At 33.3% G+C, this 135050-nt stretch overlaps 5 protein-coding genes and 1 pseudogene across 10 annotated transcripts; 3 read left to right on the top strand and 3 right to left on the bottom strand.

The window, feature by feature from the left end:
- Positions 1–22429: 22429 nt before the first annotated feature.
- On the top strand, positions 22430–32593 carry LOC112286580 (protein TOPLESS-RELATED PROTEIN 2). 4 transcript variants are annotated; one of them, XM_024528564.3, is made up of 25 exons: positions 22432–23673; positions 24217–24396; positions 24631–24744; positions 24929–25087; positions 25261–25435; positions 25650–25773; positions 25937–26064; positions 26253–26394; positions 26501–26610; positions 26809–26878; positions 27057–27130; positions 27262–27357; positions 27552–27647; positions 27850–27977; positions 28238–28472; positions 28875–29042; positions 29319–29477; positions 29870–30019; positions 30180–30290; positions 30415–30594; positions 30828–30956; positions 31075–31170; positions 31294–31482; positions 31640–31812; positions 31983–32593. In XM_024528564.3, the coding sequence occupies exons 1-25, from the start codon at positions 23594–23596 to the stop codon at positions 32191–32193; spliced, it is 3477 nt and encodes a 1158-aa protein (XP_024384332.1). In that variant the 5' UTR covers positions 22432–23593; the 3' UTR covers positions 32194–32593. The 4 variants fall into 4 exon arrangements, with proteins under 4 accessions (XP_024384334.1, XP_024384332.1, XP_024384333.1 ...); XM_024528565.3 differs by having other exon boundaries at positions 25937–26055; XM_024528566.3 differs by lacking the exon at positions 29319–29477 and having other exon boundaries at positions 22430–23673.
- A 4647-nt stretch (positions 32594–37240) lies between these two features.
- Positions 37241–38101, top strand: LOC112286504 (uncharacterized). Its single transcript, XM_024528437.2, has 2 exons — positions 37241–37397; positions 37732–38101. Exons 1-2 carry the CDS (start codon positions 37290–37292, stop codon positions 38053–38055), a joined length of 432 nt encoding a protein of 143 aa, XP_024384205.1. The 5' UTR covers positions 37241–37289; the 3' UTR covers positions 38056–38101.
- Positions 38102–51864: 13763 nt separating this feature from the next.
- Positions 51865–57616, bottom strand: LOC112286661 (uncharacterized). Its single transcript, XM_024528764.3, has 6 exons — positions 55731–57616; positions 54955–55218; positions 53674–54831; positions 53022–53501; positions 52728–52912; positions 51865–52600 (listed from the first exon to the last, which is right to left on the bottom strand). Exons 1-6 carry the CDS (start codon positions 55761–55763, stop codon positions 52471–52473), a joined length of 2250 nt encoding a protein of 749 aa, XP_024384532.1. The 5' UTR covers positions 55764–57616; the 3' UTR covers positions 51865–52470.
- Positions 57617–69494: 11878 nt separating this feature from the next.
- LOC141045790 (uncharacterized) lies at positions 69495–70773 on the bottom strand. Its single transcript, XM_073536358.2, has 2 exons — positions 70135–70773; positions 69495–70045 (listed from the first exon to the last, which is right to left on the bottom strand). Exons 1-2 carry the CDS (start codon positions 70350–70352, stop codon positions 69871–69873), a joined length of 393 nt encoding a protein of 130 aa, XP_073392459.1. The 5' UTR covers positions 70353–70773; the 3' UTR covers positions 69495–69870.
- Positions 70774–74744: 3971 nt separating this feature from the next.
- LOC112286219 (frataxin, mitochondrial) lies at positions 74745–77556 on the bottom strand. 2 transcript variants are annotated; one of them, XM_024527903.3, is made up of 6 exons: positions 77464–77556; positions 76412–76727; positions 75879–75951; positions 75677–75724; positions 75339–75433; positions 74745–75177 (listed from the first exon to the last, which is right to left on the bottom strand). In XM_024527903.3, exons 1-6 carry the CDS (start codon positions 77528–77530, stop codon positions 75045–75047), a joined length of 732 nt encoding a protein of 243 aa, XP_024383671.1. In that variant the 5' UTR covers positions 77531–77556; the 3' UTR covers positions 74745–75044. The 2 variants fall into 2 exon arrangements, with proteins under 2 accessions (XP_024383671.1, XP_024383672.1); XM_024527904.3 differs by having other exon boundaries at positions 76412–76870.
- Positions 77557–94276: 16720 nt separating this feature from the next.
- On the top strand, positions 94277–96837 carry LOC112286892 (calcium-dependent protein kinase 34 pseudogene; annotated as a pseudogene). The gene has a single exon (XR_002971165.3). The product of XR_002971165.3 is annotated as a calcium-dependent protein kinase 34 pseudogene (transcript).
- The last annotated feature ends 38213 nt before the right edge of the window (positions 96838–135050 follow it).

A 135050-nucleotide genomic window follows, 5' to 3' on the forward strand; every position in this document is an offset into this window, starting at 1 on the left:
ATCAAAAATATTTTTCAAATTGCAATTCTTTTCATATAATTGACCTATAAAAATAAATCTGAGTAGAATATAGAAGTTAAAATATCCTTTGAAGCATTAAAAAATATTTATTTCTATATTAATTTATATTTTATTGGCTATTTTAAGATATTTTTATAAAAATAGATACATCAAAATTTACTATTGGTACAATATTGTCACAAATGAGAGTAGATGATAAGTTGTACTTGATAGCTTTCAATTCTATAATTTTATTGAAATTAATATTAATTACAAGATCTACAACAAAGAACTTCTTGTAATTAAAGATTCATTTTAAGAATGGAATAAATATATAAAAGGTACTTCCAATTTAATTATCATATATACAAATTTCAAGAACCTCATGTATTTCATGTCAGTACATGTTTTAAATTGTTGCTAAGCTTGTTGGAGCATTTTTTTTTTCAAGATTTGATTTCAACTCCACTTTTCGACTCAAAAAACAATAAAATTTGTCAAACATTTTTTTTAGACATTCTTATCTTGTATCCAAAAAAAAATGTAAATTTTGATCAACAAAAAATGATTCTTTTGAAGCTAAAGAATTTTTATCTTTGAGTAGTGAAATCAACATTGATTATTGATTCAACCTTTTTTAATTAAATTCAAGCAAATGTGTCATTTAAACATCTTATTCATAATACTAAGAATAATTCATTTAATTCTTATGATACTTTTGAATTAAAGTTAAAAAATAATCTACTTTATTTTAAAGGACAATTATGTATTTTAAAAGACAAAGCATAATTATGTATTTTTTTAAGCTTGTAGGGACTTTCTAGTAGTCGGATATTTTGGATTTAATAAGATTTTGAAACTAATATCTAGAAATTTTTAGTGGCTTCAAATATAGAAGGTACTCAAAGACTTTGTATGATTATGTGATATTTATTTAAGATATATATATATATATATATATATATATATATACTTCATCATTGATCTTATAGACTTCTTTAGCCATTATCTATTCTAAATCAATAAAAGTCATTTATTTCTATAGATTTTATTAAAAATCTTTGAATCTTAGATTCATATGATTTTATATTTACGATAGTAGATTGTTTTACTAAGATGGCACATTTTATAAAATATAAAAAATTATCACAAGTGAAGAATAATAAACTTTTCTTTGACAATGTTTATCGCTATTATGGATTATCTAAAGATATTATATCCAATATGAAGACTTAATTTATATAAAGATTTTGGAGAATTCTTTTTAAGATTCTAAAGGTGGATACAAAATTTTCTTTGAATTTTCACCTCCAAAGCAATAGATAAATGGAGCAAGTAAACCAAGTTTTGAAGTAGTATTTGAGGTGTATCATCAATTACTAACAAGATAATTAGACAAGTATTTTGCCATTGGCAAATTTTTTTTATAATACCATGGTACATTCTTTTATACAACAATTTTTTTTTTCTTATTATGATTATCATCCATGACTTGATGATTTTGACTTTACAAAAGTTGATAATCTTATAGTGGAAGATTTGGCAAATTGTGTATTTGAGCTATATACAACAACAAATGCACAATTAAAAAAAGCTCAAGAATAACAAAAAATCAATGTTGATGCCTATCGCAAGGGGCAACCTTAAGTCTATATTAGCAATAATGTATGGTAACTTTGTCGCAATATTAAGACTAGTCAATTTTGAGAAAAAATTGATTATTAAATGGTTGGATGATTTCTTATTTATGAACAAATAAATCTAGTTGTTTATTCATTATATCTATCAAAGTCTATGAAAATCCATCTTATATCTTAGGTATCTTTTTTTAAGCTATATTAGACAATAAACATCTAAAGAAAAGACAAATTAATAATTAAAGATTTGAGGGAGAAGAAGTTTTAGATTTAAGGCAATGCTAAAATATATTGAAATATCTTATTTATTGGTGTAGATATAATATTTGTGAATACACATAGGGGCTAACAAAGAATCTTACTCATGCAATGAAGAAGGTTGATACTTATCATGGATGATAACTATCAAAGTCAGAATAAAGAATAAAAAATCTTTGCTATAAAAGAAATAAGATCCAAAGAAGATATTATATTAGATTTTATCATTATTTGTAATTTTAGTATATTTGTGGCATTATAGAAATAATAAATCAACAACCAACAACTTCAACTGAAGAATTATTGTTTGCTAACTTATTGAATAAGATATTATAATTGTCACAACCTTCAAGACAATATAATAGAGATGAAGATCTTTAAGAATGACAAGTTTTTCTTAAAATAGATGGTAAGATGTAATACATTGATATCACAACTGTTACTTATGTAATACATGGCTAACTTTTTGAGGAAAGACTTCTGATATTTGATGATTTTATTAGAGGTAGAAACGACTCTTAACAATGTTCCAAATGTTATACTTGAATGGAGTTATAAAGGCCTCAAAAATGATTAAATAATAGGGTGGTCTTTCCACCTTAGTATAAGACACTATTGATGGCTGATTAGACCTACCACCTTCAAAAAAAAAAAAAAAAAAAAAAAAATCAAAGTATGTAGCAAATTACATTTGCCACAACTTGGACTTCCTCAACATATGATGATTGTGCCTTGTAGAATTCATCCCTAAAAGGAGGGATAATGTTAAAGAAATACATATTTATCTAGATAAGAAATATTAGATAGAATATAAATGTAAGTTGATTTAATATTAACTTGTAGTAAAGCTTCTTACAAACTTCATAGATATATATTTGATTTTATACATTTTTATAGTTGATTAGTAGATTAGAAACTTTGCCAAAAAATTAGCCATGTATTGCACGAGTAAATAGCTTGTCATACAAACTAATGATGTGGTGTATATAAAAAGCTTGCTTTGCAAGTTAAAATACATGTCTTGCAAATTAGACATGTATTGGAGGTCCTATAGAACATTGCTATGTAACATCTAATTAGATAATATATATGGAGATAAGAGTGAAGCCTTCATCCTTCTTGTTAATGCATTTCTAGTTGTTAGACTTATTTCAAGACTTTCTAGTCTAATTGTCTTTGCCAATAGTCATTCTAATTTAGTATTATACCATCTTTGAGTGATTTCCTAGTCTTTTCGAGTGACACAAGAACTTATTGATTTTTTAGTTTTTTAAAATTCATAACTTTAAGAGTTCATGTTTATATTATTATTATTTATTTAGTTATTATTATAAAGAAAGAATTAGTATTATTGCAGCGTGATATAATATTCATAAGGCAAGTTCGTATATTTGATAGTTAGGGTTTGAATTGTGAACCTCTTGGCAAACTTTTTGTCATCTTCTAGTTCTTTGAAGTCATTGTGAATCATGTTCAAGAATTTTTAAAACAAGCTTTTTGATTAGCTTTAAAAAAACATCTATTTTGCCTAATTTTAGACTGCATTCACAAACTCTGATATTATCTATTTTTTCTAAAAAAGAAATAAAGAATTTGGTCATTTTTCTAAAGGTATAAATTCTTTTTAAATAAAAAATATAAAAAAAGAAGTTGTATGTGTATTTCTATATATATATATATATGTGTGTGTGTGTTCACTTACTGATGTATTTTATTTTATTTTTAAAAATAGAAAGGTGTGATTAATTAATTTACAAATAGTTAATATGTTACTTTTGAACTACCTGAAAGTGATACAATGTTTGAGATTTACAACCAAGTACTCAAAAATTTCAAAACAGTGAAGATTGTGTAGGAATTTTCTACAAATTTGTGAATTTCGGACTATTTTTTTTTTAAATGATAACTAATGCCTTGAAAAGGACCCAAAAATAACAAATTATCTTTAGTCCACACCAGAGCGAAAGAGCCTGTCCACGTAACATCATCATAATTTTAATTACATGTTCACACATGTCCCATTCTGTTTCAGGACCCACTCATTCTCCCAAGGACACGGTGTGAATGCGATTCCTTTCCTTTTGCGAAGCCCAATGATGGAAGGGGGAGGGGCGGTGTCGCATTGCCAGCTCAGACAATAACCCCGCCACTTTCAGATTGCGTCACTGGATGTGTCATGTCTGTGGCTTTGAAGGGCGACACCTGGACATCACGGTCTTGGTGGATGTGAGGGTGGGGTATCACGGGGACTGTGATGCGTCGCAGGTGTGAAAGGGGATATAACCGAGTGGGTTTTAGGGTACACCTGCCGTCCTTCCGAGAGTACCATATTGGGCTTTGCTTGCCGCACTTTGTTTACCTTTTTTCCTTCACTTGAACTTTATAGGTTCATACTCTCTCTATCTCATACATACATGTATTTTAAATATCAAAAATTCGATTTTAATTTATATATATATATATATATATATATGTGTGTCCACATGAATGCTTTGAAAAGTTCTATGCATTTTATTATACTCATGAATACCAGGTGGTTCAATAGGACAAATGGATTTTTTTCCCACCCAGATAGGGTAAACAAAGGAAAATGGAAAGAAATAACTTCCATTTAGAGTAAATAATTACATATCTCAGGTTATTTTATTACAAAAAAAAAAAAAAAAAAAAAAAAAAAAACATAACATAACATAACATAACATAACATTGTAGAGTGTTTTTATTTTTCATTCTTATTTTTCGTGTGTGCAAACCATTTATTTATTTATTTATTTATTTATTTATTTTGTAGAATTCTCTGTTACTTGCAACAAAAAGTATTAAATAAACATATTTGATAAAAAAATATTACAAAGAATTATTCCAAAAAAGAAAAAACTAATATAATAAAACTAAAGTATACCAAATAACTTATCAATTCTATTTTTTCAGCTTCAATTAACAGATAACACAATAAATATAAGGGAATGTTAAATACACCCAGGTTTTTAGTAAATTAACCTGCCCATGATGATGAATTTGGTAATCAAAAATTGGTAATCATGATGATTGTGGCTGGTTTTCATTGGTTTTGAATCTAATAGTAGTGAAATGAATGTAGAAGTCATTTGTTTTTTTCATAATTGTAAGAATGGATGGATAAATTTAGTAAAAGCTTAGGACTATTTTACATTTTCCTAAATATATCAGTGCCAAATAATATTTACGAAGTTATATTATTTTTAGCTATTCACAAAGGTGCCAAGTCTTGTCCTGACCTACTTTCAAATTGTGAGAAAGAATAAAAAATTGTGTTTTTTAAAATCTCACTCTGAAATAACATGTAACAATTCTCAAAGCACTTTTTAACAATCCAGTAAAGAAAATTATTATTTCATGTTATAAAACATTCACCCAAGCAATGAAGTTGTGATACTTGTTACCACTGCAAAGTTGTTTACATATTGAACTTGAAGTGTCAAACAGTAAGAATTACTTTACAACAATTAAATATGAAAGAAAAGAAAAGAAATATAAAATAAAAAGGCATCCCATTACATACACCATATGCAACATGACACATCTTTAATAATTGATTTGATTCAAATCTATGTCTTTTTGTGTATATATATATATATATGAACACTTATATCAAATTAAAGAAATGATCAAACTAGTTTATTGAAACTTCAAACAAGCTAATTGAAACTTCAAACAAGCTAATATTTATCTGCATACAACCTTTAACCACAACAAAGTGTTTTTTAAAACTACATATACTCACAAGGACCTATACAATTTTTAAAAAAACAAACAAAACAACAACTTGCACCCAATATATATATATATATATATATATATACACAAAAAGACATATCAGCCATAGAATTAATCTCTGGTGCCAACAGTGGAATCAACCCACCAAAACCCAACTCAGCAGAGACCCACCCACCTGAACAAAGAAAGCATCACACACAATATCCAGATGATGGTTCTGTGTCTCTGGAACCAGGATGGTATCATGGACCCTCACAACAAACAACAACAACAATGGCCATTGCTTCTCTCTCTGTTTCCTCTCTAGCTTGTGGCTTTGAATTTGTTAAGATACAAGTTGACTGATAGTGTGTAAGAATATCAGGACAATTGGGGAGTGCTGCTCATTCGTTCTCTAGGGCAATGTTATGTTATGTTACGATATAGTTGCCCACCTTGGTGGATGCTCCACCACTCCATGTTGCACCACAATAAGCAAATGGGGGATGCACATTTATCCTCTGTGAATGGATGGATGGATGATTTTGTTGCCATGAAACATGTGGTGCTACAATCTATCTATTGCAGTAGGCAAAGAATCTGTGCAGTGGAGGGGAAAGAAAAAAAAAAAAAAAAAAAAAAAAACTGGTGAACGTGTTCTATCAGTAGATCTACATCTAGATAGTTCCATGTATTCTATTTTCAGAGCAATTAGAACCCCACATATGTATATATATATATATATATATATATGAATAAAAGGGGAGGAAGAAAGATTTTAGTTTCAGTTTTTGTTGGTCTCATTTTTCAAGAGGTACCTTGAAGCCACGAGTGGTAAAGTAGTTTTGCACAAATGTAGACAAAATACACGAAGCAACAGTAGTCAAAATAAGGACACCCACATTTCAAAAACCCAGGAAGTTTCCTATCGATGTGTCCAAAACACAGAAACAACACAGGAAATTGGCCGATCAGGGGAATGAACGATTCAAATGCAGAGCAAAATAAATAAATAACAGGTTCCCACGAATGGAACAAACCCACAGACTCGACCCCCCCCCCAAAGCACCGCATATTTCATCCGACTTTTCCAAGCATCAACGAAAACTTCATTCATCTGTGTCCTCACAGAGCCACGATGTCGTCGAAAAATGGACGGCGAGGATGCGAGGGATCTGATTCGAGTAGGGAAAGCACAGTTTTGGATTCCAATCAATGTCGAGCCTCGGCGTCTGCCATCTCAAGAGTTGGCAGAATGAAGCGGGGTAGAGGGGTGGGGGAGGGGGCATGCCTCGAAGCTTCTTCAAGGACGATCTCGATAGAGACAAAAATACACATGGGGGCAGTTTGGCATTTAGCGGTCTCATCCGTCCACATTACACGAAATACATCCGAGAGGGCGTAGTCGCGCCATGTGGGGTTTGGGGTCCACACATTGGAACAAAGGACCGTGGGGCAAGTGGGGGGGCAAATCTAGGGTCTGTCTGGGTGGGTATAGGGCAATTCCAAACCTGGGGGGAGGGGGGTGTCGCATGTTTGTGCTGGGTTGTCTGCTAGTCGGGTGCTTCTGCTTCCTGGACGTTTCGTATTCGAGAGAGGTCGAGAATGTGTGGGTTTTAGAGATCAAGGCCTCCTCATTCATGATGCTGCGTGACATTCCATGCAACCACCCAGCATCATTTTGTCAGGGTGAACACTACCAAAGACCTGGGGGATAGATATATATTTATAATCTTATTTTGTAAATCAGTGTTGTTACAGTGTGTGTGTGTCTTGATGACTTTTTTCTTCCTAGTTTTTAGAATGATCTTGCTTGTATGAGTATGTGGACAATTTTGGTATGCACAACAAGGATAATGAGAAACCACTTCAAACAAACTTAAGTGAACTAGTAGTCATAATGAGTCATTATTGGAAGTTCAAAAAGAAAGAAAAAGAATTAGAAAGTCCATCTGTTTCAATATTGTTAATACGTAACTGCCCATTAAAGACCCAAAAAAACAGTTGGTTTGATTTTCGCAAAAAGAGAAGCCATGCCCACAAGTTCAATATCTCTTGGAAATAATTTTCAAGTATATTTCAAAAAAGACAGAAAGTAGTCCGTAGTATTTTATTTTATTTTCTTTCTGGGCTCAAGGTGGACCAGATACCATCACACTGGTGTAATCTCCCACGAAAACAACAACCTACCACACACAGCGGCACCTACATGAACAAAGAGAAGAGCATGCATTTCAGAACACGCACACAAACTAATTGGACATAAACGGGGTTCTATCCATGAGAACTGGGGGGAGCTTTGGGAACGAAAGGGAGGACTTTGGTCGAGGCGGTGGGGACGGGGACATGGGGCCTCCATGCTCTGTCGCACAGGCTCTCATGTCCAAGTTAGTCTGGGCCCGAGTTCATTCAAATAAGACAGGTCAGCATCCAACTTGGCATCCTTGCTCCCCCCCGCTAGACCTGTTGACAAACTAGATGCCATTTGGTCAAACGGGGGGGGTTGTCACTTTCCCCCCGAGTTGGAACATTTGGATGTTGCCCAACGGGTTCCGACCCTGCCCTTCATTGGGGATTTTGTCGTCGCCCACATCCATCAACGAACGTATATCATTCATTTATACTCGCCCTCCACATGGGATTCGTCGTCGACCTCATTCACCTACGAATGCGTGTCATTCATCCGCCCCATCCTCCCTCCACGTGGGAGTTTTTCGTCGCCGTATTTCATCCGTTAATGTAGGCCATTCATCCGTCACATCCCCTCCACGAGGGATTCTGACGTCACCCTCATTCATCCATGGACTATGTAATTCATCCGTCATTACGGATATGTTTCTTTAGGAAAATGTTTGCCTTCGTTGGGTTACCTATTCTTTTTTTTTAGGTTTTATTTGAGGGGGGGGGGGAGGGATAAGTAAGTCTTTAGATTTATAAGCAAATAGAGAAATAAAGTGTGAACCCACTTCAGCTATTTTAGCCTTGATTTTGTTCTTGTTGTGAATAGCTGCTATTTAGTTAAATTAAAATTAAAAGTTCGACAAAGCTTCAACAAGTGACAAAATAAGATATTTGGTTGTGCTTGTTGGGAATATAGTCCATGTGTGATTGCCGTGTTTTGTGGGATTATAACTGACACAAATGTGACAGATTTTGATATTATCATGGTTATTAGTATTATGACTACCTTCTAGTTTACTTTGTATATACAATTGAATCTATAGCAAAGGATTTTCTTGTAAAGAATTTACCATGGTTGTTTCGTTTTGTTTTGTTTTGTTTTGTTTTTTATTTTTAAAGTTATGCTTGTAATGGTTTTGTGTTTCTAGTCATGATTTTTTTCCAGCAAATTGTGTAGTGTTTCAAGGTTTTTGTCAATTTTTTGAATGTTTACTTAATCTTCCTTCGTAAATCAAATTGACGGCTAGTAAAAATAAAGTGCGAATAACTTTACCCCTCCTTTCGCTTAAAATTTGATTTAATAAAATCTGTATCATTACATATCTATATTTGCGGCATTTAAAGTTTTATTTGCAAGCTAGAGTTGGGTGAATTTATTCGATTTAGAAGACAGGTAAACCACCCATATTGTGCTAGTTAATATATATTTCAATAGAATTTTTATCTTTGAATGATTTCTGTCTTTCGACAACTTGAATATCTATTTCACAACATTTAAATTGGTCTATTCTCAATTTGACACAAATATTTCAGCAGAATGGAATAAGTTTCATTAATAATAATAATAACAATAACAATAATAACAATTCTCTTTTTCTTTTTCCTTTTTTTAAACATTCAGGTGTGTGTTATGTTTTAAACATGTAACCATATATTTTTTAGATTAAAATATTTACAATCAAAGATCAAAAGACCGTTAAACAAATGAATACTTTAACCAATAAACACTTAAAATAACAGAGCTACCTTTTCCAAAGTAATTTTTTAATTTATGTCAATGTGTTGTGTTTATTGCAAAAAGTCAAGAACCTCTCATCTTTCCTTACAATAAATAAAATAAAAAAAATAAAAAAATCCAAGTATTTTTTTTGGTTTGGTTCTATATCTTATTTCACAATGTTGAAAGTTGGTCAAATCTAGTCTGCAATGTTTTTAAACTACATGAGAATGGCTAGTTGCTTGCACCAAATAAATTTGTGATTTGAATTCTACTTGTAAAATCCCAACCTTGCCTACAGAAAATAGAATCTACTTTAATCCTATTTCTCTGCACTTATTTTTTAAATCTTTTTATTGCGGTTTAATTCTTGGTCTAGCAAATAACAAAATATGGTGCCTCATTAAATTAAAATCCCACAGGCTTGAGGACATCCATGAAGCATTGCCATGTCATCCAACTTTTTCCACTTCTTTCTCATGCCCTTAAATTACTGGAATGAGATTTTATTTTATTTTATTTTATTTAAAGAGCTGGAACCTTCTAGAGTGTAAGGTGCCCAATTCACTAACGATATCGGCTTTCATTGTGTGGTCTAGAAGGCACTTGGCCACACAAAATCCAAATAGTGGGAGACAAAGACAGAGAGCGCTACATACACACAAGTTGTCAAAGACTGCATGTGTGTAAACTGATCCAAAGCTAAAAGAAAAAGAGAATTATGAAACAGCAACAACAATAACATTTTGAAGTTAGGGTTCCATGCTCAATTGGATTGTCAAGCCAATATAGAAACCTCTTTTGGATTGTAGCAATGTTTAATAACAGGGGTTTCAAACATGGCACTTTTGCAAAACTAAACAATTGGGATTCAATACCTGATATTTTCACGATCTCTTGAAATATCAAATTCAAAATATCACCATTCAAACTTTATTGCTACATGATATTATCCCTTGATTCAAACTTTATAACCCTCATGGTATGGAGTCAAAAAGGAAAGAAAGTTAATATGGTAAGCAATATGGTTTTTGATATTTGACTTGCCTCTCTTTTGACATTTCAATTTCTAGATATCTCACCTTAGGAAGTGGGTGATTTGGCGAAGAATTAAGGGATATTTCAAAGTATCATAAGGTGCTTTGAGCTTACATCATGCATGAAATATCACCCAAAAAGGTCTTGTTTGATACCCCCTGATGACATGAAATGACTTAGACAGACAAAGAAAAGAACAACATTTGTGGTCTTACCATTGGCATGAGAGTGGATGCTAAATGGCATGGGGTTCATTGGGTGGAGCTTATTTGCTCCACTCTCTAATTTATGGGCCACTACTGAGATCCATGAAGTGAAAGCAAAAACCTTATCACCAACAAATTGAATAATTTGCATGTGAACACAAATGACATTGATTATAGAACCCAAAAAAAACCCCCAAAATAAATAATAGACTTTACTTTTTTTCACAAATCCACAAAAAAATTCAAATTTCAACCTTGCCTTTCAAAGTAGGAAAAGATCAAAACAAACAAATGGCATTGTGTGTGTATATATCCATACATTGACATGGCTTTGGGCTTATAGTAGAAAGTGTTGTGAGGAATGAAAGATGCAGTGTGAATTGATGAGGTTGGAATGATATGATAATAGATATACTCCACCATGCAAGTGTAAAAGATTTTGTAAATAAACACTTCCTCCCTCCCCACAGAAAATAAACAAATGAAAAAAAAAATAAAGAATGAGAGATAGGAAATACAGAAATATGTGTAGGTATACAAATCTTTCTTCAAATATCCATACTGCATCATAAAAATGAATTTATGAAGTAAAATAAAGTGCTTGAGAAATTTAGAATGCATTTTTGTACACAGGTGAATCAAAATAGAGAGGGGTTCAAATGTAACAAAACATGAAAACTAATTTTATGACAGTTCTTCAAAGAAGCAATTGATAATCTCTAATTGGTTGAGGCCATTATTTGGATGTATTATACAAGTATATGAATAAACACAGACACAAAATTGGTAAAATCAACAAAATCAATAACACACACACACATTTGTATGTATATATACATATATAAACTCGTACATACAGGCTCATTTGTAGATAGAGAGAGCACAAGATGTTCAATTTTTATTGTAATGTGTACAAAATCTGCTCTATGACATCAAAGGAAATATAGTGCTTGAAAATCAACAAAAAAGTTAACTGTGTAAAGTTAACTAAAATTGTAAAACTATGTGACATTTAATTTTTTTAGCTGAAACATCCCTGGTTTTTCAAGGTTAATTTATGCTTAACCTTATCTTTAATTTGATAAAACAAAATCAATTTGATTTTAGAAAATAAGTAGAAAACTAAAAACAAAATAATAATAATATAAAATTGCAACTTAAATTGTAATTTTATTTGATGTCAATGGCAGTGTTTGTTGCTAATTGCACTAAATCTTTTCAGGCACATGACCCGTACTTGACATTTGACAAGTAATGCTGAATCAACAAATTGATTATGACACAATTTATCACAAACGGTTTTCATTTGTAAAATTGATTGTGAACAAGTTAAAAAGACTTCGAGGCCAAATAAAACATCAAAATAATATGAAATAATTCAATAATATTTCACAATTGTAACTATTCGCTTTCACTTGAAAGAAAACTGAATCTTCCACGAACTTATATAATTTGATTGTTATACACATTTCTTGTATGTACGTATTTATTCACACATATGGATACATTTTCACAGTCATTTCTCTGAAGTTGTATCCTCTATTAAAAATCATTTATTGATATGTCTGAACATTGAAAATTCACAATTTGAATATATATACATATATACAGTTAATATTTATTTATTCTTTCATTGTAAGTATTGTCTAATTCAGATACAAATTAACTAAACTTAAACCAAAGTATTGCTTCAATAACAGACACTCAAATTTTAGTAACTTCAACTCTAGAGACTATTCTTTGATATTTCTTGCAAAGACTATAAATAAATAAATAAATAAATAAATTTTGTTTTAAAAAACTGTAATTTTTTTTAAAAAATAAGATATATCTTGGACAAGGCATCCTCATGAACAGGCAATGCAACACACACACACACACACAAACAAAATAAAATAAAATAAAATAAAAATAAAGTTTGTTTAGGAGCATTATTAGTGTTCATCCCTTGAATAGCTTGACATGCCATCCAATTAATTGTGACCATAATATCTCTAACTTTGCTATTAACCCTCCACATCCTTTTTCGTGCTTTTAGGGTTTCATGCCCATTCTCTACCACAAACTCACAAATATGCTTAACTACTCTTCCTTTTTTTTCACTTTTATTGCTCTTTCACACACACACCCATATATATATATATATATATATACAGTCAACTTTTAATAAATGAAACTAATCCAGTGAACTGAGTTAGTAACAGAGGGATGAAACCACAAGTGGTAATGCTGTTAATTAGTTCCTGGCACTGGAACCCACCCAGCTCTGAATGGCACCACAGTTCCATGTACTCAGAAGCAGAGAATCCAGCAAGTGAATGCACAAATAAATAAAAGTAAAATGAAATAATAATAACAAATAAGTAAACTAATAACCAAAAAAATGATGCTCACAATCTGATGGAGTCATCAACCTCCTCATCATAAACATACATTCTCACTCTCACACTCACACTCCCTCCCACACACATACATACAAAGGCAACACTCATTCAATCACATGGGAGACAACTAAAAACAAAAAAACAAAAACAAAAAAAATAACAATAAAGAGGGATTAATCCATGGTGCCCAATTCTCTCACTGGTTCTCAAATCTATCCATGTTTTATTTTTTTATTTTTAGAGCTATACCAAAGCACCAATACCAATAAAAAGCATCCAAACTTACACACACATTTGGCCCTCCTCTAGTGTTTATGCGGAGTTTAGTCCTTGAATAAGACGGAAGTGGGCAAGGACAGGGGAAGTTCTATACAAGTTCCTATGAGAGCGTACATAGCTTGTTCCAATGAGAGCACAATCAAGGTCATGGGCGAGAAGAGGAGAGAAGTTATAGGTGTCCTTTGCTGACCTCATGAGGAGACAGGTTATGACTCGGAACTGGCAAGTGCGGTGCTTTGCTGATGCAATTCTACATGAAAAGTGGGGTTCCAAGGTGGACAAAATCTATGAGTCAATATATTAAATTCAACTATTATGAGTCAATATTGTATTCTTTTTCTTTTTTATGTACATTTTTATTTATATGAAAATAAATAAATAGAAGAAGGATTTGTGTCATTCAAAAAAATATAAGTAGTTTTCTACATTTTTGAGTAAATTGAACAATAACTACAATTGATATGCATAATTTATTCAGCGTGCTAAAATAATAAAAATCAAAATTAACATACAATGAGACAATAATATATATATATATATATACATGATGTGTTGTAAAAAAAAATTAAGGTACTTTCTACTATTTTTTTCTTTCTTGTTTCTTTGAATTGGACTTAAAGTTATCAAGGACAAGAGTCTAAGATATTCAGTACAAAAAGAGCAAGGTGCTAGATCAGAAGCAAATGTAGGTATATCATTTTGTATAGAATAATATATAATTTGCTACAAAATTTGTGTGAGTATTCTATGTCTATTATCTTTATCTATATTAATAAAACTATGTTCTATAAAAGCTTTTCAGGGGTGGTTCTACGAGGTATGGAATATTCTTCAAATTTACAAAATCATATATTAAAACTTCTAAAAGACTTTTAAAGGTCATTTAATTTTAAGGAAGGTTTTGAATGGTTTTGAAGGTGCTAAAAGACACAAGAAAAATAGTAAAAAAATCTATAAAACTTAGGAAATTTTTAGAAAATTCTATGTGCTTCAGGCCATATTTTGATGTATGTTAATGACATAAATTATTCTTCATGTCACAAATTTTATAAGCATTTTTGATAATTTACTTTTTTACATCTAAAAATACAGATCAGTTAAAGAATTCTTGTAGAATATATTATCATTTAATTTCAAAGTAATAATTACAGATAGCTATATAATATAAACAATAATATAAAAAAAATTCTGTAATCAATAATTTATCTTGATAACTAAGCACAAAGTTAGATCTTCAAAAATTCTCTGATGTATAATCCCTTTACTAGGATTGATATCACTCACTTATACGAATATAACCAAAGTTTAAGTATGTTTTAAAAAAAAAAAAAAAAAAAAAAAAAAAAATCTGTTGAAATTGTTTGAAGCAGACCTATTACTGATGTTCTTAAGTTTTCGTTTCATCTCTTGAGTATTTATAAATATTTTATAATTTAGTATTTAAAAATTATGATAATTAAACTAAAGAACCTGAAATTCCAAGAAATAAGCGTAAACTATTAATGCTATTTAATTTATATAAACTATCTTTCTTGAAGCTACTTCAGTTATATCATTTTCAGCTCAAACATTTATTGTAATTATTTGATATTCAATGCAATATTTTTTATTAGTACGTCTATCAATAGTACGAAATATTTACTTTAATATTTCAAATATTTAATATACATTTAAAGACGTACTTTTGATTTAAATTATAATTATTGTAATTTTAAATTATGTGATAATCTTACATAAATTCTTTAAAATCACCAAGAGAAAGTTGAAACATTTTTTGAAAATAGAGTGCAAAGTCATTCATCAAAGTGCTAATGTATATGACGATCACTTATATAGATGATGGCTAATAATAACACTTTAAAAAATCCATTAAAATACCTCAATGAATCTATTTGTAATTAGATTAAATTGATCTTAAATTTTTAGATTTATATAAGAATAAAAAATATCTTTATAAAATTAAAAATTTCAGTTTTGTTTTGTAGTTTGTAAAAAAAAAATTACTTTTTTAAAATAATCTATCATTACATGGAAACTGTCTAAAGATGAGGAAACTTGTTTCAATAATGTTTTTATTATTAGAAATGATATTTTGGTCTAAATAAAACAAGCTTTGTAGCCATTAACATATTTGATATATATATATATATATATATATATATATAATTTGTAAAAATATAAATTAGCTATGAAAGATATTGTATTTTATCTAAAAATAAACAAGAAGATATAATTACCATTTAAAAAATATAAGAATGCTTTATACTAAATACACACACACACACATATATATATATATATATATATATATATTTTTTTTAAAGAGATATATTTCCAAAATTGTATGTTAAAAAATAGTATATTTTCATAAACTACAAATTCAACTCATCAATCCACACATTCATCCATATATTCATTCATCCAAGGAGGAGGAGGTAACCAGTGAGTCCAGACTAACCAACTAGTGAGTGTGGATGGTGGATAATATAACCCCAGAGTTATTTAATATTAATAGGCCACATGGAAACGCTGTCGTTCCCCTTGTTCCCATACCATAGCCATGTCAGGGTTTGACTCTTATCGCACCCTTTTCGCTCATGGGAACTCTCTGCGAACCCTTCGCGAACTCTTTGCGAACCCTTTTGGCCTGGCCTTGAGCCCTTACAGTCAGGAAACCAACGGAAATGGCAACGGATGGATGAATGTAGTATTGTTTCATTTAATACTTGAGCCCCCATGGAAGGATGAATATACATGGATGAATGTAGTATTGTTTCATTTAATACTTGAGCCCCCATGGAAGGATGAAAATATATGGATGAATGATATCATAGCACACATCAAGAAGGATATTTTCCTTGTGTGGTTCCATGAGACAGCTCCCATGTTGAATGGATGAAACGATACATATACTTTTTGAGCCTTGGATTATACATGTGGATGAATCTCAAGTGCAATGGAATGAACGTTTGTTTTTCATATTATTTTATTTTTATTTTTTATTTGTTTAAGAACTAGCCAAAAATTGTACAATATGATTTTGGAAAGTCTTACTGTTCTTAATTTACTACTGGTCATTAATTAATTAAACTAGTATTGGGGTTTGTTTCCTTGGTGAAATTTTGATATTTTTCATGATATTTGTTTTTTAAAATGATCTAATGTTAAATCTCGTGTAATAGATATTAACTCCGCAACCAAATAAACAATTGACTCCCTTTTATTTTTATTGAATACTTGATCTGATTTCTGCTCGCAGATTCTTCCTCTTTGTTTCAGTAGCATTAATAATTATGTTGTGATTTTGAACAAATGTGGAACAAGAATAATTTTGGCTTAGATTTGTGTTTCGGATTCATGCAATACATGATTCAAATCCACACAAATCAATAGCCAAAATTAATTAATCTAGTAGAATAACTTTTATCTTAATAATCAAAAACTTTCAACCAAGTTTTATTTGTTTGTTTTTTTTTAAATAATATATATTTATATTTGCACATAACAATTTAAATTATGCATAGTAAATATACATGTAGACTGATTCAAACTTATGAATTGAAGCTCATAAATATATTTTTTTCTAAAAATATAAAAATGATGTGACACTACCTTTTTACACCCTGCAATACCCATCACTTGAACAATGCCAAAAAGTGATGCTACATGTATGGTACATGAAAAACTCATTGAACGTATGCTGTAGGGTATATATTTATTATTATTTTTATTGAACCACTTTTAAATAATTATACAGAAGTCTCTTTTACTCAGCATAGTAGCATATTGATTTCATCTTTCATATTCATATTCTATTTAATGTTTGTGCTCTCTTGTGTATGTAATGGGAACAAATTCACTATTTATACTGAACAGAGAACATTATCAAATCACCTACATTATTTCATAGAAACAGTTGTATTTTTACAGCTTCATACAGGTTAGGAGATTAAATTGATATGAAGTTGGGTGTTGTTATCAAACATTCTCAAATATAATTTGGTTTATTACCTCCATTAAATATAAACCCATGGCAGAAGAGGAATATGTCATCAATTATGGAATGAAAGTAATAATTTCTCATAGTGTCTTGGTGACTCATGTTCATAGTTTTTATCTATGGTAGTTTTTTTTTTTATTATTATTCTTTATCAAAATTATATGTATTTGATAAATATGGGTCATATGAAACAATTAAATGTAAAAGGTATGATTATACATGAAAAAATTGGGTCAACATTAATCATTAAGTGCATCATAACTCATTGCTATTAATATAGGTAATTGTTTATCATGACAGTTTATCAGACTTTCATACTCAGAATTTGATTATATTTATCAAATTGTGATACTTTTTGCTTTACTGGTCCCTGGATATAAATAGTTCGTTTGAACTGTATAATTAATCTCAAACTATCCCAGAAGAGAATAACAAACAAGTTTGTGATTTCAACCATTGAAGTTGACAGTTTTAATTGTGCATGTGACATCTCTACACAACCTGATTGAAAGCCTATACTGCAGACATTGTATTATTTGTTTATCCATGTATTTATTTATTATTGTGTATGATTACGCCAAACAAACAATCATCTACATTATCTTTGAAAAGGCATTGAATTTGGATTCAATGTTTGTGGTAGTTTAGCAATTAATGCCCAAAACACTTTGTATTTAGAAGTATTGAAAAAAGTCAAAAGACATTGGGTATTTTTTTAAAAAACAAAAAAAATGAATAATGCTCCATACCTTGCAAGTACACCAAGCATACAAGTGTGCATGCTTGCTAATCACCACATCTAGTATGTTTTTTTTTTTGTTCCATTTGAAGTTGTGCAAAAATAGAAACACGGGTTGAATAGCATCTAAAAAAATATAATAAACAAATAGTGTTTCATGTATTCTCATCAACACAAATGACACATACTTAATGCGTAAATAGAGAATGAAAACATCAGTGTTTGCAAAAGCTCCACAAATGTAAATGGCTTTGCTCCATGTTGAAAACCAAGTAGAAATTTAGGGGTTAGGGTTTAGAATGAAGTTTTTGCGAGCACCATGCAAACCGTGTGTGAAAACATATATCTCATCCACAATTGCATATATAATCATCCATCCACCTATCTAACATCCGTCCAGTAGTTTATCATTTTTCGTGTCTCATCCATCCATCAACAGATGCTGTCCAACGATGGATCTCAACACGACCCCCTGTTTTAATGGGCTCAGTCGGTGGGTGGGTGGGTGGGTGTGTTCCCATGGTGGGTGTTCCCATCCACTTCCCTGTTCTCTCGTTCTCTTGAACTTGGTGTTCCCAATCTCCACATCTTCAATAAGTGTGTAGACATGAATCATGTAAACAACTCTTATGAATTCTCTCTCCCCCCCCACACACACACACACATATATATATATATATATATATATACAATAACAATACATTTTCAAAGAATTGCATCAAATATCCAAACTGGTGAAACACATAAAAAATAGTAGCAATGAGAATTAGTTCATGGGATGATTTGTGTGATAAATTGTTGTGGCATTTCATGGTTTTTAATGCACATAAAACATACAAAAAAAAAAAGTAAATAAGGTATGTGAAAAATGTATGATTTGTGAGTTTATTTATAAAGCATGCATCAGACTAAGGCTTTTCAAACACCAAAGAAATTAAGTTGTGTTCAGTATGGTTCATGTGCACTAAAAAAAACAATTGTGTGATAATAAATTTCCTAATTTAAGTACACAAAATTGGTCTCTCTCTTGTTCTTTTGAAGATGAAAGAACCAAAAATAGCATAAAAGTCAAATTTTATTAATACATGTTTATACATACGAAGCAAGTTAATTGAACATGAATCAGATTGAAAGTGAATACTTCTAGAAACAAAACAAGAGAAAGAGTAGTGATACTTTTAGTTTGGAAATAAATGGCAATCAGAACTTCTTTTTTTGCAAAAACATATAACATCTGAAATATATATATATATATATATATATATACATATATCAGTAAAGCGTGGTTTGGTTTCTTATAAAATCCATACATAGCAATGTAAATATTTTATGTAATCAATGAAAATTGCATCTACTAGTAAATTAAAGGAAATTATCCTACAATCAAATTTGTTTTAGGAGTTTTATATGTCGTGAACAAGGTGTGAGGTTGAAGCTATTAAATTTTCGAATTGGATGAAATTAAGAAAATTTACTTAAATAAATAAAAATGCAAACTGTTATGAGGAAAAGTTTAAAAACTAACAAAATAACCTGAGATTAATTGAAGATTTCAGTGTCAAATGAATCTTAATCCGTACATATTCAATAGTTATTAATAAATGTTGATGTGTTCTGTAGTAATGCACTTTATGGAATGAAATTCTCAAGTTACTGTGTTTTAGTTGTGGTTTACTGAGATGTCAAAAGAAAGGCATGACCCAGAAAATGTACAAAAGTACAAAACAAATAGCAAAACACAACTACAAATATAAATTGAATGTTAGGTAGCTTATAATAGAAAAATCAATAAAGCAACTGCACACAGTTTGAACATAAAAAGAATGTGGGTTACTGCTGGATACATTAATGCACAAATTACGAAATATGGACATGATTGACAGATATTTAGTTTTTATTTTTCATTTTTTTTTATTGTTGTACCATTAATTTTTCTGGTTTCCAAGCAACATAAATGGATTCTAGGTTGAGTGAAAATAAAGTATTTTAAAGACTAAGCGTGATGCAAGTCATCCAAATAAGTAAAGATGCATTAATGTAGCATGAGTCTTACAGAAGCTTTAAAAGGCATGTGGACATGAATGAATTGTATATTAGAAAGTATTGAATTTGAGAGTCAAGATTTCCAACTTAAGAAGAAAATTATGTACAATGTGATCATGAGCTTTGATGATGAAAATACTTATTTTTTGATGTGAAATATATGTACACATATTCATATTTATTTATTAAATAACACACAGAAAGAGTAAAAGTGATGCCAAGAAAAAATGCTAGAATTGAATGGATTATATACATTTTTAATCATAGATTAGTCAACACAGGTGTAGTTACAATGGTCATGGAAATAATGTTTTTCTATTATTCACTCAATACACTTTTGCTAACATGCTCATACTTGAACATTGTTGTTATTGGTATACCTTCCTCACAGGCTAAATATGGCTGTCTGCAAAAGGGGGCCATGCTCTGCCTCGGAATGAGACCTCAAGCCAATGAAAACAGATGAAATATCATCCCTAAGGCACACAATTAATAAGGACACAGACTTTATTTGTTTGTTTTTAAATTTATAGATTTGTGTTTTTGATTGCATCAGTGTGATATCAAATCAGTGGATGCAGTGAATCCAAAAGCCAAGCACTGTGGAAAAAAGAAGGAACAACACCCAGAAATGGTCTCTCATCATTTGAGGCTACCCAGCCTTCCACAAGTCCTGTCACTCACACTGATAACAATATTAAATTGCACAACAGACTTGAGCCAAATTTTGTGTTAAATCTCCTATTTTCAAGTGGAAGTACTTGAATGTGAGCCTCCACAATTTCAAACAGGTGAGGTGAACCCACACCCCATTTCATGCTATACAATAAACTGTTTCTTTTAAAATATGAAGTGAACAAAGACAACAAGAATATGAGTGGGTGGTTTAGTGCTATATTTATGTTTTTGTTGCCAATCCATGATAGTAATGTTTTTGAGATGTTTGGTTGTGGATAGAAATGTAAGCAATGTGTGCACCCAGCTTTTAACTTTGTTCTTACTAAGTTATTATGAAGATGAGATTGCACCATATGAACAATTTTGTAGGTAAACATTTAATCAAAAAGATGGAGGTAAGTAACTATATGGTAAAACGTTGAGTAAGAAAAAGACCCCATTGCTACTATTTATAAAACAACTAACATTGTTAGTAACATGGGTGCAGAGGGTTGATGTATCCACACTGTTGATATATTAGGATAAAAAAACAATATAAATATGCTGCTGCTATTTACTGGACAAGGGGGGTGTGCTAAAGCTTTGCAGATATATTTCCTAAGAGAAGAACCCCAAGTCCCAAAGCCTCTCATTCATCCATTTCCCCCCTTGTTCTCCGAGTCCCATTCATCCACCTTTCTACATGCAAGGAAGCCCTAATCTAAGCCCACAAACTCAACTCACAAACCAATCCAAAACTCCCATTTTCAACTAACTCATTACCCACTTTTGTCTCCCTCTCGCTCTCACACACACACTTATCTTGATCTAATTTAGGTTCTCCATTGCAAACACAAGGGTAACACACAATAATAATAACTATAATAATAATCATACTAATAGACAATAAAACTTGTTCATGGGTTTTCCACGATATGAACTATGCGAACAATTAATGAGCAACACCAAACGCTGACCTAGTTTTGATCTATTTTGGCAAAAAAGAGGCGCTGAAAAGGATTATTAGAAAGGGGGGGGAGAGGGATGAAGGAAAGAAAGCTGAGAGACACAAAAGTAGCTTCGGAACCGAAGCAAAGGCTCAGAAAAGGAGGCGTGGATCCAAGACTGAGCCAAGGCGGTGCTACGTCAACTCCGAGCCTACTCCGTTCCGGGAAAGGGGGGAGCTTCGGGGATGGAGGGTCTGCGTGACCCATCCCCCCCCCCTCATCATATAAAAACACCACACACACACTCCATGATACGATACCCGCACTCAACGACAACATCCCTCTGATCTGATAGCCAACTGCTGCAGATAAGTGCAGTGGCCGATACTGATCTGATAAGCGCACTCGGGTGCTAATAACAGCAGTGAAACGCAGGGAGATACTCCGGTTGGCTTATCAAAGCGTCCTCAGAGGCCGGCAGCTCTGCAAGCTAGGATAGGAGGGTCGAAAACGAGGTCGCGTGGTACGAAACGAGAGTAGGGTGGGAGGTCGCTGAGTGAAGAGTAGAAAAGGCCGAGCGTGTCCTCGCGCCGCCCCTCTGCCCTGAGGTTTTCCAATCCTCTTCTTCTTCCTTCTTCTGCTTCTGCCCCATCCCAAGTGCTTCTGGAGAGCGTCGAGTGCATTGTCGTCGAGACCTGGAGGGGCTTCCGACGTGGTTTGGAGGAGCGTGCCGTTGTTGGTTGTTGGTCGCGGACGACTTTTCCTGACATTTTTGTGCCCTTTTTTGAGCCTGGTTTTGAATTAGTTAAGTGGTGTTTGCGAGCGTGTTGGTGGTGGCCACCAGGTGTGGTGGAGCGAGCTCACAAGCAGCACGAGAGCAGGAGATCGATGTGAGCGGGAGGCACGGAGGGAGCGGTGGCTGCTGTGGCGTGCGTTTGAAGGGTTAGGGTGTGAGGCGGACAACGGTGGAGGCGATAGCCGAGGCATCGGTGAGCATGGGGATGTTGGGAGGTTGACCACGGGGGTCAAGGTTAAGAGTTGTGGTTTTCGAGATAAAGCTAGAAAGTGCGGGCCAGAGTCACGCTCGCGGAAGTGGAGAATCGGAGGAGCGAAGGTGCTTGTGAAAGCGTCTTGTGTGCGTTGGCTGTTGGTGGACTGAACTGAGGTTGGCCATTTGTGAGGAAAAATAAAGTAGAGAGGAAGCAAATGGTTAGCGAGGGTTGATGAGGAGTTAGGGTCAGAAGGTGGAGGAGGAGGAGCAGCAGGAGCGTCAGCGGAGCTCAGCGCACAGGGAGTGAGAACCTTAGAACACTATCGTCACACGCTGTCGTGGCATCTGGAGTTGCGACCCCTGCAGGGAGGGGAGAGAAGGTTGTTTGTACCACCTGCAGTATTTCTTGGTCGGATGAGTCGCGGTTGGATATCCTGAAGTAAGGAGGCGGACTTGAGCCTCCATTTCCGAGGTGGTGATAGTATCTATCCTATCTGGGTTTACCTTTTTCAGCATCCATCGTCAGATTTTACCGTCTGTGGGCTCGAGTACATAGTTTGTTTGAAGGCTCAGAACATTGGTGATCTATCCGAAAGGGCGGGAAATCAGGGAAGCGCTTGAACGCTTGGGAGCGCAGGTTGGAGAACTTTGTCGAGGAGGAAAGTTTATTTTAGTTTCTAGTTCTCTCTAGAAAGGAAGAGGATAAGCAGATAAATGAAGGTAGTATTGTAAAAGCAGGCACATATCATCCAGGAGCAAGGTAGCCGATAAGCAGGGAGCAATGTCGTCCTTGAGTAGGGAACTTGTGTTCCTGATCTTGCAGTTCCTTGATGAAGAAAAGTTCAAGGAAACAGTGCACAAGTAAGTCCGCCCTTCTCATTTTTTCGATTTCCACCCCAGAAAATTAACTGATTATTTCCGAGTCTGCGACAATGTACTTCTTCGGTTCTGTTCGTTCATTCACATTTTTTTATTTTCGTATTTGATTTAGTTTTTTTAACCTATAGTAGTACTGGCATGTTAGGGAACTTTCGCAACATTTCCCCTCAATAGTTCTTCATGAATGTCAGAGATTGTTTGTTGACTGAATTGGTCCGTAGTGCAAATATGCAGGTCCTGTTAGTCTATTAGGAGTATTACTTCGAAGATTGTCGTTTTATGTATGGTGTCAATCACAGTGGAATCGCCACTTTTAGCTTTGATAGTATTCAGCAGCTGCACTCTTGTAGTACGTTTGGATGTGGAGATATTGTCGGTAGTATGTTTTAGTTGAGTTGGTGAAGCACCGGTGAGTTGGTGTTCTATCTGCGTTACGTGAAGCTGGTGTCATTTTCAAAATGTGCATACAGACGTTTGTTTCTTCTGCAATCTGTACTGACTGGTTTTATAATACCTTCTAACCAGGTTGGAGCAAGAATCAGGATTCTTCTTCAATATGAAGTACTTTGAAGACCAAGTTCAAGGTGGTGAGTGGGAGGAGGTGGAACGATATTTATCTGGGTTCACTAAGGTGGATGACAACCGCTATTCAATGAAAATCTTCTTTGAGATACGGAAACAAAAGTACCTGGAAGCTCTGGACAAGTACGTATTCAGTTGCATCTCGTTTGGAGTCATTGGGGTGATTCTTAGCAGACTACATTGATTTAAGTCTCGTTCTGGGGGAAGATGTTATCTTGGTTAGAGTTGGTGAGTTGTTACTTTGTTCATTTATCGGATGGGGTTGGTTTGAATTATGATTCAGTGTTTATCAAAAGAGCAGGGCGTAAGGTACGTCTTTGGGGGAGGTACTCACAAGAAACTCATGGTCTCATGCAGGCAAGATCGGGCGAAGGCTGTTGACATACTCGTGAAAGATTTGAAGGTTTTCTCTTCTTTCAACGAGGAGCTCTACAAGGAGATCACCCAGCTTCTTACTCTAGAGAATTTCAGGTTAGGGTCTTCGCCAGCACAATGACAGTTTTAATGGAGACCACATTTTACTGTCAGCAAGTGCATTTCCTGTTATATGTAGCTTCCATTGAAGGGGTTTTGTAGAGGTGCTCAGATAGCCTCATGGAACTATGAGTGCTTGTAACTAAGTTTATCATCACTGCTGTGGATTCGTTTGGTTCAGGGAAAATGAGCAGCTGTCAAAGTACGGAGACACCAAATCTGCTAGAAACATTATGCTTCTAGAACTCAAAAAACTAATAGAAGCCAATCCACTCTTTCGAGACAAGTTGGCTTTTCCATCATTAAAAGCATCTCGCCTGCGCACCCTTATTAATCAGAGGTAATAAATAGCCCATGTGTTCTACCTTGAGCTCCTCAAGATTATCCAGGTGGTGGCTTCTGCTTGTAGTTGAGCATTGTTGGTGGCATGCAACACCGCACTTTGTATTTTCCTTCGAATTCACCAGAGTATTGACATGAAGGATTTTTATGTGTTCGTTTATCTATTTGCAGTCTCAATTGGCAGCATCAGCTTTGCAAAAACCCAAGGCCGAATCCTGACATTAAGACACTCTTCATTGATCACACATGCGGGCCTCCTAATGGGGCTCGAGCCCCACCGCCTGCTAATAATCCCTTGGTGGGTGGCATCCCGAAGCAGGGTGCCTTTCCTCTTGGTACTCACAGTGTAAGTGTGTGCAATTATTATGGATTTCTATTTTCAATTTGCATAATGGTAATGGATCCTCTTACAGTGACAAAAACCCTGATCTGTGATAATATTTCGTAATTGTTCGTAAACGAGCCGAACTGGTTTGCCTTAGAACAGTGCTAGGGTTTGTAGTTGATTAGCGGTCCATTTGTTCCATCTTTTTCTTATCGGTGGCTTTTCTCGATCTCAGCCATTCCAACCCGCACCGCCCTCCGCAAGTTCTTTAGCGGGATGGATGGCAAACCCCAATCCACCAGCACCACATGCTCCAGTTGCGAATGGACCAGCTGCTCTGACTGCTCCCCCTAATTCAGGTTGATAGTTATCTTTTCAGTCTTACTTTGAAGCCTTGTCTCTGGTTCGTGAATAAAGTTCAGCTGTTACTTTATGGTCATTAGCTATGATTAAGATAGTTTATAGTATGTAAGAAGTGTAGGACAACGTATTCATTGTTCTATTCTATGCATATGTTATTAGCTGCATTGTTGAAGCGGCCTCGTACCCCACCAAGCACTACTCCGACTGTGGATTATCAGTCAGCTGATTCCGAGCACCTCATGAAGAGAGCCAGGCCTGGCGTTCAATCAGTTGATGAGGTCAAGACAGTAAGCATCATGATTCATTTATTACTCTTTTTCAAATTGATATGGAATGTTATGTAGCTATGCTTCGTCTTACTCTGTCGGGAGAGATCTTTTCTTGGTTGCCCTGTTGGGTGCAGGCGTCTAGCCGCATGCTAATTTTAATCTCTTTTGCACTATGTCGACGATTTCTGAGGCGGGTTGCGTGACAGGTGTTTGTTCCTGGTGGTACTAGTCATCCTCAGAACAATGTGTCACCTGACGACTTGCCAAAGAGCGTAGCCCGATCCCTCAATCAAGGTTCTTGCGTTATGAGTATGGATTTTCATCCAATCCAGCAAAGTGTTCTTCTTGGTACGTATTTTTACTTTCTATTCAATTTCGAACTCCACTGTTGAATTTGTTACTATTGTGTAGACCATTGATATTCACATGCAAATAACTTGGGATGTTTGTGCAGTGGGTACAAACGTTGGAGATATTGGAATTTGGGAAGTGGGTTCGAGGGAGAAGCTTGCCCAACGAACATTTAAAGTCTGGGACATTACTGCTGCGTCCATGCCCATGCAGGTCAGTATTGTTCCCAATTTTAAATGCAATCTGAAGTTCTTATGACGATAGCTTGTTTTGAACGCCATTCGAATGGGGCACTGGTTTTTTGAAACATGCATTTCCAAATACGCTTTTCATTTCATGCTTTTGAAGGGATTTGCTATTATCGAAGTTAATTGTCTTTGGATGCTATATTTATCTGATTGGTTGTGACAGGCTGCATTGGTCAAAGATCCAGCTGTATCAGTCAACAGAACGGTTTGGAATCCAGATGGCACATTACTGGGTACACACACATTCCCCTCTCTCTCTGTCTCTGTCTCTGTCTCTGTCTCTCTCTCTCCTTTTATTTTATTATTATATTACTAAAGTTTAACATTTATCCATGTACATTGTGGTTGCAAGTCATGAAAACTCGTCATTCGTTCGCGTTCTGAGCAGGGCTGTGCCTGTTTTTCTTACAGGTGTTGCGTTTTCTAAACATATCGTACACATCTATGCTTACAATGGTGGCAGTGATTTGCGGCAACATTTGGAGGTCTGCTTAAATATATCCAGACTTGACTATATCTGTTTTCATTTTTTTCTGACTTTGAGGACTGTTTCCTTCCCCCCCTCTGCCCTCATTATCCACTGTTGACGAATTGGTGCTGATGTGTGTTGTATCAGATTGACGCTCATGTAGGCGGTGTTAACGATTTGGCTTTCTCTCATCCAAACAAACAATTATGTGTCATTACTTGCGGAGATGATAAAACTATCAAGGTGCCCTCGTATTTACTATTTTGTGACCATGTTTAATATAGACCGTGTCTCATGTTCCAGAATACTCTTGTATTGCATGAACAGTGGTATTTGGGCCTTAAAGTTTTTGTATGTTTTTTTAATGGAGACTCTAAGGCTTTTTCCAAATAATCTTACGTGGATCTTTTTCATGGACCTTCTTGTGCATCCTGCAGGTTTGGGATGCTGCAACAGGACGTAAGCAATACACTTTTGAAGGACATGAAGCACCTGTGTACTCTGTTTGTCCTCATCATAAAGAGAGTATTCAGGTTGGATTTTTGTATTTACGTTATTTCTCTCCTTTCCTTCACTGCATCGGTGTTGTTGGGTAAGAAATGTGTGGATGCCTTTTATGTGCTGAAAATTAACCTCTTATTTAAGCTGCCAACGAGGTAGTTAGAAATGTGCTTCTATCTGTACTGCATTGTACAGCATGAGCCCTAAAATTGTTTGAATGGCCTACAATTTCAGTTTATATTCTCAACAGCTATTGATGGCAAGATAAAAGCTTGGCTCTATGATCTCCTTGGATCTAGAGTTGACTACGATGCACCTGGTCATTGGTGCACTACAATGGCTTACAGTGCTGACGGCACTAGGTATTCCAAACTTTAATCTCCTTTCTTACGTTTTGAAGTTATTTGGTGTGCACAACTAAACGCTCTATCCAAGATCAATGTGCGTGGTTTTCTTGTAGCATGTGGACATGTGTAGACTCTTGTGTTGTGTCAATCGACGATTTCACGATGATCAACAACTTCGCTTTCGAATTAAGTTGAGTGAATTTAGGACGTGATGTGTCCATCTTGTATTTGCGACAATGATTTTTGATTATGAATTTTTTCTTTGTGGACGCCAGACTCTTTTCTTGTGGAACTAGCAAAGATGGAGAATCTTATCTGGTGGAATGGAATGAGAGCGAAGGCGCAATTAAGCGGACATACTCAGGTTTCCGCAAGCGATCCGCCGGCGTTGTGCAGTTTGATACGACCCGAAATCGTTTCCTAGCTGCTGGTGACGAATTTCTGATCAAGTTCTGGGACATGGATAATACGAACTTGCTTACTACAATTGATGCAGAGGGTGGCTTGCCGGTGAGTACTGACTGAATAATACCGTCTTATTAAAAGCGACATGTGTGAAGAAGGTACTTAAAAGTTGCAATTGAGACTTCTAGCTGACTGGCACTCTGGCTAGGGAGACTCTCTGGGGTGACTTGAAGTAGTGATTATTGCAGCAAGAACTAGTTTATGAACCTTGAGTGTTTACTTTATGAACCTTGAGTGTTTTAATTAGCTGAAGATCTTATCTGTTGAAGTGCGCACACTAATGTAAAAATATCTTTCTGAGGTTCTCTTGTAAAATCAATCTGACTTGCAGATTGAATGGGTCCGACAGAGATATTCAACCCCAACCTTCTGTACTTTTTGTGATAAATTGTGCAGACACTTGCTAGTAATTATACCATGAATTGACATTCAATTCTTGTGTTGCAGGCAAGTCCACGTCTCAGGTTCAACAAAGACGGCTCTTTGCTTGCTGTCACTACCTCGGATAATGGCATCAAGATTTTGGCTAATCGCGATGGGATGCAGATGCTCCGTGCGTTGGAAGCTCGTGCGTATGATACTAATCGAGTTCCTCCGGAACCTGCTGTTTCTAAGGTTATCTGAAACGTTTCTTACCCTTGTCTCTACATAACGTTGAAAACTACTTGAGGATTTTTTAACGAACGTACACTAATTAAATCGAAAGCCATTTACTTCTGCTTCAGCGAGTGACAACATAGTCTTCGCTCAAACAAGGCTTGAATATTTTATGTGATAGTCGAAGAGTCTGACTACAGTATTTCCAACAAGCAAGCTTAACGGGCAACCAAACCGCCAACGAATGTTTAGCTAGTGTTTGCGCTAATCTGTCAAAGTGCATACCTACTGCAGCCGCCAGTCGGAAATGCACTTGGGGTCGTGAGCACCCCAGGTGGCGGCGGTGGGGAACGACCGAATTCTTCGTCGATGGCTGGGTCCGTTATGGATGGTCCAACCCTAAACATGGGGGGATCAAGGGTCCGACCACGAGAAAGGGTCGGCAATGACCATGTACATTTTCGAAACATGCACACAACATCTTGTCAAAACAGTATTTCTGGTCTTTGCAATTTTGAAGTTCACGTTTTAGTCTTCTTAGTATAACACATCAGTGTGTGCGATTTTACAACATGGCTTTTCTCCATCTTGTTGTACAAGCCGCTTATCAATACTCCTCCTCTGAGTCAGTTCCTAACTTGCAGCTTGAAAATATTGTTATTGCTTGGAACTGGTTGATACCAGAGCTAGAACCCCACAAGTTAATAATTGACAGACAAGGCGATTTGTATTGGTAATTCCAGACTTGTGTGTACAAACATGCCTTTCTTGTTACTGCTGTCTTCCTATATCTGATTAATGACCACTTGGAGTGTTGAACGAAAAGCGAAATGGTTTTTGTGCAGTCTGGTATGGAAGGAGGGCGCACACCTGAGACGAAACCAAGAATACCTGACGAAATCCCAGACCGAAGCAAGAGCTGGAAGCTGACAGAAATAACTGAGCAGAATCAATGCCGGACAATAAGATTGCCCGACAGCCTGCCTCCAAACAAGGTCTGATGTCTCTTCTAACAATATTGAGTTATGTAGAGTCCTCCACGATTTCAAGTTCTTCTTAACTATATCCCTCCCAGTTTACAACAGTAATGCATGAGTGCTGGTCATGTACTTTGCATCAAGCTTGTAGTTGACAATTCGTTGATGGTGGCTACAGGTTGCAAGGCTTATTTACACGAATGCAGGAGTTGCTCTGCTGGCACTAGCTTCGAATGCTGTGCACAAGCTTTGGAAATGGCAACGAAACGAGCGGAATATAAATGGAAAGGTGTGATTTTGTTATTTGTTTCGTCTTTGGTTGCTTTTGGGCACTGCCTATTCATTTGGTCTCTAGTCTTTGGTATAATATTCCTGAATACTAGTCTTATAATTGTCTTAATTAAAATTTTCAGGCTACTGCAAGCGTTTCCCCACAGTTGTGGCAACCTGCCAGTGGTATTTTGATGACCAATGACATCAGCGAAACCAACCCTGAAGATGCTGTGCCTTGCATAGCGCTATCGAAGAATGATTCTTATGTGATGTCCGCCTCGGGAGGAAAAGTCTCTTTGTTCAATATGATGACATTCAAGGTAGAGCTTACGAATTTAGACATTGGCTTTCTCAGCTGATGAACTTGTTTATGAAACAGCGATGCATTTCTGGCTTCTAGGAAGTTCGCTTTGTTTCTTTATCTTATCTGTATAACTGAATGCACGAATCCTTTATTAAAAAAATTGAAGCCATTTTTTATTATTAAAAAATTACTCTGCTGGTGATGCTTGAACATGGCAGTTCTGACAGTTGCCTTCGGATTGTGATTCAGGTCATGACGACATTCATGCCGCCACCTCCAGCAGCTACTTTTCTTGCGTTCCATCCCCAAGACAACAACATCATTGCCATAGGAATGGAGGATTCAACAATACAGATTTATAATGTTCGTGTAGATGAGGTATTTTACCAGGCCGTTCTTTCTTTGTGATCTCCCGTACCTATGTTGATTTGTATTCGTCAGTTTGTATTCTAGATCCCGAATAATGTGCCTAATTAGAGCTTTCTGCTGTTGGCAGGTAAAGAGCAAGTTGAAGGGCCATCAGAAGAGAATCACTGGCTTGGCGTTCTCCAATACCCTCAATGTGCTTGTATCATCAGGGGCGGATGCTCAGGTACATATTAGGTCATTAGTCGTATGTAGGGGTCGATTTGCGGTATTTTAAATTTATTTTGTTGAGCTCTTATTTGTCTTTGGACTGGAGGCTGTTTGCTGACATGTTTTTTTTTTGTTGCAGTTGTGTATGTGGGGAACAGATGGCTGGGAGAAGCGAAAGTCTAAGTTTGTGCAAGTTCAGCCTGGTGGGAGATCACCATCTATGGGAGACACCCGCGTTCAATTTCACAACGATCAAGTTCGACTTCTTGTTGTCCACGAGTCACAGTTGGCTGTGTACGAGGCCGCAAAATTAGATCGTCTTCGCCAGGTCTGCTTCTTTTATCTCTTTACCTCGACACTATTACATTGTGTTGTCAGGTCGAACTGCTTTCTAGGAATGCACCATCTAAACAAGAGACTGATTTGATTACTGTGTCTTATTGGACTAATCATCTTCTCATAAGCTTTTGCTTGGCTTTATGCAGTGGGTCCCTCAAAACCCCTTCCCAGCAGCTATTTCGAATGCCACCTACTCATGCGACAGTCAGCTTATTTATGCGGGCTTCGTCGATGGCTCTGTTGGCGTCTTCGATGCTGAAAGCTTACGACCACGATGCAGGCTTGCCCCATCTGTGCACATACCTCCGGGAGTGAGTGGGTATGTAATCTGCACTGATTTGAAGTATTGTATTTCATCCGATTCAGATGCACCTGTATACCAAATTACTTAGGTGGATTCATGCATCATCTTGGAACACAGTATGTTTTTGTTTCGTTTCTTTTTTGTAACGTCTGACTTGAAACTAATGATTTTTGTTGGTGTTGCAGATCGACAGTTTACCCCTTAGTGATTGCTGCGCATCCCGCAGAGCCAAACCAATTTGCATTGGGCTTGAGTGATGGAGGTGTACAAGTAATAGAGCCACTAGAATCTGAGGGGAAATGGGGGACGGGGCCCCCTGCAGACAATGGAACAGCTAGTGGTGTACCATCTGGTCCTGCTTCTGGCAACCAAGGATCAGACCAAACCCCAAGATGATGTACAGTTGTGACTACAAAGAGCTTTTGTAGCAGTTGTAGCTGCGCAGCTTACAATTGGGGGACTGTACCTCTTTCTCAACATATGCATGCAAGGCCCATGATTTCTTCTGTTTGCAAGATAGTGAAGATGGGTCTATTCTTGAGTTCCAGAGACTGATTCATGGCCTGTGGCCTGCGACCCGGGGTTTGGATTCATTTTTGTGAGCTCGTTGTAGAAAAAAAATGAACCGGAGGCGAAGGCCACGTAGTCTAGGTCTACTATGCGTTTGGTGAGTACTTGAAATCGTTGGTACGAAAGTTGACCTGATATTGGGTTAGGGGGAGGTAAGGAGATGTTATTTGTACAGAAAAATGTTTGTTTCCATCAATCACTTTTGGATAAAAATTCTCCTTTCGAATTCGATGTTTGAGTTGGAATTGTTATTTTGGCAAGTTGGAACTGCATTCATTTTATGGATGCAAGCATTTCTCATGTATTACTTTTTCACCTGTGTTTGTATTTGTTCTTTGAAAACTTCCGTTGTACTTATGGCTACTGCTAAGTTTTGCGAAAAACATAAAAGACTTGATTCTTGATCACTGTATTTGATCACTCTTCTGCTATTTCCTTTTGCGCGCTCACTATGTTTTGGCACTCGTGTGTCGTTTTCTCATTCCGTCTAATTTCCAATTGGCGAGGTTCTGAGGAAGGGCTGCTTTGACACTGCTGGGCACAAGAAACTGGAGATTGAAACGTATTCTTATCGTTAGTCTAACAATGTGTGAAGTACTCACAAACGTCCTAGTTTGTGAAGCGCTCACAATATGTCCTATCAATCGCCGATCGCATATTTGTAGTAGCGGAATGCAAGTAAAATAGCATTACAAACTTAGCATAGCAAATTTCCTATCTGAATACGTGTCATCCTGAAGCTTTTAGTGGCTGACGGGCCCACCCTGTGGGTAGTTTGTGAAGTCGCTGGCACTGGTAATTAGGGCTTGAAGCTACTTGCACAGTCACCTCATGAGTCTCGCCGACTCATGAGCTAAGCAATTGGAGGTAGTAGATTGTGGTTCTAGTTTAGTGAGGACTTCTGATGACTAAGGCAACTGCTGCAGCGTGCACTGGGCTCACCACTACCGCTGCTGCTTCTGCTGGGCCGTCAAGGCTTTACATCGAGAATATCACTTGCTCCTTTATTTCATCAGGTGCCTGAAAACCACTACACAAAATAAGACAAAATAAGACAAAAACCTAGACAGCCGTGAAAAGCTTCCAAACGGTAAACACCGAACACATTGACACAGTCAGACCTGCTCCTGCTTCTCCTCTCACAAAAGACTGTTGTACTGCTTTACCCTGATCATATGCTTCATTTTGAAAGAGTTCTCCTATCTTCGGTTTCACTTTCTTCTAAGAAAATAGTTTAGCTTCTACCTATGTCTCGGTACAGTTTCTGCCCAATTACCATCTACCAGAACTGGAATGATTATCCCTATTCAATGGGGTTTAAGTCTATCTTCGGATATGAGGTACTGTCTCCAAGTTTGTCAGAACTCACGGATAAGACCAGAAGCGTTATTTCTTATTTTGTTTTGTTTTATTTTTTCTTTTTTTCTTTAAAGTTTTTTTTATGTTCATTTTTATTTTTATTTTTCCTGGTTGAACATACGGTACACTGTTTCATTGAGGGAGCCTGATGTTAAGGAGGAGGACAGAACTGCAATCGCAGAAACGCCCAAAGAGGAAACCTCAACTCAGACTGTCACAGCTCAGAAATTTAGTAGCGGATTCCTTCAAGTCCAGTTGATGGCCAAGTACATTCTGTAATATATTATCATGGAGCCTTGCTTGCTTGCCTTTGTTGTTTTTGGGCATGACTGGGGCAAATCATGCCGAAATACGGATATGGCAGCGTGTTAGTCTGCTGCTGTTGTAAGGCCCCACAAGCCCCTGGTTGCCAGTCAGTTTGTGAATTGTCAGTTCAGATAAAAAAGGGTTCCCACAAGGGTGTTGTAGTTTGACTCTTAGAGTTGCAGTTTGACATGTGATGGATTTTTTATTTTATTTATTTGATCAAGTCTTTATACTTAATTTAACGTTGTGAATACTAAATTGAGTTCAATTTGCCCATATTTCCAATTGCAGCAAGGCTAGAATTGCCAGTCTACAACTAGGATTACGATGGTTAAATTTTGGCATTTTCTTTTTTACCCCCACAAAGCCCAAATTGTATCTGAAAATTGAACACCACCGCATTTGCTTTTTTTTTTTTTTTTTTTTTTTTTTTGTGAGTTTTGCCTTATAGTAGAGTGATGTTAGGTTTGGCATGAGTGCCATTTTCATTTTTCTTAAAATAGGACTATAGTGTTTAATCAATTTCTTGAAACAATGTATTATCATATTTCCAAGATTTAGGATGGTTTATATAATTTGAAGATTTTGAATTCTCCAAATCCACATCCAAGATTTTTTAGAAATTGATTTCAAGTTTTTTTTTTCTTCATTTGTGGGTATCAAAGAAAAAAAATAGTCATTACAGAAATTGTTCTTTAGAAAAGCCAAAAGAAACAATGATTAAACAATATGTTACAGGATTGCAAATGCCCTTTATTAGTTCTTCAATTGAAATCAATACACATTATTTTAATAATAATAATTAAATATATTTATTACTTTATTCAAAATGAAATTGAATATTATTATATTTTTATAATTATAAAATAAAACAAAATAAACTTTAGAACACAACTTCAAATGCAGTTTATAGCTTTTAAGCCTATACTTTATGTTTTAGTTGTTATGCTTTAAAAATAATGTTCTATCTTCCTCCCATCCCACCAACAAATTGTATTCTTTAAATTTTTTTTGTATTTGAGCTCTCTAATTCTTTGTTAAATTTATTACTCACACATTCTTCTACCATACCACCTCTTCCTTTCAAAAATATTATTTTTAAATGGAAAGAATTGTTCTTATTTTGCCTCATAATGTGAATGGAGTATGATTATAAACAACTAATGATATTCATCTAATAAATTTTCTATAAAAATATTTTTTTCCATCAATCCATAGTAGCAAATGTTAAAAGCAAAGCTTGGTTACAAAAGAAAGTTTAATTACCTAATCACAATATATTTTACACCATAAAAAATACTGTATTCTAAGTAACATATACCAATAGAACATACCAATTACCATCTAATTTAGGGAAAATATCATACATTCCCCTGAAATATGTTGAAATTTCAAGAATACCCATGTATTCTTGATAACTGCAAATCTACCCCTCACTTTTATCATTATTGCAAAAATGCGATTAGAATTGATAAGTTATAAGAACAGTTCTGTTTTAGTTGATTTCGGGGCCCAAACCGTAATTTTGACTTGCATTGGCGAAATTATCAGCTATGACTTCGGGATCCTGCCTTACTCTGTCACTCAATACGTAACTGGAGCCTTCATTTTGTTTGTGTCTGCCGAAGTTCTCGAAGGTAGGTCGCATAAATGCACTTTGAGTGGCTCCCTAGCTTTCAATATACTATCAAAAATCTGAAGCTTTCTGTCAAGTTTCAAATGCTCAATGCCAATTTACTTTCCTGAATTAGGACTTATGTTACATTTCTTTGTTTTGATTGAGTTCTGATTTGCAGGAGTGAACTTGTGACTACTATCCAAAGTCATGTCGTCACGCTTGTCGCGAGGAACTTATAACTGAGGCAGTGACGTTAGCCAGTGTCATTTCTGATTGCGCCATCACTCTTATAGGATACCATAGGCAAGACATGCTTTTGAATGCTACGATGTTTCCTACCTTAATCATTTGTATCTTGGCCGTTGTGAGCACCTTGTGGACCTACAACTCGTTAAAAGGTTCTGTAGGCCTAGCCGTCTCAACGTAGCAAAAGCTCCGGTAACATTGTACACACTGATATACCAACAATTACCATGTAAATTTTGGGTCTCATTATTATGCAACTTCACGCAAACTTAGAGTTTACTTGGCAGACGTGCCTTCGTGGTTTAAGCCAGCTTTGTCAAGAGTGTCTCCAAGAGATGTTCTGAAAAACGTTTGATGCCACCAGTTGAATTCTAGAACTGGGTATTTATATACTTGTTTTGACAAAGCAAGCTTCTCTCATGACTGATTCACCGACGACCTGGAAATCATATGTCTAAAATCAGCCTTCAATTGTTCAATAACTTATCGAGATAACACCCCCGACCACGACAAATGGAACTGTTGCAATCCATATCGAGTTTCTTGCAGCACGGTTTGTAAAAAGCAACCAACGACTTTATCACTTTCGTACCCTCCATTGTTTTGCAATGAACAATGCAGATGAGTACTAGTGATCCACCTCCCTTTTTGTATTGCGGCGCACACATGGAGTCCGAGAGCTTGAGAAGGCCGGTGCGTGCAGGCGCGGTGGTCTCCCCCATCGCGGTTGAGGAGGAAGGTGATCATCATGGGCAGTACGAGGGCAGCGTAAACTTGTGACGGCAGCAGCGGAGGGGTGCTGAAAGTGTTCCCAAAAGTGCCGCGCTGAAAATGGAGCGGCACGCGGTTTGGCCCCCGAAATCAACTAAAACAGGACTGTTCTTATAACTTATCAAGTCCAAGCGCATTTTTGCAATTATGATAAAGTGAGGGGTACATTTGCAATTATCAAGAATACTTGATATTTCAACATATTTCCCTCTAATTTTTACCTTGCATAAATATATTTACAAAAAAAATAAAATCTTGCTTTAGAATTAAAATGTACTAATTAATAAATCTAAGAAACGGTAAAATCATAAAAAAATTATTTCTTGTAAGCCCCAAGTTTATTTTATTTTATTCTTATTATTATAAAGCCCCTTATTTGAAGCTTTGATAATTAATTAGTTTATTTGCAATCAATGTTTTTGAGCAACGCAGACGGGTCAAGTGGACGATAATAGGCACCGAAAGAGAAAATGGGAGATCCATCACCGCGGCCGCTGCCGTCACCTGACGCAGACGCTACCCACAGAGCCGCGACGTTGCGGTGCGTCACAATGGCGGCGTGACACCATTTGCGGCCACCCCACACTGTGCCCATAAAGCCATTGCGTCGCTGCGGCGCAACATGAGCTTCACAGGGCATCCAGGACCGTCACGGACCCAGCCCAAGCCCATTTCGGTGATCAGGATCGCATGTCACCGAATTCGTCTGCTCGCGCAGTCTAGGGTGGAGGTGAGAATTTGTTGATTCTTTTGAGAAGTGGTCGTTTTGAATAAGGGTTTGCAGCAGGTTTGAGTTGCAGGATTTTTGGGGTGTTGTTCGTTTTGTAGAGAGGTGGACTTGTGGGATGAGTTTTAGGGGGAGGTGATAAGAATCTGGAGATAAGATGAGATGAAATGATACGAGAGAAATTTTTCTTTGGGAGGAGTTTTGTGGATCTTGTAAATGTTGGGAGTAATGTGGTAAGCGTGAGGGTGTTTACGTAGTTTGTGTTGTTATTTTTTCGAGTGGACGGTCTTGATGAAGTCGATTTTTATTTTTATTTTTATTTTTTGTGTACATCTAGGGACACTATGGTGTGGGAGCTTGTGTTATTGGGGTGCGACGCGCTGGCCGCTTGGTGCTCGCTCATGGCAGCTATTGGGTTTCTGACCCTCGTCGGAGGGGTTTTCGTCTCCATAGCCTTCGTACGAAATGCAGCGAACACGCCCACGAGGTTGTCCTCTCCGAAGAGAGTTCGCATTATCACTCATCCCAAGCTGAAGCCCTCAATCAAGCTGTGATCCATCAGACTCCTTGCAATTTTCTGCAGGTGTTTTTTGGGAGGTGGTTCTGTGTACATACTTCGAGTAGCTTCTGTGCAAAGCACTACATTCATTTTACTATGTAAAAACACATCATACAGCAAGCAGTATTTGAGTGAACTTCCGCTTCAAGCAGTGTTTGTTGGTGGTCCAGTTTTGTGAAATTTTTCCAGGGTACTCGGTGATTCCTTGACATTGGGACGTATGCTAATAACCCAACTAAACATGCATGCGACACTCTCTTGCGAAGTCTTCCAGTCGGTTACCCCTCTGTATGCATGGTAGTAACATCATACAATAACTGCCGGCATGAGCTTTGAGGATTTTCTCGAAATCCGGCGGTGATTCGAAAACCCTCCCATGGCTGTACGAGACCCGATTAATTTGGGCGTGGTTTACGATGCAAAAACTTTGGGCGTTTGTGTAGTTCTTCGAAGGTGCTGCATGCCAGCCACTGGTGCAGGAGGATCTATGCATCCGCTTTTCTCGGCGAGTTTCCATTCCTCACCATTGACCTAATGCAAAAGGCCACCACGTGGAGAGGGCTCTCCACATGCCCAGCTAAGTGCGAAGGTGCTGCTGGTGTCTGTGGTCCTGACAGCGTGTGCGCGTTTAGCATCTCATAGAGTCTTCACATGGGAACTGATTAATCAAAACTATTTTCAGGGCACAGATTATTATGCAGCTGTGTGGTTAGTCACCACCGTCATGCTGTTAGCGGCACCAATCCAGGCCGTATTGCGCCACTCCACTGTAATTGATTCTGGCAGATAGAATCGACAAACTTCTTGTAAATGCTGCGGAAGTATTCAACTTGGCAGCAATACTAACTGTTCGAATGTATCCATAAATGCAACAATTTGCCATATTGGTCCCTTTCAACATGTGATAAATTGCTAGTGATAATAATAATATGCTACACAACTTCCCAAACTGCCTTGAAAAGGAAGCAAAAAAAATTTAAAATGCTTGCTTTAGATGTTGATGAGGTGTCTTGTATTTTTGTGACACATTCATTATTATCATCAAATAATAAATTGGAACAGTCCTAAACCAGTGATCATCGAAGAATAAACATGGGTTAGACAGTAGATTCCAATGAAACCTGTAACTGAGACTCTCGTGTGAAATTGTTTTGATAAATGTATTGTCCATAAGAGAGGATTTTTTTTTTCTTTCTTTGTTCTCTAATACAATCCTGAGATTATTCTACTCAGAGAGAAAGAAATAACCACCAGAATGAAGTTGAATAAACGGCCATGCTCTACAGTCCTAAGATTCACTTTTTGAACCCTTGTCTTAAGCGAGTGCCAAAAACAGGCATTATTGCGAGCCCAATCCACCCAAAAAAAAAAAAATCCATCAAATATATTCTTCAAAAGAAGAAACACCTCAACTCCATTGCTTTGATCCATGTTGAGAATGTTTAGAAAGACACAAGAGTAATAGTAAGTCATACACACACACGAGTAGTAGTAAGTCATACATACACAAGGGTTTCTAAGGAGAGAGAGCTTCACACACACAAAAATCTATTGATCTGGTTGTGTCTCGTACACAAGAAGAGAGAAGATAAGAGGATGAACAGTACTTCTCCACTAGACTCTAAATACTGTAGCTACAATAATTACTATAGTCTACAGTAAATATTATGGAGAGCGTCGGCTACATTTAATGATCTCAACACTCCTCCTCGCTCATCATAATATTTACATAATATAAGATTTATATAGATTTATGATCTATACTTTTCTGTGATCTTGTAAGATCAAGAATTGTTGCCTCATTAAAACCTTATCTAGGAAAACCTTATTTTATTTAAGGACAAAACCATAGATGAAGGAAAAAGAGTACAACATTATTTTCTTTAATTATTTAAAGAGCTCTTTAACTTTCTTATTCAAGAAAAGCAAGTCACTGCATACCAATGCCATAAGTAAGTCGATGATGATTGCTTAATGGGAGAGCTTTGGTGAAGAGATCAACAAGATTATTTGTAGATTCAATTTTCTTAATTATAAGTGCTTGATCAGTAATCACGTCATGAGTATAACTAAAATACTTGGGATCAATATGCTTTGTCCTGTCACCTTTAATGAAACCAACTTGCATCTGTGCAATACAAGCACTATTATCTTCATGCAAGATAATTGGAGAATCATCATATGAAAATCCACAGGTTGTTTGAATGAATTTATCAATTGATCGCAACCAAATACATTCTCGAGATGCTTCATGTAAGGCAATAATTTCTGCATAGTTGGATGAAGTTGCAGTTATTGTTTGTTTCACTGATTTCCATGATATTGCAGCTCCATGTCTTAAAAATACATATCTTGTTTGAGATTTAGCTGTTGCAATATCAGATTTATATCCTGCATCACAATATCCAACCAATTTTGGATCTGCAGATTTTGTGTAATATAATCCCAAGTCTTCAGTACCTTTTAAATAACGTAATAAATGTTTGATGCCATTCCAATGTCGTAGTGTTGGACGTGCACTATGTCTTGCAAGAACACTAACTGTAAATGTAATATCTGGTCTTGTAGATGTAGCTAAATACAAAAGTACTCCAACCGCTGCGAGGTATGGATATTGGTCTCCCAATATTTCCTCCTCCTCCTCGCATGGACGGTATGGATCATGACCATCACGACCACGTCCAACCATTGGTGTGGACAATGGATAAGCATCATTCATATTAAATCTTTGCAAAATTTGTCTAATATACGTTAGTTGGTAGAGAAAAATGCTACCATCTGTAAGATGCATAATCTGAAGACCAATGCAGAAAATTATTTTTCCTAGTATTTTCATCTCAAATTCACGTATAAGTAGGTTTGTAGCTGTAACACATGTAGTTGTAGTGTCCACTAGGTTAAGATCATCAACATATACAGCGATGATCACAAAACCAATTTTATCTCGTTTGATAAACAAAAAAGGGATTAGTGGATCATTTATAAAATTATTTTTAATTAAATAATCTTGAAGACGTTGATACCACATTCGTCCGTATTATTTTAAATCATACAAGGCCTTACATAATTTAATACCACAATATTTTCTTGGAGCGGGTTGATTTGGAGTTCCTGTTTCTAAGCCAGGTGGAACTTTCATATAAATATTTGCATCAAGAGAACCATATAGATATGCAGTAACTACATCCATCAGATGCATATCAAGGGTGGCATGAACTGTCATTCCAATAATATATCGAAATGTAATTGAATCCATGACTGGAGAATATGTGGATTCATAATCAATGCCAAATCGTTGAGAAAATCCTTGAGCAACAAGACGAGCTTTATAGCAGGTTATTTGGCCTTGAGCATCTCGCTTGCATATTAATACTATTTTATATCCCACAGGGCGAGATGTAAGAGTGTCTACAATTGGACCAAAGACTTTCCTCTTACGCAAAGAGGCATACTCTTTCTCAATAACAGTTTTCCATTTTGACCAATTAGAGCGACGCATCGCCTCTTCGATGGTTTGAGGTTCAGAATCATCTTCCTCACAAGAAAAGGATTCTATAATCATATATGCAAATGATTCATCTACCGTAATAGATGGTCTGTCCCAAATATCATCTATAGCACAATACAGAATAGATAATTCTTTATTCAACTTGTTCTTATTCCTTCCAATTCCAAGATTGTTTTTCATAGGAATTAAAGGTACATTATGCATGGATATATCATCATGAATTGGTAGTCTTGCAAGATGAGTGGCAATTTCTTGAAAAATAATACCAGGATTAGTTAATTTTATAGCTTTCTTCTTACGTGGTTGCTTATCTGGTCCACGAGTTCTTTTAGTTGTTGTTGTTATAACTTGAGGTATTGTAGTCAATGGCACTGCAATCTGAGTAGGTGCATTTCGAGCCTCATTAATAGGAACTCTTGTAATTCTAGGTACATCATTGAAGCCATCAGGTGTTTCATCCGCGGTCTGTTTTAAATGTAAAATCTTAGCAACTTCAGTTTCTGCCAAAGATGTCCTAAGATCATGATTCATTGTAAATATTTCTGGTGCTTCAAATATGAGTACTTTATTTCTTTGTTGATTGGATACTCCTCTTTGAAGAGATGGGAATACAGTTTCTTCAAAACGAAAATTTTGCAGGCGTGCACGTAATAATGTGCCAGTTGATGGATCAACAATACAAATAATGCTTGGTGAATCAAAACCAACATATATGCCTTCTTGTCGATGAGCTCCAATGATACGTCGTTGAGGTTCTGGTACTGGAATCCAAGCACGGCAACCAAATACTCGTAAGTGAGATACATTTGGAACACGACCCGAAATGAGTTCGTGTAGTAAAACAGTTTCAAGAGAAGAAGGGCGGAGGCGTATTAATGCTGTAGTATGTAAAACTGTATGACCCCACATAGATGTAGGTAGATTTACATGAAGGAATAGTGGCTGCGTAATGAGTTGTATATGCTTTATAAATGACTCTGCAAGTCCATTTTGAGCATGTTCATATGAAACACAATATGTCAATTCGATTCCTGTTGCAGTACAATAGTCTTCAAAAGACTTTGATGCAAATTCTTTTGCATTATCCATACGCAATGTTTTTATAGGATAATCAGGAAAATGTGCCCGAAAGCGAATAAGCATAGATATAAGATTGGCAAACACCATGTTTTGAGTTGATAATAATGAAACATGTGTCACGGCCATAATCATGTAAGCTAATAATTACATATAGAAATAGGTAGAAGTAAGTAAAAGTAGATAAAAGTAAGTTAATTCTATAATATTTAATATAGAAGCTTCCTAGAAACTTCCTAGACACTGCTTTGACTTCATAGGTGTCTTTAATTGACTTTTTGGATTAGAAACGTAGTCAACAAGTTGGCCATGTACCACACATGTTGTTAGCTTGAAGAACAAGCTAACTATGTGGCCCACACGTAGAAAAACTTGCCTTGTAAGTCAAGGCATGTGTCCTACAAAGTCAACACATATTGGAGGTCCTATAGAACGTCGCCACGTAGCCCCTAGTTAGATAGTATATATAGAGACAAGAGTGAAGGCTTCTTCACTCTTATCAACTCCTTTCTTGCTTCTACTCTAGTTTCAAGGGTCTTTAGTTTTCTTGTCTTTTGGCAATAGCCATTTTAGTTTTTCTTTTCAATATACATACTTATTATTCATATTTTGTTACTTTTCTTTGAGTGAAGGCTTACTTGTCTGAACTATTTTTTCATCGAGTTCTTGTCCTTGACAGATTGACAAGAGTACATTTACAATATCAGAGCTTTGTTTTTTCTTGAGTAAGAGTGGATTACCCCTTTCTCTTGACAAGGCATAAGCGTATTGGAAGTTTGCGGATTAACCACTTCTAAACTGATATTGTTCTTAGTATCTTCTTTGTTATCAAGTCTTTCTTTTCTTTTGTCTTGAGCAGTATCAAACAAATTTTTCTTCTTAGTGTTATTATGGCAGAGCTTGTTGAAATGAAGAGTGCAATGGCACAAATGCAAGAGCGAATGAGGGAGTTAATGCTTGCGATGCATCAACTCAATTCACCAACACAGGAAAGAACAAGAATGGCAGAAAGTGGGGATATAGAGATGATCGGAGCTGCTTCAACATCTACAACAAATCACGTTCCTTCTCCAATTGTACAACACCCTGTAAGCACTAGAGAACCAAGAATTGCCTTACCCGAGAAATTTGATGGTACGAGATCAAAGTTTCGAGGGTTCATCAATCAAGTACAATTGGCAATTGAACTTCAACCGTAAAGCTATCCAACTCTAGGATCACAAGTCAGGTTTATTGACACTCTACTTTCTGGTTCTGCATTATTGTGGTTTTCGTCTTTTCTTGAACAACGAAATTCAATATTGGATAATTTGGAAGCTTTTTTGGTGGAGTTTCGATCTATGTATGGTAAACATGATGCAACTCGTGTTGCAACAAATAAGATCCGAATTCTGCGACAAAGAAATCGCTCAGTAACAGTGTATGCTTCACAATTTCGACAACTTGCAATTGACATCAAGTGGGATGATGCTGCACTCACCAGTCAATTTCTTTATGGATTGCAATACGAAGTAAAGAAATTGATGCTCAACTTACCTGATCCTCAAACTTTGAGTCAAGCAATCGATTTTGCGGTAAAATGTGATAATCGACTTTTCGAATTTCGATCCGAGAATCATTCACGGGAACCTCAACGTTATTACTCAATGGCAACATCAACATCTTTGCCAAACGTACATTCGGAAATAGAAGACATGCAAATTGACGCGGTACGTTTTAAACCCCTAATTGAGGAAGAAAAGATTTGTCGTCGTCAAGAAGGATTATGTTTATATTGCAGAGAACCTAAGCACACTGCTCAACATTGTCCAAAGAAACGACGCAACTATAAAATGAGGGGTACGACGGTCAAAGAAGACAACATGTCGGAAAATGGATTCGTCCAGCTACAATAGGGACCGTGCAGCTGGAACCTTATACAATTCCTAATGAAGGTCCTATCCTCTCCTCAGAACCCTCTCCTTGTTTTATAATAGACTTATATTTAGGACCTAAGAATTACAAAGCCTCTGCTCTATTAGATTCGGGAGCCTCAGCATGTTTTTTAGATGAACAATTTGTTAAAAGTCGTAAAATACCCTTTGTACAGAAACCTAAACCAGTACATGTAGAAGTCATAGATGGTCGTCCCTTGTCTTCTGGAGATGTCACTCATGAAACTCATCCTATAAAAGTAACAATAGATGGTCATGATAGCTACATAGCTTTTAACATAATTAAATCCCCGTCCAATCCAGTTATTTTAGGTTTATCCTGGCTAGAAAAATATAACCCTCGAATAGATTGGAATTCACGTAAACTTGACTTTTCTCAGAGCGTTATCAATAGTTCTACTAACCAAGTAAAAAATTATAAGTCTAGTATAGTAAAACCCGTACTGATAGGTGCAAAAGCATTTATACACGCAGCAAAAGAAGGATCAACTTTTGCTATTTATGCTGCACCTATTTTTGAAAACGTAAAGACTTCAAGTGGCATTCCAAGTCAATATCAGGAGTATCAAGACGTTTTTGAGAAAAAGAATGCAGATATTCTTCCTGAGCATCGCCCATATGATTGTTCAATCGACCTCAAGGAAAGAACTCATCCACCATTTGGACCAATTTACAGTTTATCGCAAGATGAGATGGCTGAACTCAAGACATATATTGACGAGAATTTAGCGAAGAATTTCATACGCCATTCAAAATCTCCAGCAGGAGCTCCAATTCTATTCGTAAAGAAAAAAGATGGATCTTTACAAATGTGTGTTGATTATCGAGGACTCAACAAGATCACAATCAAGAACAGGTATCCATTACCTTTGATATCAGGACTCCTTGACCAGTTGAATCAAGCTAAGATCTATACAAAAATAGATCTAAGAGGAGCATATAATCTAGTACGGATCAAAGAAAGAGATGAATGGAAGACTACGTTTCGAACCAGGTATGGACATTTCGAATATAATGTCATGCCCTTTGGACTCACGAATGCACCAGTTGCTTTTCAACATCTCATGAATGATGTATTTCGTGAATTCTTAGACAATTTTATCGTCTGCTATCTAGACGATATCCTGATCTATTCTAAGAATGTTGAAGAACATGAAATACATGTTTGTCAAGTATTACAAAAACTTAGAGATGCAGGATTGTATGCCAAGATGGAAAAGTGTGTATTTCACACTACTCAAGTTGACTTTTTAGGATACATCATTTCAAATGATGGTCTCATGATGGATTCTAAGAAAGTCCAAACAATCATGGATTGGAAGATTCCAAGGACAGTAAGAGATGTCCAATGTTTCTTGGGATTTGCCAATTACTATCGGATCTTCATGAAAGATTTCTCACGAGTTGCAGCTCCACTTACATGCTTGACTAGTAAAGATAAATTTCAATGGAATCAAGAAGCGGAAGCAGCATTTGAAGCCTTGAAGACATCGTTTGTCTCTGCACCAGTCTTATATCGTGTTGACTTTTCCAAGGTATTTTTTATGGAAACAGATGCATCAGATTTTGCCTTGGGTGCAGTTTTATCACAAATGGGAATAGATGACAAACTTCATCCGATAGCTTTTCATTCAAGAAAATTCTCAGCAGCCGAGATCAATTATGAGATCCACGATAAAGAACTTCTTGCGATCGTGGATTCCTTTCAAGAATGGCGTCATTATCTAGAAGGTGCTTCTAGTCGAGTCACTGTGTATACAGATCACAAGAACCTCGAGTATTTCATGTCAGCACGCATATTGAATCCTCGTCAAGCTCGTTGGAGTATGTCTTTGTCAAGATTCGAGTTCATTATCACTTATCGGCCAGGAAAACAACAAGGTTTGTCCGATGCCCTATCTAGACGTTCTTATTTTGGACCAAAAGAAGGAGATGTAGCTTTTGAGCAACAAAGAACGGTCCTCTTGAAACCGGAGCAATTTCATCTCCGAGCAATGAAATCAACATTGACTGTTGATTCAACTTTTCTCAAGCAAATCCAGTCCAGTATGTCCTCAGACCCTCTTGTTTATGATATCGAGAATAATTCTTCCAAGTCTCATGATCCTTCTAAGTTCAAGTTCAAGAATAATCTATTATATTTTGAAGGACGCCTATATGTTCCAGAAGGAGAAGCACGTTTACGTGTTCTTCAAGTACGTCATGACTTTCCAGCAACAAAGCACTTTGGATATAATAAGACTTTGGAACTCATATCAAGAGATTTTTGGTGGCCACAAATGTGGAAGTCAGTCAAAGACTTTGTACAATCATGTGATATTTGTTCAAGATCAAAAATTCCTCGTCATCGACCTTACGGACTTCTTCAGCCATTACCTATACCAGAACAACTATGGTCTTCTGTTTCTATGGATTTCATCACAGATCTTCCAAGCTCAAGATCTTATGATTCTATATTTGTGATAGTAGATCGTTTCACCAAGATGGCACACTTTGTGCCATGTACAAAATCTATCACAGGTGAAGAAACAGCTAAGCTTTTCATTGATAATATCTATCGCTATCATGGATTACCTAAAGATATCATATCGGATAGGGGAACTCAATTTGTGTCAAGATTTTGGAGGATCCTTTTCAAGATTTTAAAAGTGGACATAAAGCTATCTTCGGCTTTCCATCCTCAAACTGATGGACAAACAGAGCACGTAAACCAAGTCTTGGAGCAGTATTTAAGGTGTACTATCAACTACCAACAAGATGATTGGATAACCCTTCTGCCATTGGCAGAGTTTGCTTATAATAATACGGTACATTCTTCCACGCAACAAACACCTTTCTTTGCCAATTATGGCTATCATCCACGACTTGATACTTTTGATTTTTCAAAAGTTGATAATCCTGCAGCAGAAGATATGGCAAATCGGTTGTCAGAGTTACATGCAATAATGAAGACACAATTGAAGGAAGCTCAAGAACGACAAAAGATAAACACAGATCTATATCGTAAGAAGCAACCACAACTCAACGTGGGTGATAAGGTATGGCTACTTCGTCCCAATATCAAGACTACTCGACCTTGTGACAAGTTGGACTATCGTAGGCTTGGCCCCTTTTCTGTTTCTGAACAGATTAACCCAGTTGCATATCCGTTACATCTACCGGAGTCAATGAAGATCCATCCTGTATTCCACGTGTCTCTTCTTGAACCATATAAGACAGTGGATATACAAGGAAGAAGACAAATGCCACCGCCTCTTATAGAAGTAGATAATAATGAAGAATTTGAGGTGGAAGAGATATTAGACTCAAGGCGGTGCCAAAATAAGCTGGAATATCTTGTTCATTGGCGCGGATATGATATTAGTGAACGCACATGGGAGCCATCCAGGAATCTAGCAAATGCATCAGCTAAAGTCAAAGTTTTTCATCAACGACATCCATCGAAACCAAGATGAAAATCTCTCTTATAAAAGAGACAAGATTGAGGCAAGATAATATTCAATTTCCTATCCTTGTTTGTAACTTCTTTGCATTTGTGACGCTAATTAGATGGAGAGCCAACAACCAGCGGATTCAACTCAAGAACCTTTGTTTGCTGACCCGTCGAACGAGACATTACGATTGTCACAACCTTCAAGACGACGCAATTGAGATGAAGATCTTCAAGAACGACATGTTCTTCCTCGAATAGATGGTGAGATACAACGCATTTGGTATCACGATTTGGGAAGGGACTCTCGATGTTTGGTGATTTTGTTAGAGGTAGAAACAACTCCTGATGGTGTTCTGAATATTCTATTCGAAGGAAGTTACGAAGGCCTCAACAATGATCAAATAATTGGGTGGTCTTCCCGCCCTGGTATGGGACACTACCGATGGTTGAGAGGCCCTATCAATCATCTTCGAAGAGAACAGAGATCAGAGTATGTGGCGAATACAATTCATCGCATCATAGATTTCCTCAACATATGATGACCGCTCCTCGTGGAACTCGTCTCTAGAAGGGGGGATAATGTCACGGCCATAATCATGTAAGTTAATAATTACATATAGAAATAGGTAGAAGTAAGTAAAAGTAGATAAAAGTAAGTTAATTCTATAATATTTAATATAGAAGCTTCCTAGAAACTTCCTAGACACTGCTTTGACTTCATAGGTGTCTTTAATTGACTTTTTGGATTAGAAACGTGGTCAACAAGTTGGCCATGTACCACACATGTTGTTAGCTTGAAGAACAAGCTAACTATGTGGCCCACACGTAGAAAAACTTGCCTTGTAAGTCAAGGCATGTGTCCTACAAAGTCAACACATATTGGAGGTCCTATAGAACGTCGCCACGTAGCCCCTAGTTAGATAGTATATATAGAGACAAGAGTGAAGGCTTCTTCACTCTTGTCAACTCCTTTCTTGCTTCTAGTCTAGTTTCAAGGGTCTCTAGTTTTCTTGTCTTTTGGCAATAGCCATTTTAGTTTTTCTTTTCAATATACATACTTATTATTCATATTTTGTTACTTTTCTTTGAGTGAAGGCTTACTTGTCTGAACTATTTTTTCATCGAGTTCTTGTCCTTGACAACATGTGATTCTTTATCTAATGCATCAACAAGGACCAAAAAATAATGAAATGGTCCTGATGTTGGATTAATAGGACCACAAACATCACCATGCAATCTTTCAAGCATTGGTGGTAATTCTTGTGGAAGTTTCCAAATTGAAGGCCGAGTAATCATTTTATCTTGCACGCATGCATGACATAATTCTATAGAGTCTACATCTGCACGCTTTAAATTGTGCCCAGTTATACATGGAATGATCTTTCTAAATAATGTGGATCCTGGATGTCCCAATCGTCCATGCCAGAGAGAAACGCGACTCTCTGAGATAGATGATGCAAAATTAAATATAATAGGAGGCCGAATAGCAATTCGGTATAAACCATTTTGTGTAGCAAAAGCTTTTTCAACAACTTTATGGTTCTTCGCAAGAACCAAAACTTCTTTTCTATTTAAAGTGGCAGTCGAGAGGTGATAACCATTAATACGCACATCTCGATAGCTGATCAGACTCCGAGGTGCTGAGGGTGCAAACATCGCATGTTTACATTTTATGATGGAACCCGTAGGTAATTTTACCATCGCTGTGCCCTCTTGGAAACAAAACGTATTTGCTCCAGCCATGGTCATCATATTTTTAGTTTGCCAAGTTGAAGATTTTTCAATAAAAAATCGTCTATCTCGCAAGATAGTATGTGTTGTTGCAAAATCAATGAGCGCATCATTTGATTCATCATTAGAGCTTCTATCAGTCATATAAGCCTCTAAGTCATCAACACCAATTGAATCCATGGACGCATCCATGGTATGAACTTCACGAGCCTCAGCTCGTAATTTCTTATTTTCTTGGAATATTTTAATAAAATATTTTGAAGTACGGCACGCATGTGCTAAATGTCCAATCATTCCACACTTATGGCAGGAACGCATCTCTGATTTTTGTTTTCTACTATAATTAATAGTAGAACGTTTATTCTTTCCATATGGATAGAAATGGTCTTGACTATGATTACCTTAATACTTATGAGCATGTTTCCCATGTTTATATAATTTCTTCTTAGACTTTGAAATATTAAGTGCATGAAATTCAGGAATTGTAGTTCCAATAGGACAAGCTTCTGCATTGCGCAAGAGTAGCTCATTTTGCTTCTCCGCAAGAAGTAGATAGGACATGAGATCAGAATGACTGAAATTTCATGTTCCTGTATTGTTGTGCAAGCATAGCAGATGCAAGAGGAAATGTAGAAAGAGTTTTCTCAATCATTTCTTCTTCAGAAATGCTTTGTCCACATAATCGTAATTGTGAGACAATACTATACATTTCACTATTGAAAGCATTTAAATTTGGAAAATCCAAGACACGTAAATGTGTCCAATTATGACGTGCACGTGGAAGAAAAATGGTCTTTTGATGATCAAACCTAGATTTAAGATTCTTCCAAAGTTTTGTAGGGTCTTCCATTTCCAAATATTGATGTTATAATGCGGGTACAAGATGACGACGAAGGAAAAGAAGTGCTTTCCAACGAATAACAGGAGATATAGAAATACTTGTTGTAGGAGATTCTTCAAACATAATGGCATCCGAGAGTTTTGCAAATAAATTTGCTTTTGCCATTTTTGCCCATAATAGATAATTATTTCCATCCACAATCAATGGTAGAAATAAAAGAGCTTGAAAATGTTGGGATGCACTGGTAATAATAGGAGCCATAATAGAAGCAGTTGAAAATGTTGAAGCACTCATTATAAATAAATCTATAAAGAAAATACAAGATCAAGTAGAAAAGTTGAGTGTAACGTACCTTAAAATATAAAATCAAATAAAATTATAAACTTGAACTTGAAAAAACTAAAATATATATATATATATATATATATATATATTTAAGGAGAGATAGTTGTAGATTAAGGCAGTAAAACAGCAATAAAATGGCGGCAGCAGGTAGCGGTAGGGCGGCAGGGTAGCAGCGGCGGGCAGCGGCGGGCAGCGGCGGCGGGCGGCAGCGTCAGCGGCGACAGGGTGGCAGCGGCGGATTCGGCGTCTGTTCGGCGGTAGTTCGGCGGTAGTTCGGCGTCTGTTCGGCGTCTGTTCGGGGCGCAGTTCGGCGGCAGTTCGACGTCTGTTCGGGGCGGAGCAGGGAGCAAGCAGAGGGTGGAGTTGGGCTGGATCAAGTATTCAGAGCAAGCAAGGCAAAGAGTGGAACAAGTGCTCAAAGCAAGCAGCTAATGTGTGAGGTGCAACCAAGAAGAACAAGATCATGACCCAGACACTAAGCAAGGGTAGCAACAGGTTTGAAGAGTCAAAGACTAGAGCAAAAAAAATTGTGATAGTGTGTAGAAGAGAATCCTGCTGATAACCTGTTGAAAATGTTTAGAAAGACACAAGAGTAATAGTAAGTCATACACACACACAAGTAGTAGTAAGTCATACACACACAAGGGTTTCTAAGGAGAGAGAGCTTCACACACACAAAAATCTATTGATCTGGTTGTGTCTAGTACACAAGAAGAGAGAAGATAAGAGGATGAACAGTACTTCTCCACTAGACTCTAAATACTGTAGCTACAATAATTACTATAGTCTACAGTAAATATTATAGGCTACATTTAATGATCTCAACAATCCACATGCACCATTATACATTTGTACAATTTGTCTGGTCTAGAAGAAATTCAACCCGCACATGGCTGAGTACAAAAGAAAATTATAAAAGAAAACAGTTAGAAAGACAAGTGCTGAACTTGGTGGAGCCCAAGTTTCCTAGAAGCTAAATTGGGATGCAAGACGCAGAGGTCAGATATTTCAAATCCCACATATCCAATAGGAACTGAGGTGGTGACCTGCCAAATTGGATAACTCCTTTTGATTTGTATGATAAAATGTTAAGAATTACAAGCCTTTGTTAAGGCACATGAGAAAAGCTGCTCCCTACATCAACTCTGCATCAACCGAGGGACCTAATTGATGAAAAAATGCCGGCCGAGGAAAGAAATTTATGAAATGGAATCCATGTGAACACATACCTCCCCATTCAGACTAAGTTGTTGCTACAATGCGGTTTTTCGGTCTTGGAGGCTTTACACGTCCCCCTCAACATTACAAAATCGTCATTCCACAATTGGGAGTAACAAAACTACTTCAGATGCCCTCTTCGAAGAAAACCCCTGATTTGCTCCATATCCATCAGTCTATACAGTGAATCATAGCTCCCCGCCGAGATTAGACTACCCCAGAGTCTTTACCCAACTTCAACTATGAGCAGTTGAATCTTGAAGGCTGGAATGTTCAAGCGAAGTGGATGCTGCTGAATCGACAAATCACCTCTTTACTCTGAGGAAAGACGAGCTCAGTAATATCTATCGGTTTGTAACACGCACACGGGCAAACCATCTGATGGATGTTGAGTAGAAATACATAGTCTATCTACAGGTAACTAGGCTGTCTACATTGGTTTCGGAGCACTGCCTCCAGCAGGGTTGTATGCAGCAGCAGTGCACTTGTCCTCGTTTGTATAGTAGTAAACTTCAGCAGGAGTCAATATGCGGATGCCCCTAACATTTCGGACAAATTCCCTATAAAATCATGCCACAAAGGATGGTCAAACTATGAAGTCGCGGCACATTTCCAAAACCATCGATCCACAACGAAATGACGGGAGAGAGACCATGGCCACATCAAAAATAGGGTGAGTGCACTCACTCCCAGGGGTCGTCTCCAACAAGAAGAAGATCATCTTCATTGTCAGTGAAGACTAACTGCCAACCAACCTTGGGATCCAGCTGGCCATCCAGATTGAACATGCGAGCCAACTCGCACCTCAACTCCGTGTAGTCTTTGAAGCGATTGACGTCAACCGCTCTTGTAATTGAGCCCAGCTTGTAAACCTGAAAATGTCACTCCCACATGGCTCAGTGCTACACCATGATAGACAGAATATCTACACGATTACAAAGTACGCCCCAGAGTGAAACTCCAAACTCTCAGAAAAAGTACCTTGATGTAGCTCCGTGTAATCTTAGGTTGTGGTCCTGTAAAAGCTCTTTGCAGAAGTGTAGGATCATCAAAAGCTCCATTTATCATTGTAGAATTTGAACTCATATCACCACCTGAGCTCGACGTTGCAGAAAAATTATTTCCTTGCAAGAATTTCCGCCCCTGAGGATCAGTTTGCACAGGAAGGACTTTGCCCATCATATTTGAGGAGGAACCACACACTTGCTGCCTCAGATCTTGGTCCGGCAGTACATCTCTGTAGCCATTTTGAACTTGATTGATTTGGGACATGGCTGTAGATATTCCCCTTTGACTCCCGAGTTCGGTGACACAGGAGTACATGGGACTATTCACAGAGTATGCCACTGGTTCCACCTTACTGTGCTGCAATCGAGATGTGCTAACGCTAGGCTGAGTCTCAGAAATAGTGGTTGTGTCCCGAATAGATGGATACCAACTATTTGGAACTTGCTGCATAACCTGAGACCACAGAAATCCAATTTTATTGCACTGATTTATACATTGTAAAAAACACAAAGCCAAGCAGTGTTCAACAAGGGATTGGGCTATTTTACATCTTCAACATGATCCACCACGTGGCACCATTCACAACGAATTAATTACCCAAATATAGCTCGATAAGAAAACTGACCTGCATGTCACGGAGCAGAGGAGGAAATCCCGTCTGTTGCTGCTGCTGCATGCTGCTGGAAAAACCCTGCACTGGTTGATGGATAATAGCGCCGCTATGGCCACGCTTTTGAGGACCCACACTGGACATGTGTCCAGCTGGAATAACAATACCATCCTGCATTCTTAGACCACCTTGTTGATGCATCATCCCATTGTGACCCACATTTGACATCGCATTCTGAACGGATTGAACACCTTGTTGAAGATGCGCACTGCTTGGCATGGAAAGCCCACCCTTTTGATGCAGGATAGTAGCCCCTGCACGAGCAGGGTCCCCTCGTGACGAAAACACCTGCCCGCCTGGCTGTTGGATGTTTCCATTTCGGGTTCCATTCTGAAGCCCACATGCCGGTAATGAACGGCCGCCATGATGAAAGGCTACACTATTCAGCATCCCGTTCTGAGGAAGACCAGGGGATCCATGGCCATTTTGATTATGCAGGTTCCCATTTTGCAAACTACCTTGGTTACTGGTGGACACATCGAGGCTTCCAGGCGCTTGAAGGCCTGGATTAAGGACCGCTAGATCAGCTGGCTGTCGCGGCATTTCACCCTCCAAGCCGTGGCCTGTCGGATGCATGGTACTCGATCGATCAGCTTGTTGTGCCATCCTACTCTGTGGAGAGTGGCCTCTAAGCTGTTGAGCGGACATTCCGCTCGGAGATGACTGGAGGGACTGCTGTGTTTGTAAAAGCCCATTTTGGACATTCTTAGCTTTAGAATGAGGCAAAATATTACTTTGCGATGGGTGCATCAAACTGGAATAAGAGCTGTCACTTTCAAGCTCTGGTAGCTGAATCGGTGCATTACATTGCTGGGAGGTGCGCGGAGGGCCACTCATGTTCGGCAAGTTAGGATAAGGTCCGGAAGAAGAGGATGTAGGGGAGCCATTGTGTACATCAGCTTCGGAATGAAGCGGGGGAGTTCTTATGTACGGTGGTGGCGGAACAGGTAGGGGCGATTGAGGCGGTTGGCAATTAGGATCTCCGAGTGAGCTGGTGTCGAGCTTCATAACCTGCTGCTGCATTTGAGGAAGTGGCTGTTGCTGCTGCTGAACACCATACTTCATGGGCTGTTGCAACTGAGGTTGTTGGAAGGTGATGTTGCCTCGCAGATCCTGTTAGAACTTTTACTCAGATCGGATCGTGCGGCAGTCGCACCCAAAGAGGCTTGAACTCAATGAAGTTTCTCATGATATGTATGTAATCTATAACGGATTTTTGTATGGTAGGGGCATTACCTGTAGTGCTGCCGCCGCTTCAACCCTTTGTTGCATGTTTAAATGCGTTACTACAGGTGCCATGGCAGCAGCATCACTCGTCAACTGCTGTTGTTGCTGCTGCATCCGCATCAAATTCTTTACAGAAAGTCCTGAAAAGTGGACATTATTCTGAAAGCCTTCATTGCTGTCATCGACAGCATTCTGCAACCCATACACTTGTCGAGACGACTTCACACCCTTCACATCCTCATCGATGGGAAATCCCTCTCTCCTTCTTTTCCCCTATTAGATTACAGACACATGATCAGCTAGAAGCGTAATTCTCACATGGAACTGAAAACATACGTACTCGCTGAACCACTGTGAAGAACCCAAACGGGTGGATCGCTAAAAGCACATTAGTAAGTTCGTATGATCAACGAGCACTGCAATTGGATGCTGAGAAACCGTTCAACTCCTCCATCGCGTGCAAAGGAAAAAAGGAAAAGCTAAGCATTGCACGACAATATATACCTCGGGTCAATAGCAGAAGTTCAAATGAAGTAAACTCAAACTTCTAAGCCACTTCTACTGATAAATTAGGACTCTAGCGCTGGAGGTTAAAATCACTGATCCTAAAAGTAAATAAACTTCATCACTTGCCGTAGTTTGAGGAGATCTACACACTTTACCGCTCTATAGCCTGTTCATTGCCATTAACGAATCCAAGTTCAATATACTTACTCCAACCCACGTGGTGTGTGCAGGTTCAACAGTGTAATCATACCGAGACTCGGTTTTGGTAGAGGACTCACTGTAGCAACAAGACTTGGTACGCCATTGTCCATATTTGTAGCTTGTCTTCTTTCTTCCAATTGTCAATGTCGCGGTAAAAAAATTGCTACGCCTTCCATACTGATAACCATGGCCACGGCCTTTGAAGGCCACCCTAAGAACATGGTAAATCCCAGGAATCCGGAAACTGGAGCTTCTATACAGTACCACGACGCATGATCCACTTCATGAAAGACGACAACGCAAACCCTGAGGAGGTTGCGGGATAGGTAAGAGTGCCTTAGTACGGGCACCGAATGAGCAAAAAAGGAATCTAGTGGAGCAATGTTCGTAGGAGAAAAGCCTGAAGTTGTGAAAAGAGTACCATGAAAGAGTTAAGCTCTGAGCTTCACAACCGTCGTGACGTAGATTTTACTCAAGCTGGAATATAGGACTTCTGAAGTGGCTCTTTCGCAAACAACTCTTGTGACTTGCCCTACCTGGGGCTTCACAGTTCTGTGTGCGAAAACAGTAGCTACCTCCACCCCTAAGAGTCTGCACTCAAAGCAGACGAAGTAGGTCTAACGAAAAGCGGGCCACGTCGCAGCTTTGAAACTTGGGTAATCAATTGGCAGCCTCGAACTGATTCATGAAGAAGAGAAGGTACTTCTGTGGTCAATATGGACTCAAAGACTTTGAACAGTATATGGTGATGATGACACGCGAAGAGACCAATGCAGAGGTGGAGTTCAAAACTTCTTCACAAAGCCCATGGAAGTGACTTGCTTTCGGAGAGGATATGGTCGTCACTGAACTCTGCACTCATCCCGCACCAGAGACTCGAAGACAGGTGATTGCCCAGAGCTGTACCTCACTTCCTGCACCGCCAGACTTCGCGATAGACCTCTCAGAGAGAGTGAGCACACTGTTTTGAACTGCGAGAAAGGTAGCACTGCGAGATCCCCCAGTATCCCCAATTCCAGCTGAACTCCTACCGAAAGAACAGACGCAAATTCTTGGTCAGAGAATCTACAATTCCAGCAGGACCATATGCATTGATTGAGTGTCCCAGAAGAGAGGGTGACAATGGTCTTTCATTGACTTCTCAATATGCCAAAGAGCCCCGAATTGAAAGTCGCTAGCTCAAGAAAACGCTAAGCAGGGTCGGAGTGCCTTCATTCTTTCATAATGAAAACTCTCAGGGAGCTAAACGACAGAATTAGCAAGCGACAGAACCAGGAAGAACTCTTCACAAAAAAACCACTGATCTACAAACGACCTCACCTCTCCAGCACCCTAGGAAACCTCCGAAGAACAGAACCACAACCATACTCCGCCACTACAACCCACATAGATGCGACTAAACGAGGCAACTGATACAATTGGAAGCTCCTTGACGAACCGACGTTCGCCTCTCCTCACAACCTTGTCAAAATTCAGCCCCGTAAACAAACTCCCCAAAAGCACAATCGAAACGCATCCACTCGGATCAATGGAACCCAGTCATGTGCGCTCTCCCCTACGACACTCGTGGCATCAGCCCCCAAGTCTGGCAACCTCGTCCCGTGCACCACACCACATCTACCACACCCCAGAACGTTACCCCTCAAGATCTGGACCTCTTTCCTCCCCGTCAAAACCACTCCCTCCTACCGCACAACAACCGCTTCTTCCAAACTCTATTTCTCCACCATGAAATCACCTCTGCAACCACAGCTAAAGTCGACTCATCCCCCAACACTTCACCCCCACAAGCATGAACCGTACACGAGAGCTTGTAACAGCAGTTGGGCCACCAGCGCTGTCAAACCGGCTCTCTTTGGATCTATCTCTCTCTCTGTGGGGTCTTGTGAAGTCAGTGTGTCTCGTGAGGCAGGATAGGTAATGAGCTGCTGCATCACATGAGAAACAAAGCAGCGAGGAATCTGCGGGAGAGGGGGGGCGGAGAGAAGCGAGATGCAGCTTAAGCAATCAGTGGGGGCCGGCCAGCCATGCCAGGCGACGACGCAAGTTCCAGATCCACCACCACCACGAGAGACGAGCCTGCGCTGAGCGCGTCGCTGCTGCGGGCTCTGCCTGGCCTCACCGTGACTACACACCCAGCGGCACTTCGCGTCGGGCTGCGTCGGACGCTATTCATTCGTCGTTATTGTTTCATTCATCGCCTGCTTCTTCACTTCCCAACTCTGCCGAAGCATTGATGTGGCCTTGTCTCCATGAAGCGGTAGTTATGAATTGAATTTACTTACCCACTGTGCTCTCTTGCCTCGGCTATAGTCGCTGCTCCTGCATTCAGGGGGTTGATCGCAGTCTGTTTCAGTTAATAATCTCTGGCTGGCTTTATACTTCTTTGGTTGCCCTTCAAGTAAAAGGGATTCATATACATTCCTTCAGAAGAAGCGGAAAAAGAAGAAGAGAAGAAAAAAGGGGTTCTATCTGCACATCTGTGTCTTTAGTTCTCAACCGTTTTTAGGGTGTTACTAGGCTCTAGACTTGCACTACTCCTCCAGTGGGATGATCATACAGCCCCCAATTGGTTGTTTTCTCTTGTCAAAAAATGGGAGAAAAAAAAGGCCTGGAGGGGGGGAGATTTTGTATGCTTGTCTCTTTCACTTCAACGAGTGTTGTGTGCTTCGAAGTTGATGCCTGTTTGCATTGCTTGCACAAACACACTCATCACCACTGGTCCTCTAAAGGCACCCATAAGAATATACTACTACTGGGTACTTGTCTAGGTCAAGGTTCTGGGTAGTCATAGTAGTAGAGAGTAGTAAAAGTTACAAAACCCATCCTGCATTTGTTCAGTAGCTGTTTTGAAAAGCAGTGAGAGATTGAGAGATAACCAGTCAAAAAAAAAAAACAAAATGACGATAGAAGACCTGGCCTAGTTTCACTACCGAGATCCCCCTTTCCAAGAGGGGTCCAATGCGCAGATCTGTATCTATGAACTTATTTATGAATATTTTTCATCTTCTGTAGAGTAAATCCAGTGCCATTTTGGCTGCACTTGAGGTCCCATCCATTTGTGTGTGATTGATGGGAGCAGAGCTAGCTACATGGGGTGATTGAGTGTTGCTAGGATTCTCTCACCTTCAAGCAGAAGAAGGGCTGGCTTTCTCATCATGAATGACAATAGAGAGGGCTGCGGGATTGATAGATTTGAAGAAATGATTGCCATGATGAATTCCTCCTTATATCCTTCTTTCTTTCTTCACTTGAAAGTTCTTGAGAATAAATAAATTTGCGGCACTGAACTTGTCGACGATGCTGTGGGATTCATCATTTTTGTCACTCACAATGACAGCTGCTGTTTTGCAGTTTAGTCAAGTATTGTTAGTGCCTTCAGGCAGGCCTATTTTGCAAATCCACAAAGGTTGTGTGGGTGCTTGGATTGCTTTGCAGCACTGCCAGTTTTGGGACAATAACTTAATCACTGTCTAACTTATAGATGTCACAACACAATGCTGAGTTTTTAAGTTGTAACTTGTATTCTTTTTTGGATTACTTTTTTCAATTTTTAATGCTCTTTTTTAGTGTAATAATAACAGTTAAGATTAAATCATGCTCCTTAACTGGTTTATTGTCATTGTGGTTGTGACATGTTTACCCCCAATATTGAAGTGCATGAACCAAGCGGTGAGTTTGTCTGCGTGATCTATTATATAAACAATTGGTGAAACATTAATGGTTGTGCACAAAATAGCAGTTGTTGCCACCTGTGTTGTAAGTGTCTTCTTCTTTTCTTTTTCTATCTTTTTTCTTACAGAACAAAGTAATTGAATTGTATGGATTATGTATATTACAAGTTAGTGTATTTGGTTGTTTCATTATTGCACACATAAAACCTTCCCCACAGTATTTTATTTTCACCAATGATTACAACTTGTGATCTTATCAAACAAATAACTATACAAGTATACCTATCTATGTATTCATTTATATATCTGTACATTCCAACACACTAAACAGCCTTCCAGGTTGAAAACAATGTTTTCTTTCATTTTCACAAAATTTGCATAACCACAACTTTGTCATTGTAAAAGAAAAAACAAAGAGGGTGTATTAGAAGACCATGTCCAAATTCATAAATCACACTTTGGCTTATGAATTTTGATAAACATTTGTACTTATTTCTTTTTCTTTCACATTGAAAATATGGTACTCAAATCCAAAAAAGAAAAGAAAAAGAGAAGCATGTGCACAACCTCCTATTTTTAGTTCAAACTATTCCAACCTTTTCACCCACAATGTCAAAATGGAATATTTTCGTATTCTAAAAATGTCAAGAAATCTGGAAGCTTGATCTTATTGTGAGCCAACCACGCACCACCATTGTCAAAGTTCATAGAGATCCTTTCTCCTTGGACCACAAAACATTCTCCCATCCATGCAAAACTCTCTTTTATTTTCAGATATATATATATATATATATATATACATACATGCAACCAACACAAAAGTTGGACAATAAAAGAGTTAGTTATTTTTCGTCTTTAAATCATATGGCAGCTATTCAATGAACCCACATAATGAAATCTTCCACTCCTAATTTAGGTCAAGGAATGAAAAACAATAGGCATTCCCACCCCTATTTTTGAAACACAGCCTGAGCTATTGTCCATTTACCAAACAAAGCCTGTCCTCTTCCAAACATGAACACTGCAAAAGGATGATTAGAGAGTGGAGGATTATAATCCAAGTGGCTACTCCTTTTAGATCTCATATCTGCACTAAAAACATAAGAGTTGCTATGTGAGAGCAACCCAACAGTAATAATAAAATCAAAGTAGAATGAGAGCTATTAGGGGTGTGGCCAATGCTTGGCTACAGTTTCTTTGGAATAATATATATACATACATGGATAAGGAATGCTACCTGTGTGAACTGTCCCAGCTTTACCCAGACTTAACTTTAAATGAAATGTGTGTGTTGTGTCATAAACATAGATTTGATGACATGCGTTCAAATTGTCATTTGGTTTGTATGCAAGAGTACAACTCTATGGACCTTTTCTTATTCATCCTCTCTTGCTGCCAATCATTTAGTTTAAAGCTCCTTACAATTTCTGCAAGTGTCCTCACCCATGGGATGCACTAGTAGTAGTAGTGCTACTACTTCTATAACCCAAAAGATAGAAGTAACAAAATTATCATCCCTTCCTCAATCAAATAGATAAACAAACAAAACAAACATAACATGGATAATCAACTTGTGAAAACAATGGAAAAAGTTATTTATTAATATTTATGTTGTTGTTGTTGTTGTTGTTATTTCCAGGGGGTACTTCATTTTCTGGCAGCCACAAAGTTGCAAGAGTAGAGAGGCTGTGGGACCAATTGTAGGGCTTGATTAGAGGAAAACCCTAAACCAATGCACTAAGGACGAGGTCAACAATAGAATTGGGCCAGGGGATGCCATCATCACTGCCATCAACATGAAGCTCCATTTAGGAAGAGGATGGATTCTACTCAGAATCTGTTATCAATTTATGGCTAGTGTTTGGGGTAGTGACTAATTACAACCCCTTCTGATGTGGCAGCAGTCTTTGCCATTCTTTCCTTCAGAAGGGGACTGGGCCCCAGGAACATACATGCACACAAGACAATGGCCTCTAGAGGGAAAGGGGTTGGGTGAAGGTGACAGATTCCATTACGGAATGGACCTCTCCTCCCAAACGTGGGGTTTTTCATGTGGCAATTCTATCTCTATTCGTGGGCCTGATGCAGTTCCATTAGATCTCTCTTGGTGGATGGACAGTGAAAGTTCATTGTCCATCTGTGTTCTACCGTGATGAAATAGAATTTGAAGCTCACCTCAATTTGTTTTTTTTGTTTTATTATGTGATTTTTAGTTGTTTCATTTTTACATTAATTTTTATTGGACAGGACTGCTGACATTGAAGTCTTCATTGTGACACTATAGTTTCTGTGGGTCTAAGTTTTTAGTACATGCAAGTGAAATTGGACAATGCAGGATCTCTGTTTATTACATTATTTTATTTATTTATGTTGACAGATGCTTGAATAGGTGAGTTCAACCTTGGATTGCTACAATAAAAGACATGTTATTTTCTTTTAATTTTCTCTTTGGTTCAAAGCTTCTCATGTTCTTCCAAAGTGAAAACACCCATTTCAATCATAATAGTAGTTAAGTATGTTTTAAAAGAAGAAAAAGAAAAAAAGATTCAAAATGTTTTTGGATAGAGTAAATATGCATTGTACAAATTACAGTTCTTAATAAAGACATAGTAACTTGTGTGAGGTTTATGTGTATGATACAATAGCAGCAAGTGTAGAGGATTGTGGTATTCCTATTAAAAATACAAGTTTCATAGTATACTTGCAAAAAAAATTTCACTTAAGCTATAATTTGGTTTCTGACTTGAGAAGATTGTATTAAGCATTATTCCTTTGAAATGCCTGTAAACAGCCATAAATTTTTAAAATTTCTATTCTAGAAAAAACATAAATACTTCCCAAAGTCATTATATTGAATGTCTATTCAACACCAAAAGTTCAGTAATCTTTATAAGTTGCATATTGATCAATGATGTGGTCAATTGAGTTGAGATTTCAGCAAAGCAGAACAACACAAACATTTGCTTCATTTCTCAAGGGCGGAAAGCCAGTGCAATTAAAATCATCTCGCAAACCATGAAAACAATTTTTGACATTCGCTTCCACAATAAATTTGATGCACTTGAAAAATAAAGTAATGAATGCCACATGGTAGTTTGTTATCATAATTATTAACACCGTTATTCACTGCAATGTATATTCGTACGTATTCATGTTTATATACTTCCAAATCAAGACATGTATATTATTTTGTACCTGTTAAGTTAGAGGGATAAAATTCTAGAGTTTCTACAATTTAAGCCTAGAAATTGGAACCGAACTTTTCAACAAACCAAAAAGGGTGAAAAAAATAAAAATAAAATAAAATCATGAGTAACGGAAGCTCCAGCTAATCGCCACTTTACTGACAACTTGTAAAAGCATGCCATGTAAGCCACTTTACACCAATCAAGCTCATCCAGTTTGAGCCTATAACAAAATCTATTAATAAAATATTCTTATAACAACCAGAGTTCCACTTTATCTATCGCCCTAATTAAGATTAAAAGCAACAAATGGTCTATTTATTGGTGGTCTATTTCCATACGTTACAAGCCAAAGAGTATACATCCAAGAGAATATTCTACCAGGCTCAGTTTTTAAAAAGATGGGTACCACTGGCTGGCAAGTGAGACCTAAAACGTCTCTGCCCAAGTGGGGGAAAAAGTATACATCTGCCTGTGCTGTTCTCATGAGATAAAAAACGAAGAAGAAAATTATAAAGTTACTGAGAATTAGAGGTGGTGGATATTAGTGAGACCCAACCCTAATTAGGGTCTGGACTAGTGGGTGATTAGTGGCCCAGTACATGCAGCCAACAGGCATGAGAGGGATCAGGACCCTTAACCCTAAACCTAGCAATAGCCTCTATTCTATGAAGTTAAGCTGACACCAAGCTAAAAATCACATCCTGTGGATGATCTTTGGATAATTCAGACAAACCACTGATATTTTATTTATATATATATATACAGATTTCTACAAACCTGTAAACCAAAGAATTATTGAATCTTTTGGTATGTGCTTTTACATCTCGATGTATGTTTTTAGACCAGATCGACTTCACTAGATCATTGCTAACAACAATTTGAAGTTCCTCTGATACACAATAGAATCTTGTTATCATTTACATACTCCTCATTCTCTGGGAAGATGTTTAACAGATCTTGATCAATTTTAACAAAAAATATAAAAAAAAAAAAAAAAGAAGTGTCAGTCCACTAAGCACTCCACTAAGAGGCAATAAATAGCATATTACAAATTGTTGAAAAGGTAGTTGACAAAGCATTTTATGTACCCTCTCCACATAACTCATCTTTGCAACATTGCAAGTCTTGAATTTTGTAATATAGCCCTCCAAAGACGTATAAATACATGCATACATACATACATACATACATACATACATGTAACATTTTACAAATTGCCATAAAAGCTTTTAGATTCAAGTGCATATTGAGGGTGTTTGGAGCTACAATGTACCCCCAGCATTTTAAATTTCTATCGTCAATACATACATAGATACATAGAGCGAGTGAGAGAGAGATTTACAGCAAGGATTAATTTCTAAGATCATTTGAATTTTGGATTATTAAATGGCTTCCATATGCAAAAGAGTAGAAAGGTGGTCAGATATCTTGTGCTTCAATTAATTGGCATAAGAAATTGTAATTTTATGATTCCATATTCTCAAAACAATCCTCATTTCGTATTTCATCACAAATTTGGTTTTTAAATTTTTATTTTCCATGAAGCATTCAATCAGTTTCATGAAACGTGTAATAAATTCAAAATAATAGAGCTCAGGTAACATTCACCCTTTTTGGTACTGGTTTTCATTTTATTTGTTATAATTACATTTTTTTACATCCATTTTGCTATTGTTTTGTATTTGAATACGTAAGGAGGAATAACTTCGTTTCATTTGGAGTACTGAAGGATGTGGTGTTGTATTCTGTAGATGAAAACAATTTACAACTTGACACAAGATTGTCATAGTGTACAGTAACTTTAGCTCTCTGTGTACTTGAATTTGTACTCAACACTCTAATTGGTTCATTTTTATTAATTGAAAATATTTGCTAAAATCTATAAACTCATTTCACTACTCCCTGATTATAACTTGTTTTTATTTTATTTTATGTTAATATTTGCAATATTACATCCGTCATTCAAATTTCACAGACAAATTATTTAGATTGTTTGCATCACATTTCTAATTTCAGCAAGTGTGTATGTATAAAAGCTGAAAATGTAATTGTAGTGCTTGTTATATATATATATATATATATATTTCCTGTTTCTTCTCTTCTGTAATGCACAAATCACAATATTCAATATTCCAACAAATTTGTTTCTTAGTCAGCCAAGCCTTCAATCAATATCAAGTTAACAATTCATTAATTCAAAATAAATAAATCAAGAATACTATTTATTTGCATTCAATCTAGATCCACGCTGTTATTATTCATCAGTGCTTGGGTTTGTGGAATTGGAATTTCACCTTACCTTGAAGCTTAAACCTTCCTCTCTTGCAAGGATTCAAGTAATAGAAAATAAAAATAAAAATAAAAATAAAAATGGCATGCAGTATGTGCCTACCTATTCATGCCACTATGGATTAATCATCAGCGTATTTACATATGTATGATCCTGTGTGTTTACAGTCTTAGTAGTGGAGGGATTAGACTGTAGGCCACAAAAACCTTACACAACAAAGTAACACAATATTGGATTTATGAATGCCATAGAATCATAACAAACTTTGTTTTTGTTGGATGAACTCCCCTGGGCACATTAAAATATGAGATTCCATTGGCATTGAGAGATACCAGTTTGTGCACAATTTTTGAGGGATCTGGGACCAATTTTCATGTTAGTTTGACCAGACCCACAAGCCAATGAAAGGGGGGTTTAGTACCATTCTGCAAGGATTTAAGTGAGATTTTTAGGGTTTTTGTATTATCTGTTTTTGGGGCAACATTTTCAGGGTTTCTGGGGTCCTGTATTTCTTGCCCAGCCATCAGCTTCACTACAATATTGTGCAATATCCCCAAGTTATTCATCTACTTACAACCATACTATATACAGATATACAGTCAAACTATTTATTTGTTGATTTCCTCTTCCTCCATTTTCATTTATTTATTCTTTCTCTCCCTTCAAATTAAAATTGCCTTGCTGTAAGGGAGGGCGTATTAATTGATAAGTCGCCATGGGAAAGCTGCATTGGCTTCATCCTCCAAAGCCCTTACTGAGGATAATTAAAATAAATTCTCACAGGCAAAACTAAACTTCCTTTTCTCTCTCTCTCACTTCCATTTTATTTTATCCCTTGTTTATATTCTACATTACAATGTCGTTCTACAACACCCAGTATGCACAGTGCAATATATGTTTCCATTCAAGTTGAACCTCATCATGCAAGCATCACCAACTAACCACATGTATGTGTCCTTTGAAATGTATGATTCATCCATCCACGTTGGGTGAGCAATTGTTTCTATGGTTTGCATCATGTGTTACAAATAGTTGGCTCATCTTATGTCACCCACATGCAACAATCCACATGAGTTATGATGCATAGGAGTGGTAGTAATGCTTTTGTATAGGATTAAATAAACCTCATTAATTTTGACCTTGTATTTGAATGAAATAATATATTTTAAAATGAAGATATAACCAATGTATTCTTACTATTTGAGGTATAGTGACCAGAGCTGAATAACTATTAGTTCCAATTGCAACCTCATATTTTGTGACAGATGTTTAAAATGTGAACCATGAAGCTGCTTTGTTGAAAAGTAAATATGAAAAAAACAAAGAAAATAAAATAAGAAGACTTTTATTCTATGCATGAGTTTCCACTTCATCATCAAGAGGACAGACCTTCAAAATAAAATCCATTGGTTTCTCAATGAAAACAAAATATATTTCTAGTGTTTAAGTTATTGTGCAGACAATTAATGTAACATGACGACATTGGAATCAAACTTTGTTATCAAACATTGTTGAAATGCTATCAGTATATATATATATATATATATATATACATATTTAATGTAAAATGCATAAAAAAACCAACTTATGTCTAGTTTTGTATACATCTCCACAAATGTGACTTGCTTACAATTTGTAGAGCTAGTTTAAAAAATAGAATGGGAGTCAAGTGCCCCAAATTTAGTCAGTGTCTGCCATCTTCATGAAAGCTTCTGAAGGCCAGTTTCCAGAAGATCTGGTTCTAAATCCAAGAAGCTTAACATACACAGATTGTTTGTTTGTTTGCTAATTAAAATAAAAACAAGTTTCTCCATGCTCTGCAAAATGGCTCTCAGATACGACATTCTCCTCAGAATGAACTGATTACAAGCCTAGGAATCTCTGACAATTCAGGTTGGCATAATCCCTTAAATAATAAAATGGCTAGATTTTATCCTTTCTGTATTTAATAAGTTGCTGTGTGCCTGGGAATGCCTCCTGTCAAGAGAATTAATAATCCCAATCACACATCTCTCTCTCTCTTTCTTTTTCTATGACATTTCTTTGAGGGTGCCCGTTAATGCAAACTAAAATTATATAGATATATATACATATATATATAAATGTCTGAAAGGAGCCACTGATTAACAAGTTGAAGGCAGTGGAGAGGGCCAATAACCTCACCAATGGAGGGAGCAAGCACAGCAGAGTGTGTCAGAAATGAGATGTTGGCCCACAATGTGGTGGTGGGTGAGCGTGCCAGACGAGAGACAAAGAGAGGGTGAGAGATTGAGAGAGAGAGAGAGAGAGAGAGAGAGAGAGAAATAACATGACATGAGACGTTCTTATTTTTATTTTCATTTTTGTATAATACTAATACAAAAAAAGCTTAGTTTGTCAAGGTTGGATAAAAACCCTCTACGACGGTGCTTGTGCGGGCCATCCAACATCGTTTTTGAAACTTGGTCTGGATTCATAACCAAAGAAATTTTAAAACAATAATAATAAATAAATAACTAATGGAAAAAGATTAAAGAAACTGAAGTTCTTTGTTACTCTAACAACTCTTGCATAAAATGTTAGGGTTTTCTCAAGGTGCTTTTAAGGGATGCTTAGGGCCACTTCACATTTAGATCAATTGTGAAGCGGACAACAAAATTGATTGCTTGGTTTTAACATTAGAGGTGAATGGTCAACAAATGTTTTGGTTGAAAGTGCCCACATGACAATACTTTATGGAAATGTTAGCATCAAAGAGTTGTCTCCTTGAAAAAAACAAAAATTAGGCCAAATAATTCTTTTTGAAGGTTTGTTGCAGTCTTCTTTGCTCCCTTGCTAGGATTGGTTGTAACACTAATAAAGGTTGCTATGATGTCACAATTGTTGTTGGATTGTCTTGTTGCTATTCTTGTTCTAATCCCTCAAAAACCCAACTAAGACCACTTTACACCAACTTTACAATGTAATGTACATGCTTCGTTGGCTCTTCTAAATTATTAATTTTTCTAAGTACATTCAACATGAAGTAATGCTAGTTTGATCAAGGATTAGAACAAATTCTATATTTGTTTGGGATTGTAGAATAACACTCTTTTATTGCAAGTTGTGGTTGTAAGCAATATTTCTGCCTTGGCTGCATAAAAGAAGCAATGTCATTTATGATTAATTCCTTTAAATAGATTTTTTTTGCATTATAAACATGTAATTCATTTTAAAAAAAAAATCTTTCATGTCATCTTGGAAAATTCTTAACACCTTACAACATATGCTACTATTATCTTTCAAATTAATTTTAAAAAAATCATCAATCTCCCAATTCTACCCTTGATGTTGTTGTAAAACTTCATTGGGAGTGGACTGCAAGATGTTTCTAGGCAATAACAATACAAAACCTCTAAACTTTCTTACTTTGCCTTGTATAGAACTTGTTGCAAAACAATGAAGAGGGCCTGAAAATATTAGAATTCCTCCCCCCAAAACACTTTTATTTTGAAAGTCATACTTACTGTAAGGGTGAAATAGAAAATATGTTTTTTATTTTTTATTTTATTTTTCTCTTTAAAATATCTTGTATGAGATATGTCTGATAATTCAATCTTAAAATACTAAAGTAACTTTGAAAACACACTTCTTCTTTGTATTTTGAAATCGTCTAAATTTTCTTAATGAATTCAGTTGGACCTTCTATTGGCCAAGAATTTGATTGGGGCAAGTAAAGTATCTCTTAACATATTAAAACTGGAAGAAGTCCCAAGTACTACTTTAGAATCTTTTTTTGCCTTTTTTTGGTGCCATGCTCTTCCTAAAGAAGATGTGCACAATACACTTCCACATATAATTCTCCTGTTCTTACAAACAAAGTGGTTGAATATTATGGGGATATGTTGTGTATCATTAATTAAACATCAAAAGATTATATATATAAAAGAAAGTCTTGCTATTTAAAATGAGGTTTCAATTTTTCTTCCACAATTTGTCACAAAACCTGCAAAAAATATTGAATTTAGATTAATTTCATAGATCATTGTGAACTCTTTCTAAATGGTGTGTGTGTATGTAAATATATAAATAAATAAATAAATATAAATATATATATATATATATAGGGAGAAAGGAAAAAAACAGAAAAAAAGAATCATGGTCACATTCACCAGTTCAATGAAATTTACCACTCATCTGCAAAAAAGATTGTGCCATCTGACTTTCTAACTATAATATAAATTTGCATTGAATATAAAAAATTGAGCACATGAGATCAACTTCCTCCTGACTATATGCATGCATTCTCTAAAACTAGAACCTTGATTTTTTCTCATGTAGGACAAGATGTAAATCCACCCTGTCTAGAATGTGCAGAACTCAGATCCTTGTTTGTTTCAGCACCTTCTGAGATCTATTCCCCCAGTGAATATGACAAAGTTGCTTTATAGTTGTAATCCACTTTTCCTATTGAGAAAAATAATTAATTAAATTTTAAAAGTTTGCTTCCCCCAGACCCAGTGTTGCTTTGATTCCCATGTTTGACAAACTGCAAAGCAGAGTTGAAGCCCAACTCACAAGAAGGATTGGGTGATCTTACATACTCAGATTTGCCCCTATCACATTGATTTTGAATAAAAGTAGGAAGATTCTAATTACCAAAGATGACAAAAGCAATGCACCATGTGGCAGGAGAGGAGGGTTATGAGGGAGCCCTTCCAGACAAATATATATCTATATCTATATATATATATATTAATTTGAAAAAAATAGTGTTACTGTAAATGGCTTGTGTTTGGACGACCATATTGTGGGGTTGAGTGAACAGTTGCCAAACTGAACATCTAGTACACGGGCTCTCGCATGGAAACGAGATGATACTAACGACAGTTTTGATAACTCATGTGCACACGCAATGAAAAGTAAATAGCAACATTATCTGAATCGATCACTGCTTCCTCTAGTAAACTGAAAAAAAGTCGGGGAATATAACTGCGGGATCACATATGAATCTGTCTTCATGGCCGTGTGTGGACCTTGACCCAACGCTGCAGCAACAACAACATCAACAACAATATCGATTCCGTGAAATCTGCGTGGTCAAAACTCAACTTCCCATGAGCAACAAGAGCTCGATCAGGGGGAAGCGGAGCTCCGGGGCGATAACCGCCGGATCTCGCGCCGCCGGGAAGATCTCGAAGGTCAAGGTCCTGCGAGTCCAGTGCGACACCCATCTCCTCGTGGCTCTGCAGTTTCGGAAGCTACATTCCCCAAACGGATACCTGCCACAGGAACAGTCGATCAGGAGTGGCTCAGGGATCCTCAACAAAACGGAAGGAGTGAAGGAGGGTGGGTTTCTAGTTGTGCGTGCCGGTGGTGGTGGTGGAAGAAGAAGAAGAAGAAGAAGAAGAAGGCCCAATACGCCGCCTGCGATTCTCCAGCTGTGATGCTTGGGCTGGAAGCTGGGGTGTGCTCATAACTGCGTGGAAGTGGAGCCGAATCCGGTTGCGTTGCAGGCAGGCTCCCTTCCCTTCCCTTCCTTTCCTTCCATGGGAAAAGGCAGCCAGGCTGTGGGCTTCTCTGCCGCATCGGTCTGCGCGTCGCCTCTCCACAGCGACTCTTCACATTCCCGGCTCTCCCCAGATTTTTGTTTCCATGCCAGTGCCTCGTATTCTAGACCAGCTCAGTTTTGATTTATTATCACCTCACACTGAATATCGTTGCTTTGCACGTCCACGGTTTGTTGTAGCCCAACAACCTTTCCGGTGGGTAAAAGTTCGTCTGTGTTTTGCTGCTATGAAGAGGGTAGCCTTTCGCGTGAAACCCAACTCTCTCGTCTCAAGTACTGGATATGGTGATGCGGGTATTTCACGTTGTCCTTTGGCCACTTCTGGAAATATGTTTGTGTGAGAGGTAAGCATTCATTGGGCTAGCGTACGTACGGACGTGTGGTTGTATGTATTACAATAATAATAACAAACTTTCATAACAAATTAGGACAAAAGAACTCAGACAGTCTAGGCTTTTTTTTTCCTTGCAGAATAGATCATACATGAATATAAATTTTGAAATATGCACACACATTAAGTTGAAAGAAGTGAAACAATATTCAAATAACAGTTATTTGCATGTATATATGTATGTAAATACACATATACATATGTAATCTAACATGCACATTATTGATTATCCTGCAAGCACACACACTTGTACCTTCACTTGTCACCTTTTTCTTTCCTTTTTGAATAAACAAGTAATACTTAAAATCAACAGTCGGAAACGAAAATGAATAATGGAGAATGGAGAACAAACAAAACACACAAAACATTTAGCTGAAAGGGAGGTATACCATTTTGAAGGAACGTATGGGGAAGTTGGGTACAAATGCCATACATATGTTAAAAACTTGGAGTTAGTGATAATGTGTCCTAGTTGTGATAGTCCTTGTTTGAGGGGATTGTGGCATCATTTTGAGGGCTAACAAGGATGAGATTCAAAAGGGATCCATTGCGCCTATTAAAAGCTGTGTCTCCCAAAAAGCCCCACATTCATCCCCATTTAGTTCATTGGCCTCACAATTCATTGCATAGACTCAATGGACAATGTTATTATATTTTATTCATCTCTTTCCATTGACCAGTTCCAAATTTCCTTTATCCCACTTAGACTTGGTCCTGCTTCTCTGTTTCTTTTTTAATTATTATTATTATCATTATTTCTCCACATGGCCCACACCCATTGGGATCTTAATGCCTTGACAAATAAGCCATGGCTTGACCACATGTGAGCTCCATCCCTCCAAGTTGTTGCGACCCCAAGTGTTTAATTAATTCTGTGCAGGTGGCAATGTTTTGTGGGGTTGACTTCAACTGTGAGGCGCAGATACCCATACATCATGGCACCTTCTTACTGAAGAGAATCCTATTGCAAGTTTTCCACATTGTGGCTCTTTACTCCATCATTGAATCAGTCCATTTGATTGTGATTATCTTCATGACAAAAAGAATGTCTATCCATTGTGCAGAGAAATTAAATTCACCTAGAGTTTGGCATCAACAACAGAAATTCATAACCAACAATGTGAATTGACTGAAAATTGCTCAACTCATATTTCTAACAAGGTTGAACATAAAGATATAAATGTGTATTTGTAACTGTATAACTATAAGAATAACTATATAAATATATATATATATATATATATATATATATATATAATTTTATAAGAACTTTGTTGCATGTCATATTGGTTCCTTACAATATCACTATAATGCATTCACATGTTGCAGACCTAGCAAGTCCATGGGTTTCAACTTCACAAAGCAACTGTATCAACTTACTAAACAAATGAGAAACATCCAAAACACAAGCATAACAGTATTGAGTTATTGGTTGGGGAAGGTATTCATGTGAAGCATTCCAGTGAACATAATGGTATGCTCAGTGAGCGTTCATTCCAAGCATAGGATTGAACGATTCACAGGCACTAACCTCGACAGATGCGACGTTGAGTTGGCCCTCTCGCTGGATCCGCAACGAGAAAGCTGAGAATCGGAAGTCCCGTCGGAGGCTGTGAAGTTCTAGCGGATACCACAGTTCAACACAGTCGCAATGATGCTCCGCATGTTGTTTTGTCTACGAATGCTGAAATTTTGGAAAGCGAAACGATAATTAGGGGGGATACAGTCCGTCTTAATTTAGCTCCTTCAAGATGAGCGGGTCCGAGAAGTCAGCACGCCTACATTGTCTGGCTTTGGTGGCACCAAGTGCGCCACCTCAAACAGAGAAAAAACCAGCATAAAGAATAAGAAAAAGTATCATATCTTCGACTAGTTTGTGCTAATTCGGGAGTGGCGATATCGCCCCATGAGAGTGGATCTGCCGAAAGCGTTGAAAAAGACAACTGGGCTCAGTGCATGTGCTCGGCACCAATTGCTTGCATTGTTAACCAACGGAAGCCGCAGCCTTCCCCCATCCTACCTATTCTTTTTCCCATAGAGGCAGAGAAACCCAGAAGCATATTTCCGAAGCTCGGACCCGTGTAGGTATAAATAGGCGGACAAACATTGACTGGGAGCCTTTTTGTCCAGGCTTTTGCGATCCAGGTAAAAAGATCTATTCTCCAACTACTCCGGCAGACGTTTTTACACGCCAGGATTGAAGCTGTACCAGGGGGCTGTTAGATATCCACCGCGCAGATGGAGTTCACCACATGGGAGTGCATCAGTTGTGTTGGCGTTTGCTTGCACAAAGAAACAAAAAGCACATGATCATTGTGAAGGGTACATTCAATAGCACTGACAAGTACTGAGTAGAGAGTTGAAACTGGCTATCTCTCATTTCCTCCACAGCGGATAGTTTTTCTCCTGTTGTTGTTGTTGTTGTTGTTGTTGTCGATTTGGAGATATTTGTGGTACATACTGTGGACCAAGCGAACGCAAGCTGGAGTATATGCTCTCTGCGGAGTCCATAATCATGTGCCAAGTTACTCTCACCCGGCAGGTTGTATCAGCAGGGGTCAAGCCGGCTTGAGCTCCTAGCATGTATTTCCCGAAGAGCGTAGACAAATGTTACCTTTCTCACACTTTCCAGCCCACATATTCCTGCAGTGCTGAGGTAACATTCCTCTACACATCCAAATCAGGAGTTCATGCTGAATTGACACCAATCAGAGATGGGAACTGCTTTCGGAGAAAATGACATATTGGCGAGTCTATGAGACCCGCCACCATTGCGTGATAAGGAATACAGCATTTATAAAAAGAGGAGAGATCTTTGAGTGGTCACAACTTAGAGGTGATGTCATGAACAGGAAGTCACATAAAGATGAGTCCACAGCATAGGTGTTTTTTTACTGTAGGTTGAGTTGCACAATTTGGACATAAGCTGCAAGCAAACATGATAAGTGTTGATGACGCTGTCACCATGTACAATTAGTGTCATTGTCCAAGGTTGGGGAATCCTCCGCATTCGAGATCCAACGCCTAGTATCTATCACCAGGTCTCAAATGATCGATGAAGGTTTTAGGATATGGAAGTACATTGTTAAAAACAACTTAGCATTGTAGACTTCAATCACAACATCCAGTCTTAACGTATGTACGATGAAACCAACCCCCAAAGCCTAGACGTGTCGAACCAACAGAAATAGATATTAGACACATCAATCATTGGCTTGACCTTGGCGCCTGATTGAAACAGCACAAGCAACCTCACAATTCCAGACAAATTAACGTTCAGGACAACCCATTGGAAATCAACAATAAACCATCGACAACACTCTGCATCCCGTTTTCAGCATGCACCAAAAAGCAGAACTTTCAGATACCTTCCACAGACTACATATTATACATTTTGCTACTACATGTTACACTTTGGACTTCTACTAAATCATGTGTGAATATGGGGATACCCTGCATTCCAACGTGAACATGCGAGAACGAAATATATTGTGTGAGTAGTTAAAATTTCTCCACCGCAGAAGAGAGCATGCCCTGCTCAGGAAGTTTTGCAATGATTCTACACGTCTTCGTGGAATCCCTAGAAGCCTTATGAAGATAAACGATCAAGCACTTCCTCTAAGCATACAGACAGGGCCCACTCATGTTTGTCAGACACTGATGGACCGCCTACAGTCTAGTCTGGATGAGCCAGAAAATAATATAGAACATGTACCAGACGTGGTATGGTTTCACGACCTACCCAATGAGTTTACTGATAAAGACATATGATAAGATTCTACCTTGAAAGAGCTCTACGTTTAATTCATCAAAACTTTCCGACGCACATAATGTGCAGATTTTATACGAAATACATAAAAATAAAAAAATAAAATGGACAGACAAACGCGTTATACTGCAAAAGATGTTGAGTGCATTACCACTAGTTGGAATGAATAAGTCGACAATTCATACATCAGTCATACTATCAACAAAATCACGATGAGAAAGTTCAGTTGACGTTATAGCAGTGAAAACAGTATTATTGAAAAATGACCCAGAGGTGCTTATTAAAAGCACACAATTTACTGCATAGCAAAAATTTTACTGTTATTATCCAGCTTATTGCAAAAGAATATTTTGATGCCTTTCACATCACAGCAATCTAACAAGGCGTGTATCCTCCACACAAATGGACCCACCGATCAAACCAGCAAGCCAAGTTTCAGGCTTAAAAAGCGCAACAAAATCTCCGAGTTATTATACTTCAGTGTCATCTTACTACAAGAGAGCTGCAGAGAGCAGTCGCAAAATCATGCAGACAAATACGTGTTGTCCTAGCTCAATTCTTGAGAGCAACAGGACTTCCCAATAACTCGCTAAGCTCTTCCTCCAGCAAACTTATCAACTCTGCCTTGGTTCGACGATAGATCCATAAATTCTCACTCATATTCCAATCGAACCTAGCTGGCCCACTGCATCCATCAGGAAAGATGACATCAGGAACATATCAGGAGTTCCACACTATGATACCCCACAGTGTTCCAAGTCCCAGTTCTTCAGAAATTCACTTCTCAGAATGTGGCAATAAAGACCTTGATAGTGAGCATCAGCACACAAGTTGAAGACCACAAACCTCACAGGTGATGATAGCCAAAGTTGACGATTTGGAGTCTGCTTGTTGAGCACATAAGTGCCTTTATCTCCAAGTCTTACAGTCATGACACCATCCTGCATGACAACATTCTTTGAATCTTATTGTTTTGAACATGAAAAGGAAGCGATCTATTAGCATCAAATCTCCTGAACAATCACCAAAAGAACACCAGATCCACTCACATAAAAAACAGTTGATCTGTTCCATTTCTTTCGTCAAAGGACTTGATTGACGGAGTTGCAAAGACTACTACTTTTTGAACGATAACATCTTCCAATTTACAGTGGATTGGCAATCTTAAATTTACAAGCATGTACCGAATAGTCCAAGTCGAACCCATCCACGTCCAAATCTTCTCCATATGCCTGCAATTTATATCGTCACATCACGTAATTACACTCAAGTCACCAGGAAAATTCAGCTTGGAATATCCCAAATCCTATGATGGTGGACTAGTTATGCTTTTGTGGAATTAAAAAAATAAAATAAAGACAGACCTACGTGATAGGTGAAACTTACTTCAATTTTTTCTTGTAACGTGTCTAGGGTGTCATTAGCTAGCGAGTGAAATTTCTCCTCCGATACCAAGGCACTGCACAACAGCAAGAAGACCAAGTGAGCTAAAGAGCGATGTACTATTGACGTTTCTAATGCAAGGATCAAAGCAATCTGCGAGCGCAAAACACTCCAGTACAAATCCATACTACAAAATTCAGCAACAAAATCAGCCTAAGACCGACTTGACAAGGGATCCACCTGGGCTCAAAGATTATGTACATGAGTCATGAAACGATTTCCATGTGGAAAAATTATGATTTGAAAGAAAGTGCTCGAGAGCATGGAATTATTCTAATCATTGATTATCCCAGGTTGAATTCTACAAACTTGCAGTTTGTATCAAATAGAAAAGAAAATAAACCGAGGATCAAATTGAAAGATCGTATTTTATATTCAAAGAGAGCACCAACGTATGAGCCAGAATAGCTAAAATGCTCAAGCATCCACATGTGATAGATTGTTCGCTACTCTAAAGGGCATGAAAGGCACATTACCCGGATTCAGCATCGCTTAGTCCAGAGCTAAACAATCTCAGCTGAGAACCTCCAATGCCGCTTTGTCGACAACCGATACTCCAAGCAGAAAATCCATTCTTCAGCCCACCACTGCATGTGGATCTCGAAATAACCGTAACCACCACATTGGATTCCCTCAAAACCCCACTGCAACTCCTCGCACCACCATTAATAGCTCCATCAATTGCAGCGATCGGTCTAGCAATCGCAGCATTCAGGCACACTCTCCTGGAAAACTCCACTAGAATCCTCCTCATGTCGGTCGTCTTCTTTGTTCCACTAAAATGATCTACCACTGCAATGCCACCATGCTCAAACTAATATTTTCAATCGTGTAATTATGAATCAAAGATTGCCTGAAACGCTATTCCAGGATGCTTGATTGCCACAAACTACTTGAATTCGAAGACTGTCTGGATTCGAGTGAAGCAGCTGGACCTATCTTAGGACATACCAATGATCATACAGTCATTTCAGACAGCTCATCCTGGATGCCAGCAGATGATTTCCTGCTACAGTACTTTGCTACGCATCCACAAGATAAAGACAAGATGTTGGACCATAACAAGTTCAACTTTTATTTTTTATTCAACTGAATTTATTTATTTATTTAAAATCGCTCCAACAAGGATTCTTCCACTTCTACAACTCTCCAATTCAACACCACAGAGAAATTGACATCGTTAACAAGGTGATAATCCCAAATTTTCTCACAAAATCCCGTTAACGACGCATCGTGTCGTTTAGTCACAATCTTACAACTTCACGAAGGGACAAACCCTAAACCCTACGCTTCCATTACAAGGACTTCTCTCGAGCTCGGCCTAACAGCACTACACCGAATTGACCTTGAAAGATCACAAATCCGCAAATGATCAAAACGAGAGCCTTCATTACATCCAAACTCCTCCACGTTGGTAAGCAATCCACCATCTGCGAAAACGACTCGGACTAGCCCGGGAATCAACCCCGCACTCCTTCACCAGAAGGCAGGGAAAAATTCCGATATTAAGCAGGCAAAGAAGACGTACAATGCGATAACAGAGAGACGAGACGGCAGCGGAGGAGGAGGAGGGACGATGCTTTTGCAACTCTCATGTCGGAGCGGAGCCTCCCCGATGCCCACACACACAACACAAGAACGCGGTTGAACAATCGCTAAATCTATTGACGGACGCTCTGTCGACGACGGACGGACAGACAGACGTTGACTGTTCAGCCTGTCGACGCTCGGAAGAGGTTCGAATGAGAAGGGAACACGGGAACCTCTTTTTGGAACCCTGTTACGGAGTGCGTAGCGACCAGGATATCAACCGGTAATGAACGTTCTTCACTTCCAGTCATATACCATTCCATTGAATTTTACACTCTTGTTCTAAAGTTAGTTTTGAAATAGGGAAATGTTAAAATTGAATTTTACACTCTTGTTCCTAAGTTAGTTTTGAAATAGGGAAATGTTAAAATTGAATTTTACACTCTTGTTCCTAAGTTAGTTTTGAAATAGGGAAATGTTAAAATTGAATTTTACACTCTTGTTCCTAAGTTAGTTTTGAAATAGGGAAATGTTAAAATTGAATTTTACACTCTTGTTCCTAAGTTAGTTTTGAAATAGGGAAATGTTAAAATTGAATTTTACACTCTTGTTCCTAAGTTAGTTTTGAAATAGGGAAATTTTAAAATTGAATTTTACACTCTTGTTCCTAAGTTAGTTTTGAAATAGGGAAATGTTAAAATTGAATTTTACACTCTTGTTCCTAAGTTAGTTTTGAAATAGGGAAATGTTAAAATGACCAAAACTTTTGTTAAATTGACTCACATGTCTAAACCATCATTGCACCCTTTCACCTTCCATCTCCATCTCGAATCCTTCTGGCCCCCATCCTCATTTTGGCAAAGTCACTATATAGGATTCATAGATTGATTGATGCACAATGGAGCAAACATTATTATTGCCACAACTTGTAGCTTGTTTAGAAAGTGGACTTGAGAGCTGTGACGTAGAGAGTGCATATGTAATTAGGGAGTCCATGGTAATACACTTGATGAAAATAATCAAGGCCATGATTGAGGTTAGTCGGATGAGACAAGGTTGGCAAAAAGAGGAGGAAGGCCATGTGACAACTTCATTGATGGATTTCTTCATGGCCATGGATCTGAACCATTTGAGAGTAAGAGTAAACTGGTTGATGTTGTTTGAGAAGGTGTTATATTGAGTGTTCTAGGGCCAATAATAGTATCAAAATGGTCCTTTGAAAGCATTGTAATAAATGCAAATAGAGTAGTGATCTTACTTTGGGCATAACAATTTGGAGGAGATGATTTGAAACAATGAATTATATATTCAAGAATAAAATATGGAAGAAACCTACATAGTCAATTTTTGCCATGGATGATGGGCGTTTTATATGTTCATGGCCTTTAGTGTGTATGTGTTTGCATATATGCATGAGAGAGAGAGAGAGAAGGAGATTTCTAAGTATGCATGCATTTTGTAAGTAATTGACTATTGTAAGTGTGATTTAATGGTAGAAGTTGATTACAAAATATATTTTTAAAATAAAAAATCCACCATCACAAAGATAAAATTATAAGAATTTAAAATAGAAAGATTCATAATTAAATCCATTAAAACAAATTACTAGGATTGCTTTGAAATAGATAGAGTTTTAAGAAAATCATAAAGCTAAGAACATAAATTCTCTCTCTTTGAATTAACATCATATAATTAACTTAATGATATCGCTCTTTTTCATAGTTGAGGCTATAAAATATCTTTTAAAATTAGTTCCAATATTTTGTTATATCTAAAGTAATTAGCTATTGAAAAGCCAAATTGTACTTATAATGCATATAATAGTGTTTTTCTTTTGAGAAGATATAAACATCTTTTATAATAAAATATTTTTTTAAAAAAAAATCAAATTTATTTGAGTCATAATGAAGATTTTTTATAACATCAAGATTAAGTGGCTTTCTCAATGTACTTAAACAATTTTCATTGAAAAAAGTAGCATCATCTAAAATTATTGATTTAATGGCAAAAAAGTGTAATTATTTCAAATTTAAAAGAATTTTTTGTTACAAATTATATTTTATATTTTCTTTATCTTTTGTCTTTAATATTGAAAATCCTTGATCAACTAAATGAAGCTAAAACTTATATTAAAAAAGATTTATAAAGAATATTTAATTTTATTTATTTTAAAAAAGAAGATGAATGAAAGATTGGACTTTGATGCAAGATAAGAATATATATACAAAGCTTTGAATAAGCTTAATTATTCTTCAAATTAATACATAATATTAAATACAAAATATGACAAACACATACTCAAATAGAATTGGCAAAAATCTAATATATGTACTAATATGTAATATTTAAGATTTTTATAATTAATATAAATTATAATAAAATAAAATACATCTTTTAGGTAGAGTGTTACAGACATATAATTAAAGAAGATTCTACAAGGTTCCAAAAAGTTCCAAAAAGTACTAATAGGTTTTAAGAAGACTCTTGAGGATTCTAGGAGGTTAGAAAAGGTTTCGGAAGGTTCCAATAGATTCTACGAAAGTTCTAGAAGGTCATAGGAGGTCCTAGAAGGTTCTAGGAGGCTTAAGATGATTTAAGAAGTTGCTGAAGAAGGATCTTTGGCTTGCTTTGTTCTCAAGCCTCATAGAAACTTTTTAAGAAGCTTCCTAGGACCTAATATATATAAGAGTCGAGGCTAAGGGGATCCTCAAACTTGACAACTCATTTCTTATGGTCTAGTCAGGACCTTCTTGTCTTGTATCCAATTGTTGTTTTAATGTCAAGTTAACTCCATTTCTTGGTCTTCAATCCTTGTCTTCTATATGGTCCCTAACAGTTTGTGAAGACTGCCATAAAACAATATTAAGAGCATGGTTCTTGACAGAGAGTGGATTATCCCTCTTCTTGGAAGTACTATAGTATTCTAGAGGTTGCGGATTACCCTCCCTTAGATTACTATTGTTCCTTTCTTAATATTCTTTTGATTTCTTTTTTTCTATCATAGATCTTTTTTTTTGAAGGCATGTGTTTCTCTAATTTTCTATGGTAGAAGGTGGAAAAATCAATATAATAGACTCAAAAGAAATCAGGTTAGATTCTATTATTAATGCTCTTGAAGCATTGAGGATTAAGACAAAGATTTTGTAAAAGCAGAATGAAGAATTATATATAACCATACATAATGGTAAATGAGCTGAAGTGCCTCAACCACCACATTAAATTGTAACAAAGATTCTAAATTTTCAAACGAATATGTCTACTTCAAACATAGAAGGTGCATCCACTTAAGGCAATGATTTAACAACAAAAGAACTAAGGATAAGTCTTTCGGAAAAGTTCGATGGCACCCACTCAAAATTTTGTGGCTTTGTAAATCAAGCACGACTAGTTACCTTGCTTCAATCTCAACGATATTCCACTGAAGTATCTCATGTTGGTTTAGTTGGAACTTTTCTCTTTGATCAAACTTTATTCTAATTCGATCCATTCTTTGAAAAGAATTCTCCTATATTGTACAATTTTGAAGCATTTTTGGTAGCATTTACAGAAGTATTTTGTGAATATGATAAGGCTCATTCTTCAACAACTAAAATTCAAAGCCTTCAAAAAAGAATACGCTTTGCATCAATATATGCCTCAAATTTTTGATAATTAGCATGTGATATAAATTAGAGAGAAGACGCATTAATGAGTCAATTTCATTGAAAATTAAGAGACAATGTCAAGGACTTATTGTTGTCTATGGTAGATCCTCTAACACTCAATGAAGCCATTAATCAAGTTATAAAGTGTGATAACTATTTATTTCAACGATGACAAGATAAATGTTCTTCAATTATGCCACATGTATATACCAATTATTATGCAATTTTTTCACCACCCAATTCTTATGAGTAGTTGGAAGCAGAAGATATGCAAATTGATGAAATTCACCTCAAACCTCATTCTGAGCAAAAAAAAAAAAAAAAAAGCACCAAAGGAAACTTGGCCTATACTTATATTACAAAAAACCTGGCCATAAGGTTAATAATTGTTCAGAGAAACACTAATGTACATATTGAATGAGGAGTGCGACCACATCATCAAAAGAGTTGCAAGAAAATGAGGGCGTCCAACCACAATAGAAATTGTACAACTAAATTCTTCATTATCACAAACCAAAAAAAGTCCTATACTCTATGCCAGTTCTTTTCATTGTTTTACTATACATGTATGGTTAGGAGTCACAAAACTAGGTTGTCATGCATTACTTGACTTGGAAGCCTCTACATGTTTTATTGACAAAGAATTTTTTAGATTACACAAAATCTGTATGGTCAAAAAATCCAAAGCTGTACATATAGAAGTAATAGATGGTCGACCTTATACTCTAGAAACATCACTCATGAAATAATTCCATTAGAAATAACCTTTGACAATCATAGCAACCAAGTAGTATTCAACGTCATTATATCACCATCAAGTCCAATCATTTTAAGACTCTCATAGCTTAAAAATACAATCCACAGATAGATTGGATATCATAAAAGTTAGAATTTCTTCTAGTAGATAATAGAATCCTCAGATCTATAAAAAATCTTCTAATACCTAACAAGCCAAAACTTAAACAACATTCATTTATTAGAGTTAGAGCATTTGTAAAGATAGCCAAACAAGGTACTACGCTTGTTGTCTACGCAAATCCACAATCAAAACTTGTGGTTGCTACAACAACAATTCCAAAGGTGTATAAGGATTTTACAAATGTATTTGAAAAGAAAAATACAAATATCTTGCCGAAGCATTGCCCTTCTGATTGTACGATTGACCTTCAAGAAGATGCTCAACTATCATTTGGGCCTATCTACAATTTATCCCAGAATGAGCTTGCGACTTTAAAAGAGTACATTGAGGAAAACCTAGTTAAGAATTTTATTCAACATTTCAAATCACAAGTTGGTGTTCTGATATTATTTGTAAAGAAGAAAGATGGATCCTTACAAATGTGTGTTGATTATAGCAGTCTTAATAAAATCACGATAAAGAAATAATATCTATTACCGTTGATATTTAGACTTCTTGATCAACTTAGCTAAAGAAAGATCTTTACAAAGATTGATCTACAAGGTGTATATAACTTGGTATGTATTAAAGAGGGAGATGAATGGAAGACAATATTTTGCACCAAGTATGGACATTTTGAATACAATATCATGCCTTTTGGACTTATCAATGTTCCATCCATATTCCAACACTTAATGAATGACATATTTTGTGAGTATCTCGATGACTTTGTTGTGATCTATTTAGATGATATTTTGATCTTTTCCAAGAATTCGGAAGACTAAGAAAAATATGTCCATCTTGTATCGAAAAAACTACAAAGTGCTAGGCTATATGTAAAACTAAAGAAGTATATATTTCATGTACCTCAAGTCAAATTTTTTAGATATATTATTTCCAAAAAAATCCTTTTTATGGATCTAAAGAAGGTATAAGCAATCATTGATTGAGCAAAGCCAAAAACTGTATGTGATGTCCAATGCTTTCTTGGATTTATAAATTTCTACAGGATTTTTATTAAGAATTACTCCAAAATTGTTGCTCTATTTACGTGGTTGACATGCAACGACAAACTAGATTGGGATCCTAAAGCAGAGAAAGCTTTTCAAAGCTTAAAAGATGCTTTTACAATAGCTCCAATTTTGATACATCTAGATTTTAACAAGCCCTATTTTATGGAGATCGATGCCTTAGACTTTGTATTGGGAGTAGTTTTGTCCCAATATGGAGAAGATGGCAAATTTCATCTAATTGCATTCCATTCTAAAAAAATTTCAATAGCTAAAATTAAATACAAAATTCACAATAAAGAGCTACTTGCTATCGTATATTCTTTCTAAGAATGGCACTACTTTCTTAAAGGCACCTCTCCTCAGGTGATTGTATATATAGATCACAAGAATCTTGAATACTTTATATCAGTTCAAATATTTAATCATTGCCAAATACATTAGAATATATCTTTATCATGATTTGACTTTTACATCATATATTGATCTAAGAGCCAAAAAAATTTATTAGATGTATTATCAAGATATTTTTACCTTAAACGAAAAGAAGGCGAGGTAGTATATCATCAACAATGGGCAACCTTGTTAAAACTTGAGTAATTTCATGTTCGAGCAACCAATGTATCAATGCCTATGGATTTATTATTTCTTGATTAGGTTCATAAAGCCTCAAATATGGACCCTCTTATTTTTAATATCAAGTGTCTTGCCAACAACCTTTTTGGAGAGTCTTCTAAATTCAAGTATGAAGACAACTTCTTGTTCTTTGAAGAATATTTGTTCATTTCTAAAGGACCAATTCGCTTGTATGTCACGGACATATACATTTATCTCAATAGTTATATGATTAAGTAGAAGTAGGTAAATATAGAATGATTTCATAAAATCTTCTAGAAGAGCTTCTTAGAAGCTTCATAGACATGATTTTGACTTTAGATGTATTTGTAGGTTAAAAACTTGGCCAAAAAGCTAACCATATATTGGTAGCTTATAGAACAAGTTATTTCCGTATAGTAACTTGTGGAATAAGCCAACTATGTGGTGCATACATAGATAACTTGCCTTACAAGATAAGACATGTGGCTAACAAAGTCAACACATGTTGGAGGTTCTATAAGTCATCGCCATATAGCTCTTAGTTAGATAGTATATATGGAGGCAATAGTGAAGCCTTCTTCACTCTTGTTAATGTCTTTCTAGTCTTAGTCTTGTTTCAAGACTTTCTAGCCTTCTTATTTTTGGCAATAACCATTCTAGTTAATATTACATCACCTTTTGAGTGACTTTCTAGTTCTCTTCAGTGATAGAAGAGTGTATTGAGGATTCTTTTTTTTTGAGATTCATGTCCTTGATACTATACATTCTTTAAACATTCCATGACTTTCCTGCAGCCGAACATTTTAGATTCAACAAGTCTCTGGAACTTCTGTCTAAAGACTTTTGGTGGCCTAAAATATGAAAGGATGTTAAGAAATTTGTATTATTATGTGATACTTGTTCAAGGTCAAAGAATCCTCCACATCGGCCATATGGACTTCTTCAATCCTTTTCTATTCCAAGACAACCATGGTCATCTATCTCCATAGATTTTATTATAAATCTCCTACAATCAAAGTCATTTGGCACTATCTTTGTAGTTGTTGATCAGTTGATCAAGATAGGACATTTTATACCTTGCAAGAAGTCAAATACTGGTGAAGAAATAGCAAGACTCTTTATTGACAATGTCTATTGTTACCATAAATTGCTAGATGACATTATGTCAGATCGTAGGCCACAATTTGTATCAAGGTTTTGGAAGGCACTTTTTAAGATTCTTAAGGTTGACATCAACCTTTTTTCACTACCTTCCATCTTCAAAATGATGGCCAAATGGATTAGATCAAGCATATTCTTGAGTAATATTTGAGGTGCACCATCAACTATTAACAAGAAAATTGAACTTCCTACTTGTCATTGGCAAATTTTGCATATAACAATACAATCCATGCATCTACACATCAAATGCCATTCTACTCAAACTATGGTCATCATCCAAAGTTGGATATGATAGAGCCTTCAAAGTTGGCAAATCCAGTAGTAGAGGAGTTTACTACAAAAATGGCCAAACTTCAAGCAACCATGAAAACTCACTTAGAAAAAACTCAACAATGTTATAAGCTACTGACAGATGAATTGAGAAAGAAATATCTTCTATTTCAAGTATGACAAAGTATGGCTTCTTTGGTGTAATATAAAAACCAACACCACGACCTCTTATGGTTGAAATCAATGATCATGTAGAATTTTAGGTAGAAGAGGTATTAGATTCAAAGATAAGACATGGAAGGCTTGAATATTTGGTCCATTGGTATGGATATGATATCAATGATCACATGTGGGAATCAGTTGAAAATCTTATAAATGCACAAATGAAGGTTCAAAGGTTCCATCAACGACATCCATCCAAACAAAAAAGTGGTAAAATAAAGAACAATAGCTTAGTAAGTTGGCTTTACAATGAAGATTTTTAGTTCTTGGCCTCATAAAGAAGTGGAGGAGGCAACTTCTAAAAAAGCAGTTATTGTCAAATATTTAAAATAGTATAAGTCAGTAGTTTGAGTTCACGACCATAGCTTGTTTATATTCTTTTGATCTTGTCTATTTTATATGGTATGGATAGTCAAGAGATAGATGCCTTGCTAGTCATACCATCTTAACCAAATAGCTTGGAGAGAGGAACTTGAGATATAAAGTTGCCTGAACCACAAAGATGTCAAAAGATACCTATTAATAGGTTACTAGTAATTGTGTTTGAAGTAGAACCTACTTATGAAGGACATCCAGAAGGAGTGTTTGCAAGACAATTCCATAATGAAGATATTGAAGTTCATACTTAGTCACAAATAGAAGGCTTGGGATACTATCAATGGCTATAAGGGCCTATGAACCATTTATCTTGCGAAAAAATATTAGAATATATAATAGACACGATGCAACAAATCTTCAACTTCTTGCGCATATACTAACTTACTGCAACATTACTTCTTGGAAACCTCAAAGCTTGAAGAAGAAGTGATGTCATAGACATACAACTAAAGAAGGTTTTAGAAGGTTCCAGAAGATATCAATAGATTCTAAAAATACTCTTGAAGATTCTAAGAGGTTCCAGTAGATTTTAAGAAATTTCTAAAAGATCATAGCAGGTCCTAGAAGGTTCTAGGAGGCTTTAGATGATTTAGAAAGTTGTTGAAGAAGGATCTTAGGCTTGCTTTGTTCTTAAGCTTCATAAAAACTTCTCAAGAAGCTTCCTAGGACCTAGTATATATAGGAGTCGAGGTTGAGGGGATCCTCAGTTTCAACAACTCACTTCTTATAGTCTAGTGAGCACCTTCTTACCTTGTATTCAATTGTTGTTTTAATGTCAAGTTAACTCCATTTCTTGGTCTTGAATCCTTATCTTGTATATGGCCCCTAACACAGAGATACTATTATTAGAATAAATTTATAATAATAAGAAGTTTTTTTATTATGGATCTTATAATTAATTACATCTATTAAGAATTTTCTTGAATACAAAATAATATGATGGAACTTAACATCTACATCTATTTGTGATAGAATTATACCTAATATATAATTTTATACATTTTTTTCAAAAAAAAAATAGCTTAAAAATATTTGGGCACTATAGAATAGAAAATAAAATAAAGACTATTTTTAAAGCTTAAAATACTATTTTTTCATCTTTACTCTATTCTAATTTATCTTTTGAAGTTATTTAAATAAATGAAGTAGCAATTGAAGAATTTTTTTTATTAATGTTTTATAACATTTTATAAATCATAAAAATTATTAGATATTATGTATAATTTTTAGAATTTTTTAATCTATAATAATTTGTACCTTCTTAGAATTTATTTGCAAATTATTATTTATTTATCTAAAAAGCTATCTAAATATTCAAAAATATATTATTTTATCATGTATCTAAAAATAAAAAAATATATTTGAATAAAAAATATATTTTTCTATTTTGGCATATAAGCTTACATCTCTTAATTTTTTTCATACAAATCAAGTACATTATTTATATTTCTTCATATTCTTATTATAAATAATATTTTTTTAAAAAAAATAATATATGATAAAATTATCTAAATATTTATAAAATATACTATTTAAAAAAAATTAGAGAGTAATTAGAGCATTTTTAAGTCAAGAAAGCATGACATTGTATTTAAAACGGCCATACGTAGTTCAAAATGCAATCTTTTATTTATATCCTTTCTTAACATAAATAAAATTAAATACTCTTTATAAATTTTTTTTAATATAAGTCTTAGCTCCATTTAATTGATCAATTTTTTTTGATGTTAAAGACAAAAGATAATAATTTTTATAGTCAATTTAATAAGTCTATAATAATCTATATATATTTGCAAGGATCTATATTTTTTTCTTTACAAAAGAGATTGGTATACATATTTAAGATTTTAAATATTAGGCAAAAGTTTTTGTAAGATTTTTATCAATATATTCATTTAAAGTATGAAGTTCATTTGCAGTAAGTTGTAAATTGAATTGAGTAGTTATTGAGCTCTTTTGTGAAGATTAATTATAAAATCATAAGGTTGGTATTTAGACAATATATTAACATTTTTTTCAATTACATCTTCATATTATTTATATTACTATAGAATTCAATTCCAATTCTCATATAAATAAAGACTTGATGTAACAAAAATGTATTTTTGTCTTCTACAACTTGTATAAATATCTTTTCTCCCACACTTAAATATTAAAATGATTTGCTATCATTGAATTTAGATTTTAAAGTGATTTCTTAAAATTTCTATTTAATATAAAGATTAAGTAATTTAAATTAGTAGAAAACAAATACCACTAGATTTGAAGGAAATTGACTCATATTAAAGAAAATGTTAGATATTTAATTTTATAATTCTACTATTAATAGTTTTTTTTTTCTATAACATCTTTAAATGTAAGTAGTTATTTGTTAATAATTTCAACTAGAGCTAGTTAGATTTTTTTTTTAAAATATTAATCTTTCATATAATATAATATCTTTATCCATAAAACATACTCAAGCTCTAGTTTCTAAAAGTATTTTTACTAAAACTTTATGATTTGAAGTTTAATAATTATAGAAAGTTTAAAATAGAATTTAATATCTAATTATAGTATAAAACTTATATTTAATATTTTATAATTATCAAAATATAATTTTTCTACTATAATTTTATATCTTTATTTTTCAAATTTAAATTTATATCTTTTAAGAATTGTAAATCCTTTTCTATCAAAAGTGTAAATCAATAGAGAGCAATTCCAAACATAAGTGTACCTATAAATTTAATATGAGTAAATTCATTAAGATATTGAGAAAGATGTATCCTTAAATAGAACTTGACTTCTTGTGGAAATCCTCAAAATTTTGATTTAGTTCCATCAAACTTCTTAAGCATATTAATTTAAAATTGGATTGTCTATAACTTTTAAAATAAAAAATAAGAATTACATAATTCTTACTTTCCTATAAACTATCTATTATAGAATTTTATAGTGATGTTCTATAAGCCATAAGACATGTGTTGAACTTGTGAGACATGTATCTAATTTATAGGACAAGTTGTGATACAAGAGGCCAAATTGTGCAATTTAAGACCAATTTGTTAGCCAAGTTATCAATCTATCAATCACTTATAAAGACATGTAAAGTCTACAAAGCTTCTAGCAAGCTTTCTAATAAGATATCAATAATTTTACTTCTATTTACTTCTACCTAGTTCTACTTATCTAAGTAAATACAATGATGGATATGAATATTTCTTATACATAATCAGCATAAAATATATTTTTAATTTTTTTCACATTAAAAGAAAATTTAAAAATTAATTCAATATTATTTTTAGTAATTTATTTGATTTATTAAGATATTTTATTTACAATACATAATGAATGCAGATCTCTAATTTCAAATAAAGATAAACCATAAAAAATTTGAAAATTATTAATAATATTTTTCCATAAATAGTATATAATTTATAATATTTATTTATAATTTAAAAAATAAATATTTAAAATAATAAATATATATATATATATGTATTTATGTATACTTATTTTTAACACATTCTTAAAAATTAAATCTTGAATTAAACAAAAATATTATAATTAAAATCTTCTTATAACTAAATGTAGAAAATCTTATAATTATTAACTTAGAAGAAAAATATTATTTATTTATAGATATTTAAAAGTTATTATTATTATTATTATTATTATAAATATATTTTAAAGATAGTAAAACTATATTATTTTTATGGAATCTTAAAATACTTATAATATATTACCTACAATTTTAATATGTAAAAAAAAAATACATTCCTTAAATTTTCTTATATTTAATCTTATGTATATATATATATATATATATATATATATATAAGTTTTTAATTTTTTTTATTAATTTTGTATTTTATCATTATAAATAAATATTATTAATAATTATAAACCATAATAAATTTGAAAATCATTGACTAGATATATAGCACTTTGTATATCACAATATAATAAAGTTTGATCTTGTAACAAACCAAAATAAAAGGTTATTCTTTTCAACTATACTTTTGCTTTGATACCTTTTGTAACAACTATATACTTTATTTTAGTTGTTTGAAGAATTTTAGTAGGCTCTAAAGTAGACTTCTAATTTAAAGATTTCTCAACCATTGAAAAAACAAAATTTATAGTAGGTTTTTTCTTATCCAAGTCTTTAACAAATTTTGCAAAAATAAATCTCGTGATGTTTCTTTCTTTCTTATGTTTTCTATCAAATATGATGCAAAATTCTATATTATCTTTCAAGTAGCAAAGCTTCTATTTCATTTCTTCTCAAAGTTATTTTCCGTATAACTTTCATATATCTACTAATAACAATTACATCATAGAAGATATATAGTCTCGGATACATCATTACATACTTGAGATTGTTTAATACACTTGAACCTATAAAATATAAGACGTTTCTTTAATTTTATCTTCATTACTAGGATAAAATTAATAAGTTAAGTTCAAGTGAAATGGTAAAAAGATATTTATTTATTTTCCTTTTTTTATGGCAAAACACATTATTGATTTTTTAATGTATCTCCCTTCCTATATCAAAAGCATGTACTTTCTTTAATCTCTAGGATATCAATATTTAAAATTCTCTTAAAATTCTTTTAATCTTTATTTCATCATGGCGGCATTCGATAGCTTAAATCATTGCATGGAACATTTCTTTAATCCATACAAGGTTTTCTATCCTGTCTTCCAAATCTTTCAGCCTAATGCATGCAGATTCTTTCCAAATAAATTTTTATGTGAAAAATAGTAATAACATATAATTGCTTAAATTCTAAATCATGTTATTCAATTATTTCCAAAAAAAATACAAATAGAAGTAATCTTGACCATAAAAATGATGTTACCTTAAAATTGATAAGAATTGTTAAAAAACATCTTTTTGCTACCAATTTTGTTTTATATCTTATTTTTCAATTTTTCAATTTTATTTATTTTTATAAAAATAATTGCTAAATTTAATTTTTGGTTCTTATAAATATTTCCTATGGATTTATTTATTATTTTATTCTATTTGTAATAAATTTTGTTACTTATAATTTTTTAAAATATAAAATACATACCATTTTTTATAATTTGAGAAAATGATATTGGACTTAAATAGCCAAATTTGTTAGAAATATTTTTCATTCTTTGCAACTTCTATAATATTTGGATTAATTCAATTTCATTAACTATCTCAAATGTAGTAGGATCTAAGGTCTTCTTTAACACCATGTAAGGATTCATAAACATTAATTCATTCATTTTTAAACTATCATAAACTTGCAATTCGACCTTTTTGCTACTATATTTTGTTGAGGAATTTTTGAGGTAGTAAAACAATGAATAATTACTCTGTACATGCAAGTTTTATCAACTTTCTTGATATATACTCTCTTTTGTAGTTTTTTATCTTTAAAAATAAATAAAACCTCTAATATTATATATACACACATATTTCTTAAAAAATAATTTTCAAAAAATAAAATAAAAATGTAGTGATGTAGTATTTGAAGCAATTGATCTATAATCCAATATATAAAAATGTATATAGTCTTGCATACCTTCAATACAATGAATAAAAATATTAAAGTTTACTTTGCTATGATTTCTAAACATAAAATATTTACAAAATCCTACCTTGAAAGAATATAGTTTCTTTGAGAGATGGTAATTCTAAAGTTCTATAAGACTTTATTCAGTCATATATATATATATATATATATATATATGACTTTGAAATAAATACAAAAATACTTATATTCAGTGTGCAACATGTTTATCAACTATTATTTAAAATCTTTCAATTTGCAACATGAGAGCATGTTATGTTCTTAATACATTTATTTTTATAATTCTAAATTCTAAATTTTCCAATTTATCTTCATTAGTAGTAGGTTTAATAAATTTTGAATATATATATATATATATATATATATATATATGTATCGAAAAGACTATATTACCAAAATATTACCTTATCTCAATGTTTCATTTGATTTTTTAAATCTTTAATCTTTTTAATTTTAATAATTTAATTAATTATATTTTAAAGTCATAAAATTTTTAATTTTAGTATAATTACATATAATATATATATATATATATATATATATATATTTTTAAAATTTAAGCCTTGATTATTTTTATGTTTTCTTAAGTCTTTAATATATTTCTTGCTAAAGTCGTAAGCAAATGAAATATTGCTTAAAACTTTAACAAGAAATAGAGGCTGCTGTTGTACCATCTTCTATCTAACATATTACAAAGCATATAGTAAGTGAATAGAAAAAAAGATTTAAGCTTCTCAAAGTATATGAATTGCATTTTGAACTCACTGAAATTCGCCTAAAAACAAATCTTAATAATATTTGCCTAAACTAGCTTTTAAATTAAAGAAATTTATTCTATATATGTGTGCATATAGATGCAGCAAGACTTCAAAATAGTACTTGGAAATTCAAATTTTTATATTTGTGATATAACCATCTTTATAAGTTGCAAGCACCTCTAAAAGATGTACTTAAGCATTGGATCTTTTTTTGCTTTGAAAGATCCAATGCTTTGAAAAATCTCAAAGACTTTAAACCATTAAGAATAAAAATAAGCCCACATTTATTAGTTTTATTATTCTTAGTATAGATTGGAATAATGTCTAATGCCTTAGCCACTTATTTAGTATTTATTATAATATCAAAAAATGTAATTATTTAAAAATATTTGATCTTGAATTGACAATCTAAGTAGCAATAAAACAATAAGAACTCCCATTTGTTTTTTTATTCTTAAGTATCTACAAAAGTGCTTGTAGTATTTTAGTTCCAAATTTACTTTATTGCATTAATAGTTTCACAAATGATGAGTTTGAATCCTGCAATGAGATTTACAATACAACAAAATAGCATCTTTAGATGTATCAACCCACACCACGACAAAATAATAGTCCAACAATTTTACAAAGTAAGAAATACCTTAATTTTTAGGTTTTGATTTTGATATATCCTCTTTATTCATTTAAAAGTATCTTTAAACAGACTTTATTTCTATAAAATTCTAAGTAGAGTGTGTGCAATTTCAAACTTGATGCAATGTAAACTTCAAATCTAATAAATGCATGTACACATGTAAACAAAATGGCATATTTTTCGTTGGTTTTATTTTAATTACAACTATTCATTTATATACTTATATCTCTATCTATGTATATAACAATAATAATTTGAAGCATTCTTAGTTTCTACAATATAATAAAAAAATATAATTTTAATAAAATTAATGATTTCTATTGTCATTCTTATTATTTATTTTATCCTGAATATTTATTTATATTTGTTGAATCATTGTATGAATCTTAAAAAATAATTTATGTGCATATCAAATATGGATGCCAATAAATTATATGTAATTATAGTCGAAAATGTCATCTTTTTGAAAATGATTTTTACTGGATGTTAAATGTAGAGAAAGATTAATTTTTAACATCAGTGCATGCCCATGTTCTTCGCAGTTTTGAAGAAGTAATGCATAAAGACAAGGAGAAAAGAATAGAAGAAGTATTTACATATGCATAGACACAAGTATGCATATCTGGGGCTATTGCTCATGCCTAAGTAGATAAATATATAAAAAACCAAATCATATCACAAAACATGCAATAACATACTCAACATTATTTAGCTCTTGTCAAAAATAAATTATGGTTTTAGCACACATTTTTCACAACAAGTACCCTAAACCCTCAATATAGAATGAACTTTTTCAGTTTAAAAAACATGACATGGGCAACACAGAGGGTGAAATGCCCATTGTTGCTAAATTTTTAACATATATTTTGCCAGGGTCTCAAGGTCTTGCAAAATGTAATGTCTTGACAAATTCTTAAACCTTAAGAAAAGTGCACCACGAATGATTTATGTAATTTATTCCCCCAGAACAATCTCCACTATTCTCTCTTCCACAAATAAGTCAATGTTGTCCAGTCTTATCATTCGCTCATTCAGCAATGCTTCATTTACTATTCTGCTATTAGTATAGTCTGGTAATAGTTGTCCTAATCCATCTTCAATGAATGTACGCTCACACAACAACAAATAAAATAAAATATATAAAACAGCCTTGGTTGCAAATTTTAAGGTAAAATTGTAGTGGCAAAATAATCGGAGCCCAAGTGGGTCTATCTTTATTCATTCATCCAATAATCCGTAAAGACGTTCATACATCCATCCCGACTTGTCCCATAGATCAAAATTCAAAATTAGCATTCAAACTCGTTTCCTACGTGGAAAACCGCCATCGCAGACCTAAATCTTCTCTACAAGAGCCACGCGGCATGCCAACTTCCAGTTCATCCGTCAATTCCTCCAACGATCGTCCACCATCTTTCCGTCTATGTCGACGCAGTTTCGTCGGTTTCGGAGGCCGATCTAGCCGGTGAAGCGCGAGGGGGACGATCGAGGACAGACGAAAACAACGAACATAAATGAAAGACGATTGACGATCATTCTCTGACTGCGTGACGGAGGTTGAGGAGCGAAGAAGAGAAAGTTTTCGTTGGACGTCGATGACGACGACGAAGATCGTCGCCTCGGGTCACGCGTGCAAAGGCGACGACCCTCGCCTCCCCGCAGCTTCTCCCTCGCCTTTGCCTACACGGCAGGGTTACTCAGATTGAGGTTACTGCGTGCTCGTTCGCCAGACTTCAATTCTGTGTGGACCGCACTGTTTTTTGTCCGCATTTTTGTTGTTGTTGTTGTAGTTGTGGTAGTAGTTGGTGTTGTTGTGGATTGTTGGGGCGATTTCAGCAGCGACGGTTTTGTGAAGCGTCGGGATGCAAAAGCAGTAGGGAAGGTGTGGGAAGTAGGAGACGAGTGGCGATGGGGAATCAATGTGTCGGGGCGATTGGCGGGCCTTACAAACAGGAAAAGGCGCATCACCACGTCGGGCATGGAAGAGATGGGGGTGTGCGGGGAGTAGGCCATGGGCAGGGGCAAAATCAGCAGCACTATCGTCAACAGAATGTGCAAGAGAGGGGAGTGGAGACTACTACAACGAGGACCGCACCGCCTGTGACGATGCCGAAGCCCCGGCCGGTTAATGTGGCTGCGGGGACAGTACTCGGGAAACCGCTATCGGATGTGCGGAGTGTGTACACGCTAGGAAAGGAGCTTGGGCGAGGGCAATTCGGCGTGACGTACGCGTGTACGAATATTAAGACTGGGGAGCACTTGGCGTGCAAATCGATAGCCAAGCGGAAGCTTATATCGAAGGAAGATATCGAGGATGTGAGGCGGGAAGTGCAAATTATGCACCATCTATCTGGAACGCCGAACGTGGTGGAATTGAAAGGGGTTTTTGAAGATAAGCATCACGTGCATATTGTGATGGAGCTGTGTGCAGGCGGAGAGCTCTTTGATCGTATCATCGCCAAGGGGCATTACAGCGAACGAGCTGCGGCGGCCTTGTGTAGGACGATTGTTTCGGTTGTCCATCGGTGCCACTCTTTGAATGTTTTCCATCGGGACCTGAAGCCCGAGAATTTTTTGTTGGCTAATAAGGCCGAGAACTCATCTTTGAAGGCCACTGACTTTGGACTCTCTGTATTTTTCAAGCCTGGAGAAGTCTTTCACGAGATTGTGGGAAGTGCTTATTATGTCGCCCCTGAGGTTTTGCGTCGAAACTATGGCCCCGAGGCCGATGTTTGGAGCGCTGGTGTGATCGTCTACATCCTTCTGTGCGGAGTGCCGCCATTCTGGGCGGAGTCGGAGCAGGGCATCTTCGATGCGGTGTTGAAGGGATATATTGATTTCAAAAGCGACCCCTGGCCGAAAGTCTCAGCCGCAGCAAAGGACCTCGTGAGTAAAATGCTGAAACAGGACCCTAAGGAGCGACTGACAGCTCAAGAGGTTTTGAAACATCCATGGATGAAGGAAGATGGCGATGCGCCTGACGAGCCACTTGACAATGCAGTATTGACGAGGTTGAAGAACTTCTCGTCTGCTAACAAGATGAAGAAGTTGGCGCTGCAAGTCATAGCCCAGAGTTTGTCTGAAGATGAAATCATGGGGTTGAAGGAGATGTTCAAGGCCATGGATACCGACAACAGTGGTACTATCACGTTTGACGAGTTGAAAGAAGGTCTGCACAGACAGGGCTCTAAGCTTGTGGAATCTGATGTGAAGAAGCTGATGGAAGCAGCGGATGTTGATGGCAACGGGAAAATTGACTTCAGTGAGTTTATTTCAGCCACTATGCACATGAACAAGGTGGAGAAGGAGGACCATCTGGCTGAAGCGTTCCAGCACTTTGACACAGACGGTAGTGGTTATATTACCGTTGAGGAGCTGCAGGAGGCCATGGCGAAAAATGGAATGGGTGATCCTGAGACGATCAATGAGATAATCAGGGAGGTGGACACAGACAATGATGGAAGGATTGATTACGATGAGTTTGTTGCCATGATGCGGAAGGGCAACGAGGTACCGCAAATGACTACGCGGAGACATAGGCGATGAACGCTTTTCCTTTTTGGCTTCACGTTGGAAACCTAACACAGCAGTGTCAATAGGGCACGTGTGTGAGCAACTTTCTTAACCTTGCATGTCAAGGTTTCAGTTTGTTTGTGCTGATCTAACTGCTATCAGGACCAATTTTGTGATAAGTGCAGCATTCGTGGATAGGAGAAATTCTGCCTCTCTTGGCTTCGTGCTCCAACTCAAGTAGGAGGTCCTCAATTCTTTTTAATTAAGCTTTGCGTCAGTTTATGTACAGGAGGAATCAGCCATCCACCTATTGCCACATAGTTGTTTATAATTGATGGCAGGGTTGATCCAGTTAGTGATTTGTAGCTCTCGATGTTGTTTATTTGTATGGATTTGGTCCCTACGGGAGTGCCCCGAGATTCATTGGTAGCTTCTCGGTGTCAAAGCGTGAAATGTAGCAGGCTCAGAGAGATACGGTGTAGGGTTTAGTGGGGAGGTACTTCAATTTTAAGAGATTTGTCAAAGCATCAGCTTTGTCGCTTAGCTTCCGTCCAACGCATAACCCCTGGTTTGCAGTAGGGTTTTAGCAGCTGGGTTGGGATAAGGTGAGCATTCCCGCAAAGTCAGTTAGTTCATGTAGAGGTTCAAGGCTTGTTACCAAGGGGTTTAGTGAAAACTGCACCCCTTTTGCTTTTCAAGGTGAATTTTATGACTCGGTTTTCCTGTGAATGGTGATTGTAGACCATGGTTTCTGAAAAGGATATTTCTTAGAACTGTGCATTCAGTTTGCAATGTGTGGTTTCTAACATCTGCATGTCAAAAGATCTGTTGCTTCTATTACAGATTGATGTTCATAATCGGCTGTTGTCATCTGTGACCGAAAGAGCATCTCGTGTTGTGGGTGTTCTGGCTTTTGTGCAGTTTAGTCTTGGTCTGTGCACAAGTATCAACCATTCTTTGATACATGGTGCCTTGCTGACATACATGACACTTTTTTGCCTTTGCTACGTGCGACAATCTGGCAGGTTGTGTGGATGAGCCCCTCAGGTCGAGGCATTCATGTCGTGAGTACATCAGCAAATGCATCGTTATTTTATTTTATTTTTTGAAAAAGCGGTGTTAAGTTAAAGAGAAATAGTACAGGTTCGACCTGGTCCCTCATGGGGTTATCAGGTCGTCTCATCTAGGCGAGATGCTCCACTTGGGAGATAATAAATTGCTGGTACAAAGACTTGGTTGTGGCACCATATTTCTTTAAATCTAGGCGAGAGAGCGGCCTTTTTAAGTGAACCATAAGAGACGGTGAGGCTTAGGAGGTGGCAGCGTGGGGCTGTGTCTGCAAAAATAGTCACACCAAGAGCTATGGATAACTGATAGTGTTGAGAATGTTTCTAAAGACACAAAGTAAGTAATACACACACAAGAGAGTTTCCAAGGAAAGAGAGCTTCACACTTAAGTCTATTGATCTGGTTATGTCATGTATGTAGGAGAAGGGGAGAAGATAAATAGTTCTTCTCCACCTCATTCCAAATATTGTAGCTATACTATTTACTGTAGACTACAAAAAATATTATGGAGAGAGCCAACTACATTTAATGCTCTCAATACTCCTCCTCATTCATCATAATATTTATATAATATAAAATTTGTATGGAATTATGATCTATACTTTTTTGTAATCTCACAAGATCAACAATTGTTGCTTCATTAAAACCTTATCTAGAAAAATCTTATTGTATTTAAGGGCAAAACCATAGATGAAGGGAAAAGAATATAACATCATTTTCTTTGATTATTTAAAGAGTTCATTAACTTTCTTATTCAAGAAAAACAAGTCGCTGCATACCAATGCCATTAGTAAGTCGACGATGGTTGCACAATGGAAGAGCTTTGGTGAAGAGATCAACAAGGTTATTTGCAGATTCAATTTTCTTAATTATAAGTGCTTGATCAGTAATCAAGTCATGGATATAATTAAAATACTTTGGATCAATATGCTTTGTCCTGTTGCCTTTAATGAAATCAACTTGCATCTGTGTAATACAAGGACTATTCTCTTCATGCAAGATAGTTGGAGAATCATTATATGAAAATCCACAGGTTATTTGAATAAATTTATCAATTGATTGCAACCAAATACATTCTCGAGATGCTTCATGTAAGGCAATAATTTCTGCATGGTTAGATGAAGTTGCAGTTATTATTTGTTTCATTGATTTCCATGATATTGCAGCTCCATGTCTTAAAAATACATATCCTATTTGAGATTTAGATGTTGCAGTATTAGATTTATATCTCGCATCACAATATCGAACCAATTTTGGATTTGCAAATTGTCTGTAGTGTAATCCCAAGTCTTCAATACCTTTTAAATAACGTAATAAATATTTGATGTCATTCCAATGTCGTAGTGTTGGACATGCATTATGTCTTGTAAGAACACTAAGTACAAATGCAATATCTAATCTTATAAATGTAGCCAAATATAAAAGTGTTCCAAGTGCTATGAAGTATGGATATTGATCTCCTAATATTTCCTCATCTTCCTCGCATGGATGGTATGAATCATGACTATCACGACCATGTTCAACCATTGGTGTGGACAATGGATAAGCATTAATCATATTGAATCTCTGCAAGATTTGTCTAATATATGTTAGTTAGTAGAAAAAATGCTACCATCTATGAGATGCATAATTTGAAGACCAATGCAAAAAGTTATTTTTTCTAATATTTTCATCTCAAATTCACGTATAAGTAGGTTAGTGGCTGCAACACATGTAGATGTAGTACCCACTAGGTTAAGATCATCAACATATATAGTGATGATCACAAAACTAGTTTTATCTCGTTTAATAAACAAATAAGGGATTAGTAGATTACTTATAAACTTATGTGTAATTAAATAATCTCGAAGATGGTGATACCACATGCGTTTGGATTATTTTTAATCATACAAGGCCTTATATAATTTAATACTATGATATTATCTTACAGCAGGTCTATTTGGAGTTCATGTTTCTAAGCTAGATAAAACTTTCATACAAATATTTGCATCAAGAGAACTATATAGATATGCAGTTATTACATCCATTAGATGCATCTCAAGGGTGGCATGAACTGCCATTCCAATAATATATCAAAATGTAATTGAATCCATGACCGGAGAATATGTAGATTCATAAACAATGCCAAATCATTGAGTAAATCCTTGAGCAACAAGACAAGTTTTATAGTAGATTATTTGATCTTGAGCATCTCGCTTACATATTAATACCATCTTATATTCCATAGGGCGAGATATAAGAGTGTCTACAATTGAACCAAAGACTTTCTTCTTACGCAAAGAAGCATACTCCTCTTCAATAGCAGTTTTTTTTTTTTTTTTTTTTTTTTTTTTATATTTTAGCCAATCAAAGCGATGCATCGCTTCCTTGATGGTTTGAGGTTCAGGATCTTCTTCCTCATAAGAAAGGACTTCTATAATCATACATGCAAATGATTCATCTACCGTAATAGATGGTCTATCCCAAATATCATCTGTAGCACAATACAAAATAGATAATTCTTTACTCAACTTATTCTTATTCCTTTCAATTCCAAGATTGTTTTTCATAGGTATTGAAGGTACATTATGCATGGATATATTATCATGAATTGGTGGTCCCATAAGATCAGTGGCAATTTCTTGAGAAATAATACCAAGATTAGTCAATATTATAACTTTCTTCTTATGTGGTTGCTTATTTGATCCACGAGTTCTTTTAGTTGTTGTTGTTATAACTTGAGGTATTATAGTCAATGGCACTCCACTCCGAGTAGGATCATTTTGAGCCTCATTAACAAGAACTCTTATAATTCTAGGTGCATCATTGAAGTGATCAGGTGTTTCATCTACAATCCGTTTTAGATGCAAAATCTTAGCAACTTGAGTTTCAGTCAAAGATGTCATAGGATCGAGATTCATTGTAAATGTTTTTGGTGCTTCAAATATAAGTACTTTATTTCTTTGTTGATTGGATATCTCTCTTTGAAGAGATGAGAATACATTCTCTTCAAAACAACAATTTTGCAAATGTGCACGTAATAATGTACGAGTTGATGGATCAATAATATGAATAATGCTTGGTGAATCAAAACCAACATATATGCCTTCTTGTCGATGAGCTCCAATGATACGCTATTGAGGTTCTAGTAGTGGAATCTAAGCACGGAAACCAAGATACTTGTAAGTAAAATACATTTGAAATATGATCCAAAATAAGCTCATGTGGTGAAACAATTTCAAGAAAAGAAGGTCAGAGGCATATTAATGCTACAACATGTAAAACTGCATGATCCTATATAGATGCAGGTAAATTTGTGTGAAAGAATAGTGGCTAGGTAATGAGTTGTATCGCTTTATAAATAACTCTATAAGTCCATTTTTAGCATGTTCATATGGAATATAATATGTCAATTCAATTTTTATTGTAATACAATAGTCTTCAAAAGACTTTGATGCAAATTCTTTTGCATTATCCATACGCAATGTTTTTATAGGATAATCAAGAAAATGTGCCCAAAAATGAATAAGCATAGATATAAGATTGGAAAACACCATGTTTCGAGTTAATAATAATGAAACATATGATTATTCATCTGATGTATCGATAAGAATAAAAAATAATGAAATGGTCTCAATATTGGATTAATAGGACTACAAATATCACCATGCAATCTTTCAAGCATCGATGGTAATTCTTATAGGAGTTTTCAAATTGAAGGCCGAGTAATTATCTTACCTTGTATGCATGCACGACATAATTTCTTAGAGTCTACATCCACAAGTTTTAAATTAAGTCCAGTTATACATGGAATGATCTTTTTAAATAATGTAGATCCTGAATGTCTCAATTATGCATGTAAGAGAGAAGCACGACTCTCTATGATAGATGATGAAAAATTAAATACAATGGGAGGTCAAATCGTAATTGGGTATAAACCATTTTTTGTAGCAAAAGCTTTTTTAACAACTTTACGATTCTTCGCAAGAATCAAAACCTCTTTTCTATTTAAAATAGCAATCAAGAGGTGATAGCCATTGATATGCATATCTCGGTAGCTGATCAGACTTTGGGGTGCTGACGATGCATACATCGCATGTTTACATTTTATGTTGGAACTTGCACGTAATTTTACCATTGCTAAGCCCTCTTGGAAACAAAACGCATTTTCTCCAGCCATAGTCATCATATTTTTAGTTTGTCAAGTTGAAGATTTTTCAATAAAAAATCATCTATACTGTAAGATAATATGTATTGTTACAAAATCAATGAATGCATCATTTGATTCATTATTAGAGGTTTTGTCATTCATATAAGCATCTAAGTCATCAACACCAATTGAATCTATGGACGCATTCATAGTATGAATTTCACGAGCCTCAACTCATAGTTTTTGATTTTTTTGAAATATTTTAATAAAATATTTAGAAGTACAGCACGCATAGGCTAAATGTCCAATCATTCCACACTAATAGCAAGAACACATCTTTGATTTTTTTTTTACTATAATTAATAGTAGAATATTTATTCTTTCCATATAGATAGAAATGGTCATGACTACGACTGCCCTAATGTTTATGAGTGCATCTTCTATATTTATATAATTTTTTCTTGGACTTTGAAATATTAAGTGCATGAAATTTTGGAACTGTGGTTCTAATAGGACGAGCTTCCGCATTGCACAAGAGTAACTCATTTGCTTCTCCACAAGAAGTAGATTGGTGACAATTGGAGGTCAACGGTAGTGACAGTCAGGAGCGGGATAAGGAGCAGTTGGTGGTCAACGATAGCGACAATCAACAGTGGGATTGGTGGCCGTTCAGTAGCAATCGACGATCAGTGATGACGGTAGGATAATATCAATGGTAAGATCGGCAATAGAGTTGGTGGCAAGAAGTGACGGCTGTTCAGTAGCAGTTTGGTAACTATTCGACAACAGTTTGGTAGCAGATACAGAGTACATTAGGAAGGATGGGCTAGAGTAAGTATTCTAAGCAAGCAACTAGTATGTGAGGGGCCAGTAAAAAATGCAGCAAGATCATGAGCCAAACAGGGAATAAGAGTAACAACAGGTTTGAAGAGTCATGACGAGCAAAAAAAATTGCAATAGTGTGTAAAAGAGAGTCGTGCTGATAATATGTTGAGAATATTTAGAAAGACACAAGAGTAGTAATAAGTAATACATATACATATAAGAGAGTTTCTAAGGAGAGAAAGCTTCATACACAAGTCTATTGATTTCGTTGTATCATGTATACAAGATGAAAAAGGAAGAGAATAAACAGTTCCACTCTACTACATTCCAAATACTGTAGTTATAATATTTATTGTAGATTATAGTAAATATTATGGAGAGCGCTAGCTACATTTAATGCTCTCAACAAATAGAAAATCATTCGCATTGCCAATAAAAGTCCTCAGACACCTGGTGCATCATATCTATTAGTCTGGCAGCTTGTATCACATCTACTACAAGAACCATATGTTGAATGTTAAGTGTATGGACTTCAAACATTTGAGCACCCTTAGGAATTTTGGTTAATATTTCTTTCCAAAATAGTTGTACATAATGCCTAAGCTTAATCCAGATAGAACCAAAGTAGTTCCAAATCTACAACAATAGCATATATTGGGAAAGTCCTTGACCATGCCCCAACTACCAATAGGTAGGCCTCTTGAATTAATCAACCAAAAAAACTTGAATTTTGGTAGATTTATATAGATCCCAAATTAGCTTGACGTTACTAGTGAGGTTGATAGGAGCTTGCATGGTGTAGAGATGTGAAGGTTGTTGACTTATTTCCATTGTAATCTGATAACCTCTTTTAATGGAGTAGTTGAAGATGGCAATTTTTGGCAAAGCCGACATTACATGCCATCTTTATTCATAGGGATTAAAAGGGAGATTCCAACCTGGGCTTAGTAGAGTATCCAACTTATTATCTTGATTGTTTCTTTTAACTTTGCAATATAGATTCCTCTGTATTTGCAATAGAATGAGACTCCTTTAAAAGGTCCCCAAAATTAGAGTAGTTAGTTAATTTGGTTTATATCAAGATTGACCATCTACTTCTTTTTTGAAAAACTTAGAGATTATACTATGCTCCATGTGCTTAGTATAGAGTCCAGAACTTCAAAGCATTGGGAGTCTACGATGTGGTGGCCAAGGTCTCTAGTTAATTTTATAGCAAATTTCCAAGACTTTGCAGAATTATTCTAAAGATCTTTAATTTGGAGAGCATATTTGCACATCCAGACATTTCCAACTGAGTAGGCCACATCTCTAAGCATGCAATTTTGCAAGTTGAGCATTTTGTTATTCTAAAAAATACATTACTAGGCGGTGGCCTCAGTGTTGAGGAGGTGTTGATAAACGAGCTTATGATGAATGTGTGTCCAGACCTTCCACACCACCCACCATATTTCAAATTTGGATCTATAGATGTATATAGCAAAAAATATAAAATATGTGTGCATGGGCTATGAGCCGTCACGATTTGGTTGGAGAGACTACATGCGATGTTAAAAGAGGGCTTTTCAAGGAATAAAGTAGGGAGCTTTATCATCATTAATTGTATTTGAGCTTTAGGATCTATGAGCTTCATACCGCCGAGCTTGTAGGAGAGAATCAGGGCAGCCTATGCTACCTTAGCTTGGCAGCAACCTTCTCCTTCTTGTGTTCTTCTTATATAATTGGGATAAGTAAGCGTATTCTGTAAATTGTTTGGAAGGATGGACACTAATAAATTAAATAGACCCAGGCTTTTACTAAATCAACTCATCCATCTTAACCATCATGGGAGAACATTCATCATGTTGATTATCATATTCTTTATTATAAGTAGGTCGCTTTAGTAAAAACTTTAATTAATTTAATATCTCTTAATAAAAACAAAAAAATGATAGATATTCAAAATTATAATTTAGAAGCAACTATATCCTATAAAACATATAAATTTGAGGAAAAAAAATGCAACAAAATATTAAGGAGTCTAATTTCAAAGACGAATAAAAACAACCATTTTTTCCATAACTACAAAAATGTCATGAATTGAACAAAAGACATCTATGTAGACAATTGATTGATGACTTCGCCTTCTTTGGCAAGAAATTAGGATTTGATGTGGCTTCAAAAAGTGAGCTTATGAAACCATGTAGTAGTAGTGTAGGAATTCTTTTTATTGATATAATTTGTTATTTTCATCATTTTTTAAGGCCTTTTTGTACAAAACCTGATGTAAATTTGATGTATTTAAGAAGCAATTTTATTGAACTTGTTTGAAAGTTTAGAAATTTTCTTATTATTTAAAAAATTGTATGCAAGTCAATATATATATATATATATATATATATATATATTTTTAAATAATTTGGAATTAAGAATTATTTTTAATATAATTAATTGTGTACTATGCCAATTTGTAATATGTGTAGGCCATTTGAGAAAAATGAAGAGTCTGCCATTATTTGCATTGTAAGGTTTTGGATGATTAGATCTAATTTGCTTAGAGTTTGGAAAGACAAAAAGATGGCATATATAATGGGATAGTTATTTTGAATTAAAGAGCTTTGAAGAGATATGTAGAGTAAAAAAAAAATTATATTAAAGGCAATATGGATTCCTAAGCGCTTTTAGATGAGTTCATAGAAAAAGACATGATACCTTCTATCGGATCAAAAAAAGAATAAATAGAAGTAGGTATAATTTAATGAACTTGAGATGTTGTTAATGTTATTGCTATTTTTTGTGAACTTTTATATTTTAAAATTATTTCTTCATGCTTATGAATATCTTCATATATATTTTATTATCAAGTTATTATTAGAACATCCATCTATACTTTCCATCTATATAGATGTTTAAGGTAGCAGATAAATGAGATCTTAGATTTAAGGGTCAATAATTATCTTAAATCACAATTTCTATAATATTTATATATGTGAATTCTAAAATTCTTTTATATAAGTAAATATTAATTTTATTATAATTATTTTAATTTTTGATTGATTGATTTATTTATTTATTTTCATAATATTAAAGTAAATATATTTCTATTTATTTATTTATATTTATATATTTTTTTCTTTCTTTTAAATTGACTCTTTCTTGACGATTTAATTAGATTCTAATCATCTTATTATTATCACACTAATCTTTTATCTTAAGCCATATATTACAAAATTATAGCATATAATAAGTAATCTAAAAAATATTTGTTCAAAAAATACAAAGTTGACAAGACCAAAGAACTATATGCATTGGTCTATGACTATACAAAGTATATTTGAGAAAGAAGATTTGTAAGACTTAATTGAGCCATTATCAAGAAACTTATCTTCAACTACATCATTTGTTATATAAGCCAAAATTAAAGAATCTCCAAATTTGGATACCATTGATATATATATTTTATGTCAATATAAGCACAAAGCAAAAGTTATATTCTAATTATTATTTATTCTAAAATTATACTATAACATCATTAATATCATTGATCTAATGAAGGCATGGTAATTTCTAAACATGATGTTTCATAAAAACAGAATATCAAATATTATGGTATTATTCAATCTTTGAGAACATCTATGCATGAATGAACCAAAAAATATTGTTATGTTTTTGTAACAAGTAAGTGACATTCTACAAGACCTAAAAGCCATAAATCAAGTTTTATCAAATAAAGTTGTTGTGTACAAGATTCTAAATTAATTTCCCAAGCACTTTGATAAGCTTTTATTATAAATTCAATTTAAGAAATTCATTTTGACTCTCCAAGATTTGTAGAATAGACTCCACAAAGTAGAAATAAACACAACACTTAGGTGATTTAGTAACATTCATGATGAGGCTTTGCTAATGAGAATTTAGAACCTCTATAATAGAAGAGTGAATAAAGCACCTTCTATATTATAATAGAATTATCAAAACTTTATGAATATTTGCCAATATAGCATGATCAACATATTTCTGATAAATGATACTATTTGCTAACAATGTAGAAAACTATGTAATATTTTTAATTACTGCATAGCTTCTACACTAATTTCTATGACAGACATACATATTTATTTTAATAATTACCTATATAGTTAAATAGAAGTAGATAAAAATAAATTAATTTCATAATATCTTCTAAAGAAGCTTCCTAAAAACTTCATAGATGTGGTTTTGACTTAATACATATTTGTAGTTGATTGGTAGATTAGAAACTTAGTCAATAAGTTAATCATGTATCAAATATATCGGTAGCTTTTAAAACAAGCTAATTATGTGGTGCTTATATGAAAAACTTGCCTTACAAGTTAAGACATGTGTCTTATAAAGTCAATACATGTTGGAAGTCCTACAGAATATTGTTATATAACTCATAGTTAAATAGTATAGAGGTAAGAATAAAGCCTTCTTCATTCTTGTCAATGCTTTTTTAGTCTTTAGTCTTATTTCAAGACTTTTTAGTCTTGTCTTTGCCAATAGTCATTTTAGTTTAATATTATATTATCTTTGAGTAATTATCTAGTCTTTTAGAGTGACATAAGAGTATCTTGATCTTTCAAGTTATTCAAGATTCATGTCTTTGATAATTTAATAAAAATATTAAGTCATTATTTTTATCTTATTTTAGAAGTGAGTGGATTATCTCACTTTTATTATTATATTTTGAAGATTATAAACTATCTATCTTTAAATAAATAATTTAATTTTCTAACACTAGTTTTTTTTTAAAAAAAGAGATCATCTCTCTATATAAAAATTTTCATTTGATATTAGAAGTTACAAATTATCTTTCTCTAATTTGACTAATGGATTTACTAAATTATTTGAAATAGAAAAAAAGATCATAGATACTACATTTGGAGGAAGTAAAAATATATTTGTAAATATTCTAAATATTTATAAGCTTATTAACACTCTTAGGATGGAAATTTCACATATCACTAATGCCAACTATGGAAGTACTATTCCTACACATATGGAAGAAGTTCAAAGTCTATGCCAAAAAGTTGTGCAATTGAAGAAAGCAAATAGATCAGCCTCACAACCAAATTTAAGAAATCTTACTTCTATAAGAACAAGAGAGACAAGAATTACTATGCTCAAGAAGATTGATGGAAGAAGATTAAAATTTTGAAGATCTTTACAATAAATTAAGCTCTATTTAAAGTTGCATCCTTTCCAATATCCAATGGATTTGCTCAAGTTGGATTCATAGATACACTTCTTTTTGAAAGTGCTTTCTTTTAGTTTGCATCTTTGATGAAAATTAATTCATAGCTTCTTTATGATTTGAATTCATTTTTAGAAGTATTTATGGCTACATTTGAAGAAAGTAATTAAGAAAGAATAATAAAGAGTAAGCTTTATTTTTACAATAAAGATCATAATCAACCACCATATATATTTTTGAATTCTAAAAATTCACTTGCGACATGGATTGAAATGAAAAAGTCCTTATCAATTAATTTTAATATGGATTGAAGGATAATATCAAAGATTTATTATTAATAATATAAAAAGCAGATTTTTTGAAATAATTTATTGCTCAAGTCATTGCATGCCATAATTTATTATTTGAAAGGCATCAAGAATAAAATTTTAGTTAAAGAGGAATAAGTGAAGTAATGTTGGCAGCACTTAAGCTTTCAAAAACTTATTCATCAAGGCCAAATCTAATGCAAATTGATATATTATCTTTTAAACTTCTTACTAAATAAGAAAAGAATTGACGTTGTTAAGAGAATTTATACTTATATTGTAGAGAAACTACATACACTACTCAATATTATTCAAAGAAGCAATTCAATTGCAATATAAAGACTATGTATCAAAAAATAAGTTTTTTCAATTATAATAGAGACTATATAGCTAGAATTATATACAATATCTACTAAAGGTTTTATTCTCTCTTCAAATCTCTTACCTTGTTTTAAAATAGATGTATATTAAGGACCTAAAAATCATAAAGCCTTTGCCTAATTAGATTCAAGAGCCTTAGTATGTTTTATAGATGAAGACTTTATTAAAAAATAAGAGACATAATTAGTGAAGAAAATTAAATTCATACATGTAGAAGTTATAGATGGTCATTCATTATCTTTTAAAGATATTATCTATGAGATTGTTTTTTTAGATACAACAATTAAAGATTATAATAGCATAGTAATATTTAATGTAATAAAATCTTCATGCAATCTGATTATTTTAAAATTATTATGATTAAAAAAGTATAATCGTCAAATAGATTAAATTTCTCATAACCTTAATTTTTTTTATAATTTGATCTAAAATTTTGTAAGTCAAGTAAAAATACATAAGTCTAATACATTTTAATCTTTATTAATAAGTATCAGAGCTTTCATGCATGTAGTAAAAGAAGAGTCAACTTTTGATATATATGTTATATCTATTTTTTATGGTGAAAAGATGTCAAGTGGTATTCTTACCTTGTAACAAGTTTTTCAAGACATTTTTAAAAAAAATAAAAATATTTTTCTAGAACATGGATCCTATTGTTGTTCCATCTCATTTGATCTATAGTTGAGTAGGCAAGACACTGCATTTCATACAAATTACAATTATCTTTTATGAGGTAGATGGTGTGCTCTACAAGATGTACAAAGCTATGACAAAGCGAGCTTAGTGGACAAGAAAATACTTCTCAATGGCCAATTTGAGACCCATGGTGTCTCCCACTTGATACACTCTGCTTATAGTGTGAATTTGCTCTAATTATAGTATTGACAGAGAAAGCACAACATGATGAGATGAAACATATAACTCATATCCAAGGCTTTCTTCACTTGATATTGATTTCTAAGCTGCAATGTTTAGTACATTGACAAATTTACCAAGCAATGAGTATCAACAGATTGTAATAGCTTCACCACCTCGAACGACAACTTTAAGGACTTGGAATTAAATACTCAATGATATAGACATCCAGGGTAGAGAGTTTGGCCTATAAGAGGAGTGGGCTATAAAGGTAAAGTTGAAGGAAGCATTGAAAAGAACACTAATTTCAAAATGGAGGCTTTCCAAATTCATCGACATAAGAGTGAAACTTCTAAATAGAATCAAGTTTAGCATTATAAATAATTAGATTACGATGTAATTAATTTAGGATTTAATTAAATTATGATTAAGATGAAAAATATTGAATATTGGATGATATCAAGGTTAAATATAAATCATATTAGATGAAGATTTATGGATGATAAATTATTAATAATGGATGAATTTTATTTATGGATGAAAAATTATCTATAGATAAAAATTTATTTATGGATAAAAAATTTATTTATGGATGAGAGATTGTTTTAGATGAATTTTAACCTTAGATGTTTTTTAGAAGATGGAAAATAAAATAAAAATTTAACTAATATAAAATAAAACTACATAATTTTTTTTCTTTTCAAGTTAGAATTCTTGATAGTTATTAGAAGTAGCTTATATTGTATAGAAGATTATGTGAGTTTAAATTAAATTGATTAGAATATCTAAATTTTTAGTAAGAAATAGAGAGAATTTTTTTTAAATCAATTCATAATTTAATTAGGAATTGTGACTTAAAATAAATCATCTAATAGAAGAATTTATTAAGCTCACAATTAAAGAATTAATAGAATGATTGGACATAAATAAAATATTAATCAAGAAATATTAAATTAATTAGATAATTAAATTATTGAGAATTAAAATAGGCTTCCAACTAGTAGGGATTTCTTTTAGTTCACAAGTTAAAAATTGTATTAATAAGAACTTGGCTAGGAACTTCATATGTCATTTTAAATCTTCAATTGAGGCTCCTATCTTATTTGTGAAGAAAAAAGATGGATCTCTACAGATGTATATAAACTATCAAGTAGTCAACAAGATCACCATTAAAAATATGTATCCTCTACTTTTGATTTTAGGACTTTTTGATCAATTCAATCAAGCAAAGATCTATAGAAAAATGAGTCTATAGAGAGCATATAACCTAGTCTGTATTAAAAAACAGAGATAAATAAAAAATTACATTTAAAACTAGATATAGATATTTTGAATATAATGTCATACTTTTTGGACTCATGAATATACTAGCTATTTTTTAATATCTAATGAATGATGTCTTTTATGAGTTTCTTGATGATTTTATTGTTTGTTATACAAACAATATTTTAATCTACTCTAAAAACATAGAAGAGCATAAAATTTATGTTTGTTGTATGTTACAAAAACTAAAAGATATAGATTATATGGTAAGATAGAAAAGTGTATATTTCATACTACTCAAGTTGACTTCTTAGGATACATCATTTCAAATGATGGTCTTATGATGGATCTTAAAAAGATCCAAACTATCATAGATTAAAAGATTTTAAAAATAGTCAAAGATATGCAATATTTTTTGAGATTTGATAATTATTGTCAAATCTTTATTAATTTTTTTTTTCAAATTGTGGCTTTTCTTATACTTCTAACATGTAAAAAAAAAACTTAAGTAGACCAAAGATGCCAAAATATCTTTTGAAGCCTTAAAGTCAATATTTATATTTGCACCAATGTTGTATTACATTGATTTTTTAAGGTATTTTTTATAAAAATATATGCATCAAACTTTGGTATAGATGTCATTTTTTTATAAATAGAAATAAATAACAAGCTCTACATAATAGCTTTCTATTCAAAAAAATTCTTAGCAATCAAGATTAACTACGAAATCTATGATAAAGAATTTCTTGTAATTGTAAATTCATTTCAAGAATGACATCATTATCTAAAAGGTACCTTTGAGTGTAATCATGAAGTATATCAATCATAAGAATCTCAAGTGCTTCATGTGAGTATGTGTTTTGAATCATCACCAAGTCCATTGAAGCATGTCTTTATCAATTTTTGATTTTAAGATTACTTATCAATTCAAAAAATAACAAAATTTTTTAAAGGCCATTTTTATATTTTTTTATCTTAAAAAAAAAGAAAGAAATGTAGTTTTTGATTAATAAAGAATATTTGTTTTGAAGCTAGAGCATTTTTATCTTCAAGCAATGAAATCAACATTGGCTATTGATTCAACCTTTTTCAAGCAAGTTCAATTGAGTATGTCTTCTAATCTTCTTGTTTATAATATTAAAAATACTTCTTTGAAGTCTCATGATACTTCTAAATTTGAATTCAAGAATAATCTTCTTTATTTTGAGGGATGATTATATATTCTAGAAGACAAAGCATGATAATGTATTTTTCAAGCTTATTATGATTTTCTAGTAGTCAAATATTTTGGATACAATAAGACTTTGGAGCTAATATTGAGAAATTTTTGTTGTTATTTGAATGTTATATAATTTTAGAATATTTTATATATTTAGCATGTTATATATTATGACATAGAGCCTCAATAAATATGTCATTGCATGTATATAATGATGAGTGGACTTTTGATTTACAAGGATACTTTAATATTTGGAAAACTATTGCACAACTTCACAAAAAAGAAGAAAAAAGAGAATTCTAAAGAAAAAATCAATAAATTGCAAAAAAACTTTGAGAGAGTGATAGAAAGAACAAACTAAAAGTGATAGCTATAAATGAATCTATAGATTCTAACAAGGTACTCAATTATACTTGACTTGAAAATTAGTGAGAATTCTTTTCATCATCTTCATCTAGGTAGTTATGTCTAAGTTTTGTTCAACAGTTTTTTTTTTTTTTTTTTAATTTTTTAACTTTCAAATTAAATTTAATTTTTTCAAAAGAGTTTATTGATGTACCAAAGTTATTTGATTTGATAATATTTTTTTCGAATTTTGACTTACATAATATTCTTTTAGTATATAGAATAATTTTTTATAGGATAAATCTCTACATATCTGAGTCAACATGAAAGACCTCACTTGATATATAAATACAATAGCTTAGACATGCTTTTAATCATGTATTGCTTAAATTTTTTCAAGTGTATTACAGATTACTTGATGTAACTTGTATAAAATGGACTTTTGGAACTTGAATATAAGAGTATTTTTTGCTTATATACAATGATAATCTATTTCAAAAGCCAAAGCAAGGAGACAAATTGTAGAATTTAAAAGGACCATATAGAAAGCTTTGGTTTAGAGCCTCAGTGACTTATTCTATCAATGAAGATATTTGAACTAAAATATCTTGAATAACATCCTATTTATGCCAAAAATAAAAGAAATATACCATTTATTGATATTTAACCTATTCATTGTTAAAATGATATATTTCTATGATTTTATTTTAGGCTCTTATTTTTTATACATATTATATAATAAAAATATTAAAAAATAAAATATATATATTTTTTATTTCTATCTTGGTTTTAATTTATGTTTTTATAAATTTATTTGGTAAGTAGATAAAAAAAAATGAATATCTACATAGTAATAATACATATCAATAGTTTGGTATTTATTATAATTTTAGAATTTAAAAATATAATAAATATCTTCATAATATCTTTAGAATGATGTATATTAATATTAATTATTTTTTAAATATATTTAATTTATAATGATTAGATTTAAAATAGATTAATTTTTTTTTAGATACATTAAATAATTTCAAAAATACATTTAAAATATATCAAATCTTCTTTTAAATTACCTTAAAAAACTAGCTAGAAAAGTACATCTTTTAATATACTCTTCCACTTGTCTATCTTATCAATTTTGCGATGTTTTTTTCTTTGTTTTTAGATTTTGAAACAATGACTAGAATTAAATTTAAAAACCATTGCAATCCAACAATCTACAATGGCAAAATCAATCATTTAAGTTGAGAGGCATTGAGGTCATTATTCTAGGAAGGAATGATAGGAACCAGTAAATGATAAAAGAAATAGTTAAAAATAGAGACTACAAGAAGTTTAGAAAAGACGTCTTATAAATCTTATTGTTTTTTTGGATTAATAAGTGATTTTGAAATGAAATCTCAATAAAGACATACTCCAATAGATTTGGCAATGATTCAAAATATGTGCTACCATGAAATATTTGAAGTTCTTGTCATCTATATATATGGTGACTGGACTAAAAGTACCTTCTAGGTAATGAGACTATTCTTGAAATAAATCTATGATTGTAAGAAGCTCTTTGTCATAGATTTCATAGTTAATTTTTGCTGCTAAAAACTTCTTGGAATAAAAAGCTATTAGCTACAACCTATCATTTGCTCTCATTTGTAACAACACCATACTTATAACAAATTTGGATGCATCAATTTTTATAAAGAATGCCTTAAAAAAAAATGATGTGATACAAGATTGGTACAAAAATAAATATCTTTAAAGCTTCAAATGATGTTTTAGTTATACATGTCAAATTTATAAAAAGAGTTACAACTTGATAAAAATTCTTATTAAAAATCCAATAGTAATTGGAAAATATCAAAAAATATTTCACATCTCTTATTATTTTTAGAATCTTCTAATCTATGATAGTTTGAATCTTCTTAAGATCCATTATAAGGCCATCATTTGAGATAATATATTTTAAGAAGTCAACTTGAATAATTTGAAATACATATATTTTTATTTTGATATATAATCTTATATTTTTAAATTTTTATAATCTACAACAAATATAAAGTTTGTAATCTTTTGTATTCTTAGAATAGATTAAGATGTCATTTATAAAATAGACAAAAAAATCATTTAGAAAGTTTCAAAAAATATCATTCATTAGGTTTTAAAAAATAGTTAATATATTTGTGAGTCCAAAAGACATAACATTATATTCAAAATATCCATATCTAGTTCAAAATATAAGCTTCTATTCATCCCCTTCTTTAATGCATATCAAATTGTATGCTTTTTATAAATCTATTTTATTATAGCTCTTTGCTTGATTGAATTGATTAAGAAATCTTAAAATCAAAAGTAAAAGATATCTATTCTTGATGATAATCTCATTGAGTCTTCTATAGTCTATACTTATCTACAATGATCTATCATTTTTCTTCACAAATAAGATAGGAGCTTTAGTTGGAAATTTTGAATGGCGGATGAAGTTCTTAGAAAATTTTTCATTAATTTACTCCTTGAATGTAATCAATTTGTTTTGCAATAAGTTGTAGATTGGTCCAAATGGTGGTTGAACTTCTTCTTTAAGATTAATTGAAAAAATTATATAGATACTACTTTAAAGAGATATCTATATTTTTTTTTCAAAATCATCTTAATAATTTTGATATTAACTTAGAATATTGCTTGTAGTCTTTTTCCTATAAAAAATGAATATAATATATGACAAAAGATGATTTTTTATTTATAACATATAAAAAAGCTCTTATATCTATCAATAAAGATTTATTTGTATTAGACTTATTGTCACACATATACATATTTATTCTAATATTTATTATTATGATTAAGTAGAAGAAATTAAAAGTAGATTTATTTCATAATACATTTTGGAGAAGCTTTTTAGAAGCTTCATAAATTCTGCTTTGACTTTATATGTATTTTTAGTTGATTGGTAGGTAGGAAACTTGATCAATAAGTTAATCATGTGTTGGTAGATTAAAAAATAAGCTAATTATGTTGAGCACATATAAAAACCTTATCTTGCAAGTTAAGATATATGACTTGCAAAGTTAATATGTTTTGGAGGTCATATAAGACATTTCCACATTATCATATGGTGTGATTTTCTATTTGGAAATATATTCGCTACTTGCTTGTAGAGAATTTAGCTTTAATTTATTGGCTAAGTTTTAATAAATGATATATCTTAATTTTAGAAGACAAATAAATATAATAATATCAAAAGATATTCTATTAATAAAAATTCTTTTATATTTAAGAAGCTTTATATATAAATCTTTCTAAAGCTATTAGAAATGTCCTAACATTCTTTGCTATACCAAATCATAACTAAATATTTGCTAATAAGTTAGATTTATAATAAATTCAAAGAAAATCCATAATTTCCTTTCAAAAATTCATCTTTATAATATAATTTTTTATAGCTCTATATCTCCATCTTTTATATATATATAAAGTCTTGGCTTCCAAAAATCTCTTTATTTTGGATAAAATATCCAAATTGTAGCAAAATCCTTTCAAAATATTTTTCTCCCACAAAAGATTTTTTTCTTCAAATTTTAGAAATTCATATATCTTGATCTAACTATTAAATTTTTCTAAAATTTCTAGATAATTTAGAATTTATCCTTAAGCTTTGTCACAAAAAAAAAGAATTTTAAAACTAATATAGATCATTTGGCATGTTAGAAATCCTAGCAGTTGATCTAAATCCTAATTTACAAGCACCTAAGTACTATTTTCTCCATATCTCATAAATAAAACCTCTAAATTCTATAAAATTTGTATATAAAGTTTAGTAATATGATAATACATATTCTAAGAAATTTTGAACTAAAATCCTGTGAATTTGCTTAAAAAATAGTTCAAAATATAACCACTAGTAAATTGAGTCACTTATTGCCTTAAGATTGCAAGCACTAACTTCAAACTTCATATATCTCCTTCATCGTAGTTTAGAATTCATCAAAAAAATATATACAATGTGTAGCCAAAAAAATATATAAAATGTGTAGCCAAAAAAATATTCTTTCTAATTCTAGTTTCCAATTCTTCATTGCATTCTATATGCATGCTTTATGTCCAAAGTATTGACAATAGATACAATACCAATACCTTAATTTTGAGCGCATATATCTCTTTTATAAAAATTTCAAAACATACAAAATTTGTATCAAAATCATATTCAAAAACCTCAAATTCCTAATCTTATCTTCTTAAGTACCAATTCTTTTAAAAAAATAATCCTAATCTCTAATAAGGCCTCAAGTATCCTCCGTGAAGTTCATTGGATATGAATTTTGGCTAATAAAAAAAGAGATTTTCATCATCTATCTCTATTCATTCATATGGTTGGCCTAACCATTTTTTTTACACTAAAATCCTTCTCTAATCGTTTTTTTAATAAGTTTTGCATAGTATGTGCCCTAAATACCAAATAAAAGAAACAAAATAAGATTTCAAGATTCAATAATGTCTAATAAAGGAGGCTCTAAATATATAAAAACTATTATCAACATAAAATCAATCTCAATAATAACTCTTTTTGATTAATTACTTCAAAGTAGTAATCTAATCATATTTTGTAAGTAATTAAAATATAATAATATAGCTTTTATCACATTATATAATACATATATATATATATATATATATATATATATATATATATATGTATTATTTTTACATAGTAGCCAAATCACAACATGACAATATAGCTTCTACTTAAGAGTATATATGAAGGCAAGATTGAAGCCTTTTTCACTCTTATCAATATCTTTTTAGTCCTTAGTATTGTTTCAAGACTTTCTAAGTTTTCTTATCTTTAGCAATGGCCATTTTAATTTAATACTATATCATTTTTGAGTGATTTTTTAGTCTTTTCAAGTGACAAAAGAGTGTATTAAATTTTAATTATTTAAAGTTCATATCCTTGATAATTTAAAAAAAATACTAACTTATTATTCTTATCTTGTTTTATAAATAATTGGATTATTATACTTCTATTGTTATATTTTAAAGATTGTGGATTACTTACTATAAAAAAAAAATATATTTAATTTTCTAACATCAATTTTTTTTCTTAAAAAGAGTGGATTATTTTTCTTTGTGGAAATTTTTATTTTATATTAGAGGTTGTAAATTACCATCTTCTAATTTGACTTAAGTTATTTGAAATAGAAGAAAAAATCATAGATGCTATACTTGGTGGAAGTGAAAATAGATTTGCAACTATTACAAATCTTCATAAACTTGTCAATAATCTTATAATAGAAATTTCATGCATCACCAATGCCAACCATAGAAATACTAATCTTTACAACAAGGATTATAATCAGCTACCATATATGCTATTGAATTTCAAAACCTCGCTTATGACATGGACTAGAATGATAAAGCCCTATAATAAATTTTGATATGGATTGAGAGATAACTTCAAGAATTTGTTATTAACAATGCAAAAAGAAAAATCTTTAGAATAATTTATTACTTAAGCTATTGCTTGCAATAATTGATAATTTAAAAGGCATCAAGAATAAAAACTTGGTTGGAGAGGAATAAGCTAAATATTGACGACAGCTTCCAAGTTTTCAAAAACTTATTTATCAAAGTTGGAAGCGATGCAAATTGATGTAGTACATTTTAAATCCTTAACTAAACAAGAAAAGACTTGATGTTCTTAAGAAGATTTGTACTTATATTATAGAGAAACTAAATACACTTCTCAATATTGACCAAAGGAGTAATGCAATCACAAAATGAAAAATACAATTGCCAAAGAAGAAATCATAGATGACCGTTTGTTGCCTTCTAGAGATGTTACTCATGACATTATTTCTTTAGATGTAGCAATTAAAGATCATAATAGTATAGTAATATTTAATGTAATAAAATTTCTCTCTAATTTAGTTATTTTAGGATTATTATGGTTAAAAAAATATAACTCTAAAATAAATAGGATTTCTTGTAACCTTAACTTTTCTTATGGTTTAATTTAAAATCTTAATATTGAAGTAGAAATAGATAACCCTAATATCTCCAAACACTTATTAGTAGGAATAAGAGCTTTCATGCATATGACAAAAGAAGGATCAATTTTTGTTACATATGCCCCATCTATTTCTAATAGTAGAAAGATGTCAAGTGATATCTCTAGATAGTATCAAGATTTTTAGGATGTTTTTGCAAAAAAAAACTACAAATATTCTTTTATGGCATTGATCTTATGATTATACAATTGATCTTTAAGAAAAAACTCAACTACCATTTGAACCAATCTATATCTTATCTCAAAATGAGTTAGTTACATTAAATGAGTATATTCATGAAAATTTAGCTAAGAACTTCATATGCCATTCAAAATTTCCAACAAGAGCTCCTATCTTATTTTTAAAGAAAAAAAATAGATCTTTGTGGGTATTCATAGGCTATCAAGGACTTAACAAGATTACCATCAAAAATATATATCTCTTATCTTTGATTTTAAGACTTTTTCACTAACTCAATTAAGAAAATATCTACACAAAAATAGATCTATAAGGAGCATATAATCTAATTGGTATCAAAGAAAGAGATGAGTAGAAGACTACTTTTTAAACTAGATATGGATATTTTAAATATAATGTTATGCCTTTTGAATTCATGAATGTACCAGTTTCTTTTTAACATCTCATAAATGATGTCTTTTGTGAGTTTCTTGATAATTTTATCGTCTATTATTTAAATGACATTCTAATCTACTCTAAGAAATACAAAACAACATGAACTTTATGTTTGTTGTATGATACAAAAATTAAGAGATTATATGCCAAGATAGAGAAGCGTGTATTCTATAATACTTAAGTTAATTTTTTAAGATACATCATTTCCAATAAAAGATTAATGATGGATCCTAAAAAAGTCTAGACTATCATGGATTGGAAGGTTCAAAAAACAATTAGAGATGTACAATATTTTTTAAAATTTTTCAATTATTATTGAAACTTCATCAAGAAGTTTTTTCAAGTTGTAGCTCTTCTTATACATTTGATATATAAAGACAAACTTGAGTAGAGTAAAGAAGCTAAAACATTATTTAAAGCATTGAAAACAACATTTATTAATTTTGTGTTGCATCAAATTTTCTAAGGCATTTTTTATAGAACAAATGCATCAAACTTTGCTATGGATTTTTTTTTATCACAAATAAAAGCAAAAAATAAGCTCCATCTAATAGATTTTTATTCTAAGAAATTTTGAGCAATCCAAATTAACTATAAGTTTCACAACAAAGAGCTACTTATAATTATGGATTCATTTCAAGAATGGCATCATTATTTAAAAGGCTCTTCTTATTCAATTATTGTATATATAAATTACAAGAGCCTCAAGTACTTCATGTTGGCATGTGTTTGAAATTGTTATTAGGTCCATTCAAATATGTCTTTATCAAGATTTGATTTCAAGGTTACTTATAGACTTAGAAAATAACAAAGTTTATCAAATATTTTTTCTTGACGTTCTTATCTTACACCAAAAGAAGAAAATGTAGTTTTTCATTAATAAAAAATAATTCTCTTAAAGTCAAATTATTTCTTTCTTTAAATAATAAAATCAACATTAATAGTTGATTCAATCAATTATGTCTTTTGACTTTCTTATTTATAATATCAAGAATAATTCTTTTAAGTCTTATGATACTTCTAAGTTCAAGTTTAAGAATAATCTATTCTACTTTGAGGAATGATTATACATTCCAAAAGATAAAATATAATTATATATTTTTGAAGCTTATCATGACTTTCTAATAGTTGGATATTTTGAATATAATAAGACTTAAGAGCTAATATCAAGAGATTTTTGGTGGCTTCAAATGTGGAAGGTAGTCAAAGACTTTGTACAAACATGTGATATTTGTTCAAGATTTAAAACTCCTTGTCATTGATTTTAGGAACTTCTTCAACTATTACTTATTTTAGAACAATCATGGTCTTTTGTTTCCATGGATTTTATCATAGATCTTTTAATTTCAAGTTCATATGATTTTATATTTGTGATAACAGATCATTTTACCAAGATGGTATATTTTGAATTATGTACAAAATCTATCTTAAATGACAAAACAACTAAGTTTTTTTTTTGACAATATCTATTGCTATCATAGATTGCATAAGGATATTTTAATGGATAGAAAGATTCAATTTATATCAAGATTTTGAAGAACCATTTTTAAAATATTATAGGTGAATATGAAGATCTTTTTGACTTTTTATCCTCAAATTGATGAACAAACAAAATGGTATAGTACTATGTGAAGTCTTGTTCCAAAATGCACTAGTGTTATAATATAACATGACTAATAGATAAAAGAATGTGGAAATTATTATATTATAGAAGATCTCAGTTCAAAATATTATAGCAAATTATCTCAAAAATATAGATAATAGTCAAAAGGATAGTAAAACTAAAAAGTGCTAATATTTCTTTTTATAAAATGGACTTCTATTTATTTTATAGGGTGATAAATAAGACCAAATAAAGTAAATTAAAAAAAAATGATATAGGCATGTATAAAAAAAAAATTAAGAGTATATTTTAGCAAAATTTATCTTAAGAAGCTAAGAATTGATACTTGAAGAGGACCTGTTATCAACTTGAGTCGAAATTAGAGCTTAAGGAACAATCCACACACCTACAATGACTCACGGATTCTTTTGGAGATTATAGAGTGGGATTTGATAGCAAACTTAATAAGTTTTTTATGAGCATTGGTTTTATGTGATTTGAATTTTTAATGACTTTCTAAAAGCCTTACAAAGCCAAGATTATTTTGGATGACTTGAATTTTTGTGAAATAAAATAAGATTGACGTTTTGGACAATTTCAAGAGTTTTGTAGCAGATCTATGGATGAAATTTTGTGGATTAATGATTACAATTGTACTTAATATGTATTATAAATTTTAGCTTGATTGAATAATTGAATTGAAGATTATTGAGGTTTAAGTGGGTCAGAGTTTCAAAAAGTAGAATTAAGTCTAATGAAGGTTTCTAAGATTTCTTACAATCTACTAATTGGATTAGAGTAAAAATTACGTATGTGAGTAGTAGACTTGTTTTTCTACATATATGAGAATTTTGAGAACAATTGAATGGTACAAATGGAAGATATTAGTATTGGAAGATCAATATTAAGATTGGAGAAGGAGGCCAATCAATATCTCAGTAAATTTTAGGATTTTTTTTTTATTTGATAAGTGTAATTGACTTCAAATTTGTTATATTTTTTTGTAATTAAGAAATTGAGAGTTATATAAGATTTTAAATAAGATCAATAATTTAATCAAAAGATATCAAGGTTCTAAACTACCTTAGGATTTGGTTTAGGATTTAGAATTTAGTTAAGATTTGATTTACAATTTAGGATTTGTCTACGATTTAATTTAGGAGTTAGGATTTGATTAGGATTTGATTTAAGATTTAAGATTTGGTTAAAAATTTTTTTAAGATTTAAAATTTGTCTAAGATTTGGCTTCGGATTTAAAATTTGGTTAAGATTTGGATTAAAATTTAGGTTTTTCTAAGATTTGATTTAAGATTTAGGATTTTTCTATGGTTTGGTTTAGAGTTTAGAATTTATCTAGAATTTGGTTTAGGATTTAGGATTTAAGATTTGATTAGGAATTGATTGAAGTTTATTAGTATTTCAATTAGGATTAAATTAAAATTTAATTGAAATTTATTTAAGATATATTGTAATTATTTTAATATTTTTTAGAACTTCTTAAGGATTCTTATAAATTTTATTATGGATTATCTTTTAATTCTCTTAAGATTTCTTATTATTTCTTTTGTGATATTTTTAATATTTTTTTAAAATTTTATTAAAGCTTATTTAGCATTGATAAGATTTAATTAGAATTTTTTTAGTATTATATTAGAATTAAGATTTTTTATTGTAATTTCCATTCTACCTTCTACATCCAGGTGCCTAGTACATTCTCAAGCAACACTTCACTTAATATGATACCAGGCACCTAGCTATAGAAGATAGAATAGAAATTGGAATAATAAAATCTTAAATCTAATAGAATATTAAATAAATTCTAATTAAATCATAATAATATTAAACAAGCTTTAATCAAATTTAAAAAAAACCTTAAAGAAATTACACAAAAATAATAAAAAATCTTAAAGGAGCTCAAAAGAAATCTACAATAAACCTTAAAAGAATTCCTTAGAAATCATAAAGAAATATTAGAATAATCACAAATATATCTTAAATAAATCTCAATCAAGTTCTAATTTAATCCTAATTAAACTCCTAATAGACTTCAATCAAATCCTAGGCCAAATTCTAAACTTTAAATAAATCTTAAATCTTAAATCTTAAATCTTAAGTAAATCTTAAATCCTAAATCCTAAGTAAATCCTAAATCATAAATCTTAAATAAACCCTAAATTTTAAATCTTAAGAAAATCATAAATCCTAAATTCTAAGCAAATTTTAAATCCTAAATCCTAAAAAAATCCTAAATCAAATTCTAAATCCTAGTGTAATTCTAAATCCTAGCTAAACCTTAATTAAATCTTAAATAAATCCTAAATTCTAAGTCCTAAGAAAATCTTAAATCCTAAATCTTAAGCAAATCTTAAATCAAATCTTAAATCCTAGTTCAATCTTAAATCCTAATAAAATCTTAATCAAATCCTAAATTCTAATTATAAATCAAATCCTAATATAATCCTATTCTTAAATCAAATCCCAATATAATCTTATTCCTAAATCAAACCCTAATATAATCCTATTCCTAAATCAAATCCCAATATAATCTTATTCCTAAATCAAACCCTAATATAACCCTATTCTTAAATAAAATCCTAATATAATCCTATTCCTAAATCAAATCCTAATATTATCCTATTCCTAAACTAAACCATAACCAAAACCTAACCAACTCAACCTAGTCCAAAAAAAATTTATCAATTTTTCTCTCAAATTCTAGTCTCCGATCAGCCACAGAATCCTAGAGTTGCAGTAGGTGCTTGGTTTTGTACTTTGGCATTTGATTTTGATTCAAGTTCATAACCAATCTTCTTTGAATATCAAATTTTATTTTTTTGAATTAATTTTTATTTAAATTAATTTGTAACTTCTTCCTACATATGTTCAAATTCTTTATTTTTTTAATCTATTTTTCTTTTGCTTTATTTATGGCCTTACAAAGTAAGTGGAAGCTTACTTTGCAAAAAGGTAGCATGAATACTTTTAATTTTGTTTTCTTTTGGACTACTGTCTATCTTCTAAGATAATTTGGTATAATATTTGAAGTAAGATCTTCTGTAATATAATAATTTCTTCATCATTTTTACCTATTAGTCATGTTATATCACAACAATGGGTAAATTAAGTTCAGGAGTAATATTTGAGGTATACTATCAACTATCATCAAGACGATTAGACAACTTTTTTGCTATTGGTTGAGTTTACATATAATAATTTGGTGGATTCTTCTACTCAACAAATACCTTTCTTTGCCAATTACAATTATCATCTATAATTTGATATTTTTAACTTTTTAAAAGTTGATAATTTTGTAGCAAAAGATTTGGCAAATTTTTTCTTAGAGCTACATGCAATAATGAAGGCATAATTAAACGAAGCTCAAGAATAACAAAAGATTAATGTGGATGCCTATGACAAGGAATAATTACAATTTAATGTAGATAAAAAGATATGACTACTTCATCACAATATCAAGACTACTTGTTCTTGTAGCAAGTTGGACTATCAGAGGCTTAAACCTTTTCTTATTAGTGAATAAGTCAATCTTATTGCTTATCAATTATATCTACTAGAATCTATGAAGATTCATCTCATATTCCATATATTTTTTTTTAAGCCATATAAGAAAATGAATAACTTGGTAATAAGACAAATATCACCTCATCCTATAGAAGTAGATAATAATCAAGAGTTCAAGGTGGAAGAAGTCTTAGATTCAAGGCAACACCAAAATAGATTAAAATATCTTGCTTATTAGTGTAGATATGATATGAATGAATAAACATGGGAGCCAATAAAAAATCTCAAAAATATAACAAAGCGAGTTGAAACTTTTCATCAATGATATCCATCAAAATTAAAATAAAAAATAACAAATCTTTTCTATGAAAGAAACAAGATCCAAAGAAGATAGTATTCTAACTTCTACTCTTGTTTATAACTTTTGTGTATTTGTGATACTAGGAAGATGGAGAACCAACAATCAGCAAATTCAATTCAAGAGGTATCACTTGTTCACTTATTGGATAAGACATTATGATTGTCACAACCTTCAAAATAACATAATTGAAATGAAGATCTTAAAGAACAACATGTCTTTCTTTGAATAGATAGCAAGATACAACATACTTAATATCACAACCTTAGAAGACTCTCCTGATGTTCAGTGATTTTATTAGAGATAGGAACAATTGCTGATCAAGTTCTAAGGTTATTTGATTGTTATTAAAGTATTCTAAATGTTTTATTTGACGGGAGTTATGAAGGCCTCAACAATGATCAAACAATTAGATAGTCTTTTCTTCCTTGATATAGAATATTATCAATCGCTAAGATGACCTACCAACCATCTTCCAAGAGAATAAAAATCATAATATGTGGCAAACACAATTTGTTGCATCTTAGTTTTTTCAACATATGATGACTATTCCTTGCAGAACTCATTCCAAGAAGGAGGGCTAATGTGACTAACATACATATTTACTCTAATATTTATCTATATGATTAAGTAGAAGTAGATGAAAGTATATTTATTTCATAATATTTTTTAGAAAAGATTTCTAGAAGCTTCATAGACATTACTTTGACTTTATATATATATTTGTAGTTGATTGATAGGTTAGAAACTTAGTCAAGAAATTAACCACGTATTGATAGCTTACAAAATAAATTAATTATGTGACATACATATAGAAAACTTAGCTTGCAAGTTAAGAGATGTGTTTTGAAAAGTCAATATGTTTTGGAGGTCCTATAGAACATTTCCACATAGCTTCTAGTTGAGAGTATATTTGGAAGTAAGAATGAAGCCTTCTTCACTCTTATTAATATCTTCATAATCTTTAGACTTATCTCAAGACTTTTTAAGTCTTCTTGTCTTTCATAATAGCCATTTTAATTTAATATTATATCTTCTTTAAGTGATTTTTTAGTCTTTTTAAGTGACACAAGAGTATATTGATATTTTAATCTTTTAAGGTTCATATCCTTAATACTTACGGATTTTTACTTGACTAACAAAAACTTAGATTAAACTATGGAAAAAAATCAAGATTTTAAAAAATTCAATCTATTTGAAGATTATATTTCATTAGCCATGATTATCCTAAAATAATTGGATTAAAAAGATATTTAATTACATTAAATATTACTAAGCTATTATGACTATTAGTTGTTATATCTAAAAGAAAAATTTCATGGATAACATCTTCAAAAGATAACAAATAATCATCTATTACTTCTATACATACAAATTTGATTTTCTTGGCTAAAGATATTTCCTATATTTTGACAAAATCTTTGTCTATAAATTAGATTGATGCTCTTCAATCTAATAAAGCAAAGACTTTGTGATTTTTTGATCCTAAACAAACTTCTATTATAAAACAAGATAAAAGACGTGAAAAAAAATAAGACCTTTATTAGCTATTGTACAAGTACAGTCCTCATTGTAGTAAGAAAAATCCATTTTTTAATACATTATAATATAGGCATAAATCTTTTTCATCATATTAAATTTTTTTTGCTTGGTAAGAGATTTGAAACTTATCTTATTAATTTGTATAGGCTATAGCTTTAATAAATAAAATTTTATAAATTTAAAAGCTATTATTATGACTTCACTTGTATCTCTTTAATCAAATCTTTATTTTTAGTATTTTTCAAAGAATTGATTGTTTCATGTAATAGCTTAAAGAATAATTTTATTAAATAAATCTAATTTTAGAATTTTTAATAATAAAACTTTGATATTAAATTTTAAGCCATATTAAAATTAATTAATAAGAACTTTATCATTCCAATCTACATCACAAGTAATTTTTTGGAATTTAATAATATATATGATAGCTAAATATGATTTTTTTTGTAAAAATATGAATTTGGTTTCAATTATTCTTTCTCAATTTTTTTTCCAAATATGACAATGAAGACTTCTAAGAATGAATTTAAATCATAGAGTGATTATGAATCCTTTTTCATCAAAGATACAAACCAAAAGAGAGTATTCTTAGATAGAAGTGCACCTATAAATCCAACTTGAATAAATCCATCAAGGTATTAAAAAAGATACAATCTTAGATAGAGCTTTATTTTTTGTAGAAACCCTCAAAACTTTGATCTTGTTCCATCCAACTTTTCCAACATATTTATTCTTGCTTTCCTAATACTTCTAATAGCGAGACTTTTTGGATTTAGTTATGAACTTAATTTACTTACTTTTCTTAATTGTACAACTTTTTGGCACAAAATTTAAACTTCATTGTTGATTTTTTCTATGAATATTAAAATAATACATTCATGATTTATATTGGAAATATGTAAAATTTTGACCATAAAGGTATTGAGTATTATCAAAATTTAATAAGAAGATATTAAAAGTATTCTTAAAATATTTTATTAGATTTTTAAAAAAATTTAAAAAATTCAATTCTAATATATATTCAATCTCAAATAATACATTTTTTAAAATCTTTTAAAATCTAATAGAATATTTTAAGAATACTTTTAATATCTTCTTATTAAATATTAAAGAAGTAATATGTATTCAATCTCAACAATACATTTTTTATAGCTATAGCTCACTTCTTTTAATATTGATCTTATATTCATATGGTTTAATCAAGTTCTTATTAATTTTTTTGTTAAAATTCTTATGTTCAACTTCTTGTTTGGTCTTTTGTATAATATATTTATAACAATTTATTGTGATTTCTTTTGTATCAATACTAAAGCTTGACCCTTCGTGATAGAGAATAGATTACTTTTCTTCTTAAAGGCATCTAAGCACTTTAGAAGTCATAAAGTACCATCTTCTGAATTAGTATTGTTTAAAATTTTCTCTTTTCTCTTTTAGGATGGGTAGAAGTGAAGATGTTAGTATCCTTGAGTCTCTTAAGTCCAAGTTAGATATTATTATGGACACCCTTAGTGCTTTGTATTGTAGAACTGCTAAAATTGAAAGATTTTTTGTAAGATTTCATAGTCATGTAAGACCTTGAGCAATTCACCTTGTAATGCAATCACTTTTTTAAGCGTCAACATCCAAGGAGATAGTAGCACTTCTATTTCAACAAGAAAATTTGCATATTCAATAATATAAAGAACCTTGGATTTGTCTTCCAAAAAAGTTTGATGGTACATGCTCCAAGTTTTAAGGATTTGTTGAGTAAATTTGATTGATAACTTTTCTACAATTTGAGTGCTATCCAATAGAGGAGTTGTGAGTTGATTTATTTGGAACCATGCTTATAAATAAGCCTTATCTTTATTTTTTCTTTTATTTAAGAAGAGATCTCCAATCTTGAAAATCTTTGAAGTTTTTTTAGAAGAATTGTGGAAGCATTTGGAAAACATGACAAGGCTTCATGGACAATAACAAAGATTTTCTTATTATATTAAAAGTCATGCTTTTCATCATTTTATGTATCTAATTTTAAGCCATTGGTTTATGATATCAATTAGGATTAATAAGCTCTTATGAGCCAATTCTATTGAGAACTAAAGAATGATATGAAAGACTTATTATTATTATTACTTGATTCTTAAACATTCAATAAAATTATTAATTAAGCTATAAAGTATAATAATTAATTATTTCAATGTCGTGAAGATCAATACTTGTAGACTTTGACAAATCAATATACTCAAAATTCGTACTTTATTGCTTCAACAAATATATTACTTCTATATTTTAGAACTAAAGATATGCAAATTGATGTAATATAGTATTAACTTCTTATAGTAGATGAAAAGAAGCATTGATTTAAATAAAACTTATAATTATATTATGATAAATAAGACTATAAATTTGAAAATTGTCTAAAAAAATAATATACAACCAAGATTAGAAGTGTAATTATTCAAAAAAATAAGGATGCCTAGCCGTAATAGGAATTGTGTGGCTAGATATTTTGATACCTCAAATTCATCAAGATTCCTCTCTTTCTATTCAAACTCCTTGTTGTTTTATTATATATTTATTATTTAGATCACAAAAATTTCAAATAAATGTCTTAATGAATTTAATAATATCTGCTTATTTTTTAGATGATAATTTTTTCAAACTTTATAAAAAAAATATATATAAAAGTCAAAATATGTATATGTAAAAGTAATAGATGGTCAATCTTTATCTTTAAGAAATGTTACTCTTAAGACCATACCACTAAAAATATTATTTAAAGATCATGTTATCAAAATAGTAATTAATATTATTAGAATCATGTCTAATTCTATTATTTTAGGACTTTTATGGTTGGAAAGATATAATCCATTTATAAATTAAAATTTTCATAGGATTGAATTTTCTTAAGAATCTCTCTAGACAAAATTTATCAAGAAGTCATTAATATCAAAGCCTTTATTTCTTGGAGCAAGAGCTTTTATGAAGATAGCTAAGAAAAAAATGACATTTATTATTTATGCAACTCTAGCTCATAAAGAAACAAGCTTATTAAAGAAATACAAGGAATATTAAGATATTTTCAAAAAAACAAATGTTGACATATTGCCAAAGCATCGACTATATGATTATGCCATGAATCTTCAAGAAGAGGCTCAACCACCATTTGGTCCAATCTACAACCTATTACAAAATGAGCTTTTGGCATTGAAAGATTACGTCAACAAAAATCTTATAAAGAACTTTATTTGACATTCCAAATTTCTAATAGATATACCAATAATTTTTTTGAAGAAAAAAAATGAATCTTTGTAAATATGTATTGATTATTGTGTCATTTTTTGAATATATTATATTCAAAAAAGTTCAAGTTATAAAAAAGTGAGAAATTCTAAAGACAATATGGAATATATAATATTTTCTTGGATTTATTAATTTTTATTGAATATTTATTAAGAATTACTCCCAAATTGCTGCTTTTCTCATTTGATTGATATCCGAAGACAAATTAAAATAAGAACCTGAAGCACAAAGGGCTTTTTAAGATTTAAAGGTGATTTTTATTATAGCTCCAATTTTAATGCATTTAGACTTCATAAAGGCCTTTTATTTGGAGACTAGTAGTATTAACTTTGTATTAAAAGTTATACTATCATAGATGAAAGAAGATAGAAAGCTTCACCTAATTACGTTCTATTCTAGAAAGTTTTTAGCTGAGAAGATTAATTATAAAATTTATAATAAAGAGATACTTATAATTATAGATTCTTTCTAAAAATGGCATCACATATTAGAAGGTTCTATACATCATATAATTATATATTCAAATTATAAAAATTTGAAATATTTCATGTGAATTTAGATTTTGAATTGTCACTATTGGAGTAGAGAGAATTTGCCTTAAGAAAGCACTAGGCTTTTGGCTATCACTAATTGCTCAACCAAGCCTCAAAATAAAAAAAAATACCAAATTTATATATAAAATTGTCTTACCTTTGAATTACATATGTTGTCTTCAATGCTTTATAATTTCTTTATATAAACTCCAAATATAGAAATTCTTTCATAAAAGATGTAGATCTTAAAATCATCCTTATAATTATACCTCTCAATTTCCAAAACCTATCATAAAACTCCTTGTATCTTCAAAACAACAATAGTATATCTTAAAAAAATATCTTAATTTCAAATGGCTATGACTTCATTATCCTAACTTCAAATCCTCTAAAATTTGCACACAAATTACAGTCCAAATTCTAAATCTTATAATTCTTACTTTTGATTCTCAAATTCTCCTTTTGAAGTCACTGAAATCCTTGTTATGGTCGTGGACAACCTACTAAATGTCTATTCGACATGGCCTTTGACAAATATGGATAAAGATCTTTACTTTGAGCCTTCATCCATCTATACCTTGCCTTCATCCTTCCAAATAAGCTTTTTAGAGGTTTGGATTTTTATCTTTGAGTTCCAATCTTTTCTTTAAATTTTATACTAAATAATTATATTCTATATATTTTAAAGAATATAATCAATTTAGGTAAATCTCAAAGTAAATTTTCTTACATCAATTATTTTTAAATCAATCTATTTACCATTCTAAAATATATTATATATTTTAATTAATTTTTACATAATATAAATAATTACAATACAACATCTACATCCTCTAAATCTACACATCCTCCAGCATGTGCCAATCTAAACATGGTCATGGTCCATCGAGGTTTCTCTAAGTTGATCTCTATGCCTTTCATGATCTCGCCTTACTATGAGAAATTGGATTGACCTCATGCCATCATGGCTATGAATCCTAACATAGTGTGAGCCATCATCCAACACCTTAGCCTCTATCCTTGTTATAGTGATATATAGCCACCCCAAAATGATTTGATAACTTCTTTGATTTTGTACAAAGAAGTTTTACTTTACTTCCACATCACTAATTTTGATGCCAATTATAAAACATGCTCTATAAAGGCTACTTCTTTCATCATTAGTAGCTCTCAACATCCATTTATGGTTGATATCAATTGGACACTTATCCTTCTCATGAATCTTCATAGACAAGATATTGATCTTAGAGCAATAATCTACCAATGTTAGGATTGTCTCTTCAAGGCTTCTAATCTTTACACATGTCTCCATAGTAGCTCTTGTCTAAAATGGATGAATATAAGTTATCAAAGCTTCACTATTATTCCTCTATAGATTATTAACCTCACACTGAGACACCTTAACCTCCATTATAACTCCTTCTTCTTACTTCTTGCCAATGTTGGCTTCCACCTTCATATTAGTTACTCCATCACATAAAAATATTTGTAGCATTTTATCTTCTATCTCATTACACAAATCTACTTCCATAATTTCAACTTTTGTTTTTACAATCTTATCATAAATAACTCCATATCTTTTGTTTTGGTCACTATTGCCCATATTATCATATTTCAAGGAAAAAACTTGTCTAATCTCATCTTCTTCTTTTTTAGTCATCAAAGTATCTAGTACTCTTGCTATCACTGTTTCAATTGTTATTTATTTCTTCTTCTTCATAACATCAATAATGAGCTCATGAAAACCTTTCTTGATAATATCAAGGATTTTTCTCAAGGTAAACTCAATCTTGACATCCAAAATCCTCTCTTCTAAGATATCCTTCATGTCAACTAAGGATTCAATATCATATTAAAGTTTATAGGCTAGTGCCTTACCATTTTTCTTAGTATTGTCTCTTTTTTCCTTATCCTTACAACTATCCATTCTTTCTTCCTACTTTTCTTTTAGGAGTGGAATATTAGCTCTTAGATGAAAAGCAAAAGGCCTTACCTTTTACTTCTATCTTATGTTGCATGTTGGTCATTTTTTTAGAGCAATATTTTTACTATTTGGAGCCTTTTTCTTGTTGGTTGGTTTTCCTACTTCTTCGTCTTTACCAATTTTGCATCTTTAAATCTTCATTGATACATCATAGGATTCTTTCTCTTTATGATCACTCATCAAATAGGCCTTCATAGTGGTTGTATTAAATGGATCATTCCATTTAGTTAGTCTTCTAATAGCTTGAGCTCTCCTCACCATTATTTCTTTAAATACATGTGTAGAAGTTCTTACCTTGATACATTTATCCTCAATGATATAAGTCTCTGCCTCCTTATGAAGTGAAGAGTTGTTCCTCTCCAATCTATCTTCCATCAATTTTTGCATGCTTCCTCTTCCAAAGTTAGTTTCTAGAGGCTCATTTGTTGTAGCATCTCTAATTCTACCTTTTTTGAAGGAAATAATGCCATTATTTAGGGCTTTTACATATAATCCATAATTATCATGTTTGTGGTTTGAATCATCATACCAAATCTACCTCACTACAAATTCCTTTGATCCTTCAATCAATCGTGAAGTACTTGATCTTATATCTTTTTTCAAAGCAAACATTTCTATCTTCAATTCTTTCATACTCCTCATCAACTCATTAAGGATTTTTTCATCTACATTCTTAATTTTTAAAGAACTTGATAAAATAAGAATATACAAAGTTATTATTAGAGCTTTCATATCTTTCACTAGTATAGCTTTCATCTTTGTTCCAAATTCTCTAGACTTCACACATTGTTACTTAGCAATGACGCTCACTACCTCCTCCAACCTTCTCCAATCAATAGTAAAACCACCTTTTGTTATTTCATATTGAAGAAAGAGAAACAATCTATTCTCTAGCATCTTATTTGCAGCTTGCAAGAACAACTTTGATTTCCTCACCTCGAGAAGGTGCTTCTAAAATAATGGAAGTTGCTCAAATTTCTTCTCAAACTTCCTCAATAACTCGTTTGGTCCCATATATTTACTTGATTGTTGCTCCATCTAAACACAGAAACTTCTCCTAATCATCCTTTTACTATCTTCATCAAAATATTCATCTCTCAATGTCTCCTCAAATCTAGCCTATGTTTTGATATCAATACTTTCATATAGTTGTTTTTTTCTTTCTTTGATCTTTAAAACAACTGCTAAATCAAAGGTCTCAATCATCTTATCTTCTAGAATTTGAACCTTCAAAAATTTAATGATATTTTTTCCATCAAACCTCTCTACTTTGCTAATAATATTCCTCAATGCTTTGGTATCTCTTTGCAAAGTTGCATTAGCAACCTATTGGCCCATGAATATTTGCATGGCCCTTAAAAATTGATTTGCAAGATTTTGACCACCTCCATCATTTGAGCCTCTTTGCTTTGTATCTCCCATATTGACTAGTTGAGAAATTAGTACCTTAAGGTGCTTTCAATAGAAGTACCAATATGTCAAAGTAGAGAGAATTTGCCTTAAGAAAATATTGGACTTCTAGCTATCACTAATTGCTCAACTAAGTCTCAAGATAAAAAAAAAATACCAATTTTATAAATAAAATTATCTTGCCTTTGAATTACATATTTTGTCTTCAATCCTTTATAACTTCTTTATACAAACTCCAAATATAAAAATTCTTTTACAAAAGATATAGATCTTAAACTCATCCTTACAGCAGTACATCTTAATCTCCAAAATCAATTATAAAACTCCTCGTATCCTCAAAAAAACAATAGTATGTCTTAAAAAGATACCTTAACTTCAAATAGCTTTGACTTCATTACCTTAACTTCAAATCCTCTAAAATTTGTATGTAAATTATAGTCCAAACTCTAAATCTTATAATTTTTATTTTTTATTCTTAAATGCTTCTTTTGAAGTCACTGAAATCCTTATTATGGTTGCAGACAATCTATTGAATGTCCATTGGACATGGCCTTCAACCAATATAGATAAACATCTTTACTTTGAGCCTTCATCCATCCATACTTTACCTTCATTCTTCCAAATAAGCTTTCTAGAGGTTTGAATCTTCATCTTTAAATTCCAAGCTTTTCTTTAAATTTTATACTAAATATTTATATCTTATGTATTTTAAACATTAGAGATTTTAATTTCAAAATAAATTTTCTTAAATCAATTCTTTTTAAATTAATCTACTAACCACTCTAAAGTACATCAATACTTATAAATATATTATCTATTTTAATTAATTTTTACATACTATAAATAATTACAATATGACACCACTAAGTTCATTGGAACATGTCATTAACTTTTTTTGATTTTGTGATTACATATCAATTAAGAAAATAGCAAGGACTATTAGATGCTTTATCAAAGAAATCATATCTTACTCTAAAGACTTGAGAAGTAGCATTTGATTAATAATATATCACTCTCTTGAAGCAAGAACAATTTTTTCTTTATGCTATTTCTATGATTACACCTATTGATTCAAAAAAATTTGAATAAATTTGTATAGCATCACCTAAAGTCTCATTAATTTGTGATATCAAATAACATCTTGATAACAATAAGTTTAAGTTTGTAAAAGATCTTTTGTATTTTGAAGATCATTTATATATTTCAAAAAGTCCAACATGTCTTCAAGTTCTTTAACCTTAACTTGATTTCTTAGTTGTAGGATATTTTGAATTTACCAAAACATTAGAGCTTATATCTTGAAAATTTTGGTGGCTTTAAATGTAAAAGATCATAAAGCACTTTGTCCCCTTGTGTGACTTTCTTAATATCATCCTTATGGACTTTTATAGCCATTGCCAATTCTAAAGCAACTATGGTTTTTAATATCAATAGATTTGATCACTCATCTACTACCATTAGCTATATTTAATGCTATCTATATTATTATGGATTGACTTAAAAAAATTAGTACATTTTATTCTATAAAAAAAAATAAAAAATAAAAAATAAAAATGGAGAAGAAATGGCAAGGTTTTTTTTAATAATATATATTGATATCATAGCCTATCTAATAATATCATTTTTGATTGAAGACCTCAATTTATATCAAAATTTTGGAAATAATTTTTTGAAATATTAAAGGTAGATATTAAACTTTTGTTTGCCTTCTACCTTTAAATCGATGGTCAAATAAAACAAGTCAATCAAGGTTTGGAGCAGTATTTGTGATATACCATCAACTATCAATAAGATGATTGGACCTTATATTTATCTTTAGTAGAATTTGCTCATAATAATATTCTTTATATTTTGACTCAATGAACACTATTTTATATCAATTATGATTATCATCCAAAGCTTAATTTATTACATACATCAATAGATGAAAATCTAGCAATTGAAGATCTTGCAAAACAATTGCTACAACTCAAGACAACTTTGAAGCTCTATTTATTGATAGTTTAGGATTCTTACAAAACACCTTCAGAAAAATTTAAAAAAGAATCTTTTGCTTTTCAAGTTGGAGATAAAGTATGGCTTCTTTGTGAAAATATTAAGACCAATTGGCCTTGCAATAAGTTGAACTATCAATGACTAGGGCCATTTTGTATTCAAAAGAAAATTAATCTAATGGCTTATTGGTTAGAACTATCTATATCTATGAAGGTACATTCAATCTTTCATATTTCTCGCTTAGAGACTTATTTAGAATCACCTATTCTAAGAAGAATATAGCCATTATAACCTTGTATTGAAATAGATAATCATGTAAAATATGAGATAAAAAAGATCCTTGATTCTCGGTGAAGAAGAGGCAAGTTGGAGTATATTATTCATTGGCATGGCTACAATATCAATAGAACCTATAGTGATTTTAGGATTTTTTTACTAATTGGGAAGTCGGATTT

The sequence above is a fragment of the Physcomitrium patens genome, chromosome 9 (assembly GCF_059467195.1).
Source record: "Physcomitrium patens ecotype Gransden chromosome 9, ASM5946719v1, whole genome shotgun sequence".
Lineage (NCBI taxonomy): Eukaryota > Viridiplantae > Streptophyta > Bryopsida > Funariales > Funariaceae > Physcomitrium > Physcomitrium patens.

Excerpts from the sequence above, each read along its gene's own strand:
- LOC112286580 (XM_024528564.3), top strand. The coding sequence starts at position 23,594 with ATGTCGTCCTTGAGTAGGGAACTTGTGTTCCTGATCTTGCAGTTCCTT. Across the intron at positions 26,879-27,056 it reads TCCAGATGGCACATTACTGG|GTGTTGCGTTTTCTAAACAT; the intron begins GTACACACACAT and ends TTTTTCTTACAG. Across the intron at positions 27,978-28,237 it reads TACAGTGCTGACGGCACTAG|ACTCTTTTCTTGTGGAACTA; the intron begins GTATTCCAAACT and ends TGTGGACGCCAG.
- LOC112286504 (XM_024528437.2), top strand. The coding sequence starts at position 37,290 with ATGAGCTTCACAGGGCATCCAGGACCGTCACGGACCCAGCCCAAGCCC. Across the intron at positions 37,398-37,731 it reads TCGCGCAGTCTAGGGTGGAG|GGACACTATGGTGTGGGAGC; the intron begins GTGAGAATTTGT and ends GTGTACATCTAG.
- LOC112286661 (XM_024528764.3), bottom strand. The coding sequence starts at position 55,763 with ATGGACAATGGCGTACCAAGTCTTGTTGCTACA. Across the intron at positions 52,913-53,021 it reads TTACACGGAGCTACATCAAG|GTTTACAAGCTGGGCTCAAT; the intron begins GTACTTTTTCTG and ends TGACATTTTCAG. Across the intron at positions 52,601-52,727 it reads GTTGGAGACGACCCCTGGGA|GGAATTTGTCCGAAATGTTA; the intron begins GTGAGTGCACTC and ends ATGATTTTATAG.
- LOC141045790 (XM_073536358.2), bottom strand. The coding sequence starts at position 70,352 with ATGCGGCAGAGAAGCCCACAGCCTGGCTGCCTTTTCCCATGGAAGGAA. Across the intron at positions 70,046-70,134 it reads TTCTTCCACCACCACCACCG|GTATCCGTTTGGGGAATGTA; the intron begins GCACGCACAACT and ends TTCCTGTGGCAG.
- LOC112286219 (XM_024527903.3), bottom strand. The coding sequence starts at position 77,530 with ATGAGAGTTGCAAAAGCATCGTCCCTCCTCCTCCTCCGCTGCCGTCTC. Across the intron at positions 76,728-77,463 it reads CGTCTCTCTGTTATCGCATT|TGGTAGATCATTTTAGTGGA; the intron begins GTACGTCTTCTT and ends GTGGCATTGCAG. Across the intron at positions 75,434-75,676 it reads GGTTCGACTTGGACTATTCG|GATGGTGTCATGACTGTAAG; the intron begins GTACATGCTTGT and ends GTTGTCATGCAG.